General features: G+C 39.5%; 3 protein-coding genes and 2 long non-coding RNA genes across 9 annotated transcripts in view; 2 read left to right on the plus strand and 3 right to left on the minus strand.

Moving 5' to 3' along the window:
* The window catches only part of LOC127531657 (uncharacterized), a 9,509-nt gene extending 8,059 nt beyond the window's left edge, over positions 1-1,450 (plus strand). For all 4 annotated transcript variants that reach the window (XR_007938791.1, XR_007938793.1, XR_007938794.1 and 1 more), the window contains one exon: positions 1,418-1,450. This is a non-coding gene — a long non-coding RNA (uncharacterized LOC127531657). The remainder of the gene's footprint in view (positions 1-1,417) is intronic.
* Positions 1,451-22,432: 20,982 nt separating this feature from the next.
* Positions 22,433-36,119, minus strand: LOC127531655 (uncharacterized). Of its 2 annotated transcripts, none has more exons than XM_051941413.1 (2): positions 31,757-36,119; positions 22,433-26,250 (listed from the first exon to the last, which is right to left on the minus strand). In XM_051941413.1, exons 1-2 carry the CDS (start codon positions 31,792-31,794, stop codon positions 25,365-25,367), a joined length of 924 nt encoding a protein of 307 aa, XP_051797373.1. In that variant the 5' UTR covers positions 31,795-36,119; the 3' UTR covers positions 22,433-25,364. The 2 variants fall into 2 exon arrangements, with proteins under 2 accessions (XP_051797373.1, XP_051797372.1); XM_051941412.1 differs by lacking the exon at positions 31,757-36,119 and adding an exon at positions 27,422-28,905.
* Positions 36,120-36,213: 94 nt separating this feature from the next.
* On the minus strand, positions 36,214-58,689 carry mvp (major vault protein). Its single transcript, XM_051941425.1, is given in 18 exon segments — positions 36,214-37,006; positions 37,997-38,185; positions 38,472-38,598; positions 38,793-38,909; positions 39,861-40,072; positions 41,662-41,806; positions 41,929-42,126; positions 42,206-42,441; positions 44,332-44,541; positions 49,406-49,531; positions 50,378-50,614; positions 53,078-53,169; positions 54,108-54,207; positions 54,209-54,240; positions 55,008-55,131; positions 55,948-56,143; positions 56,221-56,448; positions 58,544-58,689. Coding segments are annotated over 17 exon segments (2,625 nt in total). The 5' UTR covers positions 56,385-56,448; positions 58,544-58,689; the 3' UTR covers positions 36,214-36,886.
* A 3,136-nt stretch (positions 58,690-61,825) lies between these two features.
* LOC110955118 (caskin-2-like) lies at positions 61,826-121,651 on the minus strand. Its single transcript, XM_051941423.1, is given in 23 exon segments — positions 61,826-64,566; positions 65,816-66,086; positions 66,893-68,572; positions 68,661-68,799; positions 68,891-68,992; positions 69,254-69,364; positions 70,323-70,420; positions 70,753-70,819; positions 71,336-71,466; positions 74,025-74,099; positions 76,161-76,334; positions 77,503-77,620; positions 80,185-80,279; positions 82,140-82,226; positions 83,797-83,927; positions 85,699-85,832; positions 88,456-88,520; positions 88,523-88,550; positions 90,434-90,579; positions 91,379-91,476; positions 99,797-99,848; positions 115,355-115,664; positions 121,334-121,651. Coding segments are annotated over 22 exon segments (3,993 nt in total). The 5' UTR covers positions 115,449-115,664; positions 121,334-121,651; the 3' UTR covers positions 61,826-64,469.
* Positions 71,463-73,937, plus strand: LOC127531658 (uncharacterized). Its single transcript, XR_007938796.1, has 3 exons — positions 71,463-71,678; positions 72,864-72,908; positions 73,829-73,937. It is a non-coding gene; the product is annotated as an uncharacterized LOC127531658 (long non-coding RNA).
* Positions 121,652-121,896: the final 245 nt, after the last annotated feature.

Raw genomic sequence — 121,896 nt, forward strand, 5'->3', positions numbered from 1 at the left:
CATACTTTCCTTTTTTATAGGTGCAACATTAATTTTTCATGCACAATATTCTGTTTTAGATCAATATCATGTTAATGTGAATCGTGTGTAATATTTTACAAAACAACTTCACTGTTTCAGATTTGTTACTTTTCTATTCTAGTCGTATTTCAAGTCATTTATTTTTATTTTCAGTAATCTACAGTGGTGGAAAAAAGTTTTTGGACACCCCAAACATTGCATTAAGAATCACACTTCAGCTGCAGTTCTTTTAGTACGATCACATCCATGATACTAAACAAATCCTAAAAGAAACTTAGAGCAATCATGGACAAGTTTAGAGCAATTCAGCAGAGACTTAAGTCCTCGTTGAAAGTGAATTTGGTGAAGTTTAGAGTAATTTTGGACACATTTCTGTCATGTTGACCCTTTATGAATCATGGTGGACAAATTTTGAGTCATGTTTAGAGTAATTTTGCACGATTTGGCTCAAAATCGTGCAAAATTAAAAATTGATTGATTCCATAAAAATAAGTAATTCTGATAGCCTAGCCGCGCTAGACCCATGTTCTGAAGGCACAAGGGTCTAGGACCACTCGACAGAGAGGGAGGCGCGCTAAAAGGTTGTCTTTCAAATCACTCTGCAGCAATTGGGTAGGTATACAACCAATCAGTGCAATGAATAGGCTGACGTAGTTCCTAGAGCGCCGGCGGATTGTGGCTAAGTCCCATTAGCTTCCCAACCAACGGAGCCACTGGTATATTAAGGATTTGCCATATCCCGTCGGCATAAGTCCAAATACGTCTTTCTTCTCAATTGAAACACTTCAGTGCCGTCCTTTGTTTATCTTTCAAGTTGAATTTTAGCTTCAAATCTTTAAGGGCTGTGGCCAAAGCCGAGTCCAAGATAACTGTTTATTGTGCGCCCGGTTGTTTCTGTCAGAATCGTTGTGCCTCTGTCATCACTTAGTTACGCCCGCCTTCTGACTCTACACTTCATGGTGATTGGTCCGGCCAGTTTTAGGAGAATCCAGCCTCGAGCCTTATGGAGGGTAACTAGACCCACCCTGGCAGAGAATAAATTGGTTGCTGTGGGTTGTCTAGCGCAGCTAGGCTATAATTCTGAGGTATTTTGGGTAGAATTTAGCTTTTGTAATTTTTCTTGTAAATAATAAACAAAAAACTATCATTTGCCTGTGTGTCTGTCTAATGCAGCCACGCCTTTTTAAACACAAAAAAGATTTTTTCCACAAATATTTTCATGATAATATTTGAGATGGTGTTCAATTTTAAGGGTGTCTGAAAGCTTTCCACCACCGTATGTCTGGCTTTCTTTAAATCCACTCATTTATTCTGACATCCTCTGTGTTCTGAGGATTATCTGATCATCTGAACTTCCTGCAGGATGATTAAATTCTGTCTTATCTGATCCTGACAGAGTGTTCTGGTCACCCGGGCTCCCTCGGTGAATTCAATCCCACGCCCAGTGCTCATTCAGCGGCTTCTATCCCAGCGGTTCGGTTCACTGGTTCAAGGGAGACGACAACCTTGACGGATTCCACCACCACAGAAGAAGAAAAGGACCAACGAGACTCTACAACGTCTGGAGCGTGATGGACCTGCAGGAAGTGAAGCCGCCTTTGAACTGCTCGCTGTGGATTCCTGCTCTGGGAAAATACGTTTCTCAGCAGCCGCTGAAAGATTCTGCAGCCGGTTTGGTCCAACTGCGGTGGTTCTGTCTGCTGACCGGATCCATCCTGGCCACATCTGGGCTGTAGGGAAAGGTCACATCTGGATTTCCGGACGTTTGATGTGTGGAACTAATGGGCAAAGTCTGACTTCTAAACATGATTCTGCATCTTAAGAGACACAAGGTTGCTTTAAAAAGCGACAAGAATCCAACAAATGAGGCCAAAATCATCCACATATGTTGTTAAACTTCAACATGAAACGCCACAGAATACCAACATACAGGCATTATTAATAATATACACAACCTCTGGAACTCTGAACACCAGTTTTTGTTCAAGTTCACATCACTTAGTGGTCAAAATAGAAAAAAAGCTGGAACAAAAACACGAAACAAAATGAGACAAGATGGAAGAGAGGCAACAAAACTCACAAATGACAACACAAATGAGACATAAAACTAAATCAGAGCACCACAAAATGAGAGAAGAAAGAAACCAACCACAGAGACACTGAACAAAAAGGACAAGAAAAAACACAAAATAACCACAAAGGTGCAAAACTGTCCCAGTGACACCGAAACGACAAAAACAAGACACAAAAACAAGACAAATGATGCATAAATTGATGACAAAGAGACAAAACTGTCCTGAAGAAACGTAAAATAAGAGAAGTAAGAAATTAAAAAGGACAAACAAGATAAACAGCCACAAAGAGACACAAACAAGACAAAAAAATTACACCTCAGTTGATCACAAATATACAAAAGCTGCTCCAAAGATGCACAAAATGAGAAAAACAAAACGCAAAAGGGAAACGACGAAATGACAAAACAAGACAAAGCAAACAAAACTGGACAAGAAATGACATAAATAAAACACAAGATGAGGAAAAAAAACTGTCCTAAAGAAACTAAAATGAGAAAAGGAAGACGAAAAAATGACAACAACCATAATGACAAACAAAATGAGATAAATAAATTGATTTTTTCTGTGTTTTTTTATACCAGGAGACAAAATACAGGAACGCGACATTTAAACAAAAACGCATTCATGAGAATTATTTTAAAACAAGTTTACACAAAATTTTAAACCATTTTAGAGTGAATTAAGGAATTATGTGTGTAAAATCCAGATAAGTTCAGTGTATTGTGTCAAATATTACATTTTTTTACATATAATGTTTAATTTCAGACAGAAATGAAACCTGAAAACTCACTTTTTTCATATTCTGTGTATTTTACTCCATTATTTTTTGTCTCTCTTGTTTTATGTGTTTTCAGGACAGCTTTGGTTTTTGTCTCATTTTTGCTTTAAAGAAACAAATTCAAAAACAAACTGTGGATTAAAATCGCGATATAAAGATTTTTACGTCTGTTGGCTGATAACTGGAGATTATATCTTGAATTTTTAAAAAGGATATTTAACTGAGACGAGGATAAAATTACTCAACATCTTGGCTTTAAAGCCGAATAACTGTCAAGTCAGTTTCTTTCTCGTCTTGTTTGTGGGTCGATGTTGGAACGCGTTGTTTTGCTTTTTTGCGATTTCCTGATAAACTCTGACGGACGGATTAGAAGATAAAGAGAAGCTCAGATCACAGGAGACACAGAATTACAGTTGACCTTGAAGATTTCATTAGTCGGATTTTCATTCAATTATCGGATCGATTGATTGAGTTAAACAGGATCCTTGGCTGCTGCAGTCGGACGCCCCGATGTCCTCAGATAGCAGCTGCTCCTCTTCAAAATACACTTAATTAGACAGAAATATTCACAGAAGTATTCCAGAGTCCTCATCACATTTTTAAAAAAAATCTCTTATAGTATAAAATATGGATGTTTATGAGGATATTTGTGTGTTTTAGCTTTACACGTCAAATAAATTCTTGAGATTAAGGACTTTAAAAATCCCCCGTCCAACAATTTTCTGTTTAAATAAATACATAGTAATCTGAAGCACGGTGGTGGCAGCATCATGGTGTGGCAAGATTTCTAATAATCTCAGAAATTAAAGATAAAAACCTGAAATTTTCTCTGTTGTTTCTCATCATGTCATTGATTCTGAAGCTGAAATATTGGACAAGTAGATCCAATAATTTCTGATAATGGGCGAATTGAAAAAAACAAAAGTTCATCTTTCAGCTCCTCAAACTATCCATCAGTTCCATTTTTCCTAATTTTGTGACCAAGTATTTCATTTAAAGTATTCTGTAGGTTTAGTTTTGTAGAACTGTAACATGCAGCTACATGTGGTTCAGAAAATATCACTAGTTGACTGTGAGTTTGTTTGTTAATGAGCCCAAAGTTGGATCTTTTCATGTCAGCTTTAGTCGTTTTTCATATTTTAACTCGCCCAGAATCAGTGATTATTTGATCTTACTTGTCCAATATTACAAGATTGTGTGAAAATTTCAGGTTTTTATCTTTAACAGTTCCTGAAATAATTAGAAATGTTACCAAGAAGTATCCACACACCATGGTGCCGCCACCACCCGTGCCTCAGACTAATATGTAAATTCAAACAGCCTCGAATTTTAATATGAGAAAGAACCTGCTGAAGGCATATTTTAAATAAATTCATCTCAGGAGGCATTTCATATTACACTTAAATTGTACCAAATACTATTTCAAATATCCAAAAACTGTTTAAATAAAATCTGAGATCAATGAGTTCTTTAAAACTACTTGTCAATCGCATTTAATATTTTTTGCATCATATCAGCTTTAAAAAGTATTTTTAATTCTTGTCAGACTTCATATTTTACACCCTAGTCTTGTAATTCTATTTTAGACACTTTCTTTAGTCATTGATGTTGGTTACCTTCACAACAAATTACACTTCATAATTTCATTTTTAAATCTTCCGAGCTGCAGATTAAACTATTAATCTCCAATTATTTTGATCATTGATAAATCAGTGTTGAATGTTGTTTTTCAAATAAAACAGTCTAAACTCTGATTTCATCTTCTTCAGTGTGAGTATTTTCTGGTTTCTTTCTTCTATGACAGTAAAATGATGATGTCTGGACCAAACAAGACATTTGAGGAAACATTTCATCATCTTACAGATCAAACAGTCTCAGAACAGAAAGGTTTCATTAACAAGCAGCTGAACTGGCTGAAAGAGGAATGAACGCTGGTGTTGGAGCTTTACATCCACAGAGGAAGCAGCTGGTTTGTAGGTCTGTTAGCGCCATCTGGTGGGCTGAAAGGCAGCAGCAGCTCACCGCCTCACCTGATGAAGTATTGGGATGCTGACTGGATAATTGGGCTCAGTCTGTCCACAGGCAAAATCAAGCTCAAATTCTCCCTGATGTTGAGGAAAAGAAAATTCCCAAATCTCTAGCGAGAATCTTATATTCCAACTGAGAAAATTTTCAAACCTCTACTAATGTTTTCAGCAGGAAGTTTGCTTTCAGTTCCCAAGAAAGTTCTTTGATTCTGAATGTGTCCCAAATCACTCAAACTTTGTCCACAATGTCTCACCTTGTTGTTTTAGAGCTGGTTAAAATCCTTCCAGATTAATCCAAGTATGTCCAAAATTTTCCTAAATGTTCAAAACATTACTCAAGATTTGTCCACCATGACTCAAAATGGTCAAAATTACTCTGAGGTTCACCAAATGACTTTCAACCTGTCCCAGAATGAAAAAAAGATTGTCTAATAGAACTTAAAGCTTGTCAACATTGTTCTAAATTGTCTATGATTGCTCTAAATTTGTCCAAAATCCCTCAAATGTTTTCCCAGAATTGGTTGAAATCTGTCTAAAATTACTCAAAATGTGTCCACTTATGATTCATAAATGGTCAATATAACACAGCATTTGTCCAAACTGACTCTAAATTTGTCATAAATTACACAAAATTTCTCCTGATTGACTTTCAACTAGTCCAGAATGACAAGAATTTGTCAAATATGACTCTAAACCTGTCCACAGTTACTCTAAATTTTTCCAGAATCACTTAAACTTTATCCACAATGTCTCAAAAATGGTCCAGAATGGAATGGAATGAGTGGGTTTTTTTTTTTTTTACAAAAATACTTCCTTCATAGGTGTCATAAAGTCAGTAACAAACAAAAGAGCAGCTTGAAGATCCAGAGAAATGCAAACTAAAAGCTATATATACAGAACAAAATCAAGGAATAAAACCACAAACCTGGAGAGCAGATGGAGCAGATCAGGTGAGAAACAGATGAAACCAGCCGAAACCACCAAATACTGACAACTAATCAGGTGGATCTGAGGAAATCGAAAAAAGGAGGGAAAATGCGCAAAGGGAGGAAGTAGAAACACAAGCAACACACAAAAGGAGGATATTTCATAATAAAACAGGAAACAGAAAACGGATATGGAGGGTAAACAAACAGCTGGAGACACAAACAAAGAAGGTAAAAAAAAGAAAAAACACACAAAGAGGAATCTAACAAACAAAACCCCAAACCTACGATGGTACTGAGACCTCCACAAATCTTGGTTTTCAGAGAATCAGTACATGAAACACAATGACTACTGGATCAGTTCATTGTAAAATAATCCCAGAATGCAGTCGACTAGCTAGCTGACAATTAGTGACAAACTTCTATAAAATCAATGAATCTATGATATCTTCATGTGAACTAACAAGAATCTAAGAGCTTTCATTTGTCTTGTAATTCATTTCAAATATTTAAAGTTTTCCAATATTGTCTTGCCTGTAACTAGAGCTGCATCAGCTATTTGATAATCAATTATTTGAGGGCAAAATAAATGATTTTTTTTTCCAGGAAAAAAGTAACTACACCTTTGGTATCAGAAGCAAATATTTGACAGATATTGTGTTATTATTACAGTTTTTGCAGGTTTTCAGACATCGTTAGCTCGATCTGCTGCTGATCTCTTAGTGGTAGAATAGTCTCAAGGAAGAGAAGAATGAGTCTGGGGCTCATTATTGTCATAATTCCTCATCATTGTTCTTATCGCTGATATTGTCATTATTAATTTTATTAATAGTTCGCAAAAAGTAATAAAAAGTTAGTTGTAAAGTGGAAAATATTGTAGTTGGATAAAGGTAATTGATTAAATAGTCAACTAAAAACAAAATATAGCTAAAACTGAAAATTTAAATGATTAGGACAACTAATTAATAGTTCGTTAATTGTAAAAAAAATTTTTACTGATTTGGTAAAACTACTAAATGATTACTGTACTGTATAAGTACTGTAATAGCTAGAAGTAATACATAGCTAAAATAATGCTTAAGTGATTAGCTAAAGATAAATAGAGAACTAATTATTACTCTCAGTTTAAGTATTTGTTAGTATTCACTAATTATTTATTAACAAAAAAATAACAATTTGTTATGTTTAATTAGCTATTTTTTTTATCATTCATGGTTGTTCTTGTTGTCATTGCTGGTGTTGTTACACAGTTACAATAAACTAAAGAATAAAGGGTTAAAAATAAGTAAATCAAACAGTGTAAATGCAGGTGTAACGAGTCATTTGGCTGATATAGAACTCAAAAAGTCCTGGAGGAAACCCCTTTGAGCCAATCAGCGTTCCTCCAGGATACCTCTCTCTTGAATCAAGATTTTAAAAGGCTCCTCCAGGAACTTTCCAAGTGAAGCAGGGTTCTCTGGAATATCCCTCAGAGTTCCTAAAAGCTTTCCTGATCATAAAGAGAGTATGTTAGAGTACATTTTGACCACAACACTACAGTGAATGAAGCACGGAGGCAGCAGGGTTCCAGTCATACATGTATTTATTATCCAGCAAGACAATCACTTCATATTTCATGTTCATTGATTATTGATCTGGTTGATATTTTATTAGAACACAAGATTACAGGAAGCATGTATCAGTGGAGAGAAAGACATCTTTCTGGGAGGTTCAGACCAAACCCAGAACAAAAAAACAGGATGAAGTCAATTGTCTGTTAATTTAAAACACAACAAACTGCACACTTTAATGACTGCATGTCTGATTCCTGGCCCTGGGATCTTTCTGCATGGAGTTTGCATGTTCTCCCTGTGCAATGTGTGGGTTTCTCCAGGCACTCCGGCTTCCTCCCACAGTCCGAAAATATTCTGAGGTTAATTGATGACTCTAAATTGCCCGTAGGTGTGAATGTGAATGTGATTGTTTGTCTGTATATGTAGCCCTGTGACAGACTTGGCGATCTGTCCAGGGTGTCCCCTGCCTTCGCCCGAGTCAGCTTGGGATAGGCTCCAGCACCCCCCGCGACCCTAGTGAGGATAAAGTGGTGTATAGAGAATGGATGGATGTCTGATTCCAGACAGAAAGACGTGAATCATACTTCGGATTAATGCTTAATACTCAAAACATCCTGTGTTATGACCAGCAAGCTTCTGAGAAAGGAAAAGATGAAGCACATTTCCTTCCGTTAGCCATCTATGCTGCGGATGATGACATCCAGCTCAGGCTCATAAGTGTCAGTCATGCTGGCTGAGATGATCAGACCATCTCCCTCGTAAGTCAGAGGATAACCAGCACGATGTCTGACAACTCTTTCCCTGCGTTGTAGTAACATTTTGTGATACAGACTGTATTCACCAGAGTTGGTTTTGTCAAAGAGTCCCACTGCGTAAAGGTTATAGAGAAGTCGAAGCTGTAAGGATTGGAGAACATGACAGCCATCTTCTTGTCGACTGTCTTTGTAGATTGGTTTGTAGAGCTCAAAGGTGAAGACACCCACAGCTCCACAGGCTGTGTCAGGAGTCTTTGTGAACAAAGCAGAACCCTTCTTCAGATGGTCCAATTGTTGATGGTAAAGTATTTTTGATAGCATCCACTGCAAGGTACACCCTGTCAGAGAAACATTGAGACACCTCTGAATATACAGATTGACTTCTGGAACCAGGCAGCATAGTGGGCCAGTGGTTAGCACCGTCACCTCACAACTAGAAGGTCCTGGTTTAATCTGGTTCTGGGATCTTTTGTGTGGGGTTTGCATGTTTTCCCTGCTGGGTTTTCTCTGGGTTCTCTAGCTTCCTCCACAGTCCAAAACATGGTGAGGTTAACTTAGTGATTCTAAAATGTCTGTAGGTGTGAATGTGAGTGTGATTGTTTGTCTCTATATGCAGCCCTGTGACAGACTGATGACCTGTCCAGGTGACTCCTGTCTTCACCCTAAGTCAGCTGGGATAGACTCCAGCTGACTTAGGGTGTATTAAACAAAGTATTAGTTTAAGGATGTACATATATATGCAGCCATATTACTTTTTTAAATTCAGTTTGTTTTCTAATTGAGTTGTAACAGGTTTATAGGTCACATTAAAGGTGGAAAAGGTTCTGAAATGATTCATCTTGGTCTCATTATTGACATGACAAAACCTGGCATTTTAACAGGGGTGTGTAGACTTCTTAAATTCTACTGTAGATAATGGATGGACTTTAGGGAACCTTTTCCATTCAGACATCATCAGAATAAATATTACTGGATGTAACTCCAGTTCTGTGAAGGAAAAAAAAACAGGTGTGCACTCACATGGGGTTTTGCAGCCTGCAGTTGTTTGCTGTTATTGGTAATTGAACTGCACACTGACGGTGGTGTATTTCCCATGATGCCTGCAAACAACAGAACACAGATCAGTCACACAATGTCTGAAACTGTTTAAGTTGAAAAGTAAGCAGAGAAATGTTGAAATTAAGTTCTACATGGAAACACAACAATTCAAAAAGACCAAGTAATATTAAATTAGATTGCAACTGGGTGATATCTTCAGAATTATACAAAAAAAAGGCCTTTTTCAAGAAATGGATTAACAACTTCAGGCTGTTCTGCACCAGTGGATGTTGATCAAGCCTTGAATGTTGATTGCTGCCGAATTCTACAGGTGTCCCAACTTTTCTTGATTACTTACAACCTCCTTTAGCTGCATGAAAGTTAGTACTGGAACAATCCGTGGCACCATGGTGAGTCTTCAGTGACTACTGAAGACTGGAAGAAGGTATTCTGGACTGATGAATCAAATATTTAAATCTTTGGGTATTCCACGCAGGATTTTTGACCGCCGTCGAGTAGGAGAAAGGATGGTTCCTCAGTATGTGACAGCGATTGTTTGCCTGTAATGTGGTGTGTGTGTGTTGTGTGTGTGTGTGTGTGTGTGTGTGTGTGTGTGTGTGTGTGTGTGTGTGTGTGTTTTAGCTTTTGCTACATTGTGGGGACCAAATGTCCCCCACAACTGTAGGAAAACCAAAAACTATGTCACTTCATTTCGGCCCCACAAGTTTAAAACAGTGTTTTCTTGGCCATGTTGTTGTTACTGAAAAAAGTAAAAGTGCAAAAAACGTTTCTTTAGGGTTAGGCATTGTTTTGGTTAGGGTTAGGGTTGGTTAAGGTTAGGGTTAGGGTCAGGGGTTATATATAATGGGAGTCAATGGTATGTCCCCACAATGAGAGAAAAACAGTGTGTGTGTGTGTGGTGTGTGTGTGTGTGTGTGTGTGTGTGTGTGTGTGTGTGTGTGTGTGTGTGTGTGTGTGTATATATACACACGTGGACAAAATTGTTGGTACCTCTCGGTTAATGAAAAAAAAACCCACAATGGTCACAGAAACAACTTGAATCTGAGGAAAGTAATAAAAATAAAAATTCTATGAAAATTAACCAATGAAAATCAGACACTGCTTTTGAACAGTGGTTCAATCAAACTCTTTCTAAAAACTCATGAAACAGGCCTGGACAAAAAATGATGATACCCCTAGAAAAGAGTGAAAAATAATGTGACCATAGGGACATGTTTCAATCCTTCTAATTAGCATCACAGTGTCTAAAACTTGTAATCAGTCAGTCGGCCTATTTATAGGGTTTACAAGTAGTCACTGTGCTGTTTGGTGACATGGTGTGTACCACACTAAACATGGACCAGAGGAAGGTGGAATGAATATGAATATGTATATATGTTTATATTAAACATATATACATTTTTCCATCTGTCATCCATTTCTCTCTCTATTCTCCCTAGCTGTGTTTCCATTACCCTTAGATATGTGCAAATGTAAATAGCGCAAGAAAAAAACGGTAATGGAAACACCTGAATTTCGAAAAAGGACTAAAATATCGCTAAAAAATTTTTCACGCTCTCATGAGGTGGTTTTTCAGACGTTTCGATATTAAAAAATATCGCAAAAGCGCAATGGAAACACTTTTTCCGCCATTATACGTCACCGGACGTGACGTACCTGGTCACATGACCAGTTCTCTCGGAGTAAACATGGCGCGGTACGTGTGGACAGAAGAAGAGACCGAGACTTTTCTTGCCATTATTCTTGAGAAAAACATCACTGCCATACTAGACAACAAACAGCAGAGGAATGCAGAGTGTTAGAAGGAGATAGAAGTGGAAAATCTTTCTGCAGTGAAATCTCGCGGGATGATATTTTACGAGAGTTACGATGCTTCTGCCCAGAACAACCTTCAATGGAAACACGTTCAAAGCGCAAATATACTTTGTCGAAATTTTAGAAATATCGCTTTTATTTTGCAAAAAACTGTAATGGAAACCCAACTACTCTCTGTTCTCTCTCTCTCTCTCTCTCTCTCTCTCATATCTCCTCCTCACTCGTCCCATGTCTTCTCTCTCTCCTTGTCTGGTATCTCTGGCTCCCTCTGTCTTCTCTCCTGTGTGTCTCTGCTCCTTGAACCTTCCACCTGCCTGCAGTCTGATTGCAGCAATGAGAATTAGCTGTCATAATTACTCACACCAGTCACCTGTTTCCAATTCCACCTCTCAGTATAAGAGCCAGCTCTGTCATTTACTATCTGTTGGACCATAAACTCATACCCTGTTGTGGGCTCAGTGTGCCTTTTGTATCTGTTTCCATGCTTTTTGGACTTCCTTTTTGCCCCTGGATTCCCTCAGCTTGTCCTTCCCCTCTGTGTTCTGTTTCCCCTGTCTTGTGAGTACCCCTTCCTGAGCTTAGTTCACAAATTCAGTTTAGTTTGTAGACTCCCGTTTTGTATTCATAGTGTTGGTTTGTAGACTATTTAAGTAGTATATTTTAGTTCTGTCCCCCCAGGTCAGTTCTCCCTTCATGTATTTTGTTCAGTTATCTGGTTAAATAAAACTCTTCATTTTTTCACTTGTCTGCCGGTTTCTGTGTCTGTGCCTGGGTTCTCCAGCTCCCCCCCTCGTAACACAAGTCTAAACACAGTCTAAAATGAACTTCAAATCCAGTCTAAAAACAATCCAAAATTAAATTCAAATCTCGATCTCAACCCAATCCAAGCCCAAACCAGATTAAGCTCACAGCTGAAACTAAACCCAGTCCAGATCTTGTCAGAACTCATCCAAAACCAATCCAAAGCTAAGCCTAAAGCACAGGTCTGAACCCAGTCAGATTTTTAAAAATTTGAACACCTTTCAAACGTCTTGGTGTGTTTTTCTGTCATCTGAAGCCTCAACAACAACCTGAAAACATTTTATGAAACCTTTGATTCCGCCTGAATATTACTCTTTATGTCCTCACAGAGTCTCTCCAGACATTTATCACTTCATATTGAAGATTTGTTTGTGTTACTGATTCTGAAAACAACTTTGCGATTTCAGAATCAATGATGAAACTTGAATCTCACTGAAATGAAGCAGCTGTGAAACAACTATGACAGTGTGATTGAATCTTACCTGGTCTGCAGCGTCATAGATGAGTCTGAGGAGAAAACAGTCTGAAGCTCAGCATTCAGTTTTTACCCAGACATGATCCTGTTTATCACTGAATGCTGGTGAAAGAGAAACTACAGAAAGTACCGTAGTGATCACGGGAATTTCCAACAGATAATTTCACACATCTGAAAGCAAAGTTTGGCGTTCGGGTTTGTGTTTATCACCATCACAGGTCAAGAATGTTAAACTTTGAGAATAAAATCAGCCTCACATGTTGTTAATTTAACATTTAGACAAAATGGAAGCAAGCTTGTAGTCTGAAGCTCAGCATTCAGTTTATATCCAAATGCTATATCCTCTTTATTATTGAATGCTGGTGAAAGAGAAACTACAGAAAGCACCGTGATGATCACGGGGACGTCAAAAGAGGAAGTTAGTTTGTGCAAATGAAAACTCCAATTGACCCCCTCAGGGTCAGTCAGTCAGCCCTAAGCCTTGTCAAAAAGAAAGGTTTTAAGCCTGGTTTTAAAAATAGAGAGGGTATCCGCCTCCTGAACCCAAACTGGGAGCTGGTTCACCAGAAGAGGAGCTGATAACTGAAGGCTCTGCCTCCCAGTCTACTTTTTAGAAATTATAGGAAACAAGTAAGCCTGCAGTCTGAGAGCGAAGAGTTCTGCTAGGATAATATGGTGCTATCAGGTCTTTAAGATATGATGGAGATCGGTTGTTAAGAGCTTTATATATCAGAAGAAGGATTTTGAATTCTATTCTAGATTTTACAGGAAGCCAATGATGAGAAACCAGTAGAAGAGAAATATGATCTCTCTGCTAACTCCCGTCAGTACTCTAGCTGCAGCATTTTGGATCAGGTGTCCGTGTAGGTTCTCATTCATCCAGGTCATGGTTATCCAAAGCAGTTTAAATTAATCCACTGGACTTTAAGAAAGTTCCTTGAAGACGTTTCACCTCTCATCCAAGAGGCTTCTTCAGTTCTGATGGTGGTTGGTGTTGCCTTAGCATTTAAACCTCTGTGAGGTGTGTCCAGGGCTATTATTTCCAACAACCAATACCAAAACTCATCTGACTACTCAACGATAGTCGTTGTATCGGTGGGGGTCATTGAAATGCGTCCCTGAGCCCTTGTGTGCTAATGGTGGTCGTTAGCATGAGTCTGCTGAGTAGTTCTTTTGGGGAGTTTTGAAAGGACTTGATTGTAAACTGGCGAAAGATGATGTCGCAGACCACCCCCCCTGTTCAGAGATGGCTTTTCTACCTTGACATGGATGGCTTCTTTCACTCCTCTCTCAAACCATTTGTCCTCCCTGTCCAAAATCTGAACATTGGTGTCCTGAAACGAGTGTCCTTCTTCCTTAAGGTGAAGGAAGACTGCCAAATCCTGTCCTGAGGAATTTGGATCAGCTGTAGTTGTTTGAGATAGTTATTGGGACAACCTGATACGAAGGAATTGCAATAGTCAAGGCATAGAAGTAATAAATGCGTGGACTAGTTTTTCTGCATCACTCTGAGACAGGGATGTTCCTGATTTTTTACATATTTCTTAGGTGAAAAAGGAAGTCCTACAGAGTTGTTTATGTGTGAGGTTAAAGGACATGTCCTGGTCAAAGATAACTCTGAGTTCCTCACAGTAGTACTGGAGGCCAATGAAATGCCATTCAGAATAAATATATGCTTTGAAAGCGAGTTTCTAAGATGTTTGGGGCAAATACAAATGACGTCAGTCTTGTCTGAATTTAGTAGTAGTAGAAATTACAGGTCATCCAGGTCTTTTCATCCTTAAGACAATCTTGTAGTCTGGCTAGCTGATTAGTTTCATCTGGCTTCATAGATAAATATAAACTGAGTGTCTTCAGCATAACAATGGAAATTAATACAGTGCTTCCTAATAATATTGCCTAAGGCAAATACAAAGCATGAATAATGTGAAGAGTATCGGTCCTAAGACAGGACCCTGAAGGAACTCCATGTTTAACCTTTAGTATGCTTAGAAGAGTCACTGTTGACATGCACAAACGGGAACCTGTCTGATAACTAGGATTTAAACCAGTCCAGTGCTGTCCCTTTAATGCCACTAGAACGTTCTAGTTGCTGTATTAAAGTTTGTGGTTGATTGTATCAAATGCTGCACTGAGGTCCACAAAGAAGTATAGAGACAAGTCCATTATCTGAAGCTGTGAGAAGTCATTCGTAACTTTAACCAGAATTGTTTCTGTGCTATGACGCACCCTGAAGCCTGACTGAAAACAAGAATATAAAAGTAGTCAACGCTCCACAACTAATTCAAAAACAGGTCTAAACCCAGTCCAATCCAACCCAATCCCCAGCCAGTAAACAGTCAGAATCAGTCTACAACTGAGTCTAGATGAAAATCAAACCAATACCAAAACAAATCTCAGCAAAACTTAGTCCACAACCCAGTCCCAACAAAGTCCAAAATTAGGTCTAAGTTCTAGTCTCCAACCTTGTTAATAACCAATCCAAAACCAATTCCACAACCAGGTTCAAACCCAGCCCAAACTAAGTCTGCAAGCAAGCCCAACCCAGTCCAAACCTAAATCAATCTCAGTACATCAATCAGTCAAAACCAGGCCAAAACCAATACAAAACTTGGTCCACAACCAGGTTGTATCACACCCAATCCAAACAACGTCCAAAACATGTTCTGAACTCAGTCTAAAATCCTTTGTCTTAATCGGGTCCAAATCTATTTACCACAACCAGGTAAAAACCCTTCAGTTTTAAGCCCAGCCCAATCCCAGTTGAACACGGTCAGAACCAGTTTTAAACCCGAGTCCAAGGCTCCAACCCAAAATTAAAGTCCACAACCCAAATCTCAAACCCTGTGCCCAACCGTAGTCAGAAACCAGTTCCAAAACCAGTCCAAAGTGAAGTCCTAAAAACCAAATCTGAATCATTCCAAACCCAACTTAAATGCCCAGTCCAAAACAAGTACCAAAATCTGGCCATCTCCAAAACGGAATTCAAAAATCAAGTGTATAACCCGTTCACAACTTGTCAGAACCAGTATAAAAGCCAAGTCAAAATTAAGTCCAACATCCAAGTTTTAAACCAAGTCCAAAGCTAAATTCAAACCCAAGTCTAAACACAGTCCACAAACAGGACTAACTCAGTCTAAAATGAATTGCAAAACCAAATCCAAATCCAGACTCAAAACAATCCACAAGTCCACAACCAAATCTAACCTAGTCCACAACTAGTTCAAAACCAAAGTCCAAATTTCAAGTCCAAATTCCGTCTACAATCAAGTTAACAATAAAATGATTTTGCTGAAATCTGATTTGATCTCAGATTTGGATGCTTTTTTTTCCTGATGGAACTAAACATCACATTGACATGTTCAAGGAAACACAGAACTCAGATGATTCTGTTTTTACAGTTTTAGCTAATAAACGCTGTCAGAACAGCTTTCAACCTTCTTGGTGTGTTTTCCTGTCGCCTTAAGTCTTGATAACGACCTAAAAACATTTTATTAAACCTCAGATTTCCGCACTGAATATTGTTATTTATATCCTCGCAGAGTCTCTACAGATGTTTAACACTTAATATAAGAGATGTTTGTATGAGGCTAATAACAACTGCACATTTTCAGAATCAATGATGAAACTTGAATCTCACTGAAATATCCTGAAGCAGCTGTGAAACAAACCAGAACAGTGTGATTGGAATCTTACCTGTTCTGCAGGCATCACAGATGAGGTCTGAGGGACAAACAGAGTTCAGTTTTTATCCAGGCGTGATCTTGTTTATCACTGAATGCTGGGTGAAAGGAGAACTACAGAAAGCAACCAGTGGGGATCACCGGGATTTCCAACAGAGTAACCTCACATGCTGGAAAGCAAAAGTTTGGGCGTTCGGGTCTTCGTGTTTTTCCCCATCCCACAGGCCAAGAATGTTAAACTTTTGAGAAACAAAATCGGCCTCACGTGTTGTAAATTTAACATTTAGACCCAAAATGGAAGCAGCTTGTTGCTCTGCCACAGGCTGAATACCCCATAATATTTTGAAAACAAGAATCTAGAACCAATCAACACTCAAACTAATTTAAAAACAGGCCTAAACCCAGTCCAACCAACCCAATCCCACTTGATAAACAGTCAGAACCAGTCCACAACCAGTCTAAAACCAACCCCAAAACTATTATACCAAACCAAGGTCATAACAAAACTTGGTCCACAGGCAAGTCCAACCTCTGTCCAAGTCCAACACCAGTCAGAACCAATGCAAAACCAGGTCCACGACCCAGTCTAAACCCAGTTCAAACAAAGTCTAAAACAGGTTTAAACTCAGTGTAAAACATTGTCTTAGCCAATCCAAAACTAATTCCCCAACCAGGTTCAAACCCAGTCTAAGCCTAATCCAACCAAGTCCACAATCACATGGACACCCAGTCCACAAGTAGTCAGAAACCAGTCTGAAACCAATCCAGAATAGGTCTAAACCCAGTCCAGCACAACCAAATCCCAGTTGAAAACAGTCAGGAACAAGTCCACAACTAAGTCTCAACCAGCCAAAACCGATACAAAACTAGGTGCACAACCCAATTTAAACACATAATCAGAAACCAGTCCAAAACCAATTTCAAGCCAAATCTAAACACAGTCCAAACCCATCCTGATAAAACCCAGTCCTCAACCTGTTTTATTTTTATTTGAAAATGACTGAAATAATGATTTTTTTTGTCATTTTTTCTACAGTAAAATATTTTAGAAGCTTGCAGTGTTTTATTGACATGTTGCCTGAGATCCGCGCATTTCTGGATCACGTAAAGAGCACCATAAAGAACTGTCAGATGACGCGTGGCTGCGTGATCTGGGATTCCTCACAGACCTGACAGTCAAAATGAACGAGCTCAACATAGAGTTGCCGAGTAAAGACAGAGATGTAACGCACATGATCGGCGCTGTCATTTAAGGCCAAACTTGGTCTGTGGATTTCTCAACTGAGAAATGGAAAACTCACATGCTTCCCAAACCTGGAGAGACTTTCAAGTAATGTGAGAGAACCCCACCCTGAACATTTCTGTGTCCACCTGGATTAAGTGAGGGCTGAATTTGACAGGCATTTTCAAGAAATGGATAAAATGGAGGACATTGTGAGATTTATCAGCAACCATTCATTCCCATAGACATCGAGGCGCTTGCTGCTAAGCTTCAGGAAGTGTTTTCCTTACCAAATGGTGTGGACATGGAAATCACTGAACTGCAAAAAGACACTGAATTGCAGGCAAGGACTAATGACAGACACTTTTGGGGTTTGTAAACAGAGAAAAGTTTCCCCTTCTCTCCTCCTGTGCTGTTAAGGTCAAATCCTATTTTGGCTCCACATATCACTGCGAGGTGGCATTTTAACACATGAAAACAATAAAATCAAAGCACAGTGACGTCTGTCTGACGGGTGTCTACCTTGCTGACTGTGTGTCTCCAACTATGAATGACCTGGGCATGGGCTGGACAATGAGGCAAAGTGTGATTGTTACAGTGCTTTAACTGATGGGCTGCAGGCACAACCATCACACCATCTGTGACTACGATGCACTTAAAAAGAACAGAGGTTCAGGTTGATTTGTCTTTTGCTGTGGTGTATCATTCTTGCCATGACTTGATGCTTCAGTTTTGAATGTTGAAATATAAACCATGGCTCACATTGATTGTAAATACATTTTCACTACTCTGCTATTAATTTACATGTCAGCTGTCAAATGCATGTTTAAAATGTTTTGGCAGGAAAATAAGACAGCATGAGTCATGAATTAATTTCTGTATTTCTAAATTTTAGAATCTAAAAGCTGTAAAGTAAATCTGAAATGGATGGTAGATTTTCACTTTTTGTCTGATATGAAAAGTGATCTTGGCTTGAAAAAGGTTGGTGACCACTAGTAGAGAGTGTACCAGTCTTTACTCTCGAAGTCTTGATCTTGCCTTACCTTTGGTTCTCTCAGGTTTCGTTCTGAACTCAGTCGCAAGCTCTCAGAATCCCGGTCTTGTCTCAATTTTGGTACACTCAGGTCCTGGTCTTGACTTGGTCTCAATATTCTCAGGTTCTGGTCTTGTTTCAGTCTCCATAAACTCTGGTCCCAGTCTCGTCTTCGTAAACTTTAGTCCTGGTCCTGGTCTCAGTACATTCTGGTTTTAGTTTTGTCTCAGTCTTGCTACACTCTGATCTTTATCTTGTCTTAGTTTTGGTACACTCTGATTCTGGTCTTACCTTGGTAAACTTTGGTCCAGGTCTTGTCACAGTCTCAGTTCTCTCTGGTCCTGGTCTTGTCTCGGTACACTCTGGTCTTGGTCGTGACTTGCGTCTCAGTTTTATACATTTTGACCACAACACTCCAGTGACTGAAGCATGGAGGCAGCAGGGTTCCAGTCATACATGTATTTATTATCCAGCAGACAATCACTTCATGTTTCATGTTCACTGATTATTGATCTGGTTGATATTTTCTTAGAACACAAAATTACAGGAGCATGTATCAGTGGAGAGAAAGACATCTTTCTGGGCAGGTTCAGACCAAACCCAGAACAAAAAACAGGATGAAGTCAATGTCTGTTAATTAAAACACAACAAACTGCACACTTTAATGACTGCATGTCTGATTCCTGACAGAAAGACATGAATCATACTTTGGATAAATGCTAAATACTCTAAAACATCCTGTATTATGACCAGCAGCTTCTGAGAAAGGAAAAGATGAAGCACATTTCCTTCCGTTAGCCATCTATGCTGCTGATGTTGATATCCAGCTCAGGCTCATAAGTGTCAGTCATGCTGGCTGAGATGATCAGACCATCTCCCTCGTAAGTCAGAGGATAACCAGCACGACGTCTGACAAACTCTGTCCCTGTGTTGTAATACATTTTAGAAAACAGACTGTATTCACAGAGTTGTTTCTTGTCAAAGAGTCCCACTGCGTAAAGGTTAGAGTTGAGGTTGAAGTCATGAGGATTGGAGAACATGACAGCCATCGTCTTTGCGTGTCTCATTGTAGATTTATTGAAGAGATCGTAGGTGAAGACACCCACAGATCCACAGGCTGTGTCAGGAGTCTTTGTGAACAGAGCAGAACCGTGCTGATGTGGTCGAATTGTTGATGGTAAAGTATTTTGACAGTGCCCACTGTCAAGGTACACCCTGTCAGAGAAACATGAGACACCTCTGAATATACAGATTGACTTCTGGAACCAGGCAGCATAGTGGGCCAGTGGTTAGCACCGTCACCTCACAACTAGAAGGTCCTGGTTTAAATCTGGTTCTGGGATCTTTCTGTGTGGGGTTTGCATGTTTCCCTGCTGGGTTTTCTCTGGGTTTCTCTAGCTTCCTCCCACAGTCCAAAAACATGGTGAGGTTAACTAGTGATTCTAAAATCTATAGGTGTAAATGTGAGTGTGTTTGTTTGTCTATATGCAGCCCTGTGATAGACTGATGACCTGTCCAGGTGTCTCCTGTCTTCATCCTAAGACTCCAGCCCCCTGATACCCTGCAGAGAATAAAACTTGTATACAGTGGATATAAAAAGTCTAAAAAACCCATGTTAAAATGACAGGTTTTTGTGATGTAAAAATAATGAGACCAAGATAAATAATTTCAGAACTTTTTCCACCTTTAATGTGACCGATAACCTGTACAGCTCAACTGGAAAACACATTTGGGAAAAGTATCAGTTTAGTTTGTTTTCTAAGTGAGTTGTTCAGGTTACAGGTCACAATAAAGGTGGAAAAGATTCTGAAATGATTCATCTTGGTCTGTAATGGATGGACTTTAGGAACCTTTTCCATTCAGACATCATCCGACTAAATATTACTGGATGTAACTGTAGTTCTGTGAAGGAAAAAAATGGAGGTTTATGTATATATATATATATATATATATATATATATATATATATATAATGCAAAGTGTGATTGTTGATCTTCAGAATAAAAGCCATCCATCCACTTAAACAATAAAAAATAATGACTTTGATTTTGTATTACACAAAGGTTGTATTCATTGTGAACATGAACAGACCTCAGGTGTGCACTCACATGGGGTTTTGCAGCCTGCAGTTGTTGCTGTTATTGTTAATTCGAACTGCACACTGACGGTATGTATTTCCCATGATGCCTGCAAACAACAGAACACAGATCAGTCACACATCTGAAATTTTTTAAGTTGAAAAGTAAGCAGAGAAATGATGAAATTAAGTTCTACATGGAAACACAACAAATTCAAAGATAGTTAGTTTTTTAAAAACCAGACCAGTGATATTAATGGATGGCAGTTGGATGAAATATTTCAGAATTATACAAAAACGCCTTTTTCGAGGAACAAGAAATGGCTTAACAATTTAAAGTTGTTCTGCACCAATGGTGGTTGATCAAGCTACCAAATCCTACAGGTGTCCCAACGTTCCGTGATGAATTACAACTCCCTCTGTCTGCATAAAAGTAGTGTTGGAATACACCGTGGCACCATACCATCCAGAGAATTATTTTAACAGTATCGTCCTGCAGAAAGTAGTGTGTTGTGATAAGAATGGCGAGGAAAAGGCAATTAACAATAGAAGAGAAACAGACCATCAGAAAAATGTAGGTTTTCCTACAGAAGAAGAAAGTCAAGGTGTCAGTGAGTGCAGTTTTCTTCACCATCAAAAGGCTCAGAAACTGGAGGAAACTCTGACAGGAAGAGATCTGAAAGACCCAAAACCACAACAGAATCAGAAGACAAGTTTCTGAGAGTCAACAGCTTGGTGATAGGAGGTCACAGGACAACAGCTTCCAGCGCAGCTTAATAGTCTCTTTCCTGGGCCATGAAACACCATCAATGGACTACTGAAGACTAGAAGAAGGTATTATGGACTGATGAATCAAAATTTGAAGTCTTTGGTTCATCACACAGGATCTTTGTACGCCGTTAAGTAGAAGAAATGATGGTTCCTCAGTGTCACATCAACTGTCTGTAGTGTCTGTGTGTTTATATATGCGATTAAAAACACATTAAAAATAAATGATGATCAATTAAAACACAGAGTTTTTAAAATTACTTTTTGCAGTTGGAATCAATTTACAGATCAAACTTACAGCAGTGATGAGATGAATCCAGCAGCAGCACTGATCAGAATGAAGGATCCACTCAGCTGGATCTGCACAACAAACTAAACAAAGCAACACAAAGTGAAAATATGAAGCTGAGATTAAAATCTGAAGTCCTCACTGTACTGTCTGTGTTCAGTATTCAAACCTCAGTGTAATAAAACAGACAACTTGTTCTTGACTCCCAGTATGTTTCAACCTCTTTACACTGGCTTCAATATATATTGTCCTCTTTTTAAAACACTAGTTTCAGTTTTAGTATTTTTCAAAAGACTTGTCTGTCATTTTGCCTCCTTATAAATCACATTAGAAGTCTGACAAATAGTCGATGTTCGCACGTACCGTTTACACAAATTTTGTGATACGAACCTTGAAACTGGTCAGACCTCAGTGTAATAAAACAGACAACTTGTTCTTGACTCCCAGTATGTTTCAACCTCTTTACACTGGCTTCAATATATATTGTCCTCTTTTTAAAACACTAGTTTAAGTTTTAGTATTTTTCAAAAGACTTGTCTGTCATTTTGCCTCCTTATAAATCACATTAGAAGTCTGACAAATAGTCGATGTTCGCACGTACCGTTTACACAAATTTTGTGATACGAACCTTGAAACTGGTCAGCAGCTTCATTTTTGGGTCACATCCTAACATAACCACACCTCGACGTGCATAAACATGCGAGGACTCGTTCAATGCTGCTTGTAGCTTTATTTGTTCTTGTTATCAGACTCATTTTGAATTGTTATGTTTGCAGGGTGAACCATTAACAGAATCCAAACAGAAAGTTCCCGATCAGTTTTCTGAATTTTTATAAAATTGTTCATGTTCTTGGTTGTGTTTTAGTCTAAACTCCACCAGGAACAATAAATTGCCGTTTCATTCTGTGCTTCAACCTCTATGGAACATGTATGTGGAAGAAAAAAACTGAGCAGTAATGAGTGAAAGTAAAGCTTCCATACAGCCCCTGTTTTATAACAGGATTACTCTGAATATATATATCACATATTCAGAACAATTAGTCACAGAATTATTACAACATTTCGACTGGTTCCTTACAATAAACTTTATTTGTGCAGCACTTTCTGAAAACATCTTCATGAAGTTCTTAACAGGTAAAAAAAACAATGCAGTTAAGAAATAAAGATACAGATTAATAGACAAACAAGCTTATTAATGTAGCGCTGCAACAGAGTACATGTCTAGAATAATTACTTAAATACAGAAGAAGTAATATTTTCAGTCTTTAGGAAGGTTTACCATTTAATTTGTGATTACGTTTTCAGAGTCGCTGCACTATTTGAAGTTTGTGTTTTCAAACATACTTCCTTCTTCCCAGAATCTGCTGAGCTGCAGCATCATAAATTCAGCTCAAAAACATTCATCAAGTCTTCTTTCTATTGCAGCAGTTTTGAGCTGTTTGGTTCAGGCATAAGGTGAAAAAATAGATGTAGATTTTTACCTTGTCAGATTTGGCGAGCTGCTCCTGTCTTCTTTAGAAGCGTCTCACTGACAGCGTGTGACGTGTCAGCCTAAAGAGTTTGTCTGCCAGCACATGTGACGAGCCCAGTAGGGCCGCCAGACCCTCCAGGCCAACCACGCCCACGCTGTAACGGCATGGTGTGGCAACAGACCTGACCACCTTATGTCTGAACAAAACAACTCAAAACCACTATCTTATATTCAGGTAATGACACTGAAGATCTCATGAAAATATCGAGACAATAAGAAGAAACTTTCAACTCTTCAGTTACATTTGAGCTCACTGTGTAGAAGTCTCAGTCAGACTCATCAGTAGAAAGGGTGTGTAATGGTAGCTACAGTTTACTAGATTGTACCTAAAATATCCTGATTTCACCACCTCCAGCCCACTCTACAATCACACATCAGCATTAGCTTTAAATTATGTTTACTCCCTGCACCCTCAAACAATGAAAATAAAACACATCCTGATGCATCATTTCTCTGATTCCACAACTTTGGATAAAATGACATTAAGAGAAGTGAATTTACATTAACAGTCTGCTAGTGGTAACTTTACGCTGCTAACTGATCCCAGCATTACAGCCTGGTCTGTTCACATTCCTTAAATCCACTAATGACAAGTTTTAAAGCATGTTAATCCGCAGGAGAACCATCCAAAGCACAAAATCACACGAGTTTCTACACTAGAACAAAATGAAAACTTAAATGTTCAAAATGGCTGAAAATTTGAGATAATATCATTCAAACTGAAGTTGAGTGGATTTGACTCAGTAGAAAAATACATGACAAATAGAGGAAAAATAAATCATTAGTGTTATTATTATTATTATTATCTCAAGTAAACACTTAAAAAAATTTGTTTTGAACTCTTCATTTGTCCAAATGACTTCAAATGTGTCCACAAGGATTCAACATTTGTCCAGTAATGAGCTAAAGAGATAAAAACAAATAACCTAAAATATATCCAATGAATTCAAAACTGTCCAAAAATGATTCAAAATGGTCCAAAAAGTTCAACAATTTCATGTCTGCTCTGTCTTTTCCTGTTGACCTCCATATATGCACGCTTGTTGTTACAGTTTAGAATTGTTTTGAATTCTTCTCAGTCAATAATGAATTTCTTCTTTTTATTTTTAACATATTTTTGTTCAATATTGCTTTCAAATAAAAGTTGATTCATTTGTTCGTGTCTGTGCGTCTGACTGTCCCACAGAGTGAAGTAGAAGGAGTGTTTGTGGATCTCTATAATCAAGACCTGCTGCCTTTATCAGCAGTTTGAAAAACTTTTCCATTGTTCTCATTCAGGCTCACCTTGAACTGTTAGGTTTGCAGGGTAAAGTGAACCAATAACATAATCTGGACGTCCAACGAACAGAAAGTTCCTTATCTTCCAACCTTGCCTCAAACAAATAGTTTGAAATAATACTTCATCTGTTGGATCACCAAAACTGTAAGTACCACTGGAGGCAAGATTCTAACTGAGCCTATCTCAGCTGACCCGAGCGAAGGCAGGAGACACCCTGGACAGGTCACCAGTCTGTCACAGGGCGACATATACAGACAAACAATCACACTCACACCTATGAGCAATTTAGAATCACCAGTTAACCTCAGCATGTTTTTGGACTGTGGGAGGAAGCTGGAGTGCCCAGAGAAAACCCACGCATGCACAGGGAGAACATGCAAACTCCATGCAGAAAGATCCCAGGAAAGCCGGGACGTGAACCAGGGACCTTCTTGCTGCAAGGCAACAGTGCTAACCACCAATGCACTGTGCAGCCCTCATTTACATCAGTTAGGTTGAATTCTATGAATAATGATCCATGATAGGGTTTGAACTATATTATTACATTAGTCAGGCTATTCTCCTGTAATTACTGTACAACACTGTAGGGTTGCTCGAGCCTTAATATTGGCTGTAGTCAGGCAAAGTAGTTTTTATATTTTTTTTTTTAGGAATTTAAACCCCAAAATGTAAATGGCTCAGGTAAACTCACACCACAAATAACATTTGACGAGCTTCATCCCATTATTTAAAGCTTTTAGATTCATTGCTAATGTCAAACACGTTTTTTTCCTGAAAACAACAGCTTTCATTGTGTTGCTTTAAAAAAAGTGGTGACTTGGCTTTATTCGACTACCCTCTAACACTACATTTACCCTCTAACACTATGTTTCCCACAGTGTCCTACATGAACAAAGTTCCTGAACACCTACCTCAATGAACTGCAGAGCTCTTTAGTCATTAAGCGTATACACTGGATAAATTTTAATACCTTTCATGTTCAAATGGTATTGAATTAAGACTTGTTATCAGCAGATAGAGATTGTGAAAGATTCGAATGGTCAGATAGGTTCAAGGTGAAAACCTTGATTAGGAACGTCTGTAGTGGGAGGCAACCTTATGATGCAATAATGCCTTAAATTTAGAGTTTTTACAGTTTAGTTGGTTCTTGGACAGTCTTCTACAGTTAACGTGGAAGACTGACGGAAGATCATCCATCTACTTGAGAAGGAACATGTCTGGTGAGGACTTCATGGTGGTGTTGTCGGTGGTGCAGGAGTACTGATCCTTCAGAGAGTCCATCTTGTGTCCGGCAGAGCTGTAACCCAGACAGGCGGCGAGGTGGACGGTGGCTTTAAACCTGGACGACAGCAACACCAGCGACAGCGCTAACATGACCACCGACAGCGGGACGGAGCGCTTCTGTTCTGCTGGGAAGATGAACGGGATGACGATGCGGTTCCTGCCAGGAGCTCCATGTGTTTCTGAGAGGCGTTTGTAGGTTTTCCACACTCCATCATCTGGCGTCATAAACCCAATGAAGATGTTGGGGATCATCCGTCCTCCGGCCCTCTTCAGAGAGTTCCACTGGTCTGGCAGGTCCATGGGTTGGTGCTTTTCATCAGGAAGTTGACAGCACTCTCGGATCTTTGGCTGCTTCAGAGGATTTTTCATATCCAAGGCTTCAGCGGGAAATTTAAAGAGTTTTTTGGTGCCGCAGTAAAAAACTCTGTGCTGAGGCTTCATCTTGCCGGTAGCGACGCCGTACGTTACTTCAGCTGTGATGTTGCAGTTCCAGGGCGAGTAGAGGATGAGGTCGGTGATGGAGTTCAGAGGCAGCAGGTAGCAGGCAGGAATCATCCGGTATATGATGGCCCCATGAGCCACCAGGATGATGTCAACAGTGTTGTCGTGGCTCTTCTTCTCTTCTTCATCAACGTGTCTCTTCAGGAAGGCGAACATTTCCACGAGTTCGGAGAAGACATCAGACTCTGCGTTTTCTCTCAGCCACTTCAGGTTGGTTTGATCTTTGCAGTTTTCCATCGCAGTTGTTATTAATCTTTTTCTTTCATCTGAGCTCCTTCCGTTGCTCTCCAGCAAAGCCCTGTGAAAACATAGAAGGGAATGATTCTTAACATTTACAGATAACTGTTAGTGTAACACTAAAGTAAAAACAGATTGTTAGCCAGGTTCTGATCTGTATGTGTTTGGTTTTTTTTCCACGTTTTTGAATGTTTATTCTGTCCATTCTTTATATAATCAAACTTAATATTTCAGTGATTTATTTTTTAATCTATACATGCTCTGGCTCCCCTCTACCTTTCAGTAGTATTAACTAGGGATGTCCTGATCAAGTTTTTGTTTTTTATTGTCCTGGACCCCTGTCAGAGTCATTTATTATTTAGTAGGAGATTAAGTCAACTAATGCCAAAATATAGCTTAGACCCAACATCATTGTTAATTATGGAAGCTAACCTAATGAACATAAATATCAAGGTTAAGGTCCCAGAAGATTATTAATTATAGAGCTTAACTCAGTTATTCAGAGTGAAACTTCTGATTCTACAAAAATACGCATGAAAGCCCAACAAATCCATGTGTCCCCTATGAGCCATCTTGATTTTATTTAAGGGCTGTGTGGCTCCACAAGCTCCAAAAGATGCAGAAAACCTGCAATCTCTACATGATGTCAGTGAATGTATTCTAGATCAGCTGTAGTACCTGGTTGTTCCACCAGGTGGAGCCCCTTACTATTTAATACTGTAGAGACCAGAGGAAGCGTCACTCAGACTGCAGGTCATGTTGACAAGCAGAGAGCATTGTGGGATTTTGGCTAGCAACGGGCACTATAACAACAACTTTTGGAACACTACATAACTTCTGGCTTGGGCTAACGTGTTAAATCAATTTAAGAATAGCACTCTTGCATATGTGAAACCTGCCTCTGTGACTTAAAACAATATCAGTACAGGAAAATAAGCAATGGAGCACCATGACAAAGAATAATAGTGAGAATGTTAGTGTAGAGCCACGTAAGAAGATAAAATGTAACATTCTATATCTGAAACATCAAATGTTAATTTCTTTCTTTCATTGGAGCTTCAATTAAAAGAAACTCAATCGTGAAATCTCCGCTCGTCAGGGAATCTTGAAACAAACTAAAAGCAGTAACATTTAATATTGCATTTCTTTCAGATGTTATTTCAGCAGCACGTTTCAGATGTTTAAGAAGTCCAAAGAATTTCTTGATAGTTTTGTTCATTTTAGAGACTCACAGAATTTCCAGATGTCTCTTCATCAGAGTTCTCAACATGTTTAGTAGATAATCAGGTCAGGAACAGAAATCACCACCTTTTTACAACCTGCAGGTGAAGAGCACAAAGATTTTAATGTTAAATTAAAACTAAGAAACAAACACTTTTCTGGTTTTTCAGCACCATGACTCAGGAACAGATGTTTTTGTAAAAAATTCTTCTCAATTCTGATTAATCTTCATAACAAGGACTAAGATGAAAAATATTTTTTGTTGACAAAATTAAAACTGACTAAAAAGTAACATTTAAAAACAAGAATCAAAACTAATCAAAACTTTACAGCTAATCCAAAAAAACTCCAGGCCCAGCAGAGACAAAGTTCAACAACAGATTTTAACCCAGTAAAAAAACTAAGTCAAGCTAAGTCTACACAACACCAGTACAAAATCAAATCCAAACCAGTCCAAAACCAGTTTGAAACCCAGTCCTAATCCAACCCAAATGAAGTCCACAACCAAATCCAAACCCTGTCCAAACCAGTCCAAAGCAAAGTCTGAAATCAAATCTGAATTCATTCCAAACACAACACCAGTCCAAAACCAAGTCCAAACCTGGTCCAGTCCAAAGCAAAGTCAAAAATCAAGTGTGTACCAGTTCACAACCCGTCTAAAATGAATTTCAAAACCAAGTCCAAATCCAGACTAAAAACAATCCAAAATTAAATTCAAATCCAGATCCCAACCCAAATTAAGCACAACTAAAACTAAACCCAGTCCAAACCTAGTCAGAACTAGTCCAAAACCAACCCAAAGCTAATTTCTGATTCAGACTGAATATTATTTTTGTCCCCACAGTTTTAACAGAGTCTCTACAAATGTTCACTTCATGTTAAAGATGCGTTTGTGTTACTGATACTGAAAATAACTGCACGTTTTCAGAATCAATGATGAACCTTGAATCTCACTGAAATATTCTGAAGCAGCTGTGAAACAAACAGAGTAGAACAATGTGAATGAATCCTACCTGTTCACAGGTGAGTCTGAGGAGAAAACAGAGTCTGAAGCTCAGCGTTCAGTTTATATTCAGACGTGATCTTGTTTATCACTGAATGCTGGTGAAAGAGAAACTACAGAAAGCACCGTGGTGATCACCGGGATTTCCAACAGATAGCGTCACACCTGAAAGCAAAAGTTTGGCGTTCGGGTTTCGTGTTTATCACCATCACAGATCAACAATGTTAAACTTTGAGAACAAAATCAACTTCATGTGTTGCTAACACATGACTCGGGCGAAGGCAGGGGACACCCTGGACAGGTCGCCAGTCTGTCACAGGGCTACATATACAGACAAACAATCACACTCACATTCACACCTACGGGCAATTTAGAGTCATCAATTAACCTCAGCATATTTTTGGACTGTGGGAGGAAGCCGGAGTACCCGGAGAAAACCCATGCATGCACAGGGAGAACATGCAAACTCCATGCAGAAAGATCCCAGGCCCACCCCGGGACGTGAACCAGGGACCTTCTTGCTGCAAGGCAACAGTGCTAACCACCAATGCACTGTGCAGCCCTCATTTACATCAGTTAGGTTGAATTCTATGAATAATGATCCATGATAGGGTTTTACCTATATTATTGCATTAGTCAGGCTATTCTCCTGTAATTACTGTACAACACTGTAGGGTTGCTCGAGCCTTAATATTGGCTGCAGTCAGGCAAAGTAGTTTTAATAATTTGTTTTTTTTAGGAATTTAAACCCCAAAATGTAAATGGCTCAGGTAAACTCACACCACAAATAACATTTGACGATCGTCATCCCATTATTTAAAGCTTTTAGATTCATTGCTAATGTCAAACACGTTTTTTTCCTGAAAACAACAGCTTTCATTGTGTTGCTTTAAAAAAAAGTGGTGACTTGGCTTTATTCGACTACCCTCTAACACTACATTTACCCTCTAACGCTGTGTTTCCAACAGTGCCCTACATGAGGAACAAAGTTCCTGAACACCTACCTCAATGAGCTGCAGAGCTCTTTAGTCATTAAGCGTATACACTGGATAAATTTTAATACCTTTCATGTTCAAATGGTATTGAATTAAGACTTGTTATCAGCAGATAGAGATTGTGAAAGATTCGAATGGTCAGATAGGTTCAAGGTGAAAACCTTGATGAGGAACATCTGTAGTGGGAGGCAACCTTATGATGCAATAATGCCTTAAATTTAGAGTTTTTACAGTTTAGTTGGTTCTTGGACAGTCTTCTACAGTTAACGTGGAAGACTGACGGAAGATCATCCATCTACTTGAGAAGGAACATGTCTGGTGAGGACTTCATGGTGGTGTTGTCGGTGGTGCAGGAGTACTGATCCTTCAGAGAGTCCATCTTGTGTCCGGCAGAGCTGTAACCCAGACAGGTGGCGAGGTGGACGGTGGCTTTAAACCTGGACGACAGCAACACCAGCGACAGCGCTAACATGACCACCGACAGCGGGACGGAGCGCTTCTGTTCTGCTGGGAAGATGAACGGGATGACGATGCGGTTCCTGCCAGGAGCTCCGTGTGTTTCTGAGAGGCGTTTGTAGGTTTTCCACACTCCATCATCTGGCGTCATAAACCCAATGAAGATGTTGGGGATCATCCGTCCTCCGGCCCTCTTCAGAGAGTTCCACTGGTCTGGCAGGTCCATGGGTTGGTGCTTTTCGTCAGGAAGTTGACAGCACTCTCGGATCTTTGGCTGCTTCAGAGGATTTTTCATATCCAAGGCTTCAGCGGGAAATTTAAAGAGTTTTTTGGTGCCGCAGTAAAAAACTCTGTGCTGAGGCTTCATCTTGCCGGTAGCGACGCCGTACGTTACTTCAGCTGTGATGTTGCAGTTCCAGGGCGAGTAGAGGATGAGGTCGGTGATGGAGTTCAGAGGCAGCAGGTAGCAGGCAGGAATCATCCGGTATATGATGGCCCCATGAGCCACCAGGATGATGTCAACAGTGTTGTCGTGGCTCTTCTTCTCTTCTTCATCAACGTGTCTCTTCAGGAAGGCGAACATTTCCACGAGTTCAGAGAAGACATCAGACTCTGCGTTTTCTCTCAGCCACTTCAGGTTGGTTTGATCTTTGCAGTTTTCCATCGCAGTTGTTATTAATCTTTTTCTTTCATCTGAGCTCCTTCCGTTGCTCTCCAGCAAAGCCCTGTGAAAACATAGAAGGGAATGATTCTTAACATTTACAGATAACTGTTAGTGTAACACTAAAGTAAAAACAGATTGTTAGCCAGGTTCTGATCTGTATGTGTTTTTTTTTTCCACGTTTTTGAATGTTTATTCTGTCCATTCTTTATATAATCAAACTTAATATTTCAGTGATTTATTTTTTAATCTATACATGCTCTGGCTCCCTCTACCTTTCAGTAGTATTAACTAGGGATGTCCTGATCAAGTTTTTGTTTTTTATTGTCCTGGACCCCTGTCAGAGTCATTTATTATTTAGTAGGAGATTAAGTCAACTAATGCCAAAATATAGCTTAGACCCAACATCATTGTTAATTATGGAAGCTAACCTAACGAACATAAATATCAAGGTTAAGGTCCCAGAAGATTATTAATTATAGAGCTTAACTCAGTTATTCAGAGTGAAACTTCTGATTCTACAAAAATACGCATGAAAGCCCAACAAATCCATGTGTCCCCTATGAGCCATCTTGATTTTATTTAAGGGCTGTGTGGCTCCACAAGCTCCAAAAGATGCAGAAAACCTGCAATCTCTACATGATGTCAGTGAATGTATTCTAGATCAGCTGTAGTACCTGGTTGTTCCACCAGGTGGAGCCCCTTACTATTTAATACTGTAGAGACCAGAGGAAGCGTCACTCAGACTGCAGGTCATGTTGACAAGCAGAGAGCATTGTGGGATTTTGGCTAGCAACGGGCACTATAACAACAACTTTTGGAACACTACATAACTTCTGGCTTGGGCTAACGTGTTAAATCAATTTAAGAATAGCACTCTTGCATATGTGAAACCTGCCTCTGTGACTTAAAACAATATCAGTACAGGAAAATAAGCAATGGAGCACCATGACAAAGAATAATAGTGAGAATGTTAGTGTGGAGCCACGTAAGAAGATAAAATGTAACATTCTATATCTGAAACATCAAATGTTAACTTCTTTCTTTGATTGGAGCTTCAATTAAAAGAAACTCAATCGTGAAATCTCCGCTCGTCAGGGAATCTTGAAACAAACTAAAAGCAGTAACATTTAATATTGCATTTCTTTCAGATGTTATTTCAGCAGCACGTCTCAGATGTTTAAGAAGTCCAAAGAATTTCTTGATAGTTTTGTTCATTTTAGAGACTCACAGAATTTCCAGATGTCTCTTCATCAGAGTTCTCAACATGTTTAGTAGATAATCAGGTCAGGAACAGAAATCACCACCTTTTTACAACCTGCAGGTGAAGAGCACAAAGATTTTAATGTTAAATTAAAACTAAGAAACAAACACTTTTCTGGTTTTTCAGCACCATGACTCAGGAACAGATGTTTTTGTAAAAAATTCTTCTCAATTCTGATTAATCTTCATAACAAGGACTAAGATGAAAAATATTTTTTGTTGACAAAATTAAAACTGACTAAAAAGTAACATTTAAAAACAAGAATCAAAACTAATCAAAACTTTACAGCTAATCCAAAAAAACTCCAGGCCCAGCAGAGACAAAGTTCAACAACAGATTTTAACCCAGTAAAAAAACTAAGTCAAGCTAAGTCTACACAACACCAGTACAAAATCAAATCCAAACCAGTCCAAAACCAGTTTGAAACCCAGTCCTAATCCAACCCAAATGAAGTCCACAACCAAATCCAAACCCTGTCCAAACCAGTCCAAAGCAAAGTCTGAAATCAAATCTGAATTCATTCCAAACCCAACACCAGTCCAAAACCAAGTCCAAACCTGGTCCAGTCCAAAGCGAAGTCAAAAATCAAGTGTGTACCAGTTCACAACCCGTCTAAAATGAATTTCAAAACCAAGTCCAAATCCAGACTAAAAACAATCCAAAATTAAATTCAAATCCAGATCCCAACCCAAATTAAGCACAACTAAAACTAAACCCAGTCCAAACCTAGTCAGAACTAGTCCAAAACCAACCCAAAGCTAATTTCTGATTCAGACTGAATATTATTTTTGTCCCCACAGTTTTAACAGAGTCTCTACAAATGTTCACTTCATGTTAAAGATGCGTTTGTGTTACTGATACTGAAAATAACTGCACATTTTCAGAATCAATGATGAACCTTGAATCTCACTGAAATATTCTGAAGCAGCTGTGAAACAAACAGAGTAGAACAATGTGAATGAATCTTACCTGTTCACAGGTGAGTCTGAGGAGAAAACAGAGTCTGAAGCTCAGCGTTCAGTTTATATTCAGACGTGATCTTGTTTATCACTGAATGCTGGTGAAAGAGAAACTACAGAAAGCACCGTGGTGATCACCGGGATTTCCAACAGATAGCGTCACACCTGAAAGCAAAAGTTTGGCGTTCGGGTTTCGTGTTTATCACCATCACAGATCAACAATGTTAAACTTTGAGAACAAAATCAACTTCATGTGTTGCTAACACATGACTCGGGCGAAGGCAGGGGACACCCTGGACAGGTCGCCAGTCTGTCACAGGGCTACATATACAGACAAACAATCACACTCACATTCACACCTACGGGCAATTTAGAGTGATCAATTAACCTCAGCATATTTTTGGACTGTGGGAGGAAGCCGGAGTACCCGGAGAAAACCCATGCATGCACAGGGAGAACATGCAAACTCCATGCAGAAAGATCCCAGGCCCACCCCGGGATTTGAACTGGGGATCTTCTTGCTGCAAGGCGAAAGTGTTAACCACTAATCCACTGTGCAGCCCAGGACTAAACTCCAAAGTCCAAAATGAATTTCAAAACCAAGTCTAAATCCAGACTCAAAATAATCCACAAGTCCACAACCAAATCTAAACCTAGTCCACAACTACTTCAAAACTAAGTGAAATTTCAAGTGCAAACTCAGTCTACAGGGTGGGGAAGCAAAAATGTCCTATTGACAAATTTGAATGTCCTGCCCAAATGGTGAGAGTAATCAAAACAATAATTAAAATCAAAGTTCTTTACCTTTAACCAATCTTCTTAGTATTTGCCAGACCTTGGTGCATTGTGAAGTGAGCAAGCAACAACTTAAAATGCAATAGGGTTTGTGATCTCTTGGATGCCCAAATCCCTCAGAAGGACATTTCCAAGATTGTTGGCATCAGTGAGAGGACCATTCACCGCATCCAGCATGCCAGACAATCCAGTTTGGGCACCAAGAGATCTCCAGATGGTCCTGGGAGTCTTGGGCTCAGATGGCAATAAGATGCCCCCCTACTTCTTCAAGCCAGATCAGAAAATTGGGGCTGATGTGTACTACAAAGTTCTGAGATACACCGTTTTGCCCTGGGTGAAGGCCACCTACCCCGACAACAACTATGTGTGGCAGCAAGATGGGGCTCCTGCTCACGCATCAATCAAGGTCCAAAAGTTCTGTGAGTAGAATATGGCAAACTTCTGGCCCAAAGGCATTTGGCCCCCGAGCTCACCTGATCTAAACCCCCTGGATTTTTTCTGATGGGGCACCATTGAGTTGAAGACTAATGCTACCCCTGATGCCAATATGGATTTACTTAAGACTGCATTCTCCAGGGAATGGGAGGCGTACCCCAAGGAGGATATCCGGAGGGCCTGTGCCTCTTTTAGAGGCTGTATCGAGGCCTTCATCATGGCTGATGGAGGACATATTGAATAAACATGTTGTGAAAGCTTTAAATTTGTGTTCTTCAAGAAATCAGTTCAAAATTCCAAAGAATAAAAAAGTTATGCCCATTTATAGTTGTTTTTACCTGACAGGACATTTTTTTCCCCCCACCCTGTACAATCAAGTTCATAAAATGATTTTGCTGAAATCTGATTTTGATCTCAGATTTGGATGCTTTTTTTCTGATGGAACTAAACATCACACTTGACATGTTCAAGGAAACACAGAAACTCAGATGATTCTGTTTTTACAGTTTTAGCTAATAAACGCTGTCAGAACAGCTTTCAACCTTCTTGGTGTTTTTTCCTGTTGCCTGAAGTCTTGATAACGACCTGAAAACATTTTATAAAACCTCAGATTCCACCTGAATATTGTTATTTATGTCCTCTCAGTCTCTCTACAGATGTTTAACACTTAATATAAAGAGATGTTTGTGTTACTGAGGCTAATAAGAACTGCACATTTTCAGAACCAATGATGAAACTTGAATCTCACTGAAATATCCTGAAGCAGCTGTGAAACAAACCAGAACAGTGTGATTGAATCTTACCTGTTCTGCAGCATCACGGATGAGTCTGAGGACAAAACAGAGTTCAGTTTTTATCCAGGCGTGATCTTGTTTATCACTGAATGCTGGTGAAAGAGAAACTACAGAAAGCACCGTGGTGATCACCGGGATTTCCAACAGATAACCTCACAGCTGAAAGCAAAAGTTTGGCGTTCGGGTTTCGTGTTTATCACCATCACAGGTCAAGAATGTTAAACTTTGAGAACAAAATCGGCCTCACGTGTTGTTAAATTTAACATTTAGACAAAATGGAAGCAGCTCGTAGCTCTGCACAGCTGAATACCAAAATATTTGAAAACAAGAATCTAAAACCAATCAACACTCAACTAATTTAAAAACAGGCCTAAACCCAGTCCAAACCAACCCAATCCCACTTGATAAACAGTCAGAACCAGTCCACAACCAGTCTAAAACCAACCCAAAACTATTAATGCCAAAACCAAGCCATAACAAAACTTGGTCTACAGGCAGGTCCACCCTCTGTCCAAGTTCAACACCAGTCAGAACCAATCCAAAACTAGGTCCACGACCCAGTCTAAACCCAGTCCAAACAAAGTCTAAAACAGGTCTATACTCAGTGTAAAACATTGTCTTAGCCAATCCAAAACTAATTCCCCAACCAGGTTCAAATCCAGTCTAAGCCTAATCCAAGTCCACAAGTAGTCAGAAACCAGTCTGAAACCAATCCAGAACAGGTCTAAACCCAGTCCAAGCACAACCAAATCCCAGTTGAAAAACAGAACAAGTCCACAACTAAGTCTAAACCAGACAAAACAAATACAAAACTAGGTGCACAACTCAACTTAAACCACAATAATCAGAACCAGTCCAAAACCAATTTAAAGCCAAACCTAAACACAGTCCAAACCCAATCCTGATTAAAACCAGTCCTCAACCTGTTAGAAACCCATTCCGAGTCCAACCCAGATTAAGTCCACAACCAAATGTAAACCCAGTGCACAAATAGTCCAAATCGGTCCAGAACCAGTCTTCAGGTGGATCCATTCAATCATTCTGATCCACTATAAACTATTGTATCCGAGTTTTCGTCACATTTCATGACTCAGTTTTATTTCTTAAGATATTGAAACATTAAAATGTCTTAATGTGTATTTTGCAAAACTTCAAGCTCTGAAAATACACAAAATTCAAACAAAACATTTCACAGAACTTATCCTTGGGTCTGAAACCACAAACAAACTCTCACAAGCTGCATATTTCCTGAATTTCAAAACTAATCAAATTTTTAAAGCAACAAATGGTCACATTTCAGAAGATGAAACCTCGAAAATGACTGAAATAATGATTTGTCATTTTTTTCCATAATAAAACATATTTTAGAAGCTTTGTGTGTGACCTGTGCAGAAATGTTAATCTACAAAGCAGCAAGATCAATAAAAACACTCCAGGGACGTAGAATTATGTCAGGTTTTTAATATTGCTTGAAAGAGATGCCAGTGTGAAAAGAACAGCAGCAGCACTTCAAAGGATGTCAGTTCTTCATGTAGGAACAGTCAGACTCCCGTTTAGACTTCATTACCACAGACACAGGAAAAGCTTTCAAATGTAAACACAACTTTCGCCTTTTTGTTTCACGTTTTAGTGCAAAGCAGAGACAGAAATCTTTGGAGGGAAACAGCATTATCGGTTAGAGGCACAAGAATTCTTCAGAGATCCAAAAGTAAACCTCTGGAACTCGTTTCATCAGAAATATCATTAGTGTTCATTCAGGTATTTCAGTTGATCCTAAGAATGAAAAAAATGACCGGAAAATGTCAAAATCAAAGATGAAAGTGACCTAAAAAGGGGTTTTACTTGTGGATTTTTGCTTTTTATTCACCTGCAAAGAAAACAAAACAGGATCAGACACTAACTGTTCAGTAAAAACATCATTTCCTTTTTAACGGTTATAAAAAAGACTAAACCTGCTTTTAGTTCCACGCTGAAATAAGTGAATGAACAGATGATTCATGCAGGATTCTTTCAGTTACTTAGTCTACATTCAGAGTTTGTGCATGAACGTTGATGCTTTTAAAGTCAGAGAAACGAGTGGAGGTTTACTTCTGGATGTTTCTCCTCGATGCTGCTCACTGGCCCTGACCCGGCAGCGCCCCCAGCAGGCCGTTAGCGGTGGTGAACAGGTTGATGGGCGACGAGCCGTCAGTGATGAGAGTCGACTTCAGACCGAGAGCCTGAAGCATCTTCACCTGGAGAACAAAAGAAACAAGATCAGAATAAAGTTCTGGATGAAGTTGACAAATGTTTTAGAGAACTGGTGCTCTTTGTAGTTTGTATTTGAGGGAAAAATGATCACGTTTACTTAAAAATGTTTGTTTACAACCTCGTCTGTCTTTGAATACTGAACACAAATGCTAAAATATTAGCTTATGTTCATTAGCATTTAATCCATTGCACATGGTTTCAATTTTTTGAACAGTAAAAAGTTTAAGTCACAATTTGACAAAACCCCTAAAGATTCAGCTAAAACACACTGAAGTTGATCATTTCAGTTTCTTTTTGAGTTTCTGACAATAACTTCTGGACTTATTACAGACATGTCCAATTAAACAGTTAAAACAAATAACCCTGTAGGTTTTAACATCCATATTAAACATTATAAATTCATTTCTAATATTTCTCTACTGGAAAGCACTTTTAATTCAACTACGGCTGCTTTAAATGTTCTGTATAAAACAGTGAGTGCTTTGGTTTTAACAGAAACTGTGAATGTCAATATTGTGCCATTAACATGATGTTCTGTTTAAACAAACAGCATTTTGTTGTTTGCTTTTGTAAATAATAATCCTACATAACAGCAGTAATGTAGCATGTTTTTAAATTCTGTGCAGCATAAAGAGTTAAAATGTATTAATTATTATTAAAAGTATTTTAACTTTCTAATCACAGTTCTTTATAGAAGTTGAACAAACCAAGTTCTGGACTGAAATCATCAAATACACTGAGTGGCAGCCACTTCCTTTCTGTATTTCTTTATTTTTTGTGTTTTTCTCCACTAAGCTTTCAGGCACAGGTGCAGTTGTGGAGGTTCAGCTCTGAGATCAGTTAAATACCTTTTGCTGTTTTTTTATTTGTAAATTTCCCTGAGGGATCAATAAAGTTTATTTGATCTTAAAACTACAGTCACTTGTAAACTGATGTCGTGATGACATCAGCGATGATGTCGTGCTGGTACGTACCTGCAGCTCTGGTCCGGCTCTGGCAATCTCCTTCAGCGTTTCGCTGCCCAGACTCTCCATCAGTTGACTGAATTTGTGGCTCTCGATCTGAGCCAGCTTCTCCTGCTTCTCCACCTCCAGCCGGTCCATCTCCTTCTTGTAGTTCAGCTCCTGCTCACGAGCCTTCATCAGCCGCTGAAGCTCCGCCTCCTAAAGACGCACAGGTTTAGTCCGCAGGTAGAAAACTACAAACGGCATAAAGTCTCTGATTTTGTGCAGCCTGACTGAAGATCTTTGTACCAAGCAAGACATTTGAGGAAACTCTGATTCACATTTGTCATCATTTTCTGATATTTTAGACCAAACAGCTGATTGATACATTTAGAAAATAACTAAGTTTACATGATCGATCAAACCAAACTCCATTTGAAAATGTTCAGTTGAGGTCTTTTTGGTGCAGCTGAACTCTAAAGTAGTTCGTCTGCCGTTAACGTACCGCCTCGATCCTCTGAGCTTCCGTCTTCAGTTTGGCCTCATTAACTGCAGCTTCCCCTTGAATTCGAGCCGCTTCGGCCCGAGACTGAGCCTCGGCCTTCGCAGCTCCGGTGCTTTCAACGGCAGCACTGAAACACAGACGGTCAGATGGTTAGATGGAGGATTTATACAAAAAACCAAAACAAAACACAAGAGCTAAGTCAAGTAGCATTCAGAAGCTGCGTACAAACACCAGTTATGTCCTTTTAAGCACACATTTTCCCCCCTTGTTCACACTTTTTAAACTCTTTATGAAGCAGAGAGTCCTCCCAGTCCCCTTCACCTGAGGGCCTCCAGCTCCAGCAGCTCCTTCCTGGCTCTCTCGGCTTCGGCCTGGTCGGTGATCCTCTGCCTCTCCAGTTTTCCCCGGGCCTCCTGCTCCAGACGCTCAGCTTCGTGTCTGAAATCAGACGAAACCTGGTGAACATCGTAGTCAGCGTTTGGAGTTTGTGCCCAACTGAGCTGGACGTGTTGAAAGTAAGGAGGAAGTAACTGAGCGATGTTTTTAACTGAATAAATACATAAAACTGAATTTAGATTTTTTAATTTAAAAAATGACTTAAACTGATGAAGCCATTGTCAAAATAGTTGGAGAATCATTGAGTAGTCGACTGCTGATCAATTAATCGTTGGAAGTGAGGACAAAAAATTAAAAGTAAGAAAAAAGACACGTCAGAAGATGCTCCTAAGAAGACTGCAGAAACATGTCAGTAAGCTAATTTGTTGGTAAAAAAGAAACGCTAATCTAATATAAAAAGATGACAAAATGAACATAATCGATCTTTTGCAAGTCAAAAGGAATTTGTGCAAAAAGAAACTAAACAAGCATCTGATATCCGAGGTTAATTTACTTTTTCTGCAGTAATTTTGTCAACGATTAAGTGAAAATCTGTTTTACTCTCATAATCAGCCATGAAACCCAACAGATTAATGATTTCATGAGAATTTGTTGCTAACTGTCAGTCAGCTAGTTCTGCATTATTTTCAACAATGAACTGATCTAGTAGTTGGTCTGATAAATGTGGTGAAATTTAATTCATTTAAATTTTTTTCGACTTGCAAATGAAGGACGCTGCAGGAAGTGAGGTCAGAAACTGGATCAAGTTGATGTCAGTAATGAAGGAAAATCAATGCTAAAGTTGCTTCTGCTAAAAGAGGCAAAACTCGCTTCTGATGCCAAAGCTGGAGTTACGTCTTCCACAGAGGAACATTACGTTTGGTGATGGTTTGCTAAACTTGTCAGTATTGTGGCAATTATACATTAACAGTCTAAGACGGGTATAAACATCTGCATCTTAAAGCCATTTTTCTGCAGAGACATCCAGATGTTTGAAATCTGAAGCCGTCGTACCGAGCGGCCGCCTCCTGGGAGTTGGTGGTGATCTCGATGGCCAGCTGGACGCTCTTCTGCAGAGCGTCCCGAGTCCTCTGGTCCACCGGCTCCACCGACTGGATGTCCACGCTGCTGATCACCAGGTTGTTCTGGCCGAAGCGAAGACTCGGACGCATCACCAGCTTCTCGTCGAAGCCGAACACCGCCGAGCAGATGATCCGGTTCGAGTTCTGGAGACGAGAAAGATGAGGTTCTGTCGCTTTAAGCTGATTTTTAAGCTGTGCTGAAGAAATTTGACTCGTAGTCCTTCCAAGTCTGCTGTAGTGGGGTGTTTATTGGTATTCTGGCATATGGTGGGCTGACCAACACAGAGCATGAGTCTGAAGGTAATCTGACCCAGAACATTTGCAGAAGACAATTTATTGGGATGTCAGAAGGTAGGGAGGAGCTGTATGTAAATACAAGGATGAATAGTGGTTCATTTGCGTATGGTTGCTAATCAGTAACACAGATTAATACAACAAGGAACAAAAGGTGGTTGAATCAAGGGGTCGGGCAGACAACAAAAGGTGCGACAAAAGATAAGAAGGGATCTGATAGACAGCAACAAATAACAGACAAGAGAATCATGGATGACCGTTGGAAATGTAATGAAGAAGTGAAACTAGAAAGTATATGCAGCAAAAAGTTGTGCTATTTTCTTCATCAGCTGAAACGTTTGTTCTGTTAATAAAGAACACATTCTACTTGTAGTTGCTTTATTGTAGTCTGTTTGTTTTACATCTACCTGCTCGAAGACAACAGTTAGCTACATGCTAACTCCAAGTACTTTGAATTGAGCACTGCTCCTGCAAAAATACTATTTTTGTTAACATCTGTAAATCTAACACTCAAAAATTTGTAGTTTCTGCCGGACAAAAAGGTAACGAAAAAAAGCATTCAGAGAGCGCAGTACTTCACCAAGGTTGCTCAGTCGTCATGTGATTTCTGATGAATAAGTCCCGGTAAGTCAGCAAGAGTGGATTTGTAGTAGGATCGCAATCATGTGATCATCAGCAGGCAGTTGGCATAGCGTTCAGTTGTTGTCATAGCTACAGTGATGCCTTGCTGCTATCTCGCAATGATACAGAAACAATCCAGACTATAAGTCGCATCACTGCAAAAATCTAATCACTTGGTCCTTGTGTCATTTCTGACCATCACTGAAAATTTCTTCCAAATCCATTAGTCGGTTTCTGAGTAATGTTACACACGGGCAGACAGACAAACGTACCCCGATCTTCACATAACTCGACCGCATTCTCAACACTAAACAAGCTGGAAGTAGCACATACTCTGTACTTTAATCTTGAAATTACTGAAACATTGAGAAGCCCAAAAGCTGTGCACATCATTTTGGTGTCAGTTGTCGTTTTTAGCTAACTAACGTATTTTCATCCATTTAAGAAAAAACAGAAATCCAACTGACCAAACCATTGTGAAGGTTTTCTGCTTGTTCTGATTCTTGTTCTCAGTAAATTGAACATCGTGCTTGAACACTGAAATGTTGGGTTGACAAAACAGAAAGACATACAAGAAATACAGTTGCTGGAATAATAGAATATTAATCCTAATATTCGATTCTCACAACCAAATGAAAACAATAAACTGATGTCAAAATGACTGAGGCGTTTAGGAAACACCTGCAAATAGTTGCACATACTAATGTGCAGAAAATGTCTCGAAAACTTTGGTAAAGTCCTGCGTCCACTGATGCAAGTGAGGTGTTTAGGGAATGTCAGTAAATCGCAGTGTTTACGGATTCATATGAGACACAAACCTTGTGGAAATCGTCAAACTGCACGGAGGCGACGGCTCCTCGGATCCTCGAAGCGATGGCTTTACAGGCGTCGCCCACGAAGTCTGGAACCGAGAACAGAGCTGCAGCATCGGCAGGATCGGTCCGAGACTTCACCTCAAAATGCCTGAAGAAGAAGACAGAAGGAAGAAGACGAAGAAGAAGAATTTGTTGCATTGATTGCCTGCAGTTGAATCCTTTCTCCTGCTGTGTTCCTCAGTGTTAAATTAAGTCAGCTCTGGGAGTTACCAGTTGTACGAGAGCTGCAGTTTCAGTCTGGCGTGGTCGGCTGTCTCGATGGTGATGATGTCAGTGAAGAAGTCGGGTCCCAGCAGGAGGCAGACGGCCTTGATGACGTTGGCTCTCTTGGGTTTGTCTCCAGACAGCGACAGCACGGTGAACTGCTCATCGGGTCCCAGCATCACCATCTCTGGTCCGAACACCACCCTGCAGGACAACACCACCACTGGGTCAGCCGGTTTGTTTAACCCCTCACCCTCCACACCTCCATGGCCAGAAGTCCCACCTGGCTTTCTTCTCGCGGTAGTCGTACACCTGGACGGCGGCATTGTGGGGAACCCTGTAGGACACCACCTTGGTCTTGTCCCTCAGTTCGGGCTCCACCGGGATCCTTCGGTCTGAGCGGTCGGCCAGCGGGTCGATGCGAGACGTCAACAAGGCCTCGACCTTCGCAGGAAGCTCCTTCTGCCACAACTCCTCGTCCTGAGTCAGCATGTAGGTGTGACCGATCACTGCTCGCACCTGAAGGAAGGACAGCATGAGTTTTTGTTCTTTCAGTTTTTCCTTTTAAAGGAAAAATAACATTGTCAGTTAATTCTGGATGGTCAAACTCCGCTAATGACTGCTAAAGATATATATAACAATCACTAAATACCGTTATTACACATACACCACTACAGCTAGGATCAAAACAGAAATAGGTCTCAAATTTATTCCGTATCTGAGCTCATTACGCCTCACAGAAGTCTTTGTCACGGTGCCCCTACAAGTTAAACCCCCACAATGCTTTCATGGAACAGCTGCCTTCTCTGGTCGCTACTATATTGACCAGTAAGAAATTGCACAAGAGGCTCCACCTGGTGGCCCAGTCAAGTATCACAGTTAATCTACAATACTCGACATATGTATTATCAAGGTTAATAGTATCAGCAGATACTAAATAAATGATTCAAGGGCAAATGACTTTATTGGGACATCCAAAGCAGATACTGTTCAGTTAAAAGATGTCTTGATGTACTAGCTAGCTAAACTCCCACAATGCTCTCTGCTTGCCAACATGAACTGCAGTCTCCGTGATGCCTCCTATGATCTCTACAGTACTGAACAGTAAGAGGCTCCACCTGGTGGAACAACCAGGTACTACAGCTGAGCTACAAATATCAAATGGTATCGACCAACATCAAACATTAAATGAATCGAAGGCCAGTCAACTTGATCGGCACATCCCAAGCCAATACCAATAAGTCTGAAAATGTCTTGTTCTGTTTCGACTCCGATCTTTGGAGTACAATAACAGCAACATGTTTCCTGAAAAAACTTCCCTGTTCCCTGATGTTGCTGGTGAAGTCACAGACACGTGATATGGCCCAATCTGCTAACTGAGTCTGGCTTGATTCAATAAATGATCTTTTGCTGGAACTCATTACGCCTCACAGAGCTCATTAGTAAAAAAACATTCAGCAGCGATTACTTCAGATTCTAATCAACAACAAGTTATTACACCTTTGAGATGTTTCTTAACAGTTGTTTTCAGGCTTTCCTTTAAAGTTGGGGTTTTGTAAATCAGGTTTTATCATGTAACGTTGGTGCTGACTCTTAAAATGAGCATTCGTCATCGGTGTTTAAGCCAATTTAGAGATCAACTGGTTGTGGACACTCTGTTTTAGCGTTAGCCCGACTAATGTTAGCACCTGCTGTACAGAAAGAGACTCACGGTATGTCATGGGTGCATGATGCATACATATAGAAGAGCTAAGGTTATGGCTATTTCATGCTTTACAACGATGTTAAAGTTATCATTCCTGACATTGCACAGGATATCTGGAGAACGTAGGACTTCCTGTTTGTTTAGGCTCCGTCAATGGACAGATGTTCAAATCAAAGCTCCTCCAAAATTCAGCAGCGACTACTACAACTCTGTAAATGATGAATTTTAAAGGTGCAGATGATGAAGAATCACCAAGAACAGTTTCTCTTCATAACAAACATTTATTTTAAGCATTTCCCTGGTACATGCAGTGTTGGTGTGTTTGTATTGTGGACAGTCTGGTTACCAATTTTAGGCTCCATATGGATGATCAGTGTTTGATATCCAGATTAGCTCTGACTGTAACATAAAGTTAATTAAACGGACACAGAAAGTAATAGCAACGGCTTCTCTACTGGCGCTCCATAGAAGTGGAGCTAAGTCCAGTAACTACGATTTGTTTTTGTCTACTGTGAGCTCACATTGAGGTTTAAACTTTTGGATTTGTGATGGTTTTCCCTTTGCTAGCTAAAACTCCCTCTGCTTGCCATCATCCAAATGCTACCTTCTGTTCGCTACAGTGTTAAACAGTAAAATAATGGTGAAGGTGCTAGAGAACAACAAACCAGCGGTACGTTCCTCTACAAAGAGCCTTGCACTCGTACCTTTCCGGTCTTGATGTCCCGGACGTAGATGCCCTCGTTCTCGTCCAGCGGGATGGCCTGCCGCCTCAGCACCACCTCCACCGCCGCCGGGGGAACGTACTCGATGGGACCTCGCAGCATCCAGCGGTCTCCGGGGCGACGCAGGATGCCGCTCCTCCGGGAGCGCTTGGCCCTCTCCTCCTGCTGGGTCTCCTCGTCCTCCTCTTCCTCCTGCTGGCAGAGAGAGCGTTGGAGAGAGAGGAGGAGGACGGAAAGAAGGGTTAACGTGGCGATGCATCGGAGCGGCGGAGGAGGGAGAGGAGGAGAAGGAGGAGGAGGAGAAGGAGGAGAAGGAGAGGTAGATGGGAGGCACTGAGTTAAACAAAAACCAACAATGGAAAATAAAACGGCGACGAAATGAAAGGGTGGATGATGTGAGGACGAAGAATGACGGGAAGAGAAGAAGAAAAAGAAGAAGAAGAAGAGTGGGGGTAAGATGGGTTAGCCAGGTTAGGAGGGAAGATGGGGAAGTGAAGGACAAAGTTTTATCCAGACCTCATTCAGACCAGTGCTGGAAAGTAACTAAGTACAATTTGAGGCTTTTATCAGATCAGTAATAGACAACTTCCCTGACAACAGTGTCAGGACTGACTTATAAGTGTCTGGGAAGTGATGTTTGCTTTGATCACACATAATTTATTTTATTTTGCACCTTACCTTATTTTATTATATCTTTGTGTTTTTTATTGTATTTCTTCACACTGTTTTGCACTGACTGAAGGGCTTTTGCAATTTCATTGTACTTGTTGAAATTAAAAATAAAATTCTATTCTAACTACTCTAGATAGTCAAACTCAGCTAATAAATATTAAATATACATAATAAATGTCGGCCTGCAGTGGCATTAACCTGTCTAGGGAAGGATGTCAGGACTGCATTGTAAGTATCTGATAAGTGGTGTTTGCATTACTCAAAATGACGTTATCAATGGATAGTCGGCTAATAAATGTTAAATACATTAAATAAACGTTGGTTTTCTGTTGTGTTAAATTGCCTGGTGAAGGACATGAGGACTGCATTTACTCCCCTTTGGTCTTTTATGCCAACGCTACAATAGATCCTTTCATTTCTATGCAGATGACACACAGATGTACCTTCCACTGAAACCATCTGATCCAGGATAATGTCTGTGGCATTAACCGTTGGATGGATCAGAACATTCTTCAACTAAACAACTCTAAATCTGAAGTATTACTTTTCAACCCTCCAAACCTACATGGCAGTCTCACCACCAATAACCTCAGTCCATTATTCACCAACATAAAGCTTGTTGCCAAAAACCTCAGAGTTTTATTTGACTCAGACTTCACTTTTGTTCCCCACATCAAAAAAAAGTTATCGTGTCTTGTTTCCTCTAAATCAGAACAATCTCCACGATAGAAGTTGATGCTCTCACACCCAGACCTGGAAAAACTTTTACTCAGCTTCTCTCGTCTTGATAGTTCTAACTCCCTTCTTTCCGATATTTCCTATAAAGCTCATCTGTCACCTCAAACTTGTCTGAAATGCAGCAGCTCGGCTTCTTACCGGTTTTAACGGACGACATCACATCCCACCTATCCTGGCTTCCCTCCACTGGCTCCCTGTTCAGTGTAGAATTGATTTTAAGATTTTGCTGATCACTTTCAAAGCTTATCAGGGTCTCGCCTCAAGCTAACATTTGCGATCTGTTGACCCCTGATGAGCCTTAGATCTTCAGGTGGATCCTTCTGGTTGCTCCAAACCCAAGACTTAAAATCTAAGGACGACTGATCAGGACTTCAACTTCGGAACTTTTATGTGAAGTTTCATTTTAGCTCTCATTAGTTTTACTGTTTTAATCTGTATTATGTCCTGTTGATTTCAGGCGTTCTCTCTTTTTATTTTAATTTTAGTGGCGTGGTTCTTTGGTGGGATGTCGTCTCTTTCTTTGACTTTCAATTTTAACCCTCAATCTTGTCCTTTTATTTTCAGACTGCCTAGTTTCTGTGTTTGACTTGTGTGCTAATTACCCAGCTAATTATTCATTTAATTCATTGTCATTTTTACCATTTATTTGAATTGACTGCTCTGTCTCCTTTTGTCTGTTTGCATGTTTTAACTGTCAAAGCACTTTGTGAACGCCGTTCTTCAGGGTGCTATACAAATAAAGTTCTTAATATCGTTACAAGTGTCTGATAAATGTTGTCTGCACATATAATTCTGAAAACTGAAAAACAGAGATCTCCAGCTGTTGTTGCGATTGGTCAGAATGATGTTTTATGAATCTGTGATGTTAATTCCGGCTGCTAAATGCTAGCTGCTGGGTGGACAGCAATGATCGTAATGATGTTTGATCCTTGATTTGTAAATTAATTAATAACTCTGCACACCTGTGGACACACCTGTGACCTCAGTGCTGCCGTTTCAAGGCGTTTCTCCTACAAACCAGCCTGATAAGCTGCAAGTGTGGCTTCAATTTTACTCCTCAACATCCCGACACACCTGCAGCTTCATACCAGCTTTTATTGACCTGCTGGTGGTCTTTCAGCGCAACACGCCTCCATGAAAAGGCAGTGTTTGCTTTTCTAATCTGTCCTCCGTGATGGACCGGTTGCACAGGACGATCTTTACACAAACAGCAGCTCCTCCCTGGACTTCATTCCTGACTGCTTCAGTGGCTTCACACTGAGAAACTAAAAAAACTGTTCGACAGAGCAGCAAAAAATCTACTCTGAACATCAGCTGTATAGAGACGTTTCCTCATGTTGAATGCATCTTCAGCAACTTGCTGCTCTGTTCACTGTTCCAGAGCCATGCTACATTTATTTCATTTCATTATATATTCCTCTCAGGCTTGTCTAGTCCTTTTTTGTCTCATTTTACTGTCATTTTGTCTTGTTTTTGTGTTCCTTGGATTGTCTTTAGCCATTTGTATTTTTGTGTCCTATTAGAGTCATTTTTATTGTTTGACGTCTCATTTTTGTTGGTCTCATTTGTGTACTTTTGTGCCTGGTTGTAGTCATTTGTGTCGTTTTGCGTCTCATTTTGTTCATTTATTGCTTTTTTCGTGACAGTTTTGCCTCCATTTGTGGTCATTTTGTCGCCACATACTGTATCGTTTCAGGTCTGCTTTCAGCCGTTTAATGGCTCAATTGTATTTTTGGTTTCTTACTAGAGTAATTTTTTGTTGTTTTAGGTCTCATTTTTGTTGGCTTGTGTCATTTTGTTAATTCAATGCCTCTTCGTGACAGTTTTGTCTCTTTGTGGTCATTTTGTATCTTCAACAACTTGCTGCTCTGTTTACCGTTTTTGAGCCATACTGCATTTATTTTAATGATCACTGTACAAAAAAAAACAAAAACAGAGTAAAACTGACAAACTGTCAGGAAGCTGCAGCAGATTTCTGGTTTAACGTGAATGGAGGTTGAACTGTGTGGGTGTTGGTTGGAGGTGCAGCAGAACAAAGGGCATGAAGGAAGATTATTTAAAAAAAAAAAAAAAAATCAGGTCAGCCAACAAAGTGCAGCTTCTTCAGGAAATCACACGCTGCATACATGAACCACAAATCTGAAACCACGAGCACCAGTTTGAATGTCAACCGACCTCTGAGCAGATTCGGTCTCATTTTTCTCAGCAACATAAAGTTCTGAACCTCTTTGGAAACGGAACCTCCATGATTTCTTCCATTATTCATTTTTACAAACATTACAAAATAAGAACCAACCCATTCAACATGTTGCTAAGTGTCCACAGTCGTTACCAACCCTGTAACTAACTTCTCCATACTCTGTAAATATTTAACCAGTTTTACAGCCTCTATAAACGACATTACAGGTTTCTCTCTTGTCCACTGTTGCTGCGGCTCATTGTTGCTTTTCAGTGTCCCGTTTTGATCAGTTTATTTGGTCATTTTGGTTTTTCAGACAGTTTTGTGGTCATTTTTGGGTCTTGTTTTTCTTGATTTGTGTCCTGTTTTGATCAGTTTATGCCTTTGTGTTCATTTAATCTGTACATATTGAACTATCTATCTAAAGATCTTTCTCCATGCTGAAATGTGTCTTCAACAACTTGCTGCTCTGTTCACCGTTTTTGAGCCATGCCGCATTTATTTCATTTCTTTAAATTTACCTCTCGGTCTCTCATTTGTGTTTCACTTCACTCACTGTCATTTTGTATCCATGTCGTTTTAGGTGAGTTTTTAGCTGTTTAATGACTCATTTGTACCATTTTGCGTCTTGTTTGGTTCATGTTTTGTGTCTCATTTCGTTCATTTAATGCCTCTTTGTGACAGTTTTGTGTCTGTGGTCATTTTGTTTCCACATTCTACAGGTATTTTTCTATCCCCATGTTTCCTCTCCAGGCTTTTAGAAAGAAGTGTCACCATGCTGAATGCATCTCCAACAACTTGCTGCTCTTTCTACTTTTTTGGAGCCATGCTGCATTTATTTTATTGAGCTTGTCAAAAAAAAAATGTGTAAAATCAATCTGCAGTTTTATAGGACAGTTTCTTGACCAACAGCAGGAGGTTTATCATCACAGTTAACTTTAACGAGGACAGTCTGAAGATCAGTTTTATGCAGAATCTGATTTTATTTTTGGCTAATTTTCCACAGAGACATGAAAACTTCACATTCTAATTAAACAGAGTTTACTCTAAATGGAAACATACATTTGTACGAGTATAAAATAAAAGAGCAGCTGTTAACTTTCTGCTTCTGCTGATGAGCTGGAATTCATCAGGTTCACTTTGTCATCGAACTTCTGGAAACATCTGGAATCATCCAGGACCAGGAGCACTGCCTGCAGTTCAACCCAAAACTCAACCGAAAGCGACTTTCATGAAATATCTCATGAATTTGGAACCGTAGGTCATTTATGACTTGTTCAAGGACGTCCAGAAAGCTGAAAATCTTAAGATTGTTTCTGTTTTTTTCGTTTCTCTAATAAATTCTATCATTTCTGTGATTTTTTTTAGGCTAGCATACATTTTAATCTAAGGTCACTGCTGACATTCACGCCGTATTCAGCTATTTACACTCCAGGAACAATCAAGACTAAATGTGGAGATTCTCACCTCCTGGGTGTCATTGAACGCCTCGACAGCTCGCAGCACCAACCCCTCCTCCTCCGACAGAATGTAGACGTCCTGGATGCCGTGTTCAAGAAGCTCGCCAGGCTGCAGGAAAAACGAGCGCTCGCCCTGACGGAGGGAAGAAGAAGAAACGTTAGCTCACAAAGCATCGAGACACAGCACAAAAACTGCACATTTTAAAGAAAAAAGCAGTCATTTGAGCAGAAAAGACAAGTTTTATTGGAACTAGAAAAACAACAGCAACACAATGCACAATTTCAGTCTCAAACTTTGTCTCTGGGTTCATTTTAGCCATAAACAGTCAAACTTTTTATATTTACACGCATCATTCAGTCGATTCTGGATGGTGCATTTATTTTTAACGTCATTATTGATCGAAATAATATTAATTTATAGTTTGTAATTTTGTTTTCTTCGGAAGTTAAAGTTCATGTTGATCTGAACAGATGTCAGGAAAACGAGTGGAATTGATTAAAAATATTGAAAAGCATCATCTCAATGGGAAAACATCGAGAATTCTGTAAAATTTTAGGGCTTTCTGCTCCTGTTAGAAGTCCGCTACCTTTGGTGAGAAGCTACTTGTACCTCGAGTCTTCGCATGTTGTGTTTAGAGGCACCAGTTTAGTTTAGTTAGTTCTGTGCACTATTCACTCGTTTGTATTAGTTTGTTTATGATGGGTGTTGCTGCTGCATTTAGGTTCGGCTGAACAGTTTAGTTGTTTGTTTAGCTATAACTGTATTCGCCTTCAATTGGGTTTTATTTGGTTCTTGGATTTAGCAGCACCCACCAGCCCTCTTTTCTTTGTAGCATCACTGTTCTTTGGTGTCAGTCGCGTGGAGGTTTCTCAAAAATGTAATTATTTGGGATTGAATGACCTTCGTGTGGTTGCTTTATGTCTATAATCTCGCTGATGGATTGGTTGTTCATCTTTAAATGAATCCAGCAGGTCTTACCTTCACCACCCTCTTCTGGCCCAGCTGAGGCTTCCCGTCAGGTCCGACCGGGTCCAGGATGACGCAGTACTGCCGGCTGCTGAGCGTGGTCACGTCCACCACGCCCACCACCTCCTCGGACACTGACGGGATGTGCGCCTCGCGGTCGGCCATGGTGACCAGCCACTCCTCCCCCGTACGCCGGTCGCGTCCGCCGGCGTCCTTGAAGGGCCGCAGGGCGCGAACATGCAGCGCTTTCTGAGGAAACAGGAAGTGAAGGTAAATAAACTACAAATATGGCTGCTGCTGCCGCTCAGGAACCAAAACTTAACTCTAACCTGAATACAGCAGCTTAAAACCAAAAATATGTAAAATTTGACTCTTCTAGGAGCTGCTGTTCTGCAATAAGTAAAAATGTCTTATCTTATTACAGCCGAGTGTCTCATGTTAACATAAAAAACTGTTTTCACCTCAAATTTATGCGGTTGAATGTTAAATTGAATCAGATTTTTACATTCTATCCTAAAAGATGGGTATTAGTTTGTCATATTTTCATGCAGATGCTCAACTGATGATGTTTAACTCCATTTCATGCAGAAAAACTAGTTCTTAATGTCTCCAAGTGTTTTCTTCAGCTGAAGCATCAACCATTTTCAGTTGTCAAACTATCTTCATGATCAATGCAGTAAATTTGTCTCATGTTTGCCGTTTCTTAAATGTGAAAAACTCAAGATCAGGGGGTGGAAAGGTACTATTCGTACTCCACAATTCCCCTCCAATTTTAATGCACCATACTACCTGGGGGGTGGGTGGTTATGGGGTGGGACGTCATTAGACGGGATAGGCCCCAGTGCAGTGTTGTGCTGTGGCCCCCCGTCTATGCCCCCGCCCTGACACTTCTTCCCCCAATTTTAACGCACCACATACACATTCACATTTTGGGCTTGCGGTGAGACTGAGGTGCGGGTTCATTACCCTGTAATCTGCCTCACCGACCCCCAATCTTAAGGCACCACACATACTTGTATATACACTTGGGTGGGTCACATTCACGGTGCAGGGCTAGTGCTCACCAGTTGGGGAACTGGTGAACTCAGTAACAGGGTAAATCACAATAGGTTTACTGGCGTGATCTCCGGGGCTTCTCCCTGCCGGGCCCGGGGGCCCGGGTTGTTGCGCCTCCCCTGGTGTTCCTTCCTCTCCCTCCCTCCCTCCCTCGGGGTCGCGTCTCTCTGGGCGGCCAGGGGTGGGCTGGGCTCGTTTGCCCTTGCGGTGCTGTTGCCCGGTCCCTTGGTGCTGGGCGAGGGGAGAGCGGGTTGTGGGGAGGACGGGGGGGGGGGGGGGGGGGGGTCGTGGGGAAGTGGGGCTGTGGCCGGTGGGGCGCCGTGGGGGTCCGCTATGGCCCGTTCTGCTGCGCGGGCCTTGGGGCTCTGGCTGTGTCGCGGGCGTCGCTCCGGGCTCCTGGGCTGGGTCTCCGCTTGGTGGCTCCTGCGGGGGGCTGTGTGGACCTCCTTGGGCTGGAGGGGACAGCTCCCTCCTTTTGGTGGAGGTTTTCATGCATGCCAGACCCACCACACCGGCACCTACCAAAACTCAATAGAGTGTGTTCCTCCAGTTGCTGAGTCAGTGGAGGTTGCTGGGTTAGTGTCTGTGGATCTCACTCTGCTCTATCTATCCTTCTAGTGGCCTCCTGACATCTTCATGATTGATCCAGTTGGACTTTGTCGTATCTGGTGTTTGTGAAGGGTTTTAGTTTTGTAAATGGTTTTAAGGTGTGAATTAAAGAGTACAACAAATAAAATGCACCTTTTCTCTTAGAACACTGTCTATGCCTCACCTTTCTGTCTGTCGTGTGTTGTTTTATGTTTCACTTGGGTGTGCACAGCCCTCAATGGCATAATGTAGGAAACAGCTTGAAATAAACATGATGGGTTAATTTGCCATGAGGGCCGGTGATGGTCACAGTCACAAAGAAGAAGAAAATTGCACATGAAGCTTAAGCAATGACACTGAGTGGTTGGTGTCATTTTTGAGTGGACTTGCAGACAAAAAAAAAAAAAAAAAAAAAAAAAAACCTCCCAAGATCTTGGACCAAACAAGACATTTGATCAAACTCAGAGTCCACCAATTTTCTGATTTTGATGGACCAAACAACTAATTTTGTCAATAAAATATTTAAAATGTCTAAAAAAAAAATTGGACTTCAAAACGTTTGGAAAACATTTTTTTAAATGTGAAAATCATGACAAAGGAAAAACAGTTAAAATGTTTTTAAAAAATAATAAAATGAAAATTAGAGGGAAAAAAAATCAGAACCATATTACAACAAATAAACAGATTATTTTTTCTCCAGTAGAGAAATTTCCCATCATTAACTGATTAGTTGTCAAGTATTAAATTAAAATACTTTGATAATTCAGTTTAACTTCAGAAGAAAATCTTATTTAAATTCAGCGTTTGCACTTCTTAAATGTGATATTTTCTGGTTTCTTCCTCCTCTGTGATAGCAAACTGAAAGATGTTTGGACAAAACAAGACATTTGAGGACATTAATTCCAGAAAATTATCACAAATGAAAGTCAGAGTTAGTTGCTGCTGTGGCGTTTCAAAGAAGAAAACAGACCTCGGGATGTTGAAATTAAAAGCCAAACATAAAAAGTGAGATGATAAAACAGTGTCAGTTTAACTTCATGTCTCTGAAAACAGGAAGTAGTGAGTCACCTTGTCGGTCAGGATGAAGGCGTTGACGATGTCGATGACTTCTTCGTGGCCACCTGGCAGGTAAGGCTCCCACCTTACTGACCAGGCCATTCCTCACCTGGACACAGAGCAGCAGTTCAGTCACATCCAACCTCTAATGTCAGGAAAGGATGTATGCCGCCATTAGAGGAACGACAGAAAATGCAGAGTAAAAATATCAGTTTCTTAAGGCGCCGTCTTTGATTTTAAATTGGAATCTCAAAAATTCCCAGTTGCCCATAAATGCAACACATGATGTAGATTTTATCATTAACGGCCCGAACACAAAATGTGGCAAGAAACACTCAATTTAACCAACTACTCATCTGTGATTGTTAGAAAACCACCACATCTCAGCTTAAAATCAAGAGATTTCATCAAAATCACTTTCTGCATGCGACACTTAAAAACTGGCCAAAAATAAATGTTTGCTTAAACGAGATTAAAATTTGACCGACTGAACCGATAAACAGAGGAGAGGAAACATGGAGACAGAAAAATATCTACAGCATGAGGAGACAAAATGACCACAAAGAGACACAAAACTGTCATGAAGAAATATCAAATGAATGAAATGAAACACAAAAACGACTAAAACACACAAAACTACACAAATGAGACAAAAATGACATGAAAGACAGAAAATTACACAAGAATGACCAAAAAAAAACCCACAAAAAATGATACATAGAACAACAAAAAAGACTCAAAAAAATACAAATGAGCCATTAAACGGCTAAAAACAGACCCACAACAACCTAAATAAGACAAAAAAAAAAAAACATACTGGCAAAAAATAAGAGAAATTGACAGTAAAGTGAGACACAAAAAGACCAAACAAGAAAGACTGAGAGGTAAATATGACAGAAATAAAAGCAGCCTGGCTCAAACAGTGAACAGAGCAGCGAGTTGTTGACGATCCATTCAGCATGGAGAAACATCTTTAGAGTGGACAGAAAAGCTCTGGAATATATTTATTCATGTTGTTTTTGTGGTGCGTTTCAGGCGTTACCCGTCACCCGGCGGACTCCTTGTCGGTCTTGACCCTCCTTGCGAGCCCTCAGCCGGATGGCCTGGTTCTCCCGGATCACCGTGGCCTTGATGGTCTCCAGACACCACCACCTCCTTACGGGGGATGTAGGTCCCTGAAACAACACGGCGGAGAGACACAAAATCTGAGCGGGTCAGTACATAATTGGTGGGCGGCTGTGGCTCAGGTGGTAGAGCGGGTCGTCCAGTGATCGAAGGCGGTTCTGTTCCCGCTCTGTTGTGTCCTTGGGTAAGACACTTTACCCGCCTTGCCTCCATTGTGGCGTATAAATGTTGGTGGAGGTCGGAGGGGCTGTAAGCGTCAGTTTGCCCCAGGGCAGCTGTAGTTTACCACCATCAGAGTGAAAATGTGTGATGTCAACGAATAATTGTACGCGCTTTGAGTGCCCAGAAAAGCACTATATAAATTTAATCCATCATTATTAATTGCAGCACTTTTTGAATCATAGTTGACATTTTTGCTGTTTTCAGGCCTAAAATCAACATGGCCGCCTATAACCAAACACCACATGGTATTATTACAGAAAGATTCTTCTAAATATTACATATATAATAAAGATATTGTAGTAAACTTATTGACGTGATAAATCCACACTTGACTCACACACGACTTTAAATAATTCAGAAAGGCTTGAAGTCTTTTCTTCAGGAGGTTCAGTTAAATTATTAATGGCAAAAATGATTAATCAGAGTATTTGCATTGAACCTGACGCCTTTAGAATCCATGATAATCAATTATTTAATCTACTGCTCATTTTAACTACACTCTACTGACAACATTATTGGACCACATACCAAACTATTTTTTTTTCCTAACCTTTAGTGATTTCAGTAATTTACTAACCTGGAAATGTAAACCTACCTGGACCCTCAAACAGCCACTCGTCTCCAGCCACCCTCTTCTGTCCTCCGTCCTCCTCAAAGTCCAGCAGAGCCTGAAGACGCAGCGCCGTGTCCGGATAGACGATCTGCAGCGCCGTTACGTCCTGAGACAGAACACCGAGCGTCACGAATCCGATCGACAACACGCTGAAGACTTCACAACTTCAGCTTTTTGGATTAATAAAACAAAGAGACAAAACACAACCAAAAAAAAAAAAAAAGATAAAACGCAACCACAAAGAGACAACATTCGACCACAAACCGACAAAATGTCAACAATGAAACAAAACACAAAGACAGAAAAACAAAAAGGACGCAAGGCAACTACAAAAAGATGAAAATGACCACAAAGAGACAACATGCAACCATGAAGACACAAAAAACACAGACGCAACACAACCACAAAAAGACAAAAATGACCACAAAGAGACAACATACAACCTCAGACAGAAAAACAACCAAAAAGACAAAAAAACAATCAAACTCACAAAAGCAAAACAAAAAGATGCAACACAACCACAAAAAATGACCACAAAGAGACAAAATGCAACCATGAAGACACAAAAAACACAGACGCAACACAACCACAAAAAGACAAAAATGACCACAAAGACACAAAATACAGCCATAAAGACGCAAAAACAAAACACAAAGACTCAACACCAAAAAGACAAAAAATGAGCACAAGGAGACAAATAAAGAGAAACTTTCAACCACAAAGACGCAGAATACCACCACAAAAACACAAACATAAGCAAACAAAATACAACCCAAAGATACAAAATATGACCACAAATACACAAAAAACAACCACAGCACATCAAACATTTCTCTAACAATAATTAAGTTAATTCTTTGATTTAACCACAAACAAAAACACAAAGAGGCTGTCTGATGATCAGTAAAGTTGGACTCCAGACCTGCTGGATCTCTTCTCCGGGGTAAAGAGGAAACGGGTCCTGGGTCAGCCGGATCTCCAGGTCGGCATGGCGGAGCTTCGCCTGCCCCGATTGGTCGAAGAGGACTTCGGCGTTGTCGTCGCGGGCAACCGGGTTGGCGACTACACAGTAGTGACGAGGAGGCACCATGATCATTCGCACCGGCGAGAAGAGCACCCTGGGAAACAAAAATCAAACCTGGGTTTATACTCTGAGCCCGACCCAGTGGAAGCTGCTGCAGGACCCGGTTCTGACCTCTCGTTGTCCTGCCGGATGTAGGTCAGCGGTCCGATCTCCACTCGGGCGATGTTGGTGTTCTGGTCCAGGACGTGGATGTAGTGGTGAGGTGGGATCCGGATGATGGACCCGTCCACCGGCCCCTCCATCTCCGGCCCTCGGTTTGCTCCCTTCTTAGACATGATCGCAGTGAAATCCTGCAGGGAAACGGTCGGTCACAGACCAGCAGGAATCAATCCAGAGAATCTACGACAAAACACAAACGGATGAAAAAGACTCCACAAAATACAGCTACAAAGACATAAAAAAACCAACCGCAAACACACAAGATACAACCACAAAGATGAATAAAGCAACCGCAGGGACAAAAAAAACCCACAACCCTAAAAAAACTAAAATACAAACAAAGAAGCAAAATTCACCGCATACGTTGCAAGACAACTTAAAAACAACCACAGAGATGCAATACACATCCATTAGGAACCAAAAAGGACCGCAATAAGACAAATGATGCTAAAAAAAAACAAAAAAAAACGACCACTTTGAGACGAATTAAGACAACCAGGAGGCAAAAGCAACCATGGCAGTGCAAAAAGGTAAGTAAGGGACCAAAAAATGACAACAAAGAGACTAAATACCACAACAACAATGCAAGAAATGATCAAAATCTGTGAAAATTCAAATGCCAACCACAAAGACGCAAAACAATACACCTTTTGTATTTTTTTACGAAAACCTAATAAAGACAAAACAGGTCAACGAAGATGCAGACAACAACCACATAGACACAAAAGAAAACAAAGACGAATAAAACAACCACAGCGATAAAAACAACCCATAAAAAGACTAAAATACGAACAAAGAAGCAAAAATAACTACATAAATTACAAGACAACACAAACAAAACAACCACAGAGACGCAAAACATCCATTCAGGACCAAAAATGACCACAAAAAGACAAATGACGCTAAAATGACCACTTACAGATGAATTAAGAACCAGGAGGCAAAAGCAACCACGGCAGTGTAAAAAGGCAAGTAAGGGACCAAAAAATGACAAATATATAAAAAACTACAACAAAGAGACTAAATACAACAATAACCATGCAAAAAACTATCACAATCACAATGAATGACGGTGAAACTCCAAACAACAACAAAGAACAACCACAAAGACACAAAACGCTCCACTAAACAAGACCTCAGAGACAAAATAGGACAACAAAGACCCAAAAAGCAACCACAGATACAAGTAAGCAACAACAAACACACAAAAAAACAGTTACAAAGAGGCAAAACACAACAATAAGATTAAAAACAACCACAGAGATGCAAAAAAATGATCAAAAACACAACCACTCAAAAATGCAAAACACAACCATTACATAAAAAAACTGAAAAAAATTAAGTACTAAGTACGACAACAAAGATCCAAACAACAACCACAGATGCAAAAACAGCTGCAAAGATGCAAAAAGGGGACCAAACATGACCAGAAATACATAAAATGCGACCAAACAGATGCAAAAAAAAAAAAAAAACACTGCAGAGAGACAAAACACGACTAAAAAGAGCAACATTTTATTGACAGATCAGTGAACTGAACTTAAATCAGACATTTAGTCCCATCTTTAAAAGACTCTGCAGGAAAAACTGGTTTTATTCTGCAGTAAGTTCATGGAACAAAGAAAGTAGATTCAGGCGTGTCTTTATGTGCAGAGTCCAAAGTCAACAACATGATTAGTTTATCACCTGATTGATGGAAGAAGAAGCTCATTGATCACAGTCACACAGTCAATTATGTGAGGAGGAAAACTGGTCAAACTTCTCCCTCACAGACAGAAAATGTTGCTGATTCATACAGCAGGAATCTGAGGAGGCTCCTCCCTGTTCCACGATGAGCTGGTCTGGAGAAAACCCCCAGATCCCAGGGCCTCTAACTAAATATAGCAGAATGGGGAAACCAGTAGGAGGACTGGAAGTAGTAGGAGGACCAGTTTCATACCAGATTCCATTTACAAACTGTCCGTTTTAAAGCCCTGTCAGTTCTGGTGAATGCAGACAGCAGCTGGGACCTGATTCAATTATTTCTGGGCTCAGATAAGGACAGCAGCAGACAGAAAAAACACACACCAAACTTTTATTAAAGTTGACATTTGGTCAAATAAAAAGCACTAAAAGCGAATCAAATGTGAGTCGAATTAAAATTCATAATGCATTTGTTCATAAATCATCTTCACTTATTTTCTATGGAGAAAATTGTATTCCTGATCAATGCGGAAGTCTTAAATCGGCAGTTTTCCGAGCGGAGTTCTGCTGAGGCTGTAGCTGCGGATCTTACCTGGTCCCAGTGCGGCTCGACAGGCAGCAACAGCTCGGTGTCCGCTCCGGAGGAAGCCGCTGGGACTTGATATGAACCTGGACAAAGAGCAGAGCTGGACGGTAAGTGACGGGGAGGGACCGTCTGATCCCGGAACAAGCATTGAGAGTCACGTGGTTTACCGACTGTTACTGCTGCAGTGCTGCTGCGTCACAGCGGTCACCTGACCAGGTGTCAAATATATACATACACATATGCACTACCAGTGACAGGTTTGGACATGCCTTCTCATTCAATGCTTGCTTATTATTTTTACAACTTTCTACACTGTAGATTCTCACTGAAGGCATCAAAACTCTAAATCTATGAATGAAAACACGTGGAATTATGTAGCAAACAAATGTGAAATAAGTTAAAACATGCTTTATGTTTGAGATTCCTCAAAATAGAGACCCTTTGCTTTGATTACTGCTTTGCAAACCCTCGACCTTCTCGTAGTGAGCTTCATGAGGTAGAACCTCAAATGGTTTTCACTTACCAGGTGTTCCTTGTCAAGGTTCATTTCTGGAATTTCTTGTCTTCTTAAAGGGGTTGGGACCATCAGCTGTATTGAGCAGAAGTCAGGTTGGTCCACAGCTGACAGCCCTATTTGACAACTGTTAGAATTCATATTATGGCAAGAACTAATCAGCTAAGTAAAGAGAAACAACAGTCCATCATTACTTTAAGAAATGAAGATCAGACGGTCTGGAAAACTGCAAAAACTTTAAATGTATCCCCAAGTGCAGTCACAAAAACTATCAGACACTATGATGAAACTGGCTCACATGAGGAAAGGAAGACCAAGAGTCACCTCTGCTGCTGAGGATGAGTTCATCTGAGTCACCAGCCTCAGAAATCACAAGTTAACAGCAGCTCAGATTAGAGCCCAGATAAATGCCACACAGAGTTCTAGTAGCAGACACATCTCTACTGAACTGTTCAGAGGAGACTGACCAATCAGGACTTTATGGTCAAACAGCTGCTAAGAAACCACTACTAAGGAAAAGCAACAAGCAGAAGAGATTTATGTGGCCCAATAAACACAAGGAACGAACATTAGACCAGTGGAAATCTGTGCTTTGGTCTGATGAGTCCAAATTAGAGATCTTTGGTTCCAGAACATGAATGGATGGTCTCTACATGCATGTTTCCCACCTTGAAGCATGGAGGAGGAGGTGTGATGGTGTGGGGGTGCTTTGCTGGTGACACTGTTGGGGATTTATTCCAAATAAAGGCACTCTGAACCAGCATGGCTACCACAGCATCCTGCAGCGACATGCCATTCCATCTGGTTTGCGTTTAGTTGGACCATCATTTATTTTTCAACAGGACAATGACCCCAAACACACCTCCAGTCTTTGTAAGGGCTATTTGACCAAGAAGGAGAGTGATGGAGATGACCTGGCCTCCACAGTCACCTGACCTAAACCCAATCCAGATGGTTTGGGATGAGATGGAGCACAGGGTGAAGGCAAAAGAACCAACAAGTTCTCAGCATCTCTGGGAACTTCTTCAAGACTGCTGGAGAACCATTTTCAGCAGAAATCAAAGGGTGGCTACTTAGAAGAATCTAAAATATAAAACATGTTTTGACTAATTTCACACGATTTTGTTCACCACATAATTCCATGTGTGTTCATTCATTGTGTTGATGCTTTCAGCGAGAATCTACAATGTAAATAGTCATGAAAATAAAGAAAAAACATGAAAAGAGAAGGTGTGTCCAAACTTTGGACTGGCAGTGTACACACATACATATATGTATATTATGGGTGAAGACCTTAGCTCTGTCATGTTCCCCAGGCCACTCCTGAGATGATTTTGATGAGTGTTGGGATTCATTGTTCTGCTGAGGGTGGCAACTGGCATCACAGACGGCTGTTACCATGGGAGGTGTGTGGGTTGCTTGGCCTGCAATGTTTCGTTGGGTGCTACTTGCCAAACATCGTGGCTGATCGGTGTTTGTGTGTAATTTCAAATAACAGCATATATCTGAGTGTGTTCTAATTGAACAGTCACACAGAATAAGAACAAATGACTTCAGTTTTTAATGATTCTTTATGTGGACATTTCTTATAGTTTGGCCTCTTTTTTAACTGGTAACATGTTAGTTATACCTTTTTTAAAAATTAGATATGTGTAATTTAACAAAACAGGTAAAACACACTTTATTATTTACACTTGCAACACTTATACGTAATATATGATAATAATAATAATAATAATAATAATAGATATTTCCTCTCAGTTTTGTACCATGCTTTGATTTTAGTGCAGGCGTGAACTAACCGTGACGTCACCCGTTGGTTTTAACGCCGAGAAAAATGAAGCCCGGATTTTGCTACTTCCTGGTCGCCATTTTGGATTTTTTGGAGCCAGTGATGTAAAAAGCGTCATCAAACAGGCTGGACTGGAGAGCAACTAGGGCAGGACCAGTCTATGGGCGGGCCAGACTGAGAGCTGAAGACTCTCTTATCCCGCCCACATTTTACCGCAGAGGTTTCTGTTGCTGCTTTCGGAATTCAGCCTACGCTAACAACATTAGCTTCCACAAATTGAGGTAAACTTTATCACTAGCTGTCAAAGTAACTTACTGAAGTTTACTGTTGAAATAATCTAAATGTGGATGAAAGCCAAGTTCCATGGAATAAGCCTGCTGAAAGCCTCGCCCTAACGGATCTGTCAATCATTCCAGACAAGACTGTCTATCAAGTATAGCCACGCCCCCTGGCTCCACCAACTGTAGCGATTTATTTAAAATTCAGTATTGATTTATTTTAAGATCGGCCACCTGATCTCTCATTTTGACCATGAAAACTAACGGGAAAAAAATCCTGAGCTGTAGAACATCAGTCTATCAAATTTTATTTTTTCCGGTGATGAATTGGGGTCTATGGAGCAAAAGCTTTTTGGAGCCAACCCTAGCGGACGGCGTGATATTGCAAGTTTTTGACACTTCCGGGTGGGTTTCATTTTTGGAGCCAGATGCTACGTCCATCTTTATATACAGTCTATGCTTTACTGCAGTAAATCCCAGATAAGACCTCAGTGATGGCGCCCTCTGCTGGACAACACACACATTTATCCCAATTGTCTGTGTTTTAACTTTATTTTTAATGCAGCAGCTCAGTAAATGTTCTTCTTACACTTTATTAAACTGGTTTTGTCTGCGTTTAGTTTTATAACTCTGCTTGATTTGGCGACAAACAGACTCCTTTCAACCACAAACTTATTATTGAAAATCAGAAACCTCACGGACACTGCAGGGTTACCAGTCTTTTATCACAAACATGTTCAGACGGAGCTATATCATGCTAAATACAAGAGATTCATCCACACACTGCAGGCTGGACACAAACATCATCTCATGAACGTCAACAAGAAACACATTTTAAAGGAAACATCTGAAAATATCTGAGGAGAATCTGTACAGGCCTTTGGTTGAGTATGTGCTCCTGTATATACTTCTAGTGTACAATATACATATTTAGATAACTCTAATTTAAATACTAATTTGGCTAAAATGAATATCAAAAAATAATATGTATATAAGCGTCATGCTGAACATGCTTCTCTTCCCTTTTGTAGAAATTTTACAAGTTTTGTTGTAGCTTCATAAACACACGTACGAGTAGAAAAGGTCAGTCTTCGACAACACAAACAGAAACCTACACGTGGTTAAAATCGCTCGGTATAAAATAGATTTCTTTAAATATTACAAAGGTAAAATTTGAAATGGTCAGACGCCGAGAATAAAGAGCCAAAGAGGAAACTGAGCCGTCCAGATTTTGTTCCGGCAGCAAGTAAAACAGTAAAAAGTGATAATTAAAAGGTATTCTGACACCTGTAACCAAAGGTTTCGTTAAAAATGCAGAAAATTAAATATTTTGATCATTTGAGGGCAGCAGAAATATGTCAACATAAAAAAATAAATACAACACTGACAGTATTGTTAGTGAATCTATAGCTGATCTTTACTTCCTTTTTGCTCCTTTTTTGGTCTCCACCTGCTCCTGGGGAAACATCTGGCTCTTATCTGGAAACACTGAAGCACAAAGGAAATGTTCTTTAAACCAAAACTAGAGAGAGCTGGGAATAACAAGTTGTTGCTTAAAAATACATGAATTTATGTATTTCTGGCCTCTTGTGGGCAGCAGCAACCAATCTTCACTCTCTTTTGGCTCCGTTGTTGTGAATATCCAACTGTTTAGCTTCTCTTTTATAACACTTAGCTGGAACCAGTTTTAAAAAGTGTTAACTAGTCCTCTTTTTCAACACTAAATCCAGGTTGTCTAACATCAGTGCTGCTGCTCAGTTTAAAAATTATTGCTCTGTTATTAAAACGTAAAGGCTCATAAAAGGCCTGAACTCGTAGTTACAATAACAAGAAATTCACAGAATGCTGCTGGTAGTGTTTCAACTGATCTGCCCATGTTAGCACAATGTAGCTAAAGGAGCTAACACAAGCTCATGTGTGAACCAGCCGGCATTTTGGTACGAGGTACCGTGGCAAGTTTTCAGAGTGTACACGCACCCTGAAAACCTTGATGTCTTGGTCCAGAAGGCCACGAGTCCAATTTTAAAAGAATGCGACAACCAGAAGCTGCAACTTAAATCCTAGTCAACATCTTCTTAAAGGGGGGAGTACGCCTTATATGCCTTCAAAAAATCTAAAAAAAAAAAAGTTAAGTGCTTAAACTATTCATTAGGTATCAAAGAAATGTTTAGTTAGTGACATACAACAGCTTGGTAAGTACTTGTGCGTGGTTCACAATCTTTATCTGCCATTTTCTCAAAATCTGTATTTTTTGGGACAGGCGTTACATAAAACCTAATAACTTTTAAACTATATGAGCAATCATGCTGATTTTTTCACAGGTTGTTCTTAAGACAGTACTTCTTAAAATAATGGATGCTTTTTTAAATACTTTATAATCTGACCACTTAAGACCATTTTCATTCTGGGGTAAAGAGTTATTTACATTGAAATGGTTGCTGTGGCAATAAGAAAAAGAGTTATCCCCAAAGCACCCATTATTTGTTTTACAGTAGGTGACTCTATCAAAAGGTATAATAGTCATTAACCCAAAATTTATGGACTCTGAGTAGATAGCATCTAAAGATGGGTCACCGGGAAATGTGTATTGGTATGTTTATGACAAGATTTTTTGCCCAGGGATCACTGCATGTAACTTCTAACTGTTAAAATGATAATTTGCAACTCATAAGCTTTAAAATGATGTATATCATGTTAAACTGGGTCATAACAAACATTGTTAAGAGCCTATACAATGTAATGGCTTTGCAAATCTGTGAAATAAGGTGTACTCCCCCCTTAATTGAGGTCACAACAAGTGATACCAACAAGTATTGAGCTCTGTAGTAGACCCTTATTTATCAGGAACACTTGACTTTCTCACCAAGATAGAAAAAAAACTCCTCTGTGAGATTGTTGACATTGTTTCGAAGTTGCTGGAACAGAAGCTGGACTGCAGGTGGCGGCAGGACTTTGGCTCTAAATATATATTATAATATAAAAACATAAAACTTCATGTTACAATATTAGTGTTTGACAGTAATATGATAATCTGCTCAGGAGTTTCTCCTCACAGTGGACCGCTCCAACATTTGTGTCCTTGTTTGGTTCATGTTCGACAGCTAAAGGTTTGCGCTGCACCGACTTGGAAACCAGATTCAGCTGCCAGTTTGAAATGTGAGCGAAGGACCTGGTTTACGATGAGGAAGCACGCTGGACATTAAGTGCTGGTGTTCAGGCAAGTGTTTGGCTGCAGCTCCACCGACTGTGCAGGATGAAACACTGATGGGGAAAACCCTCCGTTAATCCCCTTTTTTTCTTTCCATTCCTGAGGTTGAAGGTGGATATTGTTTATATTATGGGATGTCTTCAGTCCAACATCGCGTCCAGCTGGTCGGCGAGGTCGTCGAACATGTTGCCGATGTCATCCAGGATGGTCCCTGCAGACTTCACTGTGCTCGCGCCGCTAAACGATGAGACACAAGAAACATGAATTACACACAATTCGAAAATATAAACAGAATGCAAATCCAAGTGGAGATTTTGGCCTGAGTTTTTCACACTGGTCCTCCCATCGATATGTCGCCCTCGATCCTATTTAAGGTCCAAACATAGCCCTTGGAATGGCCCTCCCAAACCCTGGGCTGGGGTCATCTGTAACCTACCCTAGGGGTCATGACTATAAACACAAACTCAAATCTGAGATATGGTTGATATCTTGAATTCGTCTCAGAACTTGCATTCGCAGACATGGCCTTCCTGGAAAACACTCTCAGTGAAGCACAAGACCTTCTGCATCGGGTAGAGCGAGAAACAAAACAGATTGGATTCTTTCTGAGTGCTGGATAGACGAAGTTCATGAACCTTAACCCAACATCTGAAGAGACTATGCATGCACTAGATGGATCTGAAATTTAAAAAATTGACGATTTCCTTGTCTTGGAGGCTACACCAACACAGCACATGATATAAAAACAAAAAAATTGGTATAAAGCTTGGAGAGGATTGAATTTTCTGTCAAAAGTATAGGTATCTTCTATTAAAACAACCAAAATGAGAGCTGCGTCAGTGGAATCCATCTCACTCTTTGGTTCTGACTCCTGGTCACTATCAAAGACTCTCTCAAAAAGAACTGATGGGATTTCTACCAGAATGCTACTGACTGTACAAAACCTCTCCTGGAAATCACATCTCACAAACGAGTCGCTATATGGCTCACATTCATGCTTGTCAACCATCATTAGGCAACGTAGACTAGCCCTGAATGGACATGTGGTGACACAACGAAGCAGCTGGTTGAGTACTGTTATGTAAACCTGATGTGGTCAGAAGCGTTGGCAGGTCAAGCACAACATTAAGGAAGGTGTTAGAAGAAGACACTGGTCTGGAAGGCAAAGAACTTTTGACTGCAATGCAGGACAGAATGAACGGGATGAAGAACTTTATTCATGTTACTGATTCCGTCAGATGCAATTGATTGACTGATAATTTACGCATATATATAGATTTATTTAAAGATATGTTTTTTGGCTTCTTTTCAGCTGTATTGATAGGACAACAGTGAGAGAGACACAGGAAAGTGGGGAGAAGAATGAGGGAACGACCTGTATTCGAATTCGAACTCATGCCCGCTGCGTTTGTGACTATAGCCCCTGTTTATGGGTCGCCCACTCAACGTGTTGAGCTACTCATGGATATTTTGATGATGGTCTCACCCTTCAGAGCCATCGTTCAAGCTCAGTTTGCTTTCGACGGCCATCAGAGCTGCAGCCAGGGATGTGCTGGTCTGATCCAGTCTCTGCTGGACCACCTCCGACTCCTCAGGCAGATGACCTGGACCCACGACGCACACCTGAGGCCTCGCCGCTGCCAGAGAGGGGCTCTGAGGGGCCGAAGCTGAAGCCAGGGGTCCGTAGGAGGGTGAGGACGGAGAGGCAAAGGCCACGCTTTGAACCACATTGATGGTCACAGTAGGAGAGGAGGGTCCTACAGAAGGAGAATATGGAGAATATGTAAACGTCAGCCAGGGTCAATTCAAGTCTTAAATCAAATCCAGCAACACTCAGAAAGACAAACACATAGTAAATGAAAACCAGGAAATTCTAAACCAAGACCGCTAAGTTCAAACCAGGATCACCGAGTCCCAAACCAAGACGAGTAAGCCCCATCCAAGATTAGACACTTTCTAGCCAAGATAAGTAGGTCTTCTTAGGTCCCAAACAAAGTCTGAATCCTAGACCAGCAAGTCCTAAACCAAGACTGGCAATTCCCAAAGACAAGCAAAAGCCCAATTCAAGACTAGAGAGTTCCAAACCAAAATAGCCAAGTCCTAAACCAAGATCAGCAAGTCCTAAACCAAGACCAGTAAGGCATAAGTCAGGACAAGCAAGTCCCTAGTCATAAGCAACAAGTACAGATTAATGAGCAAAGAATCAACAGCAGACTGAGTCCAAATGTAGATAAACAAGTCCCAAGTCAGAAACAACAATTAAAGTTCATACTCGGTCAAAAATTCCATAGAAAAGTTGAAATTCAAAACCACGAAGTACAATTTTTTCAAGACTAACGTGTCACAGTAATGAGTCTAAGTCAAGGCAACGATTCCCAAGACAAAAGCAACAAGTCCACAGTGAAAAAAAACAAGTTTGAAGTCGAGTATGACATCAGAAGTAAGTCAAGAGTCTGGTCAAAAGCAATCATTAAATTGTCACCAAAAAAGGTGAATTTAGTTTTTTCTATGTTACTGTTTCATAGAGAATTTACAGTAAAATTGTAAGATGTGAGTCTCTTACTCTGTGCAGCCAGCAGACTGTGGCGGACAGGTTTTGGAGCAACAGCAGGTTTGGGGGAAAGTGGAGGTTTGATGGGTGACCCTGTAGCTGGACTGGATGGCCTCTCCAGACTGGCCTCACTGATCCTCAGACTGACCTCCTCCTGGCTCTGGGATGGAGGCCTGCTGCTGCCAGACCCAGACCTGGTGCCCTCTCTGCAGGGGGAGCCCTCACCCTGCTCTTTGTCTTTGGGTTTGTGTCGTCGCTTCACTGTGTCCGACTCCTTCAGGTTAAACTCTGGTACATCCAGGTTCTTGTCTTCTTGTTTGTCTGGAGGCTCCAGCACGGCCTCAGCCCTGGGCGGACCCGGAGCCTTGGGCCTCTGTTTGATGGTCAGGTTGCCTTCCTCAGCAAAGGGGATGCACTCACTGGAGCTGTTCTGAGGGGACGAGGAGCCTTCCAGTCCTCGACCTTTAGAATCATCTTCCTCCGAGTCAGACTTCACTCCTCGGTCCAGCTCGGTGTTGCTGCATGTCTGGGTGGGAACACACTCGCTCTGCACCCTCCTCCTCACCCCTACCGCCTCTCTTGGATCTGCAGAGCCAAAGGAATGAGGCTCCTGCTGGACGAGGTCTGGTTTATGTGATGGGGAGTTGTTCCCCTCAGTGCCACTTTCCAGAGAAGCTGCGATGCTCCTCACACTCCCGGGACTGTCAGTTACCACGCCGCCAGAGGACGATGTGGTGCTGCTGTCGCTCAACTCCCCACTGGTGGTGCTGCTTACTGAACTCAGTCTCTTTGGAGGAGGAGGTGGGGGACCTTTTTTCCGGGCGCGCACTGCAAACGACTGACTGCGTCCCACGTTGCCGTTCTTCTCTGGGCTGGACTGCAATCGAGCGAGCTGGCTGCGACCGGGCTTGCGGGTCAAAGTGGCATATGACGGCACATTTCCAGGAGGAACTGCAAGCTCCTCGTCATCCTCCTCAGGCTCTCCGTCTGACAGAGTGTAACGAGTCATGTTCTGGGTGCGTTTCTTGGGTGGTGTCAAGGTCATAGTGTGGTTCTCTGACCTTTGCGATGAGCGGAGGTCTGTGGAGCCGCAGTGAGAATGCAGGTAGCTGAAACCCTTCAGAGCTGGGGAACCGTGAGGGGAGTTGCCGCGAGATCCAGACAGCTTGGGCTTAGCTGGGATGGCTGGATACTTGAACACGGTGGCCGTACCAAGAGGCACCTGTTTGGGCAGTGGCTGCTGCTGCAGGGGCCTCTGGTCCCAGCCCTCAGGGAGGTTCCTCTCTTTGGCAGGACTGCCTTCCAGGCTCTCTTGGGACCAGCTGTGGGGGTTAATGGAGGCTGTAGGAGGCTCCTGGGAGCGACCGGAGCCTCTGGATCGGGTGTCGATGCTCTCCTGGCTCTGAGACATCCCCACTGCATTCTTGATGGCCAGACCTTCCTCACAGCCGCTGTAGTGGCTCGACATGGCCGTCTGCAGCTCAGCGCTCAGTTCGCTGTCCTGGAAAGTCAGCATCTTTGGCGTGTGAGGTGAAGAACATTCACCACCAGAGTCAGGTGGCTCAATGGCGACCAGGTGGAGGGCTCCGGGGCCTTTGCGTCGTAGCGTGCCCTGACCTGATTCAGCCTGAAGAATCGCCCTCTGGATGTCACACAACTTCTTCACTGCCAACATCAGCTTTTTCTGGTGGCCTGGAGGGAAAGTTCAACCATCAGACCAAACAGCACAACAGTTGTTCATAAAATGGTACAGAAATATCAAGCTCTAACATGTCCTTACCCAGCTTGGTGATGCCAATCTCCTGCAGATCCTCCCATGTGAGGTCTTTGACGATGCTGATGGAGTCATAGCCATTCTCTGCAAGTTTCTTGTGGTACTGTGGGAGTCCGATAGCACTAAGCCACTCGCCGAGATCAGACTAAGGGACAAGGAAACCAGACAGATCAGATGGAAGTCAGTATGTTTATCATTCATGCAGCAACAGATGCATAAACAGCTGTGAGTCTTACTGGGATGTACTCAGGCAGCCACTCTGGGATGTTCAGGTTGCTGATCTCAATAGAGATCTTCTTGCGGTGTCCTGGTTTGGTCACACCAATAGCAGTCAGATCCTGAGGACACAATAAGACATCAGAGAGTCAGGGAGTGCATTGACTGCAGGATAAAAGAATTCCACTGGACCCAAATTAATTCTGAAATCCAAATTAAGCAACATGTTATTTCAAGGCACAAACTGGCTTCTGATCAGGTCAAAGCTTTGAGCACCACATGTTGATGGCAAATGTCTTTCAATCAGTGTGACTGAATTCAACAAAGTCCAGTAATCCTGTATGTTAATACACCACCAGTGTGTGTGATCACTGCTTGTTCACCTCAGGAGTCATTCTGCTGATGGTCGGTACATCATATCCAGCATTCAGGAAGTTCCCGATGTACTGCTCCAACTGGAACTCGCTGAGCCACTGATAGATGGCCTCTGCATCCTAAAACACACAAGTACAATAAATTTATTACTGATTTCAGCTACATCTTTAGAAGTTGTTTCCTTTCTCACGCTACTTTTTGTATGTTTATATGGTGTGACTCCTTTCTGACTAGTTAAAAACTTATCTGGACTTTGGGCTGAGTTTCCAATTGTTGTAAATGTTATCAGTTCAATTATTTATTGATCGAAAACTGTGATAAAAGTAGATCTGGATGCCTAAATGTTTCATAATGTGTTTGTCATCATTCATAAAAAAAAGACTGAAATTCTCTAGAAACAAATATGGTAACACAATCTGATTAAATTAGAGAATAATCTGGCTACAATGATTTAATTTGCTGCTAATATGAGTTGTGTCTGTTGGTTTCGAATTCATTTAAGCTGAAAAGACTAGAGGGGGAGTCACAACTGATGGATTGATTAAAGGGTCTTCATTGAACTTCATTTACAGACAGTTTGTCTTCAACTCCCTTGGAGACTCCTTGCATTTTATGCAAATCAAAAGTTCCTGACGTTAGGTCTTCTGGGAGCTTGTTGTTTTTGAAGGTCCAAACCTCCACCTTCAAACTGCTTTCACTGAGTCAATCGAACAACTCGATGACTAAACTGTTAAGAGTTCAAACTGATGAAGATCTGAGCACATTCTAAGACAAGTATAAGTTCCTAGATTGGATTTCTGTCGACAAAGATTTTCTTGAAGTCAGCCCTGCTTTGCTTATGGAGTTGTCTGACAATATCTGAGCTGAGCTGTCATACACAAAAAAGGGATGAGTGCAATATCGAAGGATTTGTAAAGATTTGAGGTAGTTTCTATCAGGGCCGGCACCTAAAAACAGTCATGGATGTTAAATGAGCCGGTTTTTCAGGCAAGGAAGTAGATGGTAGCAGTTTTACATTTGCATCAGTGTCTGAATGTAAATTACTGAGATGCAAAACAAGAACACCAGAGACTTTACCTTCCCCTCCAGCAGCTGCTGAGGACGAACAAACTGCTGGGAGAAGCTTTGCTCTGCAGGCCTCTGAACTGTCACCGTCGGCCTCCGCGGAGTCCCACCTGAAAGTAAAAAACACTCCAAAGTAAGAAATATTTCACAAAAATATACAAGTTTAAGACGTGTGATCGGAAATATAACTTAGACACAGTTGGAGATGATTTAAGTCTTATATTGTATAAAATATCTAACATGAGACACATTTTTCTGTGTCTATCCTGATCAAAAGATAAAATGAGTAAAACTCCTCAGTGTTTTCTTCATATCAAACTCTACCACCAACAGTGGAGTAAACACGGGACTGTATTAATGTTTGAAACTGTCCACATCCACTCTGGCTTTCCCTCATTTCACACAGTGTTTACTGATACGATTTCAAGGATCCTGAACGTACCTGCAGGATGATCGGGCTGTTTGTTGAGGTCTGCTGTGTGCCCTGCATCGACAGCAGGGGGCGCCACCTGCACACGACACAAAAACAGAGTGAGTTCACAGGACAAGAAGAAGGGAGCCACAGAGCATCATTTAAGGTATTTAAAACTAGAGCCACTTAGACATCTAGAAGATAACATTAGGAAGAGTATAACTTTAAAGCTGAACATCCTAGAAAATGAGGAGACATGTAAGCTATTTTATGTGATATTTGAGCAAAATGCTGCATGAATTAGCTGCTTTTTGGTTTTCTTTCTTTCTTGATGTTGTTCTGTTTCAATATAGCTGCAAGACTTTATACCATTGTGAAAAATTAACTAAAGTGAAGAAAAATAAGACAGGACCAACAAAAGAAAATGCCCAGAAACTGCTGCTTGGAGAGTTAAAGTGCAGCTGCAGGTTCTGTTTTCCGCCTGAATGTGTCAAATTGGTGCAATAACAAGTAGCCAAACAAGCTTAAAGCAAACTTCAGCAAACATAAAAAACATTTTTTTTACTCAGATTTCTACGCAATCTGATTCGGTTCCAGCCTGGACTGACTCTACCTTGTTGTCATGGTGACCGGTGTTGTGATGGAGCCCGTTGGCGGCGTGGTTGCTCTCGGTGCTCTGGCCACTGCCGGCGCTCCGAGTGCTGCCGACGCTGCCGGTGCTGCCGACGCTGTTCCTGTCTCCGGCTGCAAACAAAAACACAATGATAAAAATCTGGACGTCATGAAATGACACGTGAGCGGAGAGGATCGGCGTCGGGAGCAACAAGCCTGCAGGAGCTCAGGTGTGACAACGGGATGCAGAGGAGCAGCTGCAGGTGAGTCCGACCATGTAGCTGGAGCAGGATTTTAGAGAACGGGGGAGGTGGCGGCAGCACAACTAAAGTCTTCTAACCCTGGTAAGACCAAATTTGAGTCCTTTTCATGTTCAAATGTTCTGACAAGCTTGGTGGTGTTAATGCATGTGGCCTCATTTTCGGTAAAGGCTTGTGTTTTGGTGGGAATTTTGACATTTTAACCCTTTAAAAATCAACCAATTTCCCAAAAGAACCATGCCATCACAGCATGGAAGAGTATTTGCTAGCTAAGATCAGGACTAATGCTGGTTCAAGAATCTAACTCAGTGGAAGCTAAAATAACATTAATATAAAGTATTTGATAACATTGTTTTGTCTTCAAGGCCTGTGTGAGTTTTGAAAAATCTGACATACAACATGTTGTTTAAAAAAAATAACTGTGGTATTATGTAAACAATGTGACATTTAAAGGTTTAAAATCCTGAAAATGAATGAACTTTTAGTAGCTATGATCGTGGTGTTATTTTAAAATACGACTCAGTACAAGCGGAAAATATTTTTAAAACAACTTTTTGACTGAGACATTTTTTTCTTTAAGGTCCTGAATGTGTTTTGTAAAAATCTGACAAATAAAAAGACATAATAATGCATCACACATAATGTTGCTGCTAATCAGTGATACATTTCAGACTGTGATAATAACAAAATTCCATATAGAACTTATTATATATTAACATATAAAGGGTTTATGGCAGTTTTTGGTGAGGATATTTTTGTCTTTAGGGTCGTCTGTGTAACATTTTTGACATCTGAGGTTGAGGTGAGACTTTCTAAAGAGCATCCTTGCACACTTTCACTTTTCAGAGTTTCCAAAAAGCTGGTGAAAAATTAATTTTTAGACAGATCCTGCACTGAAAACTGTCTTTCGAGTCTCAGTTAATGTAAAAAGTCCTCACTGCAGCTGTGATCAACCTGTCAGTTTCAGTAGATTATTACTGATCTGCTATGTATGCGCAAAATCTCCTCAAACTTCCAGCACAATAAAAACAACATGACAAAACACTCTGTAAATCTAGAATGAATGCTATAGTCTCTATCTGAAATATGACATGGGTGAGCTGGTGTCGCCCTCTGGTGGCAGCAGTGAGGAGAACAGGGATTATTGGTAGCTCTGACCACGAGTTCAGCCTGAAGCAGATTGTTTGGACCCAACACACCAAGACAACTCACCTGTGACCAGGTGACTGGTTTTATTCAGCTTCTGTAATATGTGGGCTTTGTTTACAGACTCCTGCGTGATGTCACCTTGTACACCTGGAAGCTCACTAACAGGTGAGTTTGTGTTTTTAACTTCAACGTGAGGCGACAAGGAAATGTGAAGTAGTGCAAAGCGACATGAGATAATGTGATGTGAAATAATGTGAAGCGAATTGAAATAATGTGACTAGATAATGTGAAGTGACTTGCGATAATATGAATTGACCTGAAATAATGTTAAATGACTTGAGATAATGTTAATTAACATTAGCTAACACAGCAACTCAAAATATGAAGCAACATGAAATCAAGAGAAGCAATATGAGATAATGTAAAGCGACTTAATATGAGATATTGAGATAATGTGAAGCAACATAAAATAATGAGATTAACATAATGTGAAATGTGAGTAAAGATAATGTGAAGATGCTTGAGATAAAGTAAAGCAAAGTGAGAGAATATTAAGTGAAATGAGATAATGTTGTGATTAGATAATGTGGAATGACATGAAGTGATGTGAATCAACTTGAGATAATGTGAAGCAACTAGTTTAATGTGAAGTCACATGAGATAATGTAAATCAGCATCAGATAACACACAGCAACATGAGATAATGTGAAGCAAACTTAAGATGTTATATTTAGATAATGTGAAGCGACATGAGGTAATGTGAAGCAACCTGAAATAAAACTGTAATGAGATAATATAGAGTACAATCATCAGATAACATGAAGTGAAATGACTAGAGATAATGTCGTGACAAGATAATCTGAAGCGACATAGGGGAATGTAAAGTGACTTGAGATAAAGCGACATGAAATAAAGCGAAGCAATGTGAGACAATGCGAAGCGATTGGAGATAATGAGAAGCAACATGGGATAATGTTAAGTGACTTGAAGTGACTAGAGATAGTTCGCAGTACCAACATATAATTTTAGAGACATGGAACTATGTGAAGCGACATAAGAAAACTTCAGATAATGTGATTTGACAGGAGGTGATATGAGATGACAGGACATGAAGTGAGGTGATATGAGGTGAACTGGAGTGGACTGAGGCGACAGGAGGCGACCCGTCATCCCGCCTATCGGACAGTATTTCCTTTTCGGTCTTGGTGTGTGGGGTCCGATGCAGAGCGTTTTGCGGGCAGTGATGCAGCCGGGAGGAGAAGCCGACGTTCGGGCTCTTACCATGACACGAGTCCCTGAGAACCCAGATGTCCTCGAAGGGACACCCGGACTGAGACCGGCGGCTCGGAGACAAACCTATCAGACACAAAGACTCGGATGGACTTGGTTCTGTCGAGGGGATGCTTGACTGAGGAGGTGAGTCGTGTTAAGGTCACATGTTAGGGATGATCTCTGGACTGAGATAGAAACACCTTTGATGTTCATGCAGTTTAGTGAAAATCCCCCTGTTGAAGTGTTGGAGGTAAAATCACACCTGTGCAGATCAGTTACCTGCTTTTATACTGACCATTGTTGATCTTAATGAAGACAGATTCAGAAGCTTATTTCTTGCCTTAAACGTTTTCAGAAACACATTTTGATGAACTGTTTTCATAATCTAAGAACCTCATTTCCACACAGGTCTGTATTCGTATACAAATCAACCAGAACTTTGTTTACTTTGACAAGAGCATGTCTGCAAAACTCAGTTTGTCTCAGGCATGTTGAAAAATTTTACTTTTGTGGTCAATTACAAAGGGGCCGGACGGTGTGGAACAAGAAGTTGGAAATAAGTTAGCTAACAGGCTAACTGGCAACTGAGTTGTTTGACTGTGTTGGCAGTCAAATCGTTTAAATGTGAAACTACAAAAGAAGCTGGTTTAGCACAGTTTAACACATTCTAGCTGTGCAACACAGATACTACAGAGGTTCATACTAGGAATAGAAATTAAACATTTTCCTGAACTACATGGAAACAAGGTGCAATTCAGCGTAATGGTTCGTTGCCATTTGATCCGTCGCTACAGTGATGCCCATTCATTGTTAGCATCGCAGTGCGTTATAAGTGACAAGATATCGTTGCATCTGTGATTCTCTCTGTGTAGATAACTTTTTTATATGACAATAGCTCTGTAGTTAGCTATTTTCATGAACTTTGGCTGTGAAGTTAGCTTTTTTCTACAACTTTAGCAGTAAAGCCATCTCTCATCTATATCTTTAACTGTATAGCTAGCTCTTTTACAGACTTAAGCTGCATAGTTACCTGTATTGCTATGACTTTAGCTATGAAGTTAGCTTTTTTCAGACATGAGCTGTGTAGTTAGCTTCTCTCTATGATTTTAGCTGTGTAGTTAGCTTCTTTCTGTGACTCAAGCTGTTTCTCTGTGACTTCAGCTGTGTAGTTAGCTTCTCTCTGTGACTTCAGCTGTGTAGTTAGCTTCTCTCTGTGACTTCAGCTGTTTAGATAGCTTCTTTCTTTGCTGCTTTGCATAAATTTGAAGTCAGGGCAAATCAACAGAAGGACTTTCGCAAATGTATTGGAGATCATGGAAGTTCTTATAGGAATAAATGACGAAAATTAAACAAGACGCTTTGTCGTAATCCAAGTGAAGTGAAATGACGTGAAATGATGTGAAGCCATTTGAGGTACCAGACAATGAGACAATATGAAGTGACTTGAGGTAAAGCGACCAGAGATAGAGTGAAACAGACTGAGAGAACATAAAGTGAAATGACTTGAGATAATGTAAAGTAACATTAGATAAAGTACAGCAACATGATTTAATAAGAAGCAACTTGAGATAATATGAAACAAGACGTCAGCTTTATGCAATTGATCAGCAGATAACACAACACCCCATCTCTAGAAACACAGAATCCACTCCATGTTGTTTCACACAGATGATGAATGGAGGTGTGGATCCAGTGGACATGTAGCATTACATTGAACCACGTCTTGTTCCACATTTTTCTGTGTATATATTTAGTTCCACTACAGTAAGTGCTGCCCGTTAGCTTGTTGGCTAATTATTTTCTTCTACTTCTACCGCAAAAGTTCAAGTTGTCGAGACCAATTCCGGACCAGAAAAAAACGTAAGGGGGAGTTTCACAGAAATATCGAAGATCATGGAGGTTCTCATAGGAATGAATGGAGTTCTGGTTGATTCATACACGAAGAAAGTTGTTTAGATTATGAAAACATGCTTCCAGATGCCCCTGATTTGCATAAAGTAGCCGAGACCTCTAATTTATGTGGAGCAGACAGCGTGATGCTACCAGAATGCACTCTCAGACAGTGTATGGGCAGCGCTGATCCGGCCCAGCGAACCTCTACCTGGACTGATCTGCAGGTGTTAGTGTTACCTGAGTGTGTTATACCTGAGCAGGTAGTGAGGCCGTTGGCCAGCGGCAGCACCAGGTGGGTGGGGGGGGCGTACAGGGCATAGGAGTCGTCGGTCTGGGGGGCGGAGCTGAGGCTGGAGGTCAGGGGGACTCTGGAGGGCAGCTGCTGGCGCTGGGTGGGCAGGGAGGCGTGGCGGGACAGGGCGCCCCCTACAGGGCGAGATGGGGAGCAGCAGGAGGAGGAGCAGGTTATCAGGCTGGAGGTTAGAGGTGGAGGTCAGTGGTTATGTGATGGATGGATGCAGGAGGAGCAGAAGGACGGACTGAAGGCAGGAGGTTAGTCTGACGTACTGAGGAATGAAATAAACTGAACACAACGAGACGACATCCAGAACACTCAACGAAATCGGAGATGTTCTGCAGTTTCTCTCTGGTTCTCACTGAGTGTATCTTAACAAGCACAGCGACGGCTTCTCTTTGATCTCCAAACTTTGATACTTAATAAAGTTAGCAGATACAGTAAAGCAGACACAGAACTGGCCGGTTCTGTATCTGCAGGAACTTTATCAAGGATCAAAGTTTTAGTTTCCTACTATGAATATGAGTTTCAGGCCCTTGAGGTACATAGAGCTAGGTCCGAGATATTAATGAGAGATCTTTACAGTTGTTGGTAGATGTACTTTTTGACTTCTACAGGGGACATTCTCCTTTCTTACTTCCTGTCTTAAGTTTAATTTTGGACAATTTTTTTTTTATCATTTTCGACAATTGTTTGGCCATTTTTGACTATATGTGGCATAATTTGTAAATTTTTGACAATTCTTCTGTGTAATTTTGGAAAAATTGGAATATCTTAGAGAAAGTCTGACAAATTTTTCTGTAATTTTGGCCAAACTGAAACAGAAACATGTCCAGGGTACCTATGCTGCTGAAGTTTTACCGTTCAAAGTATGATACATCCCATAATACTGATGCTGTAAGTTGGTTATAGAGAAAATGAAGAAAAAAACAACTTAATATGTGTCACTATTGATTGATTGAGTGACTATGGCACCTGGATGAATGTAAAACTGATTTAGTTTTAGTTTTTACCACAACTCAGATGTGTTTTCCATCCTAAAATGAGTCTATCTACTGTATTGATGAAGTTCTGAGGCTCAGAAACGATGGAACAAGTCCATAAAAAGTGAACTCTGGAAATATTTATAGTATGAAGGTAAAACTTTGATCATTAATAAAGTTACTGGCGATACAGCACCAGCTGATTGTGACTGATTTTGTGTGTCGAGCTAATGAAACGTCTTCCAGGACTCTCTGGAGGTGAAAGTTTATCCTGGAGAGTCGACATCTGATGTTTCGTGGTGTTCCATAAACTGACCGTTCCTCCGGCTGATGACCTCCACGATGGATGGAGGGAAGAAGCCGACTCGGTCCATCCCTCTCTGGCTGTCGTGGATGTGGCCTTTCCAGCGGCCGTCCACGTGCTGCTCCATCACCTGCAGGGGGCGACATACCAGAGTTTTCATGTTAAAAGACGATCATAAACATGCTTTAAACACATAAAAGTCAAAGAGTTAGTTCAGGTTTTAGCAGTTGAAGAGCTGAAATGTGGATTTTAAATCTGCAACACAGAGATTGTGTGTTTGTCTGGTCAATTAAATAACAGTTTCTGATAATCAATCAATAGTCTGTAATGACTATAAAGAAATGACAGAAAATATTCCAGCATCTTGATTAATCATTTAGCTGATAAAAGTAAAATAACAGAGAAGTCCTCAGAACTGATTAGTGCCTAAGTTTAATATTTTTATATATATTTTTATTTACAATTTTCTGACAGTTTAAAGACCAAAATATTCATTATCTGTGGTAATTTTTGTGGTAATTTTGCATCTTTGTGTTGATTTTGTGTGTTTTTTTTGGCTTTTTTAAAAAATATATCAAAATATCAAAAAGCACCAAATTCCAAATGTCAAAGTGTGTTTCTAATGTCTTATGTTATTGTAACAGAATCATTTTTGGGCTGTTTAGAAGAAAGTGGAAGCACTGGTATCAGTGCCTTTTATAACTGTGTGTCCGTTTCTTTTTATTTGTTCTTTTGTATGGACCTTGAGTTTGTTAAATAAATAAATAAAAAATAAAAATAAATAAAGAACTTCTTTTGTAAAAAAAAAAAAAATCCAGAGAACACATTCAGTAATTCCTATTCAGTAATTCCTAATGGTCAGCAGGTAAAATAGGTACTGATGGTTTAAGACATTTTTATGCCTATAAATAGACAGAATTCTTCAACATGAATGAAGCCTGAGCATGTTTACTTTAATTATCTGTTCATATGTAAATTATTTTATTAAACTATATACTGTATGTTACATTAAATAAAGTCATTCGACAAATCAAATCAAATCAGTACGTGGCGTATTCTGTCATGGTGACATTTCTACATCACTATTAGAGGTGAAAGTTTGGATTTTTCCACTGTTTATACAAGAGAAGACGAGTCTCATGTTTAACACGAGTCTCAACATGAAGCTGTGATGATTCACTGATTTACAGTCTGTGGTTGAACGCTGGTTCACGGTCGAATGCAACACCAGTTATGTTTCACTGTCAACACAAGTCTGAGCTGCAGCGTTAACAGAGAGGCTTAGGGAAGGATTTACCACATTTTAGCTTCAATAAAACATCAAAGAAAGTAAAAGACACAGTTTAAAATCACTAAAAAACCCTTTCTTATTCACTTCTATCATTTCAAAAGTATTACAAACTCAGAAGTTCATAAAAGTTAAATTTTTCTGTGATGAAGGTCAGATTATTTAATAATTTAATGTGTTGCCTCCAGCTGTTTAGGAGTGTTCCTCTGATTTTATTAAATATAAGCAGCAGCAGGATCCACATAAAAGACAACTGCACACAATTACACAACAGCAGAGACTTCATTGTGGTTGTTTTGTGTATTTTTATGGTCATTTTCCGTTTATTTGCAGTCATTTGAGTCTCTGTTGTCGTTTTGCATCTCTTTATGGTCATTTGTGTATCCTTGTGGTCATTTTGTTTATCTTTGTGGTTTTTGTGTGTCTCTTTGTGGCCATTTTGTTTATTTTGTGGTCATTTTCTGTTTGTTTGCAGTCGTTTGTGTCTTTGCAGTGGTTTTCCATCTTTTGTGATTGTTTTGTGTGTCATTGTGACTGTGATATGCCTCTGCAGTTGTTTTGTGTCTCTTTGTGGCTGTTTTGTTTATCTTTGTCGTCATTTATGTTTTTGCAGCCATTTTGGGTCTCTGCAGTCGCTTTGTATCTTTTTGTGATTGTGTTTTGTCTCTCTGGTTGTTTTGCATCATTTTGTAATTGTTTTGTGTGTCATTGTGGTTGTTTTGTGTTTATTTGTGTCAATGTTGTATCTGTTTGTGGTCATTTTCTGTTTATTTGCAGTCATTTTGTGCCTCTGCAATTGTTTTGCATCGTTTTGTAATTGTTTTGTGTGTCTTTGTGGCTGTTATGTATGTGTGTGTGGTCATTTTGTGGTTGCTTTGCATCATTTTGCAGTCACTTTCTGTCTGGTTGTTTTTTTATTATCATTATTATTCATTATTGGTGAGTCATTAATCTGATCTGTTGGACTCTGCTTTGTTTTTACTGACATTAGTTAGAAATAGATGTGAAATCGTAGGGAAAAGTGAATGACTGTCTTTTTCTTTCTGCGATGTTTTTGAAACAAAACTGGTGTTAGTACAACAGTTCAGACTTGGGCTTGGTGTTTAAAAAATGTTAAATGTTGAGTTCATTCAGATGTGAAGCAGAAACGTTCACATCAATGGAAAAGAGAGCAAATCTAAAAGGTTCACATGGAAATATAGGACAAAGTTCTGCTGGACTTCAGCTGCATCTGGACTGAGCATCTTTAACATTATATAACAGCAGAGACCAGGTGCTGTTCAGGCTCTAAAAATCTGAAATATTATCCGTTCCACCCAATGAAGCTTCAGGTTTGGTAAAAAATGTTCCATGAAATCGAAATATAAATGTGCTCTGGTTCTAGTAGACAGAGTCTGATGTCTCACCATGATGACATCTCCGGCTCGGATGTTCAGCGCCGTTGGGTCGTGGAGGTTCCAGTAATCCTTCAGAGCTCTGACCTGCAAAACACCCGTTGCATCTGAACAGGAAACAGAATCTATTTTAAAACTTTTTTTTATTTACAAGAAACAACCTCATAGTCCCAAACATATTCATACATATATTTATTATTTAACATTTTAGCTTCTTTCTGTGACTTTAACTGTATAGTTAGCATCTTTCTAGAACTTTAGCTGTGTAGATAGTTTAGCTGTGCAGTTAGCTTCTCTCTGTGGCATTAGCTGTGTAGTTAGCATCTTCTATGACTTTAGCTGTGTAGATAGCATCTTTCTATGAGTAGCTATTCAGGTAGCTTCTCTCTGTGGCATTAGCCGTGTAGATAGCATCTTTCTATGAGTAGTTGTGCAGTTAGCTTCTCTCTGTGGCATTAGCCGTGTAGATAGCATCTTTCTATGACTTTAGCTGTGTAGTTAGCTTCTCTCTGTGGCTTTAACTGTGTAGTTAGCATCTCTCTGGGGCATTAGCTGTGTAGTTGGCTCCTTTCTGTGATTTTAGCTGTGTAGTTAGCTCCTTTCTGTGATTTTAGCTATGTGGTTAGCTTCTTCTTTAAGTTGGCTGTGAAGTTAGCTTTTTCTAGAATTTTAGTAGTAAAACTATCTCTTATCTGTATCTTTAACGGTGTAGTTAGCTCTTTTTCTGACTTTAGCTGTGTAGTGAGCTCTCTTCTTATAATTAAGCTGTGCAGTCAGCTGCCTTTCTTGTGACTTTAGACCTACAATTAGCTGTTTTTCTGTGGCTGAAGTGATTTAGTTTGCTTCTCTCTGTGTCTTTAGCAGTTAAAGCTATCTCTTATCTATATCTTTAACAGTGTAGTTAGCTCTTTCGATGACTTCACACCTACATTTGGGTGTTTTTTCATGACACTAGCAGTGTAGTTAGCTCTTTCTATGACTTCAGCACTTCAGATTGACATACATTCAATGGAAGATTTCTTTCTACAGTAAGTCAGAATATGAACACTACTTTCTGATATGACTCCTCAATGCGTCACATTTTTTAGATGCCAAAATGACTGTTGCGTGACTCAACAGCTGCAAACGTCTGAGCATCCATTATACAGGAGTGAACAAGGGTCGATTTCAGACATGTTATGTAAAATTGGAAAAGGCCTGACTTGTCCACTTAAACAATACGAGCTGAATTACAGCCTTAATTTTGAACATTCTGACTTCACTTTATGTATTTCAAGGACCTGATTATGACTTCCTATGCTTCTACAAGCAGCCAAAGAGGACATAAAGAACATGATAACAGAATAAAAATACAAAAGGCAGAGCTGGAGGGCTCAGTAAGTAAACACAGATATTCTCTGTGATGAAACAGAAGCTGAATAGACTCTGCAGACTCTCCCAGACTGCAGCCGCCAACACTACACATCAATAATTAATCCAGAGCGCGTGGCGGCTCAGCGTGTTCAACTTATTCATCTGCGCTCTGCACAAGTAAACAAGATAGGAAAGTCTCCATCCATGTTTAAATCACAACCGCTCATTATTCCCTCAGTCTGTTCCCACAGGAACTTCAAAAGGCTGCAGGATTACAGAGCCTGCAGGCAGCTCACACACTGTATAATACCAGGCAGCTAAATTTGAGCCCCAATCTGTTCTTGAAGCTGTGAGAGCCGACAGATAAGACTTTAACGTTACGTAACCCCAAATTTAAACACAGCTGCTGCTGAAGTTACAGCTTATAGAGTCAGGTGAACCTCAGAGGAAAGACGAGAACTTATCAAACTGCCAAAGTTTAAGATAAAAGTCAGAGTAACACTTCACAGCTCCTTCATCTAATTCCTCCTTGACAGTGAGCTGGAGTTTATCTGTGATGTTTTACCACAGCATGAACAAAACTAACTGGCGTAAAATTAAGTTTTTCTTGTGACCTCGCAGCAGCTGCTTGATGTCCTTGCTGGCGTGCGATGTGGTGAACTGGTTCACTATGTCCAGTGCCGTCTGGTTGTAGGTGTTTTCTGATGTTCACTGTCCACTCCAGCCTGGACGACGACAACAACAACAACAAATGACAATCAGACTCCAGTTTAGTTCTAACGACTCATCCATCAAATTAATATATTTTATTAATCAACTCATTTATTCTAAATAAAACTCCACACACACAATGTGCTAATACGCCACTATGTTAGTCTAAACAAGCTAACACTAGCATCTATGCTACCTAAATAAAGATGATGTGAGCTGCTGTTTGCCTAAAAACCTAAGTTTCCTGCTACAGACGACTAAACAAAATAACTTTAGCCTCTATTTTAGGCTGAATAAAGATAAAGTTAGCCACTAAGTTTGCCTCAACAAGATCATGCCAGCCACTGGATTAACCTACATAACATAATGTTAGCTTCTGTAATAGTCTAAACGTTACAACGTTAGCCACTGTGTCAGACTAGAAAAAGATAATGTTAGTAGCAATGTTAGCCTAAACAACTTAAATATTAGATAATGTTATCTACGAAGTTTATGTATAAAAAAACGCTAGCCACTGCGTACTACACTTGTCTCAAAAAAAGACCATGTTAGTAAATATCTCGCCTAGCTGCTGCAACAGCCCAAACTCCCGTCTGGGCTACCTGGTTGATTCTGTCAGTAGCATATGCTTGTCTCAAAGATTAAGCCATGCAAGTCTAAGTACACACGGCCGGTACAGTGAAACTGCGAATGGCTCATTAAATCAGTTATGGTTATGTTGAACAAAGTAAGGTTAGCTGCTGTGCTTGCATAAACAGGATAATGTAAGCAGTTATTTTCAAAAGCAAAAAACAAAACTAGAGACTGTTGATACTGTGACGACTTAGGGAAAGAAATTTAGAGGTGGGTATTAATACCATTAGCCTAAACAACATAACATTAGCTACTCCACTAGCTTAACCAATATAAAATTAGCTACTCCATTAGCCTAAACACCATAACATTAGCTACTCCATTAGCCTAAACAGCATAACCTTAGCTACTATATTAGCCTAAACAACATAACATTAGCTACTACATTAGCCCAAACTATGTAATGTTAGCTACTCCATTAGCCGAACCAACACAATGTTAGCTACTCCATTAGCCTACACAACATAGTGTCAGCTACTACATTAGCCTAAACTATTTAATGTTAGCTACTCCATTAGCCGAAACAACGTACATTAGCTACTTATAAGATACCTAGCCTTTAGCTACTCCATTAGCGACAACGTAACATTACTACTCCATTTAGCCTAAACACACAACGCTAGCTACTTCATTAGCCTTAGCAACATAACATCAGCTACTCTATTAGCCAAAACAACATAACATTAGCTACTCCATGACCAAACAACATCAGGTTAGTCTCTTCTTTAGCCAACATAAATACAGGAAAACAAGTAGTGTTCCGTTTTTTGAAATTTCTGTATCAATTTGCTATCAAAGTTAAGGAGTTGATGTTTTGACCGTATTAAAGATGATATTTTTTTTAGATTTCTAAGTATCAGTACACATCTTCACACTGCAGTACGTCTCCAGCCCTGATGAAGACATCGAACCTCCACACTGTTTGACTTATTCTGAACGCTGAACTCACGTCCAGCAGCAGTCGGACCACTTCGGTTTTTCCGTACAGCGATGCTTCATGAAGTGCTGTTCCAGATTTGGTGGTTTTGTTAATGTCGATGCCGGCCTTCAGCAGCAACCTAAAAAAAAAAAAACAACAGAAGACAAACACATCATCAACATGTGTTTGAACTGAAACACAGGAGCCACATCTGAATTCTAGTCTTATTTCAGGTCCGTTATATCATGTTTCTGTTGTATTTCTAAGTAAAATAAGTAAATTTGAGACTTTTCTTCATTTTGAGGTCAAAGTTACTTGTTTTTTTGTAGAATTCATTGGGTCAGAATCTTCTGTATTTCTTCTTGTTGGGGTTTTTTTTGTGGTGAATGACACAACCTTCCTTTTTCTCTGATAATATTTATTTATTTCCTGTAGACACAGCTTAGGCTTTAATCCTCTGTTTAATGCTGAATCACTTCTCATATAAACATCACAGGTCATCATTAATCGATTCACCTTGTAATGCAATTCACAAGTTACAGAAAGAAAGCTATTTTTTATCAGCATATATTCAACATTTTCTTGATGATTAATGCAATAACAGTTTTCAGAAACCTTTTGGGTCTATAAACATTTATAAATTTCACGTAGTAATAACTCTGATAGCTGCATTTGTACGTTACAGATCTTTGTGACTTGTTTCACATGAAAACAAAGTGCTGGACATTGAAACTCTGCCTCATTTAAATGTGTCTCAGCTATTACCCATAAAGCAGACAGTTTGCTGCACTCCCATTCAGAAACCATCAGTGGGAATGTAAAGCACGACGATAATGCTGCACACTGAACCAGCTCCACAGTTCATATTGGGTTACAGACCACAGACCACAGCAGCCCTGCCCTCTATTTCTACATCTGCAGCCTCCAACCATCAACCACATGGAGCTCTGCAGAGTTCACCAACATTTTAAACAACAAAGAAAAATCACTTCCTTCTTCACAGTCCATTCCCCCAAATTATAAAAGACATGAATAAAAAAACAATGATGTGAAGTCAGCGGGTCTGAAACTTGTGGTGAAATTAATATATTACATGTGGACACCTGTTGGTTGTAGGTATGTGAACATCTCAACACACTTATTTACTATTACATTGTTTAATATGATGTTTCTTGTGTTATTGTTTTATTACATTAATATTTTAATGTTATATCCTAATATTAGACTGATTTAGCAGCAAACACCTTGTTGAGGCTAATGTAGCAGCTAACATGATATTTTTAGGTAAATTTGGCAGCTAACATTGTGTTGACATATAATATTATGTTGTTTAGGGGCAAATGTATAGGCTGAAAATCTTTTCTGAATGCTAACTCAGCAGCTACGATAAAGTTGCGTAGACTAACTTAGCAGCTAACATCATCTTACTTAGACTAGTTTAGCGTCTAACATTACCCCGCTGTTTCTGCCTATGTAGCAGCTAAAATTATCTTTTTTTAGGAAAACTTAGTGGCCATTAGATTAATGTAGCTTTGAATATTATCTCGTTTAGACTAATGTAGCTTCTAACATTATCTCGTTTAGACTAATGTAGCTTCTAACATTATCTCGTTTAGACTAATGTAGCTTCTAATATTATCTTGTGGCTAATGTAACTTCTAACATTATCTCGTTTAGACTAATGTAGCTTCTAACATTATCTCGTTTAGACTAATGTAGCTTCTAACATTATCTTGTTTAGACTAATGTAGCTTCTAATATTATCTTGTGGCTAATGTAACTTCTAACATTATGCCGTTTACTCTAATGTAGCTGCTAACTTTATCTTTTTATACAAAGAAAATGATCTTTTAAAAGTTTTGCAGGTTTGCGGGAGGAGCTGCAGGAAGTTAAATGCGACGTTTTCTCACCGTATGATGTCTTTGTGTCCGTTGCGAGCGGCCAGGTGAAGAGGTGTCGTGAAGGCCGAGTCCGTCGGTTCTTTCCTCTCTCCTTCCAACAACGCCACCACCACCATGTTACTGCTCAGCAGCAGCTGGGCCACCTGGAGACACCAGAACACATAGCTTTACATTAATTAACGGATTTCAGATCGAAACACAACTGCAGCATAAGGACACAAAACAACCACAAAGAGACACAAAATGATAAATAGCAGACAAAAACAAAAATAAGACACAAAACAACATGAGTGAAACACAAAACAGCAAAAACAAGACAAAATGACTAAAACATTGGTCCCAAAATAACACAAACTATAATAAACAACTAACTACAGTGTGTGGAGACAACAATATTTACAGCATCTTAAGATCTGAGGACAAAATGTTGGACGCGTTGATTTTAGGTTTTTTCATTTTTTCTAAAATTAATAATCACACTTATTTCTGATTTCCATCATTCTAATCGAGTCCTACTGACGGAAAACATTTCTTTTTCTCTCTCCTTCTTCATGTTTTCATGAGTTCAGAGGGTTAAAATGTCCCACAACTTTATTAGAGCTGAATCTGACTTCTTCAAATTGCCATGTAAATTCTCTCTCATGTTGTTTTATTGCATGTTGTCTGAACCTTGTCTAACTAGGAAAAGATGTCGCAAACCTCAGTGAAATACGTAAAACTAAAGAGGAGACATTTGGAGGGCGACTGGAAGCACAATCAATCTACGCACAGCAAAGAAAAAACACAAATCTGTGCATTTTCTTCTTATTTCTGGCCTTTTAGTGAATATAAATGTCTATAATATTAAATAAATCCAGCTTTAATTAGCAAAGCTGGTTAGAAATCATGTTGACTTTGGTTAAAACCATCAGAACTCCATCCATGTGGTTGTGGAAACACAGTGTTCCTCTAAATGTTCATTGTTCCCTTAGGAAAGTCCCTGCAGAGGACAAAATAGAGTCAAACTGAAATCCTGCCAGCAGACAGCTGCTGCAGGTGATATGAGATAAAACCTCAGAGACCCTGAACTCTGAACGAATCCAGATGTTTGGCTCATTTTAAGGAAACCACCCTCAGCTCTGAAACATGACGTCTGTCTGAATGAACACGATGTCATTTATTTTACAGTAAACAGCTCAGAGTTTTCAGTTTGACTGCTGCAGAACAACCAGACATATTTCAGGTTTACAGGGTTCAAAACAAAGTTTCAAATGTTCATTTAAGCCTTTATTTCTGTTTGTTGAGCTGAAAACATGGCGTGGTGGTGGCATCTAGAAACAGCATCCTGGTTTGTGATTTCAAATGATGCAAAATTTCATCAAGCGGCAGTTGGGAGTTATATTTCTGGAGATGTTAAACCCTGAAAATGGCTTCACACGCTGTAAAAATGTTTATTTTACATATTTTCCCTGTTTGTTAAATTATAGAAAACAACTAGTAAAATCCCAGATGCTCTGGATCAAAGCTGCATCTACTAAATACTGACTGCAAGGAGGTGAATATTTGTGGAATCACTTCACATTTTTGATCATTATTTGATAAATTATTATCCAAAAAAAACTAAATGGATCATGATTAATTGCTGAAAAGCAATAAAAAGGGAAAGCTTCTAACAGTTGCATTCTTTTTATAGGCTGAGATGACAGCAACACAAAAGCGAAAGAGAAAACAGGATGTAAACAGACACAGTAAATCTGTAAAACAAAACTAAAATATATTTAAAAATGGCACAAAACAGGGCAACAACCTGGAAAATCAATATCCAAGATACAATCAAGACATAGTACTAAAATTCTGAGATCATTAAGCGCAACTGGAAGACTTTTCTGAATAGTAATCAGAAAAAAAAGAAGGAAAAGATGATGTTTCTGGAAGAACCAATCAAAGAAGACAAACAAATGATTACGTTAGATCTATAAATAACAGCAAACAGAAAATCATGAATGTGGGAGGAAATATCAGCAAAAACAAAGTAAAGAAGTCTGTCGTGTTTTCTTAACTGATATCCAGGAACTAGATCACGTTGCAGTTTAGAATCAGACGTAGCTTGAGTGATTTTCTCTGACTTTAGTTTGTGGACTTGTGAAGGAAAAATTGTAAGTAATAGGTCATTTTCACCAACATACAGAAGGTCAACCTTTGACCCCAATTGAAGACACACAGAAGCACACCAACTGCTCAGACAGACAACTATTTGCTGATAGAGCAACAATAACAAGGTTAGATCCTGCCTCTTTTCCCTCCAAGGACAGACAGACTCCTCAGATTTGATACTGGCATTGTCGGCATATGCGGTCCTTGCTGTATCATTTCTCCTGAATTCAGTAAAGCATTTTTCTCTACATCAGCCATCTGAGTCTCCTGAGTGTTCCTGAGTTCGCCTCCTGTGTTTCCTCACCAGACATCGCAAAAAATTCTCTAACAGGACTAACTTTAAGGGATTCTTGGTATTAAACCAAGATTTGGAGAGAACCTTAAATATTTACTGAACATATTAAGGAAACCTGAAGGAAAAGAATTTCATGGCGTTTTGAGCAAATTATGCCAAACTGAAGACAGAAAAAGAAGGAGAAACTAAAAACCTGCATCTGAATATTAAGTGTTAAAAAATGAGTCCGACTAAGAGGACGAAGTTCAGTCCTGAACACCAAACTGTAAAGTTTCTAATAACTTCCTCCTCTGTACATGTCCACACAGAAATAAATTTAAAAAATGACTAAAGCTCACCTTGACTCGTCCGAACTCACAGGCCAGATCCAGAGGAGTCTTCTTGGCCTTGTTGACCAGGCAGGATTGGACTGATGCTGCAGCAACATCTCAGACTGAAAACCACAAACAGAGACGCAACTTTTAACCAGAAGATACAGAGACAATCAGATGGTTGTCTCATTTAGCCTGCCAGTTCTGCAGTGTAGAATGATCCGATTCAGTATTTCTGTAGTGTAGAATGGTCTAAGGGCATCACACTACATTATTACAGAATGATTGTGTGATGCAGTCAGATCATCGTACACTACAGAATTACAGAATGGTAGTGTAGACCATTCTACACCACAGACTGTTCTACACTATCATTCTGCGTTTTTGTAGTGTAGAAATGTCTGACTGCACCTCACTATCATTTGCAATTTTGTACAGTAGAATACCTTTCTTTAATTCTGTGATTCTGTAGTGTGGAATGGTAGCCTCGCTGCGCTAGACAACCCACGGCAACGAATTTAATTCTCTGCCAGGGTGGGTCTAGTTACCCTCCATAAGGCTCGAGGCTGGATCTCCTAAAACTGGCCGGACCAATCACCATGAAGTGTAGAGTCAGAAGGCGGGCGTAATTAAGTGACGACAGAGGCACACGATTCTGACAGAAACAACAGGCGCACAATAAACAGTTATCTTTCGACTCGGCTTTGGCCACAGCCCTTAAAGATTTGAAGCTAAAATTCAACTTGAAAGATAAACAAAGGACGGCACTTAAGTGTTTCATTGAGAAGAAAGACGTATTTGGACTTATGCCGACAGGATATGGCAAATCCTTAATATACCAGTTGGCTCCGCTGGTTGGGAAGCTAATGGGACTTAGCCACAATCCGCCGGCGCTCTAGGAACTCCTTCAGCCTATTCATTGCGCCGATTGGTTGTATACCTACCCAATTGCTGCAGAGTGATTTGATAGACAACCTTTTAGCCCGCCTCCCTCCCTGTCGAGTGTGCCTAGACCCTTGCGTCTTCAGAGCATGGGTCTAGCGCGGTTAGGCTAGTGGAATGGTATAACAGCACATCACTATCATTCTGTAATAATGTAGTGTGATGCAGTCAGACCGTTCTACACTACAGAATTAAAGAATGATAATGAGACTGTTCTAAACTCATTCTGTGATTCTGTAGTGTAGAAATGTCTGACTGTACCTCACCATCTTTCTGTAATTTTGTACAGTAGAATAATCTGCTGGAAGCTTTCTTAAAGTCTGTAATTCTGTAGTGTAAAATGGTCTTACTGCACCTCACTACCATTATGTAATTCTTTTGACTTAGAACATGTGTATCTCATGTAAAGCTTGCAAAATATTTATTTCAATATGTTTAATTATTAAAAATCATTTATTTTTAAAAGACCTTTTCATGTCTTTTAGAAGATGCTGTAATCATTAATCTGCAATGAAATTAATTCTGTCTGTTGGCTGATGGTCTAATGACAAAGCCATAGAGAATTATTTGCTTGCAAGTACTTTACATATCGATCGATAACAGTGGGTTCAGTTCAGTTAAAACAAAGTTCATTTTATAAATCTAGAGAAATTACTCGAATAAATCTGTTTATGTGGTGTGGTGTATCAGAACACATATTATTTATGCTTTCCGTGGATTTAAATAATAAAACAGAGCTTCAGATTCTCGGTGGGGGTTTCTGTCGTGGTTCACCTACATTCATCTTAATCCGACCTAAAAAACATCCGACAACAGAAGGAGCCAAATCTGACGGCAGGATTAAAAACAAAACGTCCGAGTTTCATCTATCAGAACATCCACAGAAACAGGGTCACCAATAATCACCCCAAATCTACAACAAACCCGGCACTGATCTGTCCACGGCAAGGTTTCTAGCACTGAATTAACTTTTAGAAAGAGATTTTCATTTATTGAGCACAATAGACTGTTTAGATCACTATAAGGTCACAAATACCAGACAGACAGCAGTAAATCGACTCACCACTTCAAAGTGTCCGTACTGAGCAGCCAGATGAAGCGGGATGTGACCGTCCAGAGAGACTCCGTTCACCGAAGCTCCGGACCGAAGCAGCATCAACACAGATTCAGCTTTTCCTTGCCAGGCAGCGTAATGCAGCGGACGCATTCCTGCAAAAAACACTCCGGTTAAGTCAGGACAGGCTGCAAATATGATGCAGAGGAGCTCAAAGTGACAATGGCCATGTTTATCATCAGTGTTTCTCCAGAAAAGGCCTTCTGGAGGAAAGTTCTGTGGTCAGATGGAAAAAAAACTGAGCAGAAATATGTTTGGAGGAGAGAAGGTGAGGCCTTTAACCCCAAGAACACCAAACCTACAATCAAGCATGGAGGTGGCAGTATCATGCTCTGTGGAACTGGAGCTTTACACAAAGTAAATGGAACAATGAAGAAGGAGGATTACCTCCATGTTCTTCAGGAAAACTTAAAATCACCAGCAGAAGGTTGATCTTGGACACTGTTGGACGTTTCAACAAGACAATGAACCCAAATACACATCAGACGTGGTAAAGTGACTTGAAACCTGCATAAACTGACTCAAAATTCGGTCCAAATTAACTCAGAAACATTCCAAAATGACTCCAAATGTGTTCAAAATCTTTTACAAATTTTCAAAATTATTGTAGGTTTGGGTTAAGGTTGAACTGAGCTGTGATGCCCTCTGACTTTACACAATTTCTGCACAGTTAGATTAAAAGGCCAAAAACATTTAATTTTGCATAGTAATCCATAATTATGTGGAACATACAACCTGCTGAGATCACGAGGCTTTAAAATAAAATGTACAGCTTTTAAACTTCAACAGAACCATGTAAATGATGTTGAAGAACCAAACTAGCTTCAAATCTACAGTCCAGCAGTATAAAACCGTCTCTATCGGTGATAATAAAGATAATAAATATTGACTCACCGTTGCTGTCCTTAATGTCCACAGTGGCCTGAGCCTCCAGCAGCGCCGACAGCAACTCGCTGGTTCCTGTGAGGGCGGCATGATGCAGCGCTGAGAACCTGCAGTGGTCCGAAAGAAACATACCAATAAAATCATCTTTACCTAAATGCAGCTTTACCACAGAAGAAGAAGTTGGAGGAAGTTTTATCTGCAGACTGGTGAGTCAAACACAAAGCTTCACAACCAGAATAACAATGACAACATGGATTTATTTACTGTATTCACTAACAGTGTTAACTTCATTGACAAAGAACAAGACAACCTGTTTTACTAACTTAAACCAGCAAACAGGTAGCCGCAGTGATAAATGCTAATGCTAACGCTAGGCGAGAATAATACCTGTAACCATGGTGATCGAACTTAAACGGGGCAACAGCTTCAGTCTCAGAATGCTTAGAAGATCGAAAAATAGTACAAAATGACCAAAAATGTGGCGAGAATTACTCAAAAATCTGTCAGAATGGCTTTAGATTTGCTCAGAATTATTAAAAAGTGTGTGTAAAATCAATATAAAGCATCAAAAATTACTCAAAATTGGTCTATAATCTCATAAAAAATAGTCACAAATTTGCAAAATTTGTCTAAAATGATTAAAAAATAGCCTAAAACAACTCCAACATTGTCCAAAAAAGTCTTCAAAAGTATTTCAACTCTTAATCAAGTCTAAAATGATAAAACATTGTCTACAATTACTCAAAATTGGTCCAGGGTGACTCAGAAATGTTCAAAAGGAGTCCCGATTTCCCTAAAATTCCCCAAAAATTACTCACACATTGTTCAAAATGATTTAAAATTTGTCCAAAATGATTCAAAGTTTGTTCAAAAAGACTCAAACTTTGCGATTTTGCACAGAAGATATTCAACAGAAACTGAGTTGAACAAACTGTTTAATCCTGCGACCCCAATGAGGATTAAGCGGTGTGTCGATAATGGATGGATGGGAACTGTTTAATGTGACTTTAAAGCTCCACATGTTCTACATCAGAAACTCCACGTTACAGGAAATAAAAGCTTTAACCAGAAACCAGACCGTCTGAATAAAACCTGAATCAGCCTCAGTCTGTCTGGACTCGCTGCTGTTTGAACAAAGCCGAGGCCGGATTCAGGTTATTATGTTTCTGTGAGTCAGACATGAGGACCTGCAGCTACAGGTAACCTGAAAACACCTGGAACACGTGGAAACACTTGAAGACAACAGTCTAACTCTCCTCTCTGAGGTTGTATGCACACTTTTTAAATTATTAATTAAATAATCTGACTGAAATCTAGTTCAACTTTAATTTTACAGTTAATTGCCTTAAAAGAACAAATGCTTGTAAAAATACAGATTTTGACGTGGACAATAAGATCTTCTTACAGTCTACATGTAGACTGTAAATTTTTTTGATTTTTTTCTGGGATTTTACAGCAAATTATCTATAACTGTAAAAAGAAGAGTTCAAAATTCTAGTTCTAGACAGTCTAAGCTGTCTCAAAAGGTGTCCAAAACGACCCAGAAGCTGTCAAATTCAATCAAAATCCCCCCAAAATGTGTCCAAAACAAGGCAAATATTTTTAAAAATTACTAAAAATTTGGCCACAATGGCTAAAATTCGTTTAAAATTATTCAAAATGTGTCCAAAATGACTCTAAGTTCTCCAAACTGGGTTTAAATGGACAAAAAATTGTTGAAAATGACCCAAAAAAATGGTGATTCAAAATTGTCCAAAAAACATAAACTTGTCAAAAATTACCCAATATTTTTTTAAAAAGACAACAAATAATCAAGAATAACCCAAAATCATCCAAAAATGACTCAAAAGATGAAAATTAGTCCATCGAGACAAAGAAATAATCAAAAATCACAAAAACGTGTCGACTACAACCTTCCACATTAGTGAGAAAAGCTAAAAAAATCTCAAATGGTATCCAGCAAAAAACATGAGACTAGAAAGTTAAAATACTAAAAAAACTAAATATCTTTACAAATTTACTTTAAAAAATGTCCAGTTACTCATAAAATTGTTCTATGTTAAGTAAAAAGGGTCCAAAATGGCCTAAATATGTAAAAAAAAAAAAAAAAAATGGACAAAAACAAAGACGAATATGTCAGAAAAGAAGAAAAATCCCAAAACAACTCAAACTTTGTTCAAAATGACTTCAGGGATGTCCATGAACATAAAATGAAAATAAGGCATTTAATACTGAATGTAGTATCTGTGGGTGAATGGTGTTAATATTTGAAAGACAAAATATTACCAAAAATCAAATTTCTTTTCAAATTTACTTTAAAAATTGTCGGAAGTTAGTCATAAAATTGTCAAATTATTGTAAAATTATGCAAAAATGGTCAAAAACAAATATTGTTTCTGTGATTTTACAGCAAATGAATTCTAATTGAACAGAATGTGTAATTTCTTCAGTTCTAAAATATGAATATACTCAGATTGAGACTCTTTCCCAGTTTTCTGAGCCTAAATGCTGGATTCTGTTCCTGCAGTAAATCCACGTTATTCTCTTTTCTTTGCGCTTCGGCACGTGTTCAGGATGAAGCAGTGAGGAGGAAACGCCGCTGAAGGCCACATGCGATGCTTCACTACGTCCAGGAACAAAGACTCCGGAGGTTTTAGTGCTGCTCTGTTGCATAACGTGAGCGAATCCATTCATGTGGCCGCCGGCGGCTGCAGCAGTAATGGACCACCAGAGAGGAGGTCAGCGGAGGAAGACCAAGACGCTGCTTCATCCTGATCGATAGAAAAGCTTCACGTGAAGACACCTGATCAATACCAGCTGATCTTAACGATCAAAGTTTTACCTGCACAGTGTGAGTATTTGCAGAGTTCCAAGATCTTTAAATACATAGAGGTGGGTCCTCATTTATCATATTTTAATGGACTTTTTCCATCATTTCTGAGCCTTAGAGCTTCAGATTTAAGAAATTCATGTTTTAACCACAGATTTTTTTTTGGACAATTTACTGGTAGTTTCATGAAATTAAAGACAATAACAATTAAAAAAATACAGAAAATATATAAATAAATATGTATAAGTAAAAGGGCCAAAACTCTAAATAACATCCACATCAATAGTCTGCATCTTCACAAACAGTGATTGTAAATTTCTGACAACTTTCAAGTCACTTAGGATTTCTGAGTCATTTTGGGTTCATTTTCCACTAGTTTTCTGAAGGTCATTTTTGACAAAACATGTTATTTTGGACCAAGCTTCACTCATTTTGTACAAGTTTTAAGTCATTTTGGAAATTTTTTTTGTGGTTTTCCGACAACTTTCAAGTCATTTTAGACAATTTCTGAGTCTTTCTGGGTTCAATTTTTCACTAGTTTTATCAAAGTTTTGAGTTATTTTGGACCAAGATTCATTAAATTTGTACAAGTTCTGAGTCATCTGGGAAAGGTTTTTGTGATTTTCAACCAAATGCTTTTCCTTTTTGGACAACTTTTCACTCATGGTGGACATATTTTTCCAAGGATTATTTTCTAAAATGCTGCCACGTAGATGGACAGATGGGCGGACCGACAGATAGATTCAGTTTCTGTCTCAAAGCTTTTGCAGCAGAAAAATGTTGAGGGGAGGTTGGTTCAAATGTAGGCTGTCCCGAATAGTGGTTTCTGGCCTCCGAATATTCGGGCCCTATTAAAGACGAATATCGGAATATTTGTTCCACCCCGTAACGTCCGATGGGGGAGGGGGGAGCTTGTGGCGGAGACGGTCCGAATATTCGGATCCGTTCGTCTGGTGTCCCGGGTTCAAATTTTGCCTTTGTTTTGTCTCCAGTTAAACTGAATATTCGGATACCAAAATTAATATCCGGATACCGCCGTAGCGAACGATATTCGGATATTCAGGTCCAGCCCTAGTGAAATGAGTGCAAAAAGTATCCAAAGGAACAAAAAAAAAGTGATCAAAATCACTTCACCAAAATCACTCAAAGCTTTGCCTGAAATCAGTTGAAATCTGTCCAGAATGAACAAAAGTGTCCAACATAAATGAAAAGGTGCCAAAAATTACTTAAAATGTGACCAGAACTACTTGAAATGTGCACAAAATGGCAAAAAAAACATTGAAAATCCTCAGATCTTGTGCAACATGACAGAAATTGGTTCAAAACAATTCAGGCCTTCTCCAAAATGCGTGAAAAATTGCTCAAAAATCATCCAAAAATCATCCGAAAGAACAAAAATCATGTCGTTGTCTTTATGTTGTTCTGTTTCCATTTTTACCTTCTGAAAACATCTGAGTGGACATTGACCAGCTCAGATTGCTTACGTCTAATGCTTCAGCTTTTAAGTTTCAAGGCATTTTGAAAAGATTTTAGTCATTGTGGACAATTTCTGAGCCACTTTGGACAATCACTAGTCTTTGGACGACTTTCCCCCACGTTAAACATCTGAAGAAGCAGTAAAGTTCTGATAAACACAAATAGAGCCATAAAAAGGAGCCACTGTAAAACATCAGAGCTTCAGTTTTCACGTTCACAGCATCGTTTTTACGAGATAAACTGGAATAAACTCGTTTCTTTCAACATTTACAGTCAGAGTTCAGTTCTGCTGGTTTGTTTTTTTGCTCCAACTGTTTTTAGACTTCAGTAAAAACACTCAGTGGAAGCAGCCGGCTGCCTAAAAACACACCACATGATCACAATGGTTTCAGCTTCATTCCTGCTCAGATCTCCATAGAAACAAACATAAACCAGCAGGAGACGTCAGAAATGAACAGAAAAAATGTCCAATATGAGTGAAAAAGCGCCAAAATCAAAAGAAATTGCCCAAAATCTGTGAAAAGGTGTCCATAATTAATTAAAAGGTGTCCAAAAACATTCAAAACTTGACTAAAACGTGCAAAAATTTGTCCAAAATGGATGAAAGGGGGTCCGAAATTCCTCAAAAGTTGATCAAAATGACTCACAACCTGTCCGAAATGAGTCAAACAGAGTCCAAATTGAAGGAAAGTGTCCAAAATCTCAGAAAAACACATAAAAATGAATGGCAGGGTGTCCAGAAACACTTTAAGCGAGCGCAAAATGACTCAAAACCGGTCCAGAGTTTGTGAAAACCTGTCCATAATGAGGGAAATGTGTCTCAAATTAGTGGAAAAGTGTTCATAATGATTGAAAGCATTCAAAATTTGTGAAAAGGTGTCTGCAATGAATAAAATGATGTCCAAAAGCACTCAAAATTTGACTAGAGTGAGTGAAAAGGTGTCAAAAATGAGGGAAAGTGTCCAAAGCATGTGAAAAAAATGAATGAAAATGTATCCAAAAACAATTAAAACAAGCGCAAACTGACTCAAAATCTGTCCAGAGTTTGTGCAAACCAGTCCACAATGAGCAAAAAGTGTCCAAAATGACTGAAAACCAGCTCAAAATTAAGGAAGAGTCCAAAATCTGTGAAAAAGTAGCAGAAGGAACCATCGATCTGAACACTGACATGATTCATCTGAAAACTATCTGAGCCCCCAAGAAACGTCTTCAGTTCTGGCAGATCAGAGCCGAATTCTTTCTGTTTGGTGAAACATCACCTCAGGTCATGTTCTTCATATCAGACGCTGTTTCAACAAGTCAAACACAAAACAGAAACTTAACTTCATCTGCAGCTGATCAGGTCATACGTCAGTGTAACGATACAAAATGTCTCCGAAATGACTCAGAAATGGTCAAATCTACTCAAGATCTTCCTATAATGATTGAAAATGTGTCCAAAACTAGGTAAAAATGTTCAGAAATGACAAAAGATGTGGCAGCAATGTCTCAAATTTGTTTAAAGTTCCACAAAATGTGTCCAAGATGACGATACATTCTCCAAACTGGATCTAAAGGAGCATAAACTTTGTTGAAAACCGACCAAAACACTTCTAAAATGACTTTTAAGTGGTAAAAATCACACAGACTCAGTCCAAACTATGCCAATACATGTCCACAATGCATCTAAAACTACATAAAAATGGTCAAAAATTACTAAAGATTTGGCTACAATCTATGAGTTTGTTCATATTGAGCCCAAATCAAATTAAATTTATTTATAAAGCACCTTTAAAAACGACCACAGTTGACCAAGGTGCTGTACATAAGCATAAACAACAAGATTAACAATAAAATAATAAAAACTGAGACGACTCTTAATTCCTCAATGTGTTTAAATGGATTAAAAATCTGAGAAATTTGCAAAAGAAGAGTTCAAAATTTTAGTTCTAGACAGTCTAAGCTATCTCAAAAGATGTCCAATTGTCAAGTTCAATCAAAGGATCCCTAAAACTTAAGCAAAAATTCTCAAAAATGACTAAAAATTTGTCTAAAATTTGTTTGAAATTGCTCAAAACGTGGTCAAGACAACTGTAAGTTCTCCAAACTGGGTGTAAATGGACACAAAATCTGTTGAAAATGACCCAAAACAAAAAAATGGGGAAAATGGCTAAATTCTCCACAGTGATTCAAAATTGTCCAAAATAACACAAACATGTCAAAATTTACCTGAAGATTAATAAAAAAAAGACAACAAATAATCAAGAACAACTCAAAATCTGTCCAAAATTATAAAATAAAATCGTACAAAATGACTCAAAAGACCAAAATTAGTCGATGAAGACAAAGAAATGATCAAAAATAATTCAAAATGTGCCAGCTACAGCCTTCCAAATTAGTGAGAAAGTGTCAAAATGGTATCCAGCAACAACAAAAATAAGTCTAGACAGACAAAATACTACTAAAAATGTAACTTCTTTTCAGAATTATTTTAAAAATTGTCAGAAGTTACTCATAAAAAACCAAAATGAACCAAATGTAAAAAATATACTGAAAATTATAAAATACAAAGAAAAATATGTCAAATAAGAAAAAAAATTCAAAAACAACAAAAAACGGGTTTAAAATTACTTAATTTCAGGGACGTCTGTGAACATAAAATGAAAATAAGGTGTTTAATAATTGAACTTAGTACCTGAGTAAATGTACTTTCCACTGTTGATGAATCGTGTTAATATTTGAATTTTGTTCAATAACTGCAGTTAAGTTTGTGACATTTTGCTGCTTTGAACCTTAATTTGTCTATTAAGACGAAGAAATCCTCAAAAATAACTCAGAATGTGCCAACTACAGCCTTCCAATTAGTCAGAAATGATCAGAAAGTCTCAATAACTTCTCAGTGACTGCTTCTGTTTTTTGTCTTTTAATGAGATAAATAATTCCGTTTTAAAAGACAAAACATCAGAGCAGACGTTTGTGGTTCTTCAGAGCCGTCTGTCAGCTGCATGAAGTCATCAAGCTCTTTGTAAACACTCCTGACCCCTGACCTCTGACCTCTGGCCTCTCAGACTCTCTTTGAGTTTTGTTCCCGCCTAGACGCCGAGAAGCTGTTTGATGAACTTCAAATGACTGAAAAACTGCAAACAAACACAGGAGAAGACTCGAGATCTGTTTAGAATGTCAAAAGATTTGACAATAATGCATCCGAAGTGACTCTAAATTGTCCAGGATGACCAAAGAATGGTCCAAAATCAAAAGAAGAAACCAGTAAAATTATCCAACTGGTGCTGAACTACTCAGAACCTGCCCTAAACTAACCAAACTAACACAATCATTTTCAAAATGACTCAAAAATGTTCCCAAAACAAACACAACTTGTGCAAAACAACTCATAACGTGATCAAAATTACTTAAAGTGTGTCCAAAACAAGAACAACTTCTCCAAAATTATTTTAAAACAGTCAAAAGCAAAGAAAATTTGTGTAGAATTACTCAGAACTTGATCAAATTTTTTCAAAAAAATTGCCCAAATTGATTATAAGATTGTCCAGAATGGCTCAAAACTGGTGTAAAACAAATAAAATTAGCAAACTGACAGAAAATTAACTCAAAATGATTCAAAATTTGTTAAAAATTACCAAAAAAAATCACATTGTGCAAAAAATTTTCCCAAAATGATTGGATGTGTCCAAAATTGCTTAAAATGTGACCAAAGTGCCAAAAATCACAGTTAAAAGTTTCAGAATGTGTCCTAAATAGTAAAAACTGTTTCGTGTTTGTATAAAACGACCCAAATCTTGACCAAAATGTTTTTAAAAATTGCCCAAATTGATTTTGTCTGAGCATCATAATAGAAATCTGCTCTTAATTATTCCACATTTGCACAAAAATAACAAAAAAATGTTCAAAATAACATTAAAATGCTCCACAGTGAAAAAAACAGTCTAAAATGACTCGGATTTACTGTAAAGGCAAATGAAAGGAGACAGTGAGAAGGCAAAAACCAGCCTGTGTTGAAGGTTTAACTAAAGAGAAGAGACTCTGAGAGACAGCTTTGATTTAACTCCACTGGTTTTTACAGTGTTTTCTGTTTTATTTTTTACACTTTTAACAGTGTTAACGGTTCAGATTTCTTCACTCACCCATCACAGTCCTGGAAGTTGACATTGAGCCTCTTTGTGGAGCCGAGCAGCTCTGGAAAAAAAAACACCGAAACACAAAGTCAAAGTCTGAAGTCTGCAGCAGAATCAACCCAGAAACAAGCAGAACAAACAGCTGATCAACACTCAGCTGCTGAGGCTCATGGGTAATGTAGTCCTCAGAGACAGGGAGGGGTTTAAAGACTTCACATGTCACCATTTAATACAGATGTACCCACAAACAAAATGAATTTGTGTTGAGCACAGGCGTGTGTTATGCATGTGTACGTCGTCATGTACGGATACTGAATCACGTGACCTAAATATGTAGCGGGTGGCGGAAACTGATGGGACTAGGAAACACCCCACAATTTAATGAATTGTTCCTTGTATCATTTTCAACAGATAAGTCCTGATAAATCCACAACGGTGGATTTGTAGTAAGGTCGCTCTCATGTGATCTGATCAGGCGTAAACTAACCGTGACATCACCCGTTGGTTTCAACGCCGAGAAAATGAAGCCCGGATTTTGCTACTTCCTGGTCGCCGTTTTGGATTTTTTTGGAGCCAGTGACGTAAAAAGCGTCATCAAACAGACTGGACCGGAGAGCAACTAGGGGCAGGATTGGCTGAGGACTCTCTTATCCCGCCCACATTTTACCGCAGAGGCTTCTGTTGCTGTCTATCAAGTATAGCCACGCCCCCTGGCTCCGCCAACTTTAACGATTTATTGAAAATTCAGTATTGATTTATTTTGAGATCGGCCACCTGATCTCTCATTTTGACCATGAAAACTAACGGGGAAAAAATCCTGAGCTGTAGAACATCAGTCTATCAAATTTTATTTTTTCCAAAAATGAATTGGGGTCTATGGAGAAAAAGCTTTTTGGAGCTAACCCTAGTGGACGGCGTGATATTGCAAGTTTTTGACACTTCCGGGTTGGCTTCAATTCTGGAGCCAGATGCTACGTCCATTATATATACAGTCTATGGATCTGATACAGTGTTCACTTGTCATGTTACAGTGACGCTGTGCCGCTATCTCGCCATGACACAGACATTCTTAACAAAGTCGTGGATCCAGACTATAAGCAGCATCACTGCCAAAATCTAATCACCTGGTCCTTGTGTCATTTCTGACCTTCCCTGAAAATTTCATTCAAATCCGTTGGTCTGTTTTAGAGTAATGTTACAGACAGACAGACAGACAGACAGACAGACAGACAGACAGGCAGACGCCGATCGTCACATAACTGTTCTACAGATGTAAGTAATTGGTGGATTGAAGAACCTGAAACTCACCAAAAAACCATTTTGTTGTAAAAGTTAAACCAACAATCAGTCACAAACAGTAAAAACAGAAAGAATCAGCAGGTTTTCAACTTTACGATGGTCCTTGAATGTATCATGTGAGATGCACAGTTCTGTCTGAAGATTTAGTCACATCTAAACTTAAAATTGTTCTGTTTCATTTAAGTCACTTCATTAAGTCTCATTTTTAAATTTGCCAAAAATACACTGAATGAATTTATCCAAAATGAATCAAACTTTGGCCACAACGGCTCATAACCAGTCCAAGATTTTACAAAACGTGTCTCAAAATTTGTCCAAAATGACTTAAATTTAGTCTAAAATGTTAAGTTCATCCAGAAATGCTTAAAATCTGCTTAAAATTAATCAGAATGTGTCCAAAATGACAAAACAAAACTGTAAAAAATGGCTCTAAATTTGTCCAAAATTTGTTAAACGGGTCTGAAATGACTCAAAATCTGTCGATAAGGACTTAACTTTTGTCCACAATGACAAAATATTTTGTAAAATGACTCAGAAATTGTCAGAATGATTTAAAAATAGTACAAAATTATCCCCAAATTACTTCAGAATTACTAAATCACGAAAATTTTGTTCAAAATGATTTAAACGTTGCACAAAATGACAAAAAATTTGGATAAAGTAACTAAAGATTTGTTTAGAATGACTAAAATATGTTCAAATTGAGTCAAAATGTCTCAAAAATAGTACAAAATTAGCTTGAAATGACCCAAAAGATTGTTCAAACTATTCAAAATCACTAACATTTGTCTAAAATGACTCAAAATTTGGACAAAAAGGTTTTGAAAATGACTAAAAATGTGCCCATAATATGTTTAAAATTACTATAAATCTGTTGCAAATGACTCAATATTGGTCCAACTGTCTGCCAGTAGACATTTTTGAGTTCTTAGACAAGAGGAAACTGTTCAGAGGGCTAAAGGAGAAATAAACCGCTGTTATTTCTGTTACAGAATACGAATCAGGTTCCCTGTTAGGATGTTTTCTTCTCTCAGTGATGCTGCTGGATAAATTCACTCTGAGGAGAAGAAGCTTCACTTTGTTGTTTTTACTGCATCGTTTAAAAAAAACAGTTCTGAGAATAAGAATGAGGTCAGACCAGCTTGTTACAGGTTTATCAGGTTTATTTATCAGGTTCTACTGAAGGTTCGGTGTCGCAGGTTAAACTTCGGCCAGCAGAGACTTTACACCAGACAGCGACCTCTTTAAAGGGAGCCTGTTTGAAGATCTCTGCTGCTCCTCCGGGAAACACAGCGGAGCTTTGATAATGACCTGGATTCTATAATTAATGGAATAAATCAGCAGCAGTGAAACAGACTCCGCTGCTGAATTCTTCACAGATTTTGGATCAGATTCAGAAACAAATCTGATCTGATCCTTGAACACTGATCAACCCTCTGAACTCTGAGCCGTTCCTGGACCTCTTTCTTCACCGTCGACTCGTTTGTAACGGCAATGTCGTCACGAAGGGCTTAAAATCTGTTCAAAATGACAAAACCTTGCCTGAAATGAATCTAAATTTGTTCCAAACTACTTAAAACACCTCCAAAATGACAAAAACATGTCAAATATGACTTATACCTTGTCCAAAATGACATTTAAAACTTGTACATGACTCCAAATCTGTCAGACGCGACTCAGGAAGTGTCCACAATCACAAAACCATTTCAAACGGGCTCTAAATTTGTCAAAACTGAGAACAATTTGTCCAAAATGACTCAAAAAACAGTAAAAAAAATAGACTCACACTTTGTCCAAAATATCTCAAAAGTTGCCCACACACAGAAGTTTGTCTAGAATCGGTTAAAATCTGACAAAAATTGTAAAAATTTGCACCAATTGCATATAATTTTTCCACACTGTTGGTTCATTTTTTCACTTCAATACAAAGTCCTGCACCTCAGCACGTCAGCATTTAGTCTACATATCTAAAAACTGGAACCTTGTCTGGTCAAACTTTCCACACATCAGATTCTACTGATTTAGAGCCTCAAAAGTTGGTGAAATGTTCAACAAAGACTGTATTTCAGTAGAAATACTGTAGATTCATCCAAATATACAGACACACAAGAACTTTATGGAGACAGAACACCAGTCTGGATTGAACACATTACACTTTATTCTATTTTCAAGGTCCAATAATTATTCATTATTGACTATTTTGGGAGAATTTTTCATCAACTTGGAGAACCTTTATCGTATTTTGAACAAATTTTGAGTCACTTTGATCAGATTTCAAGTCAAAATAACAAGAATCTGGAACCTTAGCTGATACTATTTGGCATTGATCAAACTCTACTGATGTTAGAGCCTCAAAAGTTGGTGAAATGTCAACAAAAGACTGTATTTTAGTAGAAATATGGATCGATCAATATATACACACTTACATGAAGTTTACCAGCCTAGTCTAAAGATTTCTTTTACTTTTTTCCATTTTGAAGGTCCAGTAATTAAACTCTGTTGGATCCATTCAGTCACTTTAATTTATCAAAACTAAAACATATTTTTTTCATAGCTGATAGTTTTATTTCTGGAGATATTAAACCTTTAAAATGACCTTACAGGTTGTTTCAGGTCTGGAAAAAGACAAAATTCTCAAAATTCAGAGAATCTATTCTACTCAACTAAGCTTTGGGTCCCAAATGACAAACAATGGCATCATGTTTCCTGAATTCGCTAAAGGTTCAGCAGCACTTTGAACCAGAACTCCTTCAGCTGTTGGATCTACAACAACTTGCAGGTTTTCAGGTTTCAGGCTCGTCTAATGTGACCAGAACCATGCATGTGGACGATCCACTGTCCATTTCACCCCCAGCAGTAGACTCTTCATCTGTTGCACATTTGTTGGGTTATTTTTACGGCTGTTTATGGAGTGAGGCGGAGCTGCAGCCTCCTCCAGCTCCTGCAGCCGATTCTTTTTATAATTTCAGCTGAGAGAAAGTTTGACGAATCCGTCGCCACAAGAATGCAGTGAGACGACGACGAGGTTTTCTGCAGCAGTCTGCAAATCTGAGAGTCCTGGTCTGGGTTCAGGTTAAAGCAGTCTGAAAGAGAATCTGCCGTAAAAACACTAAAATTAGCTGGCCACTGCCAGTATCAAGCTGTGATTATACGTCTGCAGGCGACGCCTCGCACGACTTTCAGTTCCAAAGTGTTCAAGAGACGAACGTTTAAAACTGAAAACTCTCTTTTCTTTCAGGAACAAACTCAATACAACAGTCAGAAACAGCAGAACCTCTGAACTCTGTTAAATTGGTCCAAAATGTCTCCAAAATCATTTAAAAGGGTCCAGAAAAGGTTCGGTACTGCCCATTATTCAAAGTAATTTAAATTTTCACAAGATTGAAAACTTGTCAGAACCAACTGTCCAGACTGACTCAACATGGTTCAAAATGAGACAAAAACAAGGAAAATACACACAGCTGATCAAAAGGACTCAAAATTTACCATAAAATGATTCAACAAAAATTTAAATGACCCAGATATTTGTCCAATCCACTCAAACTTTGTCCAAAATACTAAAAATGGTTCACAATGGCTCAAAAGTCGGCCAGTGTGACCAAAAATTTTTCGGAGCTGACTCAAAACGTGTCCTAAATTTCTCCAAAATTACCCAAAAGGAGTTTAAAAAATAATTTAAACCTGGCACCTCTGTTAGCTCCTGTTAGCTTCTGTTAGCCCTGTGGTTGGATGTATTCATTAACTATCTTTCTCTCCTAGCTCCTGTTAGCCTCTGTTAGCCCTGTGGTTGGATGTATTCATTAACTATCTTCTCCTGTTAGCTCCTGTTAGCCCTATGATTGGATGTATTCATTAACTATCTTTCCCTCCTAGCTCCTGTTACCCTCTGTTAGCTCCTGTTACCCTCTGTTCGCCTCTGTTAGCTCCTGTTAGCCCCTGTGGGTGGATGTATTCATTAACTATCTTCTCCTGTTAGCTCCTGTTAGCCCTATGATTGGATGTATTCATTAACTATCTTTCCCTCCTAGCTCCTGTTAGCCTCTGTTAGCTCCTGTAACCCTCTGTTAGCTCCTGTTAGCCTCTGTTAGCCTCTGTTAGCCCTGTGGTTGGCTTCTTTAATAATCTTCCCCTGTTAGCTCCTGTTAGCTCCTGTTAGCCCTATGGTTGGATGTATTCATTATCTGTCTTCTTCTGTTAGCTCCTGTTAGCCCTGGTTGGATGTATTTATTAAGGACAGTCTCCTGTTAGCCCCCTGAAACCCGACCAGCATTTCCCAGCAGAATGTGAAGCTTCCAGCTGGATCAACACTGAAACATTCTGCTTTTTACAATCTGTTGACTCTGAGCAAACACAACATTCTAACAGTCACAGTGAAAAAGCGAACCTGCAGTTGATTCTGTTCTCATTCACATCTGTATGTTCATCAGTAAGTTAAAAGTCATAACAAATTAGATTATTCTGGCTGCTGTTGGCAACAAACATCCAGACTACAGCAGCAACATGTTAATGACTGTTTAATAAGTAGATCTGACTGACTGCGGCTTTATTTTTTCTTTGTTTTGGTGTTAATTTGATTATACAAACTGCAATAAAACACAGTAATATTCAGGCACCAAAAGCTACTGTAAAATAACAGAAAATAACAATCTTATTAAAATACAGTAACTCTCTATGGTTAAAATACAGTTTCTAGCTGTTATTTTACCCGATGTGTATTTTGGGTTTTCAATGTTTATTGAAGGATATTTACATGTGTAAAAACAAACAAAAAAAACGTAGAAATATGGTTAAAATCTACGGTTAAACTGTTAGCTTCCAAGTTAGCTAAAGTGACTTATCTGAGAGTAGATACAGCACAAGCAAGGATCTGGTCAGGAGAAAACAACCTGGATAAGAGCCATAAAACAAGTTCAAGTACTAGCCTGTGCTAGCTCTTATTAGCTCTCATTAGCCACAATAGCTCCTGCTAACTTCTATTAGCCTCTATTAGCTCCTGTTAGCACCCATTAGCTCTTATTAGATATCATTAAATGGTAAAAACCCCAGGAAGACTAGCAACCACTTGTGGGAGCTAATAGAGATCCTAATAAAGAATAAACAATGAACCCATTAGCAACCACTTGTGGGAGCTAATGGGGATCCTAATAAACAATAAACAATAAACCCATTCACACACTGATGGTGGAAGCTGCCATGCAAGGCACTAACCACGACCCATCAGGACCAGTTAGGGGTTTGCTGTCTTGCTCAGGGACACCTTTACATGAGCTATGGGCCAAGGATTGAACCAGCAACCCTCTGGTTGCAAGACGGCCACTCTACCCACTGAGCCATGCCGCCCCCTCAATCATTAGCCCATGGTAGTTCGTAATAGCTTCTGTTAGTTTCCTTTAGCTTTCATTAACTAATGTTAGCTTCTGTCAGCTCCAATTAACTCCTGTTAGCTCCCATTAGCTTCTGTTAGCTCATCAGTGCCATTAAGTTCCTGTTAGCTCCTATTAGCTCATATTAGTTAAACTTAGCCCCTGTTCGCTCGTCAGCTCCTTTTAGCTCCCATTGCTCCTGTTAACTTCTATTAGATCCCATTAGCTCCTGTTAGCTCATTATCTCCATTTAGCTCATATTAGCTACCTTTAGCTCCTGTTAGCTCATTAGCTCCCATTGGCTCCTATAAAATTTAATGAACTGACCTTAAAGACAAATGTAAAATCAGTGCAATTAAACACTTAAGATTATAATTACAAATTGTTAATTTTATTTATTTATAATTTTATTACACAATAAAAAGCTTTATTGCCTCCACCATGAGGCAGTTTCAGACTCAAGCTATATCTCCAGCTATTGTTCAGAGTTCAGGGTGGAGTTTGTTCTTCCTCTCTGGACAAAATCTCCACATATTGTTCTGCAGGAAGTGACCTCAGCTCACTTCCTGTGTTCATAATGGACTCTTCCTCCCAGACGGACTTCCATCATTCAGCTACACCCTCAGGCTTCAAAACTCCACTTACACCAACAGAGATAAGATGAGGAAGAAACCACAGAGAGCTCCACTTTACTGCTTCAAAATCCCCAAAATATGTGACCAGAACAACTTAATGTCTCTGAAATGAACTAAAACATCTTGTTTTTTAAAGAACCTTTGTCTAAAACGTTACTTTTTAAAGAATGTATGCCTAAAATGTTGTTTTTTTTAAAGAACTTCTGTCTAAAATGTTGTTTTGTAAAGAACCTTTGTCTAAAACGATACTTTTTAAAGAACTTATCCCTAAAATGTTGTTTTTTTAAAGAGTTTCTGTCTAAAATGTTTTTTTTAAAGAACCTCTATCTAAAGTGTTGATTTTTTTAAGGAGCTTCTGTCTAAAACATTGCTTTTTAAAGAGTGTTTGTCCAAAATGTTGTTTTTTAGAGAACCTCTATCTAAAATCTTGCTTTTTTAAGGAGCCTCTCTCTATAAGGTTCTCAGTAGATCTAAATATTTGTGGTTCCAGTTAGAACCGTCGATGAATTCCTCTCCAGGCTGCTTCCCTGTTTGAGCTGAAACTGGAGTCGAGTTGCAAATCGAAGGTGCTGCTTCACATTCCACCGCCATGACATCACCGCTGCCGTTCTGCCGGACAATAGCTCCTCCGAGTCGGAGGAAGGGGAGAATGAAAGTCTCAGCTGAGGCGTCCCGCTGAGCCTCGCACTGCAGATCTAGACCCTTTCTCAGGAAAACAACTTTTCCTTTTGCTTTCAGCATCTCACCACCGTCCTGACCCAAATTACTGAGCTGTGAATTCCTCTCAGCGCCGCCATCCAAATGTTCTTCAGAGTCACAATCAGAGCTCAGAGTCAGACAGACGGACTCTGAACAGGACAAAAAGAGCATCTGCAGTCTGGTTTTAGCACATAAAACAGAAACAGGACTCAAAACTGTCCTGAGTGACTTCAAATATTCCCCAAAATGCGAAGAATTTGCATGAAAATACTGCAAAAATGTCTAAAAATACTGAAAATGTGTCTAAAATGACAAGAATTTGCCGAAATTACTCAAAACTGTCCAAAATGACTTCAAATGTCAAAAAATGTCTAAAAAAACACTCAAAATGTGTCTAAAATTATTGAAAATTTGCCTAAAATGATATAATACTCATCTAAAACGGCAAGAATTTCCCAAAAACTACTCAATTTGTGTCCAAAACAACTCTAAAACTTGCCTACAATAACATATTTGTCAAAAACGACAAGAATGGATCCAAAATTATTTGAAATTTGTCCAAAATGACTTCATATTTGTTGTGACTCAAAAATTTTCAAAATGCCCAAAAAATGTACAAAAATCACTTGTCCAAAATGACAAGAGTTTCCCCAAAAACACTCTAAATGTGTCCAAAATGACATAGAATTTGCCTAGAATATCATACTTGTCAGAAAATGACAAGAATTTGATCAAAAATTACACAAATTGTATCTAAAATTACTTAGAATTTGTCTAAACTGACATAATACATGCACAAAATGACAAGAATTTATCCAAAGCTACTTAAACTTTGCCCAAACTACCGTAGTATTTGTCATAATGACTCAAAATTGGTTCAGAATGAGCTAAAATTGTGTCAGATTGAGTTTCATTTATTTCTCACTGCAAAGGTCTTTGAATTATTTAATCTACTGCATATAAAAACAGTGACTCGACCTTTTCCAGGTAAATTAAAGGTAAAACAGCAGAACTTATTTCTATAAACCTGAAGCGCCACCACTGTTTATGGACACAACCGAGGAAGTGATGCATGCAGTGACATCACCGCCACTCGGTCATGTGACCTCTGACTGACTGAAAGAATAACAAAAGAGTCAGTTACATAACAGGCGGACACGCGGTGATACTACACAATAATACAACAGTACAACATAATACTACAGTTCTTATCCTCCAGCTGCAGTCCTCCTGGTCTCGTTTTCATTTCAGAGTCAAAAACAGAACCGCCAGCTCACAGCTTCACGATCCTGCAGGATGTTTGTGTGAAAACAGGAATCACAGCCTCAGTCCCGCCTCAGTTTAGCCTCAGTTCAGCCTCAGTTCAGCAGAATGTTCCAGTGAAATGTAATCCTAACTGCTTAATTAGTGCATTGAATCATAAGACACCCAGAAGACGGAATATTCTGGCTTTATAGTGACTCAAAAGTTGCCCAGAATGATAAAAGAATTGTCCAAGTTGACTCAAACTTAGTCCAAAACAACATTAACGTTGACAGAAATGATTCAAATCTTGTTCAACTGTCAAAAAATAACCCAAATTTTCTCAGAAACTAATTAAACTTTGTTCAAAATGGGTCAAACTTTGCCCAAAATTACTCAAATTTTGTTCAAAATGATTCAAATTTTCTTCAAAATGATCAAACTTTCTTCAAAATGATTCAAATTTTCTTCAAAATGATCAAACTTTCTTCAAAATGACTCAAACTTCATCCAAAATGACAACCTTTATCCAAAATGACTCAAATTTTGTCCAAAATGACTCAAACTTTGTCCAAAACTATTCAAACTTTGTCCAAAATGATTCAAATTTTGTTCAAAATGATCAAACTTTCTTCAAAATTATCAAACTTTCTTCAAAATGACTCAAACTTTCTTCAAAATGACTCAAACTTCATCCAAAATGACAACCTTTATCCAAAATGACTCAAACTTTGTCCAAAACGATTCAAACTTTGTCCAAAGTGACTCAAATTTTGTCCAAAATTACTCAAACTTTGCCCCACACTACTTATACCCATTAAAAATGCTATTTTCTGCATTTAAAGGACAGAAGCGTCTTCATTTCCAGACTGCAGTGGAGAAAACTCTGAGCTGATCCTTTCAGAGGTTTTACTCCGTCCAGTCGGTTTGTTCGATTAAACTTTCAGCAGTAAACAGACAAACAGCAGCAGAACTCATTATCCAGTTTACAGCTGCAGCAGGAACTTCTTCAACACTCGGGAAAAACAAACAGAGTTTATGTGCTCAGACAGTCGAGGGATTCCTGCAGGAAACCGAAGCAGCAGCACAAAGACGAAGAGCAGGAAGTGTTCAGCTCACATTTGGAGATGTTTACAGGTAACAGGAGCACCTGGAGCATCAAACCTGACGGCTTCGCGGTTTTATTACAGACAGACTGAACAAAAACAGGCAGGACATCGCCTGTAAACACGTCCTGGTCTGGTTTGTTTGTCCAAAAGTGATCAAAATCAATCAATATTTAATATCTGCAGCTATCAAGCCCCAATCTGACACCATTCTCTGAGATAATACAGACTTAAAGTGAAAATTTACATTTTAATTTTCCAAGCAGATTTTTCCTGTTTTGTTAAACTACTATGAGAATAATCAACATGTTGATCATAACATATTGGTCAAAAATGACAGGAATTTCTCCAAAATTACTTGAAATTTCTCCAAAATGAAAAAGATTTGTTGCAATGACTCAATTTTTTTTTAAATACCCAAAATTTGGCTAAAATCATTCATAATTTGGCCAAAATAGCAAGAGTTTCCCAATAAAAGGCTCAAAATGTGTCCAAAATGACACATAATTTGCCCAGAGTCAGAACAACATATTTGTCAAAAAAATACAAGAATTTGCCCAAAAATGACTCAAAATGTGTCTGCAGAAAATAAAAAAAATTCTCAAAATAAAATTGGAAAGAGGTTGGCAAGAAAAAAATAAATTCAAAAGCTGTGAAAATATCAGCAATTTGTGAGAATTATCATGTTTTTAAGATTAATCCACTATCATGGAGATGTAAATAGAAAACTGTGATTATTTAATTTTATCAGACGTAAACAAATACTGTCTACTAAAAAGTATTAATTTACATGTGAAAAAACTAAACAAATCTACAAATAATGTCCACATGAAAAATCTGCATTTTTACAATCATTCATATTTAAAAACGTTTGACCGTGAAATTACACTATTTTTAACAAAAAATATATATAGTACTGATTTTTGCTGTTTGAATGAAAATTTATGCATTTAAGGAATTTTTAATTGTTATTTCCCAGTTGTGTTACATTATAGATCACATGTAGTAAATAAAATAATTATGATAAAGTACAGAAAAAATAAATGAGTTCAAAAAAAAGTACAGAAAAAATATTAATGTACATATTGACTATAAAACAAAACAATATCCAATTGCATCAGAATGGGGGAAAAAAATCTGATTTCAGTTTTGAATGTTTTTGTTTTAGAGATTTCTTTTCGTCAATATGTGAGCATATTGAGGTCTAAGATTTTTCAGCTGCTGGTAGAAAACTGGGCTTATTTATTCTAACAGAATATGAACAGATATTGGTCTAGAAAAGTGTTAGTTTACAGATAGAAAACTGTAAATAATGCTGACATTACAGTCTGGTTTTCAGACAGAAATGTATTTTTGCTCTTTAAAGTGAAAGCTTTCTCTTCTGTGCGGCATCAGTTATGAAAATCAGTTCAATAAAGTTCAACTGTGAGACTCTCAGAGCAGAAAATCAGAAGCAGAGCTGGAGGAGAAACGTTTAGAGACTCAAACTCATGAATAAACCATGAAGGTTTTTGTTGATGAGCTCCAACACAGACGAGGACAAACAGCCTCACGTGATTCTGGTTTGTGGGTGAAACGTCTGAAACCCTCCAGACTCTGAGCTGGTTTTAGGAGATTTTAAACTCAGAAGTAAGTAAAGCAGACCAGCTTTCATGACGCAAAGTTCAGAAGTCTAAACATCTCACCTGTTTCTTCAGCTTGTCTAAAGTTTCTGTTTGTGTTGTGCGTGCAGTGAACTTCACTAATCAGCTGACAGACATTAATCTCACACTGCAGCTCCTCTTTATCTCCTCTGTGACTAATGCCGTGGCCTCTTCGCCTGACAGTCGGGTTTTGTTTTCTGTTTTGGTGACCAAGAAAAGGCCCCACAAAGAGTCTCCAGGGGCCAGAAGGAGGTCAGTCTTTATCGGGCTGATAACCTGTCAGGAGGTCGGTCACACTGGAAACACTCGCAGACCAACCATGAGAGGTTTTAAAGACACTTTAACATCCGGACCGATGATCTGAGCTGCTGTGGAGGATGAACGGTGAAGATATAAAGTGGTCACCTCAAGCAGAACTCTTTCATTGCTTTTCAACATAGAATTAAGGTCCGTTTAATTTGGCGTCTTGACAGGAATTTAAAAAAGAAAGTCAAAGTGAAAATAAATTTCTACAAAGGAATTTTTGATAATTACTGCATCAGGTAATCCCGATACTCCAGGATTTCTCTAGACTTTGCTGCATTCATTTTACCCTCTACCTTTACAAGCCTTCCAGGACCTGCTGCTGAGAAACATCATGATGCTGCTACCACCATGCGTCACATCATGATGCTGCCACCACCATGCTTCACATCATGATGCTGCCGCTACCATGCTTCACATCATGATGCTGCCACCACCATGCGTCACATCATGATGCTGCCACCACCATGCTTCACATCATGATGCTGCCACCACCATGCTTCAAACCATGATGCTGCCACCACCATGCATTACATCATGATGCTGCCGCTACCATGCTTTACATCATGATGCTGCCACCACCATGCTTCACATCATGATACTGACACCACCATGCTTAACATTATGATGCTGCCACCACCATGCTTAACATTATGATGCTGCCACCACCATGCTTCACATCATGATGCTGCCACCACCATGCTTCACATCATGATACTGACACCACCATGCTTAACATTATGATGCTGCCACCACCATGCTTAACATTATGATGCTGCCACCACCATGCTTCACATCATGATACTGACACCACCATGCTTAACATTATAATGCTGCCACCACCATGCTTCACATCATGATGCTGCCACCACCATGCTTCACATCATGATGCTGCCACCACCATGCTTCACATCATGATGCTGCCACCACCATGCCGTTAAGCTTCAGTGTACCGCCGGCGGTACACCTACTAATTTGCATAGGAATTTCAAGAATGTCCGACGGCTGCAAACGCGATTATACAAACACTATACGCCGATGGAAAGCTTAGATTCTTATGAATCCGCCGGTATAAACCACTTTCAGATGCGATTACCACAGCGGGTGAGAAAAACACATTTGTCCGACAAAAACGAATATTCATCCATCCGTTCTCTATACACGGCTTCAACGCACACAGCGCGACTCACATTTCCGGGTTCATTATTACACACAGAAAAAAAGATTCCACAAAAAACGGCCATAATCCAAACTTTTACATCCAGATGACACAAGCCAGTAAACTATTTTGTCCAAAACATGTCCTGAAGTCGGTATAAAATCCCCGAATCGGTCGTTTTCAAGGAAATGCACCTCGAGATGTGCGTCCAATATTCCCTGTATTTTTCGTAATTTTTTTTATTTAAAAATAGAATATTAGCGATTTTTTGTACTGAAAACGGCTGGAATTGACTGAAGCTTAAAGGGTTAACATTATGATGCTGCCACCACCATGCTTAACATTATAATGCTGCCACCACCATGCTTCACATCATGATACTGACACCATCATCAGCACCACCAAAAGCTCCATTTTGGTCTCCTCAGACCAAAGAACCTTCTTGTAGTTGAATTCAGAGAGTTGGTTTCCTCCTTCACTAGTCTCTTTCTTCACAGTCTCTCAGTTTTTGAGGACGTCCTGCTCTAGTCAGATTTACTCATGTTCCATATTTCTTCCATTTCTTAATGATGGATTTAACTGGACTCCAAGAGATATTCAGTAACTTGGAAATGTTCTTGTTTCATCTTCTGACTGATGTTTTTCAACAACCTTTTCTCAGAGTTTCTTGGAGTGTTCTTTTGTCTTCATGGTGTAGTTCTATCCATTAGTGCTGATCCACCAGTGACTGGACCTTCCAGATACAGGAGTCTTTATGCTACAATCACTGAGATGCATTCACTGACCTCAGATGATCCACTTAACTGTTGACTTCTAGCACCAACTGGCTGCAGCTGAGTTCCATTAGTCACATTAAAGGGGTGAATTTTCAGATACTGGAGTCTTCTTTTATAAATTCCTTTAAAGATCCAAAACAAATTTACATGAAACTGCTCAGGGTGGGAAAAAAACAACAAAAAACTGTCTTTCAGCTGATCAACAAAACATTCTTTTGATATTTTGAGATTTTTTGTTCTGTATTTGTGACCCAGACTCCAAACATCTGGTGCTTCGGTATCACCCAGATCTCCCAGATGGTCGCGGTCAGGATTAACCGGACTTATATCACTGTGGGTGGGTGGTGTCCGGCTCTGTTGGTCTGATGCTGTTCACAATTAAACCCACTAATCCTATCATTTACTTTCTGTGAGGAAAAATTAGTTTCTGCAACTTTGCACAACAAAAAAGAGGATCAATTAAAGATGGGCTTTGATTAGAAAATCACTTATACATTTCCACTACCGTTACCATTTTTCAGTTCTTTAAATGCAGAATTGTTTCAAATAACAGCAAATTTCAGTAAAATAATGACATTCCTGCTGATTCTAGTACTGTAAAAAATTGTGAAATTTGCTGATCTTTAAAGAACAAATTGCATATTTTTTTATGTGGACGTTATTTATACTTTTTACCAGTTTACATGAAAATTAACACCTTTCCCACCAACTTAAAAACAGGGAAAATCTGTAAAATAACAGCAAATTGCTCAAAAAAATTTTTAAAAACCGTTGAAAAATGTTTTACAGTGCAGGCAGGTTCTGAAATGCAGTTGTTTATTTTGTGAATAAACATATTTAAGTTGTAAAGAAGACACCGGTATGATATTAGACAACTTGACATGTACGTATTTATTTACCACAACAGGGTGATACAAACAGAGGGTTGCATTCTGGGTATTTTTTAGCCTTCATGTTGCTAAGCTAGCTGGTTTCTTCATGTATATTTATGAGTTTTAGAGTCTGTCAGCTCAGAGTGATGAAAACATTCATCTGCCGACATCAAAAGCAGCGCGCCGTCAGGATCGTGTTAAATTTGGGTCAGAACCACTTCACACTTTCACCAACACCTTCACAACCCACATAAAGCCATTAAATATTCATCAGAACCATCAGCATCCCGCAGCAGGAGACTAAACACAGCACAAAGCTTGTTTCAGTGAGTCAACACCTCTGAGGTTTCAGTCTGCACTGCAGAACACCAGACAGCTTCATTAAGGGTTTAAACTCACAAAACTGCAAATTGGTCCACAAATCCAGAGTCTCAGAAGCAGAAAGCAGCAGCAGAATGAGGTGAACTTACTGTTGCGGTTGGTCTTGAGCTTGGACAGCAGCTTCTGGGTGGACAGCAGGTCTCCGCTCTTCACCGCCTGCAGCAGGTCCTGCTCCTTACCCATAATCCTCAAGTTCAAACCAGCTTTGATGGAAACCTGCCGCCTCCTCAGAGCCTCATGCTGAGCTCCAGACACCTGTCTCAGGTGTGGCTCTCCACTTCCTCCCTCTGATGCTCAGCTGACGGCCAGGAAACTAAACGTTCCTCTGAGCCGGAGATGAAAAACTGCTCTCCAGTCAGTGATGTCCAGAGTCAGGAGGATGTGGTTCACACTGAACGCCTGAGAGAGAAAAGAAAGCAGGAAAACAGATCAGCTCAGTGGAGTCAGAGCAGCTCTGCAGCCTGAAGAAGCTCATAGATCAGATCTGACAGCTGCACGATTAATCAATCACTTCAGGCCAGAGGCAGCGACTCTGAGTTTCAAAGCAACACGCGATTATATTGAAACGGCAGTCAAGAACTGTGGCAGGAATAGACACAATAATCACTGTTTGGTCTGGAGAAAAGAACAAATACAAAACACAAAACTGAGTCACTTCTCTTTTATGATCCTGTGTGGGTCTCAATCAGTCTGAACATCGTCTTTATAAACTGTTCAAACTCTGTCAAGTTCAACATGTTTCATGAGTGAACAGAACTTTACACTAATTCCAAGTCTCAGCACCGCCATGCTTCACATCATGATGCTGCCACCACCATGCTTCACATCATGATGCTGCCACCACCATGCTTCTCTTCATGATGCTGCCACCGCCATGCTTCACATCATGATGCTGCCACCGCCATGCTTCACATCATGATGCTGCCACCGCCATGCTTCACATCATGATGCTGCCACCGCCATACTTCACATCATGATGCTGCCACCACCGTGCTTCACATCATGATGCTGCCACTGCCATGCTTCACATCATGATGCCGCCACCGCCATGCCTCACATCATGATGCTGCCACCACCATGCTTCACATCATGATGCTGCCACTACCATACTTCACATCATGATGCTGCCACTGCCATGCTTCACATCATGATGCCGCCACCGCCATGCCTCACATCATGATGCTGCCACCACCATGCTTCTCTTCATGATGCTGCCACCACCATGCTTCTCTTCATGATGCTGCCACCGCCATACTTCACATCATGATGCTGCCACCACCGTGCTTCACATCATGATGCTGCCACTGCCATGCTTCACATCATGATGCCGCCACCGCCATGCCTCACATCATGATGCTGCCACCACCATGCTTCACATCATGATGCCGCCACCACCATACTTCACATCATGATGCTGCCACTACCATGCTTCACATCATGATGCTGCCACCGCCATACTTCACATCATGATGCTGCCACCACCGTGCTTCACATCATGATGCTGCCACTGCCATGCTTCACATCATGATGCCGCCACCGCCATGCCTCACATCATGATGCCGCCACCACCATGCTTCACATCATGATGCCGCCACCACCATACTTCACATCATGATGCTGCCACTACCATGCTTCACATCATGATGCCGCCACCACCATGCTTCACATCATGATGCTGCCACCACCACGCTTCACATCATGATGCTGCCACCACCACGCTTCACATCATGATGCTGCCACTACCACGCTTCATATCATGATGCTGCCACCACCATGCTTCACATCATGATGCTGCCACTACCATGCTTCACATCATGATGCTGCCACTACCATGCTTCACATCATGATGCTGCCACCACCATACTTCACATCATGATGCTGCCACCACCATGCTTCACATCATGATGCTGCCACCACCATGCTTCTCATCATGATGCTGCCACCACCATGCTTCACATCATGATGCTGCCACCGCCACGCTTCACATCATGATGCTGCCACTACCATGCTTCACATCATGATGCCGCCACCGCCATACTTCACATCATGATGCTGCCACCACCATGCTTCTCTTCATGATGCTGCCACCACCATGCTTCTATTCATGATGCTGCCACCACCATGCTGCCCATTTCAGTTGCTGAAGCTTGAAACTCCTTCAGAGGAATCATAGGTGTCTTGGGGATCCAGATCAGATCCAACAGTCAACATTTTTCCAGTGAGTTGTATGTTTTTAACTGATACAATAAATCAAATTAAAGATATCTGGAGTATCAATGGATTTGCTGTTTTTTTGTGAATATTTTTGTTGGGTTATACCATTACTTCTGCATTAGTCAGTTTAAAATCCATAATTAATACCACTGTTGGGGCTGAGCTGTCTTTCAACCTGAAATTCCAACATCTTCTGGTTAAATCCTCTAAGATGAGATGATCTGATGCTTTTATTTGTCAGATCTGATTGTAAATTGAAGGTTTTAGGTGGTTCGGAGACAACAGCATGCATTTCTCAAAGTTTTCTGATATTTTAATCAGAGGTAAATGGAGAAAACAGTAGAAATAATTGATATTTGCAGGTCTAAAACAGGCAGTGAATCCACTTAAAGGAGGTTTATGTTGTTCTTCATGTGATACCTGTCGCAGGTGAGATCAGAGCTGCTAATTACAGTTCAGCAAACCTCTGCTGAGATGGGATGTCCTGTACGGAAGGCAGAAAGTGCCATAATTCGTGATTCGTATCAAAACACTGCTTTTTAGGTTGGATAAACTTTGGGGGCTTTTAAATGCACTGTAAGTAGTGTGAGTTTTTTTTTGACTAAATGCCATAAAAAATTGCACTTTGTTAGCTTTTTTCAGCTATTTTTTATTGTAAAGCACTGAATTTCACATTTTGGCCTTCTGACTGTGTCAAAATCAGTTTCATGCCTGCTTTTAGTGGCAAAAATCAGGGTTGTAATTTTTTTTTTTGTCTTTTTTTGTCTTTTTGACAATGGAAAAAGTGCCGTTGTCTTTACAGCACCATAAAATGAAGCCCTTTTCCAGTTTTTGCTGGTGTAGAGGTGGCGCTTGTTGGTCTTTCATAGTGTACAAAGCAACACTGTGTAAGCTTTAAACAGCATGAAAGGAGTAATTTTAAGTGGATATAAAAATAAATTTTTTGCCAGGATCTGACAGCATAGAAAAACTGCATTGTTATGACAACATCAAAAAAAGTGAGTTTTCTGGATTTTAATGCTGTAAAAAGTGACATTTAAATGGCTCTTGCAAAAAAAATGCACTTTTTTGCCTTTGGTTGTGTTAAACACTGGGGGTAAATCGAAACAGAGGAGAATTTTGGCACTTTTGATGCTGCAATAAAATGTGTTGTAAATAAAGCATCACAAAAAGCTGCACTTTTCAGCTTTTAGTTAGGTTAACAGTGCTGTTTTTTCACTTCCAACACCATAATTAGTGCCATTATTCCAGATTTCTCAGAACGCCAAAAGTGTCACGAAAATCAATGTCAGTTAAAGTCAATGTAAACCTCAAAAGAAAGGACGGTAGCTTCTGACGATGTAAAAATAACTTTGTAAAACCTTCAGTTCAGTCACGATTTGATGCCGAAGCTTGTTTTGGGGTTTTAGCAGTGTAATAAATGCACCATAAAAAATGCAATTTGTTCAATTTGGCACTTTTTCATGTTGCACAATGCAGTGATATAATTAAACCTGCACTTTTTCAGCGTATAACTGGGTGAAAGACAATGTTTTGTTTTTAACACAAGTCCAAACAGCGGCGAATTATGGCCCGCTGTAGTTTCCGTAACTCTGAACTATTTTCACACCAAACTGGAGGCTTTTGCAGCAGCAATCACCTGATGGTGGCGCTCTGCTGCCCTCGGGCTCTCTGATAAATCACTCGGAGACACTTAAACTCTTCCAGCTCAGCGATCAGCGGCTCAGAGCTTCGTCTCTGCTCCAGTTTCCTGCAGAGTTCAGCAGGAAAACTCTGTTTCCATCTAAACTCTGAGCTGCTCTGCTTTCCTGCCTGTCCGTTACATAACCGGCAGTAAAGCAGAGCTGTCAGCCCCATTTCCAGCCATCACGTCCTCCTCTCTCCTCCCTCCGGCCTTTTTTATTCTCGTTGCTTTCATGACGGGGCGAACAATGAACATAAATCTCAGAGTGGCACTGCAGAGCTTCACAGTGGAGATGAATAAATCAGTTTATTACCCACAAACAACAATCACTGACGTTTATTACGCCCAAGTTAAGTAAGTCTGTGACAAGTACGTTAGCATTTTGGCTCATAGTGCCACAAAAGGACCAAAAACATCAACGTTAGCCACAATATCACAGAGAAAGACCAAAACATACCCAACAAAACCACATTAACAACAAAAACAACCCCAAAAACACACTAATTGATGACAATACTACACAGAAAGAACAAAACAACGAAGCAATTAACTAGAAAATAACACAAAATGACCAAAAAAACATCAAAATTAACTGCAAAAATACACAGATACAAAGATCAATATACCTCCAACACAACCACATTAACACAAAAGACGGCACCAACAACACATTAAGTCACTGCAAAAATACAAAAACTGAGCAAAACGACAACATAATTAACTACAAAGTAACTACAAAAATGTAAAAGATATACCAAGACAACCACATTAACAACAAAAATGACTGTGACAACACACTAATTCACTATAAAAGTACAATAAAACACAAAGACACACCCAAAACATCGACATTAGCGTGAAAATGACCCAACGAAAAATACAAAAATACAAAAAAACATACAAAAACCCCAACAAAAATACACAAAAAGACCAAAAAATCATAACAGATTGACTCCAAAAATATACTGAAGAAGACCAGGAAAAAATAAAAATGGGAGAAATGACAAAGTACTACAAAAATTCACAAAGAAACAACAGCATGAATGCATAAAATATTCTCCAAAAGACAAAAACTAACCAGAAAAATACAAAAAGTCACCAAAAGACATCAAAATTAACTACAATAGCACACATAAAGACCAAGAAACAGCCAAAAAAAATCAACACCAACAACACAATAATTTACTAGAATATCACACAGAAACAACAAAACAACGTAATTAACCAGAAAAATACAATAAATGACCAAGAAACATCCAAATTGACCACAAAAATACACTTAAAGGCCAAACAAACAACCAAATGGAACAAGAACAAGAACAAAAACACAAAAAATGGCAAAAAGAAATCACTCAAATTAACTAGAAAATACAAAAAACAACTCCTAAAATGAGCCCAAAAATACAATTACTCAGATTAACTTAAACAACAAATTAATTACCAATAATTAACAAAAACACACAAAACATAACTGTAACAATCAAACAAAATGAGGGAAACACCAAAAACAACCACACAGAAATCACAATATAACGAATAAAAACAGAAATAGCCAGAAAAACATTCCAGGGTGTCAAATTACCAAAAGTCTGATCTGCTTTAATATACGCCCTTTTCTGTGATGTAGATTTTCGTGCCAAACTATGTTTAAAATATGGCAATTTTACACAACTACGCTCACAAACCACATATTACTACTATATAAGAGACGATTCGAAGCTGTTCTGTATTAATGAGATTTACCCTATAATTCGGCGACACTTTCAGTTTCACTTTCTGCTCGCAAACATAAATTATCTGTATCAAATCAGTACATTATGCCAGATAACATAGCCAACACCGTGATATTCATGTACATTTTACTACATCAAATTTACTCTTGGTGCTTGAAAAAGTACGCCGAATAGAAGACCGGTTTCTAAAGATTAAAAAAGTTTGTGTTGTTTTAAATAGAATGTATATGTTGGATGAGTTATTTCAAATTAAACAGACTGTGAATGGAGTTCGGCGAGCCGCTCGTCCCGCAGCGGAGAAAGCGTCGTTCCGCGGCCGGACTCTGGTATGTAAACACACCGACGACCTTCGGACCGAAGTTACCTCATGTGTTCACAAAGTCCGTTTTCACTCGCTCACAGCCGATAAAATGTAACTAATTTTAATCCAGACTCACCTTCTATCGTGGAGCTGCTCACAAACTTTTCCTCCGCTCACTTTTACTGGATTACGGCGGCACTTCGTTGGAGGAAAAGTAACGTTATTCCCGGTGTGAATATTCCAGAAAATCCCGTTTACAGCCGTATAAAGGAGCTTCTGGGAGCGTAGAAATACACTTTCATCCAAACACACAACGAACACGACGATTAAAGGAGAACAATTTAGACTTTGGTACTTTCCCGGAGCCTCTGCGGCTCCGCGGTGCTCCGTGTTTTAAGTCCTCTCCCTGAATGCCTCATTCCGCCTCCTCCTGTCTCCTTCTGCCGCTGAGCTGCCGGAGCTCCGGACGGTACGGGAGGCCCGCAGTGCCAAAATTCACCGCTACAAAAATCAAAACGCAACGTTTTAAAGATGTTCTTTTAATGCTGACCAAGCACGCAAAAAAACGTTTTTTGTAGCATTCTGATTACAACGCCACTTTTTATGCTGTCAAAATGCAGAAATGGAGCTCGAACAAAAACACTGTTTTTCTCTGTCCTCAAAAGTTGAAAATATGTATAGCAGTGACTCAAATACCAA

This window comes from Acanthochromis polyacanthus, chromosome 21 (assembly GCF_021347895.1).
Source record: "Acanthochromis polyacanthus isolate Apoly-LR-REF ecotype Palm Island chromosome 21, KAUST_Apoly_ChrSc, whole genome shotgun sequence".
In the NCBI taxonomy this organism is placed as follows: Eukaryota; Metazoa; Chordata; class Actinopteri; family Pomacentridae; genus Acanthochromis; species Acanthochromis polyacanthus.

Bases quoted from the DNA above. Each gene is read 5' to 3' on its own strand.
- LOC127531655 (XM_051941413.1), bottom strand. From the start codon at position 31,794: ATGTTGAGAACTCTGATGAAGAGACATCTGGAAATTCT. The intron at 26,251-31,756 runs GTGAGTCTCTAA...ATGTTTTCACAG, and splicing joins AAGAGACATCTGGAAATTCT to GGCTTTGCTGGAGAGCAACG.